General features: G+C 41.7%; 2 protein-coding genes and 2 long non-coding RNA genes across 4 annotated transcripts in view; 2 read left to right on the top strand and 2 right to left on the bottom strand.

The window, feature by feature from the left end:
- Nucleotides 1-21,032: 21,032 nt before the first annotated feature.
- On the bottom strand, nt 21,033-50,964 carry LOC131418715 (uncharacterized). Its single transcript, XR_009222970.1, has 3 exons — nt 50,932-50,964; nt 21,623-21,802; nt 21,033-21,354 (listed from the first exon to the last, which is right to left on the bottom strand). It is a non-coding gene; the product is annotated as an uncharacterized LOC131418715 (long non-coding RNA).
- A 1,064-nt stretch (nt 50,965-52,028) lies between these two features.
- Nucleotides 52,029-55,604, top strand: LOC131418714 (protein PET117 homolog, mitochondrial). The gene is made up of 2 exons (XM_058563305.1): nt 52,029-52,150; nt 55,447-55,604. Exons 1-2 carry the CDS (start codon nt 52,055-52,057, stop codon nt 55,594-55,596), a joined length of 246 nt encoding a protein of 81 aa, XP_058419288.1. The 5' UTR covers nt 52,029-52,054; the 3' UTR covers nt 55,597-55,604.
- A 305-nt stretch (nt 55,605-55,909) lies between these two features.
- On the top strand, nt 55,910-88,632 carry KAT14 (lysine acetyltransferase 14). Its single transcript, XM_058563275.1, has 10 exons — nt 55,910-56,169; nt 59,885-60,003; nt 65,131-65,252; nt 68,332-68,513; nt 69,959-70,375; nt 70,497-71,065; nt 81,734-81,870; nt 82,970-83,145; nt 84,742-84,932; nt 87,551-88,632. Exons 1-10 carry the CDS (start codon nt 55,911-55,913, stop codon nt 87,722-87,724), a joined length of 2,346 nt encoding a protein of 781 aa, XP_058419258.1. The 5' UTR covers nt 55,910; the 3' UTR covers nt 87,725-88,632.
- A 49,659-nt stretch (nt 88,633-138,291) lies between these two features.
- Nucleotides 138,292-144,179, bottom strand: part of LOC131418716 (uncharacterized) — a 17,654-nt gene continuing 11,766 nt past the window's right edge. The window contains exon 3 of the long non-coding RNA XR_009222972.1: nt 138,292-139,645. This is a non-coding gene — a long non-coding RNA (uncharacterized LOC131418716). The remainder of the gene's footprint in view (nt 139,646-144,179) is intronic.

A 144,179-nucleotide genomic window follows, 5' to 3' on the forward strand; every position in this document is an offset into this window, starting at 1 on the left:
ACATAAAATTTCCTTTTTAAATATATTTATTTAATAGTGACTTATTTAAAGATAAGTATTAGGCAGGTAATATGTGTTAGTCTAGATTGTCTAAGAAGCAGATACCAAAAAGGGATTAAATGTGCCAGAAATTTACTAGAGGATATGCCTGAGAGAGAATGGAGAGGGAACTGGGAGAAGTTTGGAAAGCTTTCAGATTAGGATAGACATCTGACGCCAGGGAAGGAGAGCGGGAAGGGAGGGAGGGAGGCTGGGTAGAAGCGTCTCAGACTTCTGGGCAGTTCTAAGGAAGATTCAACAAAGCCTTTAGGGAGTCCCAGCCACAGTCTCCTGCCAGAGGAGTCCCATGTCTCCCAGGGCAGGCCTGCCTCAGTATCCCTGCTGTGCTCAGTCACTGGCTGGAGCGACCCATGGGAAGCACAGCCTCACCCCCAATGCAGTGATGGACTTGAGAATGCGGCAGCCTGGGTCAGGGCCAGTCACACTGCCTAAAGTTAGATATGTGAGAGGCACATTCTCATGGCCACCCTGTGACAGAATGAGTGTGCATACATAGAGCTAAAATCCTGCAGGTGATGTCAAAAGGAATGATCTGGGGGCAATGCTGTTCTAAAGGAAGGGGGCCTTTCAAGTGGAGGAGGCCGAATGTCAACACAGGGTGAAGGGTAAAGAATCTCTGTTACAGGAGGTGAGCCGGAGCCCTGACTTTCCAATCCACAATGGCCACTATCCATCAAACATTGTTGCATATCCACTACCTATCAAGTACCGAGCAATGAGCTGCAAACATAAATGTAGCTGACATAATGTGGCAAACAGTTTTTTCCTATTAAATATCTATTCCCCACTTTTTCCTTGATAATAGACCTCCAATTTTATGTGGCATATAATGTACCAAGCTCCGTTTTCTCTTTCCCTGCCTCCCTTTCAGCTAGTTAACAGCCATGTAATATACTTTCATTCAATGAGTCCTAAGCAGAACTCTATTCTGATTTGATGTCTGGAGGTGTGGCAGCCATCTTGTGACTATAAGGATACCAGAAGGATGAAGAAAGCCCATATGCCAAGGTGGGCAGAGCAGAGAGAGAGTGTGGGCCTTTGAAAGCATCCTTGAGCAGTTAAAGCGATGCCTGCAACTGTCCATTTTCATATTCTTTATCATGAGAGAAAAATGCCCTCTATTGTTTAAGTCACTGCTGTTTCTTGCAGCCAAATGAGCACCTAACACATTAATATTTTGAGAAATTCTGATTCAGAAGATGTTGTAGAGGAGGAAGAAAGAGAGATTGGGTGGGGGTGCTTTTTATAATAGAGAGTAGGGTTTATTTCACAGCTGAATGATCATGAGACTTTCTCCCTGGTGCTTCACTAAGTCCCTTCCTTTGGAATCCTGGCAGGCTCTGTGACAACTTTGACCAATAGAATATGGTGGAAGTGATGTGCCAGGTTCCAGGCTGTAGGAGATTAGAAGTTTCCACTTCCTGTCTTGTTGAATGTTCACTCTGGGGGAAGCCAGCTGTCATGCAAAAAGCCCAAGTACCCTGAGAGGAAGCCTGAGCTACCTACGGGGAGAAGCCACACGGGGAGAGAGAGAGATGCCCGACCAGCTCCAGCTGCTCCAGCCACCCCAGTCTAGGGCCAGGCATATGAGGGAAGGCAACCCAAGCCTTGGGCACCATCTGACTGAGACCACTTGCGGGACCACAAGCAACAGCCACCCAGCTGAGACCATTAACCTTTAGAACCATAGGAGATAATAAATAGTGTTTCAAGCTTCTCAATATTGGGGTGGATGGTTACATAGCAATAAGTACCTGAGACAGGTAGACACTTTTATTATAGTCATTTTAGAGTTGGGAAGATGGAGAATGAGAGCAATTCTCCATTAAGATCCCACCAAAATGTGGCCAGCATGGATGTGAGCTCTTGTTGTCTGACTCAAGTTGTCCTGGTTTGGAGAGAGTTTGAAAGGAGGATGTAGCCCACAGTGTAAGGGAGTTGAGGGTAGAAAAGTGTTTCCTGACTGTGGAAGTCCTGGGGACGTTATCCTGAGCAAGTCTGGGAAAGGAACATGGGCAGGTGCAAGACTGCACGGTTAGAGGCATGAGCGGAAAGTATGGATGTGAAGAAACAGTAGAGATCATTCTTTCAAGATGCTTGGTTATGAAAGGAAGGAGACACACAAGTTCATATCTGGAAAGAGTATCCAGTGCAGAAAAGGTTATTTTTATTTATTTATTTATTTTGTGAGGAAGATCAGCCCTGAGCTAACATCCATGCTAATCCTCCTCTTGTTGCTGAGGAAGACCGGCTCTGAGCTAACATCTATTGCCAATCCTCCTCCTTTTTTTTTTTTCCCCCAAAGCCCCAGTAGATAGTTGTGTGTCATAGTTGCACATCCTTCTAGTTGCTGTATGTGGGACGTGGCCTCAGCATGGCTGGAGAAGCGGTGCGTTGGTGTGCGCCCGGGAAACGAACCTGGGCCGCCAGTAGCGGAGCGCACACACTTAACCGCTAAGCCACGGGGCCGGCCCCAGAAAAGGTTATTTTATTTAACCTTTTATTATGGAAAATTTCAAATGTTCATAAAATAGAAAGAATAGTATAATGAAGCCCCAGGTACTCATCACCAGCTACACTAATCATCAAATGGCCCCCTCTTCTTTCATTTATGCCCCCACCACTGGGATTATTTTGAAATCCATCCCAGATATGTAATTTCACCTGTTAATATTTCGGTATGTATTCCTAAAATATAAGGACACCTAAAATACATAACCACAATATCATTATTATTGATTTGTCTCATAAATCTCTTTTAGGTTCTGTCTCCATCTCTTTTTTTTCCTTGCAATTAATTTGTTGAAGAAAGCAAGTTGTTCTTCTGGTAGAATTTCCCACAGTCTAGATTTTACTGATTCTATCCCCCTGGTGCTAACATGTTCTGTAAATTGGTTGTTGAATCTAGAAGCCTGATCAGACTCAGGGTTGATTTTTTGGCAAGGATACATCAGGTGGTGTTGAGATCTTCCATCAAGAGGCACAAAATATCTTGTCCCTCCTTTTCATGGTTTTAGCAACCATTGGCGAGCGTTGCCAATATCCATTATTTCATTAAGGACTTAGAGATTGTTGATGCTCTAATTCTATCACTCCTTCCTTGTTAGCTGGGATGTTATATAAAGAGCAACTTCCGCTTGTCAACAACTTATCCCTGAGATACAGTTTATAGAAAAAGTAAGACAAATGCTTTATGCTAGAAGAGTCATTTTAACAATGGGGACACTTTGAGATCCTCTTGGCTTCATTGCTCTTCTTGTCTGGTTTCCTGCACTGGACATTCCCCAGTCCTGCATTATAATCACTCCATCCCCAATACGCTGATGCTTTGGCCCTCTCTCCCTTTGTCCTCCTTATCTGGAAAAACCCTACCCTGAAAGGCCCATATCATCCACCTTTTCTGGGCCTGTCACTGAGCTGGTGAGTATTGCTGGAGAAAAATTACAAACCAGGGATGGCTGGTTTCATGAACCTCAACCACACCCCCAGCACAGCTCCACAGCCCAACTCTGTTTCTCTAAGAATACACCATTGATACTTGAGATGTGACTAGTGAGTCTAAGTAACTAAATTTCTATTTAGTTTTAATTAATTTAGTTAATTTAATTAATTTCTATTTCTATTTAGTTTTAATTAATTTAAATATAACTTGTTTCATGTGTCTAGTGGCTACCATATTGGACAGCACAGATTATAGAACATTTCTTTGATTATAGAAAGTTCTATTAGGCTGGTCCATGAAATTTGACTTCCCGTTCCCCAAGACGACTAGTTCATACCTTGTCCCCTTGCCTCAAACCTCCTCCATCATTTTCTCCACTCCTTTCATTCTTCCTTGAGAGTGCAGAATATAGAAGCTTCCAGATAAACTCTTCATTCTTTGTTGAAAATATAGACTCTCCCTGATGCAAGCTTGCTCAGTCTCCCATCTCTAATCATCTAAACTTATGCACACTTGCTACCCTGGAGGAAGTGTCCATTCTCCCATCAGAGGCCAAAGCCCCCAGGATGCTCCAATCCAGCCCCTCGTTGAATTACCAAGGACTTTGTCCCTTCACTTATCCCCTTCCTTTCTGTATCATCCATCTCTCCCATTCTATTGGATCACTCCCATCAGCAAGCAAATATGCTGTTATCTTCAATCTTTAAAAATCCTCCTTTATCCCTCCCTCTCCTCCACTTCTGATGCCTATTCATAGCCAAGCATAACAAAAGTGTTGATTCTGGCAGTGGTTCTCAAAGAGTGGACCTCGGGCTAGCAGCATCAGCATCACCTGGGAACTCGTTAGAAATGCAAATTCCCAGGCACTCTCCTAGACCTACTGAGTCAGAAACTCTGGGCCCAGAAATCTAGGTTTTCCAAGCCTCCAGATGATTCTGATAATCATTTGGGTTTGAGAACCACAATATGTGCTCTGCAGTATGTCCCTACACTTTTTCACTTTCTCTTCACTCTTCCTCGCAGGGAACCCCTCCAGCCTGGCTTTGTTCTCAACTCTTTCTCAGAACTTGGTCCTGAGTTCTGAGGAAGATGAAAATCTTCCGCATCTGCATTCTTTCCCAAGAATATCTCACCAATTCCTTAGTGTTAAATTCCATGACCTTCAAAGTCATAAGTGCAACCCACATCTTCCTTAGAGTTCCAGATTGCCCTGGATCCAGTTGTTTATTTGCTGTCTCCATCTGAATGTCTCCTAAACATCCCAGTAAGTCTGAAAAAGTCTCGACATTCCCCTCTAAATCTTTCCTTTCCCATCTTCTTGTCCCAGGCTTCCCTATCTCAATAAATGGCGTTCATTCAGCAGCCCCAGCAGGAAACCTAAAAGTCTTCCTTGATTCTTCCTGCCTCACACTCCTCCACATCCTCAACTCCTCTATGCCATGTAACAGATTGACAGGTTTTGGGGATTAGGACATGGACATCTTCAAGCTCCTGATTCTCAGGACTTTGGACTCAGTCTGAATGATACTACCGGCTTTCCTGATCCTCCAGCATGCAGGTGGCAGATCGTGGAACTTCTCAGCCTCCATACCCAGAATAAATCTCTCTCGTGCTCCATATATTGGTATTGGCTCTGATTCTCTGAGAATCCTGACTAATCCAAAGATGAAGGCAGGATTTGCTGCTGCCATCTTGCCAGCCTGTCTGAAAATGGAGCCAACAGAGAGGGCTGCTAGATGTTGAGTGATAGACCAGGCCTCGTAGTGGTGTCTGAGCCCCTGAATCAGACTACTTCAAGCCAGAATTATTCCTAGAGTTTTCATTTATATGAGCCAGGAATTCCCTATTTAGTTTAAACCCAATTAGAGTTGCAACTGTGATTCCTAATGGATCCAAATGGGAAGAGAAAAGGGCCTTCCCTGGGGAATCCTTTCTGTGTGTGTGTGTGTGTGTGTGTGTGTGTGTGTGTGTGTGTGTGAGAGAGAGAGAGAGAGAGAGAGAGAGAGAGAGAGAGAGAGAGAGATTTGCCTACCTTGGCTCTATGCCATTAGCAGGTGTGTGCAGAGAGACATGGGTGGGAATTGTTCTCTGCTTCCGCAGGAGAGAAAACCCATGTGGGCTGCTCTGGTCCCTGAGGGACCAGGCACCCCCAGCCGAGGGGGTTAGTCTAGAGGAAGGAGGGATGACAGCAGCTTCACCGGGGCTCCCCTTGCTGGCACTCTGAATCCAGAATAGAACAAGCTGCCAGCAGCTCCCAATGAACACTCTGCAGTCTAAATCCAGGTAGGATTAAAAGGCAGCAGATCCCTAATTATCTTCCAGGAATACCTGTGGCCAAAACAGATCAGGATTAACACGAAAGCAGTCTGTCCCTTGAAGGTGACTTCAGGGGAACAGGAAGGCTTCCCCTACTCCAAAATCACCCATCCACCGATTGCCCCATGCCAATGTTGGCACACAATATCTTCCTCACCACCACGAAGTATTGTCCCGAGTCAAAATGCAAATGCCTCTGGGAGAGGTGGCACTATCAGCTGTTATCAGATCTTAATACCTAAGTGAGAGTTATTTATTATAGAATTTCACAGAGGGCAGATTTTGCAGGGCATGGATGGGTAGGGGGTGAGGTAAGGAACCTGGAGGGAGGGGCTCAGCCACAGAGAATAAAGACTCAGAACCGGGAGCCTGAGAGGGCCCAGCATAGACTTTAAGACTCACCAGAGGGGAGACGGAGATTCAGGGCACATTCTCTTTCTCAAAAATAAGAAAATAATTTTGCCCTAAATTTACCTTATACTCTAAGCATTTACCCGATTCTCTAAGGCCTACCTCAAGCCAAGTCAAGCCTCATTTACATGCGAGTAAATGAGGCAGCTTTGGCACAACAATGGTGGAGCTGAGTCATTGCCATGGAGGCTGTATGGCCCACAGAGCCTAACATATTTACTATCTTGCCCTTTACAGAAAAAGTTTGCTGACCCCTCTAGGCCAGTGGTTCCTAAGCTTGAGTGTACATTAGAATCCCTGGGGGGCTTGCTAACACACACATTGCTAAGCCTCATCCCCAGAGTCTCTGAGTCATTCCCTCTGGGGTGGGACCCAAGAATTTGCATTTCTAACAAGCGCCCCCCACCCCAGACCAATGCTGTGGTTCTGGGGGTCAGGCTTTGAAAAGTGCTGCTCTAGCCTTACTATATCAATACCTAACATAATGCCATTTCTTTCAATGCTCCATTCTACAGTTATGGCTGGGAAGGCCCCAGACTACATGGCAATTCTGACAGACTTCAGCCCATTAGGTAAATCCACAGCTGCAGCCCGGGAGCCCCCAGTTCCTGCTGCTTGTGGGTGTATGATGACAGCTGCACTGTGAAACATCTGGGAAAGGGCAGAGGCTTAGCTGTTGTAACAAAGAGACCCCCAAATATAGCAGTTTATATGAGAAAGAGGTTTGCTTCTCTCATGTCAACATTCCAGCTGATCCAGGATGACAGGGGGATTTTGAGTCACATGGTCATTCAGAGACCTGTTTTCTTTCCATTTTGTGGCTCTGTTTTCCATCCCCTAGGATATTATTCTTGTCTGCAGGGTCAAAGACTGGTTCTTGCCATCTCCGCATTTAGGCACCTGAGAAAGGGTAAAAGCAGAAGTCCGTGGCAAGGGGTTCATTGTTAAGTTGGAGATAAACGGAAAGTTGCTCATTTCATTCCCTTCTGCCTACTGCCCATTGGCCCAACATGAGGGGCTGGAACACACAGCTTCTCATTAGGCAGCCCTGTACCCAGGAAGAGGGAGAAGAGATGCGAGAGGGCAACCAGCAGGCTGCCCCAGAGCACTGCACTATTTCCTGATGACTTAAAACAAAGGCTTAGTGCTCTCTCATGCTACATGTCCATGCTAGGTAGCTAGAGGCTTGCTTCAGGTGGACATTGACCTTACTTTAGGACCCAGATTGAAGCAGAAATGCTACATGTCTCAAATTTTGCTTCTTAAAAATTTGTATTGAAATACAATATGCATACAGAAAAGTGCACAAATCAAAAGTGTACAGCTCCGTGAATTTTTGCACTGAGTGAGTACACGCATGTAATCAGCTCGCAGACAAGAAACGAAACATGACCAGTGCACCAGAAGGCCTCTTGCACCCTGTCAAGTCACCAGCCTCTTGTCAAGAGTAACCACTATCACGCCTAAACCGCAGATTGGTTTTGTCTGTTTTGAACTTTATATACCAAGTGTTGGTGGAGACGTGGAGAACCAGAGCTCTCACACTGCATATTATACTGTATGGACTCTTCTATGTCTAGCTCTTTCACTCAACATTTTGTTGCTGAGATTTATCTATGTTGTGACATGCAGCAAACATGCAATAAATTTCTATTGAGTGTTTTTTTTTTTGCATTGCTGTGTAATACTCCATTGATGAATGCTTTGTTTATCCATTCTACCATCGATGGACACTGTTTCTTTCCAGTATTTGACTATTACTAATAGTGCTTCTACACGCATTCTGATACATGTCTCTTGGTAAACATATATTGCATTTCTCATGGGTATTTACCTTGGAGTGGCATTGCTGGGTCTAGGGACAGAGTAGGCATTTGCTCAGTCTTAGTACTTATTGCCAAACAGTCCTCCAAGATGGTGGTACCAGTTCACACACCCATTAGCAGTGTGTGAGAGTTCTGGTTGCTCCACATCTCCACCAACACTTAGAACTTCAAGGACTGAGTCTGTTCCAGTTGGGCTTTGCTGGAAAGCACATGGACAGACCAACTTTCGTTTTCAAAAGCCATAGGATGCCTGGAGAGACACGTGTGCAATGTGAGAGCATGACAGCTCATCCAGTACTCTCATTCACTGGACCAGAGAGCTCAAATTGGCAGCCCAACAAATGTTATAGCCCAGGCACAAAATCTGGAGATTTCATACAAAAATCTGGCTATTTTGCTTCTGAGAAAAAATGGAAGCTCCAGCAACACAGGGCGCATATTCCCTCATGACTATAAGTGGCCAGAGTTGAGTGCTGGTGGTTCCCTGTCCATTATGCCCACCATTCCCTATGCTTGCCATGACTGACCCACTTCACTCATTTCCCTTAGCTCCTTGTCCAGTCAAATACGCAGTCGACTTCCCAGCTTCCCTCCTAGCCCTGATCAAGGCATCAACATGGCCAACCAAGGCATGCCGTACCCTTAGTAGGACTTGAGGAATGTGTCAGAAATATTTTCTCTGCCCCAAAATTTCTCCACTGTTATAACTTTCACTTTGTATTAAGAATTGTTTTCTAGTAATGTACAACAAAAATTTCACAATAAAGAAAAAACAAGAATTGTTTTCTTCCCACAGGTATATCTTAAGTAGAATAAAAACTGTTGAGAATGATGAAAAAGGGATTGTCCTTTTGATGGTGAATACCTCCTGTTTCAGATCTCTTTTGTTGTGTAACAAACTATCCCCAAATTTAGAGGCTTAAAACAGCATTTCATTTGAACATGACTTTGTGGGTCAGTAACTTGATCAGAGTGCCGTGGGAATAGCTCATGTCTGTTCTGTGATGTCTGGGGCCTCAGCTGGAATGGCTCAAAGAGCTGAGGTCTGGTTGGAACAATTCGACTGGGGTCATACGTCTAGGTTCGGTCCTTGGTGTTGGCTCGGCTCCTCAGTTCTCCTCCGCATGGCTCTCCATGAGGTGATCTTGCAGGATAGTTGGACTTCTCACAGGGGCTAGCTTCCCCCAGGGAGCAAAAGCAGAAGCTGCCAGAACTTCTTAAGGCTTAAAATTGGAATTGCTTCACGGCAGCTGCATTCTATTGGTCAAAGCAAGTCACAAGATCACCACATATAAAAAGAGGATTCAAGGGCACCAGAAAAAGACTCTGTCTCTCAGTAGGGAAAACTGCAAAGAATTGGTAGCCATATTTTTTTAAAATTATTTTATTGGGGTCATATTGGCTTACAAGATTGTGTACATGTCAGGTGTACATCACTATATTTCAGTTTCTGTATAGACTGCATCGTATTCACCACCAACAGTCTAGTTTCTGCCCGTCACCATACAAATATGCCCCTTTACCCTCTTTGCCCTCCCCTCACTCCCTTCCCCTCTAGTAACCGCTAATCTGTTCTCCTTATCTGTGTTTGTTTATCTTCCACATATGAGTAAAAGCATACGGTGTTTGTCTTTCTCCATCTGGTTTATTTTGCTTAGCACAATACCCTCAAGGTCCATCCATGTTGTTGCAAATGGGATGATTTTGTCTTTTTTATGGCTGAGTAGTATTCCATTATATATATACACCACATCTTTTTTTTTTTTAAAGATTTTATTTATTTATTTATTTATTTTCCCCCCAAGCCCCAGTAGATAGTTGTATGTCGTAGCTGCACATCCTTCTAGTTGCTGTATGTGGGACGCAGCCTCAGCATGGCCGGAGAAGTGGTACGTCGGTGCGCGCCTGGGATCCGAACCCGGGCTGCCAGCAGCGGAGCACACGCACTTAACCGCTAAGCCACGGGGCTCGCCCAACACCACATCTTTTTTACACATTCATCCGTTGATGGGCATTTGGGTTGCTTCCACGTCTTGGCTATTGTGAATAATGCTATAATTAACATAGGGGTGCATATAATGTGGCCATCTTTAATTCACCCCACCTTCCTCCCTTCCTGCCTCTCTTTCTCTTTCTCCTTCCACATCCCTCTCTGCCACTGCTTTCCACAAACATGTATGGGATGATCCAGTCACTATTCTAGTTATAGGAGCACAGAGATAAAATATAGTTCTTGACCTCAAGAATTTACAATCTAATGGATAAGATAAACCAGCCAACTGACAGTTACGACAGAGTGAAAAATGCAATGATATGTTTACACACAGGTCTTTAAAAAAGAGGCTAATGTATTATTCATATCTGTAACCCCTACACCTAATTCAGAGCCTGGGTCAGGCCCTCTATAAACACTAACTGAACCAAAGAATTAATGACTGTCATTAACGCCTGAGCATGGATGAGTTTATTTGATCACTTCCCATGAAAAGAAAAATAACTGGAGGGGTGTCTTGAAAAGTTTAATGAAATTAACTGACTAGTTATTAATTTGCCTAGTGATAAAAATATCAGGATTTCAAGATTTCTATTATTTAGCATAAAATATTAATTCATGTATGCAGGGTCTTTGAAGAACCCCAGGAACCTGAAAATTCTCAGAGGGTACTGTTTGAAAATGGCTAGAGTGAGCATTCAGAGATCACTGGGACACATGGGGGAAGCAAGAAGAATGGGGGACCGACACAGGCGGAAGGCTCCCGAAGAGCAAGAGGGATGGTCAGGGGTAAGGTCATTTATCTCATAGTTCTGCCTGGAAGCCTGCAACTTAATCAGCACTTGTCACGTGGAGGGTAAGGTTGCTTGAGAAAAGAAACACTTGTTTAAGCTGATGATCAGTTTTTCTGTTAGTTGCAGTCAAACGTCTAGTTTTTCTAAGTAGAGAGAATCCATAGAGAGCTGAGCCTTTGGGGGCAGAGGATGGAGAAATGGATGCTGCAAAGCTGTCTTGGGTCAGGTTCTCTAGAAGCAGAGCGAAAAACGGGGGTTCTTTTCCATGTGTTCTATTGGGGGGTGCTCACAGGAAAACCTTGTAAGGGAGGGAGGGGAGCAGGACCTGGCGGGAGGAAAAGCTGAACACAGATATGGTTTCAGGTGAAGTCAGTCTCAGCCTGATCCCATGGGGAGCTCTGAAGTATAAATTGCAACATTGTAAATCTGTCTGCCTCGAGGCAAGGGAAGTGGGCTTTTGTACCCCATAACAGTCAGACATGGGCTGCGACCACCCGAGAGTGTGTGTGTTTGGGGCAGGGGGGATGAAAACTGTGTGGCATCCCTAAAGGCCCAGGGGCAAGCGCTGGATAAAGTTGCAGGTGTAAGCCGTTAGCAACAGCACCTGCAGCAGCTGTGGGACAGTCAAAGGGATCCCAGGGGATCTGGGCAGGGCACCAACAGCATCTGCTACAGAAGACGACTAATTCTTTCCATGATTTATGACAAACCTTGAAATCTAATACATACACACCTATAAGAATGGCTAAAATGTTAAATACACAACTGACCAGAATGTTTCCCAAATGCCGGTGAAGACAGGAAGCCATTGGAACTCTCTCACAACACTAGCTCAACCACTCTGGACAAATATCTGGCTGCACCTAGTAAAGTTAAACACATGAAGAAACTATGATCAAGCAATTCCACTCCTGCAAATATCCTCCTGCAAATATACCGTGAGTGCTTATGTCCATCAAAAGATATGTAATAATATCAACAACAAGAAGGAATGTACTATCGATGGAAATCAAAGGAATTATCTGAGTGAAAGAAGCCAGTCTCCAAAGGCTACATACTATATAATTCCATCTACAAGACGTTCTCAAAAAGACAAAACTATAGTGATGGAGACTGGATCGGTGGTTGTCAGGGATAGCAGGGAGTTCATTGGGGTAATGAGACTGCATCTCGATTTGTTGGTGGTTGTATAATTCTACATACACGTTAAAATTCATAAAATTATACACCAAAAAATGTCAATAAATAAATAAGAAGCATTTTTTAAAAAAGGATATGTCTAAGAGTGTTCATAGCACTTTATTTATGACAGCCTAAAGTGGGAGCCTCCCAGGTGCCCATTCAGGAGAATGAGTGTGTAAATTGTGGTGTGTTCATACTACAAAATACCACCCAGCCCTGAAAAAGAACTACTGGTGCATGCAATGGCCTGGATGGATCTCACAGAATATTAAGTGAAAGAGGCCAGACACAAAAGAGAACACATTGTATGATTCCATTTATATAATGTTCAAAACCAGGCAATATCAATCTAAGAAGATACAAGTCAGGATCATGACTGGAGGGGGACATAAAGGAGGCTTCTGGAGTGCTAGAAATGTGCTCTGTTTTGCTCTGGGTGGTGGCTTCATGAACGTACTCATTTGTAAAACTCATTAAGCTGTATACCTAAGATCTGTACTTTTACTTGTATAAGTAGTAACACTCCAGTGTTCTAAAATGATTTAAAAAGTTGAATTGCTTTTGGGTCAGCCCTGGTGGCCTAGTGGTTAAGTTCAGCATGCTATGCTTCAGCGGCCCGGATTCAGTTCGTCTGTCAGTGGCCATGCTGTGGTAGCGGCTCACATACAAAAAGAGGAAGATTGGCTATGGATGTTAGCTCAGTTGACTCTTCCTCAGCAAAAAAAAAAAACAAAAACAAAACCCCCAAAACTTAAATTACTTTAATCTGATTTGCCTATGTCTAGATGGCGTGTACAAAGTGCTAAACTTCACTGTCGACTGTTGGTTCGTTGACAGCAGGCTTCTTATTTCCCCTTGACAAACATGAACAGGGCACTGTGCCAGGCCCCAGGGACACACTAGAGCAAAGACATAGTCCCCGCCCTCGATAAATATTTGCTGTTGATAACAAAGGGGATGATGATATTGGGAATGCACAAAATTCAGGGATATATTTTGTCCTGCTTGGTGAGATGCAGCTGCATGAGAACAAATGACCATTTTCCTCAAGAGGAAAAGGTTTTGAAAAGGACCTATAATACCACCGTGGGGCTGGGAGGGGATTAGACCTCACTTACTACAGACCACTTCTGAAGGAAAAACTTGCTGTGGCTGTGAAAATGCACGGATCGGTGTTCATACCAGGACGATGCCATTTAGCTTCTAATAGGGCTTCCTGGGAACATTGTTCTTTCTTTTTGTCTCATGTTGGTTTGATTTATGCTTGCTTTGTCTCGTGCCTTCATGTTCCTTACAAAAAGTTTCCAAATAAAATGTAAGTCTGTTCCTTGTAAGAAAGATATTAAACCTTAACTCACTTACTTGAGGGGGTTATTTACATATGTGAAGTTTGCATGATGCTCTGATGTGGTTTTCACACTTGTCTTTTTCCAAGCTCCCAAGATACCATCAGCCTATCCTTAAAATGCAAAAAATTATTTCAAACAGAAAGAAACCAAGACAACTACATATTTTTTAGTGATTTTAAAAGTACAGTGGTGGGGCCGGCCCTGTGGCATAGCGGTTAAGTGCGTGTGCTCCACTGCTGGCGGCCCGGGGTTCGGATCCCAGGCGTGCACCAAGGCACCGCTTGTCAGGCCATGCTGTGGTGGCATCCCATATGAAGTGGAGGAAGATGGGCACAGATATTAGCCCAGGGCCAGTCTTCCTCGGCAAAAAGAGGAGGATTGGCGTGGATGTTAGCTCAGGGCTGATCTTCTTCACACACACACACACACACAAAAAAAGAAAAAAAGAAAAAAAAAAGTACAGTGGTTATTAAACTAGTTACTATTGGAAATGGGTAGGTCTTGCATACATTTTCCTAATATAACTCATTTATTTCACAAAGATCTGTTCTTCATCTTTTGCTGACCATATGGGAAGCACTGTACTAGGTGAAGGACCATTAAAGATAAATACGACACAGCTTTTGCCTCCAGGAGTTTAAAATATGACAGGAGTGAAGAGATCTAAAGATGTGGTAAATTAAATAATAATACTAATACCAAAATTAAATAAACTACACATAACTATCTAAGAATTTTTAAAAATTCCTACAAGGACATCAAGAACAGAAGTGACACCAGTAGACATGAGATGATTAAAAGCTATTGCAATGGGTAGGTTATGCCCCATTTTTGGTAAAAGGAGGGAAAATATTTGTATTTGCTTGCATATAGTTAAACTCTGGAAAGATTCATGAACAACTAAGACAGAATTTATCCTGTGGCATGGGGAGAATGGGAAAGTGGGAAGGAGGGTTTTCACTGAGTACTATCTTATACTTGGACACCCTGTGAAATGCACAATATTTGTTTCAAAATACACCCTGGATTTGTTTTAATCAGGTGTGGTAAGACACACAGACACAGAAATGATTGTCATGAAGGAAGAACTTTTTGCTCACAGTTCTCTAGAAACAGGAGGCACAGCATGCAGAGCCACTTGAGGGAGCACCAGTGTTGGTCAGGAGGCAGAGGGAGAGAAGGGGAAAATGTGGGCAAGAGCCTCTATTGTGGTCTCCAAGGGAAGGAATGGGTGAGGTAGGGTCAGCAGGCTTAAGACTGGCTAGTCTGATCATTTCAGTGGGCTCTGGGTCACAGGGGCTGTCCCTAGTTTCCCAGTACCGGGCCCGAGCATAAGAGGCTCATACAGGAGGTGGTTGGGGTATGGACTCTGGACTGGTGGTTGCACATGAAAGGCACACTTGTGGGTGAGTCCTCTACTATCTCTAGGAATTAGCTAGCTTCGGGGGGGCAGTATCGCTAGGTTCATCAGGGCCCCAAGATGTCAAAGCATCAGGAAATACAGACAATAAAAATGACTCCTATAATACGTCATGTGAAATGATTAAATATTAACATAAGAGTGTGTCTTCTCCCTCTTAGGATAGCTGCCTGACTTACAGATCCACCTTCTCTGATACCCAGGATGGCCCCCAGTGGCCAGGTCTTCAATATTACATGATGGCCACTGGCCATGGCTGATTGGTCCAGAGTAGGCCCAAGACGGATCAATGAGATTCTCTCTCCTGAAAACCTGACACTTGAAACATAGAGACACAGGTGAAAAAATTTCTGGAGCTGCGTTCCTTTGAGGGAAATCACAATTATTTTCCAGACCTGACTGTCCAATGTGGTAGCCGCTAGCCACAGGTGGCTACTGAGCACTTGAAAGGGGGCTAGTCTGAATTGAGATGTACTATAAGTGTAAATTACCAAATTTTAAAGACAAAATGTAAAATATCTCATTAATAAATTTTTATTTTGATTACATGTTGAAGGGATAATATTTTGGCTATATCAGGTCAAATAAAATACATGAAAATTAACTTCTCCTGTTTTCTTTCTTTCGCTTTTCGAGGTGGCACTATAAAAGGTGAGATGACATTTGTGGCTCCTCTTCTGGCTCTTGGACAGCAGCACTTTGGACAAAAGTTCAAAGCGAAGATTTTCTACCTTCTCCCCCCCGTCTCGGTCATTCAACTCTTCCTTCAACTATTTGAAAACTTCATAATGTTGCATATATGTGTGTGCACATGTGTGTGTATAAACGAGCTGGAGTTCATTTCTATTTCTTGCCACAAATTAAGTCATAGGATGTTGCAAGTGTTCAGGAAAGGATTAAACCACCTTGGATTCAACCTGATTAGAAAGGGGAAACCATGAATTAAACATGTGGATTGAACACGTGTATTTATCCCCACTCATCCCTGAGTTCACTAAAATTACCACATAGGGATTAAAAAAACAAGCAAACTCTATCAGGGCGCAGGGAAGACGAGAAGCAACAACATGCAGACAAGAGATGTCAACACAGTTTTTTTTTTTAATTTTTAATTTTTTTAATTTTAATTTTTTAATTTTTTTTTATTGATGTTTTAATGGTTTCTAACATTGTGAAATTTTGGGTTGTACATTTTGTTTGTCCATCACCCCATATATGACTCCCTTCACCCCTTGTGTCCACCCCCCATCCCCCACCCCCACTGCCCCTGGTAACCACAGTCCAGTTTTCTCTGTCCATGTGTTGGTTTATATTCCACATATGAGTGAGATCATACAGTGTTTGTCTTTCTCTTTCAGGCTTATTTCACTTAACATAATACGTTCCAGGCCCATCCATGTTGTTGCAAATGGGATGATTTTGTCTTTTTTTATGGCTGAGTAGTATTCCATTGTATATATATACCACATTTTCTTAATCCAATCGTCAGTCGAGGGACACTTAGGTTGCTTCCACTTCTTGGCTATGGTGAATAATGCTGCAATGAACATAGGGGTGCATAAGCCTCTTTGGATTGTTGATTTCATGTTCATTGGATAGATTCCCAGTAGTGGGATGGCTGGATCATAGGGCATCTCTATTTTTAATTTTTTGAGGAATCTCCATACCGTTTTCCATAGAGGCTGCACCAATTTGCATTCCCACCAGCTGTGTATGAGGGTTCCTTTTTCTCCACATCCTCTCCAACATTTGTTGTTTTTTGTCTTGGTGATTATAGCCATTCTAACGGGTGTGAGGTGGTATCTTAGTGTTGTTTTGATTTGCATTTCCCTGATGATTAGTGATGTTGAGCATCTTTTCATGTGCCTATTGGCCATCTGTATATCTTCCTTGGAGAAGTGTCTGTTCATTTCCTCTGCCCATTTTTTGATCGGGTTGTTTGTTTTTTTGTTGTTCAGTTGTGTGAGTTCTTTATATATTATGGAGATCAACCCCTTGTCAGATGTATGTTTTGCAAATATTCTCTCCCAGCTGGTTGGTTGTTTGTTCATCTTGATTCTGGTTTCATTTGTCTTATAAAAGCTCTTTAGTCTGATAAAGTCCCACTTGTTTATTTTTTCTTTAGTTTCCCTAGTCTGGGTAGGCATGTCATCCGAAAAGATTCCTTTAAAACCAATGTCAAATAGTGTGTTGCCTATATTTTCTTCTATGAGTTTTATAGTTTCAGGTCTCACCTTCAGGTCTTTGATCCATTTTGAGTTAATTTTTGTGAACGGCGATAGCACATGGTCCACTTTCATTCTTTTGCATGTGGCTGTCCAGTTTTCTCAACATCATTTATTGAAGAGACTTTCCTTTCTCCATTGAATGTTCTTAGCACCTTTGTCGAAAATTAGCTGTCCGTATATGTGTGGTTTTATTTCTGGGCTTTCAATTCTGTTTCATTGATCTGTGTGTCTGTTTTTGTGCCAGTACCATGCTGTTTTGATTACTATTGCTTTGTAGTATGTTTTGAAGTCAGGGATTGTGATGCCTCCTGCTTTGTTCTTTTTTCTTAGGATTTCTTTAGCTATTCGGGGTCTTTTGTTGCCCCATATAAATTTTAGTATTCTTTTTTCTATTTCTGTGAAGAATGTCATTGGGATTCTGATTGGGATTGCATTGAATCTGTAGATTGCTTTAGGTAATATAGACATTTTAACTATGTTTATTCTTCCAATCCACGTGCATGGGATATCTTTCCATTTCTTTATGTCATCATGGATTTCTTTCAATAATGTCTTGTAGTTCTCATTGTATAGGTCCTTCATCTCCTTGGTAAGATTTATTCCTAGGTATTTTATTCTTTTTGATGCAATTGTAAATGGTATTATCTTTTTGAGCTCTCTTTCTGTTAGTTCATTATTAGCATACAGAAATGCAACTGATTTTTGTAGATTGATTTTGTACCCTGCAACTTTGCTGTAGTTGTTGATTGTTTCTAATAGTTTTCCAACAGATTCTTTAGGGTTTTCTACATATACAATCATGTCATCTGCAAATAGTGAGAGTTTCACTTCTTCATCACCTATTTGGATTCCTTTTATTCCTTTTTCTTGCCTAATTGCTCTGGCCAAAACCTCCAGTACTATGTTGAACAGGAGTGGCGAGAGTGGGCAGCCCTGCCTCGTTCCTGTTCTCAGAGGAATGGCTTTCAGTCTTTCCCCGTTGAGTATGATGTTGGCTGTGGGTTTGTCATATATGGCCTTTATTATGTTGTGGTACTTTCCTTCTATTCCCATTTTATTGAGAGTTATTATCATAAATGGATGTTGTATCTTGTCAAATGCCTTCTCTGCGTCTATTGAGATGATCATGTGGATTTTATTCTTTGTTTTGTTGATGTGATGTATCACGTTGATTGATTTGTGGATGTTGAACCATCCCTGCGTCCCTGGTATAAATCCCACTTGATCATGGTGTATGATCTTTTTAATGTATTGTTGTATTCGGTTTGCCAATATTTTGTTGAGGATTTTTGCATCAATGTTCATCAGCGATATTGGCCTGTAATTTTCTTTCTTTGTATTGTCTTTGTCTGGTTTTGGTATCAGGGTGATGTTGGCCTCGTAGAATGATTTAGGAAGTGTTCCATCTTCCTCTATTTTTTGGAATAGTTTGAGAAGGATGGGTATTAAATCTTCTTTGAATGTTTGGTAAAATTCACCGGAGAAGCCATCTGGTCCTGGACTTTTATTTTTTGGGAGGTTTTTGATTACTATTTCAATCTCTTTACTTGTTATTGGTCTATTCAGATTCTCCATTTCTTCTTGGTTCAATTTTGGGAGGTTGTATAAGTCTAAGAATTTATCCATTTCTTCTAGATTGTCCAATTTGTTGGCATATAATTTCTCATAGTATTCTCTTATAATCCTCTGTATTTCCGTGGTATCCATTGTAATTTCTCCTCTTTCATTTCTAATTTTATTTACTTGAGCCTTTTCTCTTTTTTTCTTAGTAAGCCTGGCTAAGGGTTTGTCGATTTTGTTTATCTTCTCGAAGAACCAACTCTTTGTTTCATTAATCCTTTCTACTGTTTTTTTGGTCTCAATAGCATTTATTTCTGCTCTGATTTTTATTATTTCTCTCCTTCTGCTGGCTTTGGGCTTTGTTTGTTCTTCTTTTTCTAGTTCTGTTAGGTGTAATTTAAAGTTGCCTATTAGGGCTTTTTCTTGTTTGTTAAGGTGGGCTTGTATCGCTATGAGTTTCCCTCTCAGGACCGCTTTTGCTGCATCCCATATGGTTTGATATGGCATATTATCATTTTCGTTTGTTTCCAGATAGTTTTTGATTTCTCCTTTAATTTCATCAATGATCCATTGGTTGTTCAGTAGCATGTTGTTTAAGCTCCACATTTTTGTCACTTTCCCAGGTTTTTTTTCATGGTTCATTTCCAGTTTCATAGCCTTATGGTCTGAAAAGAGGCTTGTTATGATTTCAATCTTCTTAAATTTATTGAGGCTTGCTTTGTTTCCCAACATATGGTCTATCCTAGAGAATGTTCCATGCGCGCTTGAGAAGAATGTGTAGTCAGCTGTTTTTGGATGGAGTGCTCTGTATATGTCTACTAGGTCCATCTCGTCCAGTTTTTCATTTAATCTACTATTTCTTTATTGACTTTTTGTCTGTATGATCTATCCATTGTTGTAAGTGGGGTGTTAAGATCCCCTACTATTATTGTGTTGTTGTTGATGTCTCCTTTTAGGTTTGTTAATAGTTGCTTTATGTACATTGGTGCTCCTATGTTGGGTGCATATATATTTATGAGTGATATGTCTTCTTGATGGAGTGTCCCTTTTATCATTATATATTTCCCTTCTTTGTCTTTCTTAACCTGTTTTATCTTGAAGTCTACTTTGTCTGATATGAGTATGGCAACGCCTGCTTTCTTTTGTTTGCCATTAGCTTGGAGTATTGTCTTCCATCCCTTCATTCTGAGCCTGTGCTTGTCTTTAGTGCTAAGATGTGTTTCCTGAAGGCAGCATATTGTTGGGTCTTGCTTTTGAATCCATCCTGCCACTCTGTATCTTTTGATTGGAGAGTTCAATCCATTTACATTTAGGGTAATTATTGATATATGAGGGCTTAATGTTGCCGTTTTGTCACTTATTTTCTGGTTCTTTTGCATTTCCTTTGTTTCTTGTCCCATTTGTTTTGGACTGCCAATTCAGTTTGGTTGTTCTGTCTTATTACTCTTCTAGTTTTCTCTTTGTTTATCATATGTGGTTTTGTTTTGATTATTTTTTTAGTGGTTACCTTGAGGTTTGGGCAAAAAATCTTGTGTATGAGATAGTCCATTATCTGGTGGCCTCCTATTTCCTTATACTAAGTCAATTCAATCACTTTCCTCTTCCCCTTCTAAGTTGCTCTTGTTATACCTTATTCTATCTTGTGTTGTGGCTGTGTGTTTACAGTGATGAGGTTAAATTTATTTTTGGTGAGTTTCTTCCTTTGATCTTTGAATTTAGTATTTAAGTGGTTGCTAACCTATTCCGGTAAAGGTCAGCTCTGTTCTTTAAAGATTCCAGATTCTCCTTTATCTCCTCCATTGTGTTCTTCATCTCCATCAGCACTGATTGGTTTTTCTTTATGATTTCAATCTTTTTTGTGAAGAAATTCCTAATCTCATTGAATTGTTTGTCTGTGTTGTCTCGTATTTCATTGAGTGTTTTTGATAGCTATTTTGAAATCTCTGTCATTTAGATTATGGATTTCTGTGTCTTCTGGGTTGATTTCTGGGTGCTTGTCATTTTGTTTCTGGTCTGGTGATTTCATATATTTTTGCATTGTGGTTCCTGTGTTGGTTTTGTTTTTCCTCATCCTGGAAGTCTCTGGTTGCAATTTCCACCTGCCGCCACTGTCTGGTGGTAAAGGGCTGTGTAGTCTAAGCCCCCTGCGCTCTGCCCCGGTTTTTCTGCTGCGATCCGCCGTTTTGTTTTCTGGTTTTTTTTTTTTTTCCGCTGCGATCCACGGGTCCGGTCGTTTGATCAGGTCTGCCGCAGATCGCTTGGTTTGGTCTGCCGCGGATCGCTAGGTCTGGTCTGGTTGGTTGAGCTGCAGGGTCCGGTTTGCCGGGAGGGGGGAGCTCTCTCTTTTGCCCTCTGGGTCCCTGACGTGGGAGGCTTCTCATTTGCCCCTCTTTATCCGCTCTCTGGGCTGCTCAGATGTTGATGGTAGCCCTGTGGCTCTTCTGAGTCCTCTGTGCGGGAGTTTCCCACTGGCTGAGACTGTCGAAGAGCTACGGTTTCCCCGCCGAGGGCCGCCCCTCTCCCCTCTCTGGGAGCCATGCAGACCGGGATCGCTGATCTGATGGGGAGGGAGAGGAGTTCTCCTTACCTCTCCCCACTTCCTCCGGGGGCCCAGCACGTTCCGCTCTCAGATGTGCGGCAGTGTGGATCTTTCCACTCCAGTTTTTCACTGTCTGGGATTCCGTTGTTGGTCTGTGACTGTCCCTCTTGTTGTATCTTGTCGGGGGAAGAGTTCACGGGAAAGCTCACTCCGCCATGATGCTGACGTCACTCTCTTGAAAGATGGAAAGTAGATGGACAAGCGGGAATGGACTTAGTAGACCAGAAAAAGGTGAAACCAAATGTTGCAATGAGGGGCAGGGTTGTGGGGGAAGGCAAGGGAATAAAACAGAAGGAAGCTGATTTTTGCATCAGAACACTGGAAAAGCTCACAAATTAGAAGTACAAGAGACTGTTGAAGACAGGGGTGTATTAATTATCTACTGCTGAGTAACAAATTACCCCCCAAAACTTAGTAACTTAAAACAAATATAATCATTTACCATTTGTCATGGTTGCCGTAGGTCAGGAATTCACACAGGGCATTGTGAGGACATCTAGTCTGCTCCACGGTGTCTGGGGCTCAGCCAAAAGACTCAAAGTGGGGCTGGAGTCATCTGAAGGTTCATTCATTTACACATCTGGTGGTCAATGCTGGCTGTTGGCTGGTACCTTCGCTGGGGCTGTTGAGCAGAATACCCATGTGTGATGTTACCATGTTGCCTGGGCTTCCTCCCACTTGGGTTCCATGGCGAGCATCCCAAGAGAGAAGAAGGGGCCAAGATGAAGTCATATTACCTTCTATGACCTAGCTCGGAAGTCACAGACATCACTTTGCTGCATTCTATTGGTCAAGGCAGCTACAAAATTCCACCCAGATTCAAGAGGAGGGAATATAGTCCCCCACCTCTTACTGGAGGTGTGTCAACACCAGTTTGTAAAAAGTGCTTTTGGGGTGGGACATATATAGGTGTGGATATTTTGGAAAATATAATTTGCCACAGGGGTAAGAGGTGGGGCATGTTACATAGATATCCACATAAGGAAGGAGCAGTTAGAAACCCAGTCCTCTCCTCTGTCCCATGCTGTCCATCAACTCCTCCTGCCTAGCCCCAAGAATGAAGAATCTGAACCAGAGAATCTTTCTGTTCAGGGACAACAGGCACTGAAGAGGCCTTACCGGAAACGGGAATTGAACAAAAGTCTGCCAACTAATCCTAGCGCCCTCCTGCTGGGCTCCTAGGATGTTGACTGCCAGACCCATTATCTTGCAGGCAGGACATCAGAGGATTCTTTTCTGGAGAAATTCTCAACGTAAGAGAAAAGACGTATAGATATAAATATTCAGGGTTCCCCAGTGAAATGAAGAATGAGGTATTATAAAAAGGGATTATTCACAGATGAAAAAGGGAACTTCCAGTTCTAAAATGATGAAGTAGAGCCAATATTTCTTCTTTCTGATGTGAAATATCCAAAATCAACAAGGAGACCAAGAAACAGAAATTGAAATTCGTCATTGTCAATAAACCTGGGGGCCGGCATGGCGGCACAGTGGTTAAGTGCCCGCGCTCCGCTCCGGCGGCCCAGGGTTCGCAGGTTCGGATCCCGGGCGTGCAGTGACACACCGCTTGTCAAGCCATGCTGTGGCGGTGTCCCATATAAAGTAGAGGAAGATGGGTGCGGATGTTAGCCCAGGGCCAATCTTCTCAGCAAAAAAGAGGAGGTTTGGCATCGGATGTTAGCTCAGGGCTAATCTTCCTCACAAAAAAGTAAATAAATAATAATAATCATAAAAAAAAAAAAAGAAACCTAAGACTGCTCTGAAACCCAAAACCAAAATACGGGATTGGTACAGCCAGCGATCAATCCCAAATGCAAAAAAAAGTGTGGAGAGAGGATACTTGAAACTACAGAGATCAGAAAATAATCAGCATAGCATACTTCCCCAAATAAGTGCTGCATCCCGAGGTACTAAAACAACAGCAGGGAAGGGATGTACAGGCTGTTGGTAGCAACTTTCCTGGACCCTTTCAGTAGAAGTCTTGAGACACACTCCTTCCCATGTCTTTTACCCCCATCATTGGGATCACAGGGCACCCAGCTTCCTCAGACCTCCTTACCTCTGTGGATGAGGATCAAGAGAGATCCCCCGACCCCCATCCCTGTCTATACCCAGCATTCAGCCTGCTTTCACTACCTGTCTTGAATCCAGGATTTGAATCATTATGCCCTTTACTCACGTTTAAACCCTGGAGGCCCAGCTCACCCCTCATCTCCTGTACTCCAATCCCAGAAAGGCTCTGCACATTCCTTGTCCTGTCCTCTCTCCCCACCAGTGCCTAACCGTAAGACCTTTTTTTCTACTGTGCAACAACCAAATCCCCTGTATCCTCAACTTCTCTAAACAATCTTACGCCTCCTGCTCTAGTGGAAATCTGACTTTCCCCTGAGGACACTGCATCTCCTGCAGCCCTCTCAAGGATGGCTGTTTTCCCTCCCACACTGAGCTCCAGGCAAGGTAGGTGTCCTTCTTGCTCCTCATTGCTAAGTCCAGATCATTCTCCCTCTCTCCTCCCTAAATCTCAGCTTTAAATATCATCTATCAGCTTGTATCACCCACTACCCCACTGCTGCCGTCATCTTCTCTCCCTGGGACACCCCCATCCCCCTTATTTCTTGACAATTTTGGCCCTTGGCTCAAAATCATTCTCTCTGCCACTACTACTATCTTAATTCTGAGTGCTTTCAATATACATATAAGTGATCTTTCCAACCTCTGGCCTTTCACTTTCCTGAACTTCTCCAATGAGTTTGGCCTTCATTCTACCTCAGCCACTCACTCCTCTGGCCACACCCTAGACCTGCACTGCTTAGTGTGGGCCATGGACCAGTGCCAGCGGGCAAGCTCTCATTAGTGGTCCGGGTGAGATAAGCACAGACATTCTAAAGTAAGCATTTAGAAACTTTTATAGTAATATGACATTGGTGTGACATCCAAGCACAGTGCTTTTACGATCAGTGAACTTTGTATGTCTTTTTAAAAAAATTTCCATTTGTAGTAGTAGGAGTCTACGTGTGTGTGTGTGTGTGGTTTGTGACAGATTGGATGAGGGGAAGGAAGAAAAAACTCTAGTCCATCACCACAGCTGGCCTGAGAGACCCTGCCTAAACCTTGTCATTATGAATAACCGCTTCCATAACATAATTTCTATTTTCATGCATTCCACTTCTGACTACCATCCCTATTGTATCTCCAACAATTGTTTGACACACCAGAATCTAACCACCAATCCATTAATCTTGTCACTTTTCCACTCTCTCTCTTGCCCTTTGTCCCATCCTTATCCAGCTTACTTTTCATGACCAGTAATTACCATCAGACCCTGCCCTTCCTTATCCCTCTTTCACTTCATCATACTCACTTGGCAAAACCTCAAAATGGATTAAATCCACCTCTCCACCTGTTCTGGGTTCATGCCCATGGAGCTGAACAAGTTGGAGAAAAATATTTTAGTGCATGTCAAGAGCTTCAGTTGGATCCCTGATACTGCCCAGGATTCATAATAATTACAGCATACTATAGATGCTGTAATTAGTATCCATGCTCTTATCTAAAGCCAACTCTTCCCCTTGTACATAAGATCCCATCCTCTCTTGCTCATTCAAAGAAATCACTCCAGCAATTCTCGCCTTTCTTCCCCACACCATCAATGTTTCCCTCTCTACTGGGTCATTCTCATCTGGTCACAAGTATGCTGATGTTGATCATCCCTTAAAAAACGAAATAAAACAAAAAATTTCTCTTAATTTCACTTTTCCCATCATTTACTATTTTTTCTAGTTTTTCTAGTTTTATTGAGATATAATTGACAAATAACATCATATTAGCTTAAGGTGTACAAGGTAATTATTTGATATATATATATAACCACTCTGTGTCTTTACTTTGCAACCAAACTCCTCTGAAGGGTTGTCTACATTATTATCTTCAATTTCTTTCCCCATTATCTCTGAAATCCATTCTAATATGGCTTTTATGGCCACAGAGAAAACTCCTGAAGCAGTTATTTTCATGATCGTCAATAACCTCCACATAGACATAATCCAGTCTTAGTCCTCCTCTTCCTTGGACTACTAGCATTTGACATAGTTGATCACTTCCTCTCCTTCACTGGCTCTTGGGACATCCAGTCTCTTGGTTTTCTTTCTATCTTATTGGCCATTCTTTCTCAGTCACCTTTGCTGGTTCTTCATCTTCTCTTCAACTACTTCATGTTGGAGTGTCCTAGGACTCTGTCCTTGGTCTTCTCTATTTACACTTATTTCCTTGGTAATGTCATCTAATCACATGACCTCAAATTCCATGTAAATAAGAACTCCCAAATTTATATATACAAACAGATATATATCAATCAATCTCAAACTCAATCTCAAATTCCAGACTTGTGTATCAAATGCTTACTCAACATCTCCACTTAGATGTCTAGTACATAGCTCTCACTTACCATCTACAAACTGAACCATTGATCTTTGCCCACAAGTTCCTGTATCCACAGCCTTTCCCATCTCAGTGCGTGATGACCTAATCCTTCCAATTATTCAAGCCAAAAACCTTGGAGTCATCCTTGATGGTCTCCTTCTCTTGTATCCCACACCCAACCCACCAGACAATTGTGTTGGTTCCTTCTTCAAAACATATCTAGAATTCACCATTTAGCCCAGAGCTTAAAAGTACCCAATAACTAAAATGAAAAATTTACTAGAAGGATTAAACATCAGATTTGAGCAAGCAGAAGAAAGAATCAGTGAACTTGAAGATAGGTTAAGTCAGTGAAACAGAAAGAAAAAAGATTGAAGAAAAGTGAACAGAATCTGCAAGACTTCTGGGATATCATCAACCAGAACAACATACACCTTATGGGAGTCCCAGAAGGAGAAGAGAGAGAGAGAAAGGGGCAGAAAGGTTATCTGAAGAAATAATGACTGAGGTGACGTCAGCATCATGGCGGAGTGAGCTTTCCCGTGAATTCTTCCCCCACAAAATACAACAAAAGTAACAGCCACAGACCAACAACAGAATCCCAGACAGTGAAAAGCTGGAGCGGAGGGATCCACACTGCCGCACATCTGAGAGCAGAACGTGCTGGGCCCCCGGAGGAAGTGGGGAGAGGTAAGGAGAGCTCCGCTCCCTCCCCATCAGATCAGCGATCCGGTCCGCGCAGCTCCCAGAGAGGGGGGAGGGGCGGCCCTCGGCGGGAAACTGTAGCTCTTCGGGCTCTCTCAGCCAGTGGGAAACTCCCGCACAGAGGGCTCAGAGGAGCCACAGGGCTACCATCAACATCTGAGCAACCCAGAGAGCGGATAAAGAGGGGCAAACGAGAAGCCTCCCACGTCAGGGACCCAGAGGGCAAAAGAGAGAGCTCCCCCCTCCCCGCAACCTGGAGTCTGCAGCTCGAGCAGATCTAGCGGTCCGAGGCAGACCTGAATAAACTGGACTGGACCCGTGGATCGCAGTGGGGAAAAGAAACAAAACAAAACAAAACAAAACTGCGGATCGCAGCAGAAAAACTGGGGCAGAGCGCAGGGGGCTTAGACTACACAGCCCTTTACCACCAGACAGTGGCGGCAGGTGGAAATTGTAACCAGAGACTTCCAGGATGAGGAAAATGAAAACCAACACAGGAACCACAATGCAAAAATATATGAAATCACCAGACCAGAAACAAAATGACAAGCACCCAGAAATCAACCCCGAAGACACAGAAATCCATAAACTAAATGACAGAGATTTCAAAATAGCTATCATAAAAACACTCAACGAAATACGAGACAACACAGACAAACAATTAAATGAGATTAGGAGTTTCTTCACAAAAGAGATTGAAATCATAAAGAAAAACCTATCAGGGCTGATGGAGATGAAGAACACAATGGAGGAGATAAAGGAGAATCTGGAATCTTTAAAGAACAGAGCTGACAATATGGAGGAAAGAATTAGTACTTTAGAGGATAGGAATACAGATATACTCCAGATGGAAGAAGAGAGAGAACTAAGACTAAAAAGAAATGAAGAAAGACTCCGAGAAATATCGGACTCTATTAGAAAATGTAACATAAGAATTATAGGTATTCCTGAGGGAGAGGAGAGGGAAAGAGGAACAGAGAGCCTATTCAAGGAAATAATAGCTGAAAATTTCCCAAATCTGGGGAAGGAGCAGGAAATACCAGTAAGTGAAGCCAACAGGACTCCTATATATATTAACAGACAAAGGCCTTCACCACGACACCTAGTGGTAAGGCTAGCCAGGGTCAACGACAAAGAAACAATATTAAGGGCAGCTAGACAAAAACAAAAAATAACGTACAAAGGAACTCCCATCAGGCTCTCAGCGGATTTCTCAACAGAAACTTTTCAGGCTAGAAGAGACTGGAATGATATATTCAAAATACTAAAAGACAAAAACTTTCAGCCAAGAATACTCTATCCAGCAAAAATATCCTTCAAATATGATGGAGAAATAGTAACTCTCCCAGATAAACAAAAGCTAAGGGAGTTCATGGCCACGAGACCCCCACTACAAGAAATACTCAAGAAGGCCCTCAGGCCTGAAAAAAAGAAGAGAAAGGGAACACAAAGCTTGGAGTAAGGAGAAAAGTAGGTAGACAAAATCAGAGAAATAGTAGATCTTTACCGGAATAGGTTAGCAACCACTTAAATACTAAACTCAAAGATCAAAGGAAGAAATTCACCAAAAATAAATTTAACCTCATCACTGTAAACACACAGCCACAACAAAAGATAGAATAAGGTATAACAAGAGCAACTTAGAAGGGGAAGAGGAAAGTGACTGAATTGACTTAGTATAAGGAAATAGGAGGCTATCAGATAATGGACTATCTCATACAGAAGATTTTTCGCACAAACCTCAAGGTAACCACTAAACAAATAATCAAAACAAAACCACATATGATAAACAAAGAGAAAACTAGAAGAATCATAAGACAGAACAACCAAACTGAATTGGCAGTCCAAAACAAATGGGACAAGAAACAAAGGAAATGCAAAAGAACCAGAAAATAAGTGACAAAACAGCAACATTCAACCCTCATATTTCAATAATTACCCTAAATGTAAATGGATTGAACTCTCCAATCAAAAGATACAGAGTGGCAGGATGGATTAAAAAGCAAGACCCAACAATATGCTGCCTTCAGGAAACACATCTTAGCACTAAAGACAAGCACAGGCTCAGAGTGAAAGGATGGAAGACAATACTCCAAGCTAATGGCAAACAAAAGAAAGCAGGTGTTGCCATACTCATATCAGACAAAGTAGACTTCAAGATAAAACAGGTTAAGAAAGACAAAGAAGGGAAATATATAATGATAAAAGGGACACTCCATCAAGAAGACATATCACTTATAAATATATATGCACCCAACATAGGAGCACCAATGTACATAAAACAACTATTAACAAACCTAAAAGGAGACATCAACAACAACACAATAATAGTAGGGGATCTTAACACCCCACTTACAGCAATGGATAGATCATCCAGACAAAAAGTTAATAAAGAAATATTAGACTTAAATGAAAAACTGGACGAGATGGACCTAGTAGACATATACAGAGCACTCCACCCAAAAACAGCTGACTACACATTCTTCTCAAGCGTGCATGGAACATTCTCTAGGATAGACCATATGTTGGGAAACAAAGCAAGCCTCAATAAATTTAAGAAGATTGAAATCATAACAAGCATCTTTTCAGACCATAAGGCTATGAAACTGGAAATGAACCAGGAAAAAAAAACTGGGAAAGTGACAAAAATGTGGAGCTTAAACAACATGCTACTGAACAACCAATGGATCATTGATGAAATTAAAGGAGAAATCAAAAACTATCTGGAAACAAACGAAAATGATAACATGCCATATCAAACCATATGGGACGCAGCAAAAGCGTTCCTGAGAGGGAAACTCATAGCGATACAAGCCCACCTTAACAAACAAGAAAAAGCCCTAATAGGCAACCTTAAATTACACCTAACAGAACTAGAAAAAGAAGAACAAACAAAGCCCAAAGCCAGCAGAAGGAGAGAAATAATAAAAATCAGAGCAGAAATAAATGCTATTGAGACCAAAAAAACAGTAGAAAGGATTAATGAAACAAAGAGTTGGTTCTTCGAGAAGATAAACAAAATAGACAAACCCTTAGCCAGGCTAACTAAGAAAAAAAGAGAAAAGGCTCAAGTAAATAAAATTAGAAATGAAAGAGGAGAAATTACAACGGATACCATGGAAATACAGAGGATTATAAGAGAATACTATGAGAAATTATATGCCAACAAATTGGACAATCTAGAAGAAATGGATAAATTCTTAGACTTATACAACCTCCCAAAATTGAACCAAGAAGAAATGGAGAATCTGAATAGACCAATCACAAGTAAAGAGATTGAAATAGTAATCAAAAACCTCCCAAAAAATAAAAGTCCAGGACCAGATGGCTTCTCCGGTGAATTTTACCAAACATTCAAAGAAGATTTGATACCCATCCTCCTCAAACTATTCCAAAAAATAGAGGAAGATGGAACACTTCCTAAATCATTCTACGAGGCCAACATCACCCTGATACCAAAACCAGACAAAGACAATACAAAGAAAGAAAATTACAGGCCAATATCGCTGATGAACATTGATGCAAAAATCCTCAACAAAATATTGGCAAACCGAATACAACAATATATTAAAAAGATCATACACCATGATCAAGTGGGATTTATACCAGAAACGCAGGGATGGTTCAACATCCGCAAATCAATCAACGTGATACATCACATCAACAAAACAGAGAATAAAAACCACATGATCGTCTCAATAGACGCAGAGAAGGCATTTGACAAGATACAACATCCATTTATGATAAAAACTCTCAATAAAATGGGAATAGAAGGAAAGTACCTCAACATAATAAAGGCCATATATGACAAACCCACAGCTAACATCATACTCAACGGGGAAAGACTGAAAGCCATTCCTCTGAGAACAGGAACGAGGCAGGGCTGCCCACTCTCACCACTCCTGTTCAACATAGTACTGGAGGTTTTGGCCAGAGCAATTAGGCAAGAAAAAGGAATAAAAGGAATCCAAATAGGTAACGAAGAAGTGAAACTCTCACTATTTGCAGATGACATGATTGTATATATAGAAAACCCTAAAGAATCTGTTGGAAAACTGTTAGAAACAATCAACAACTACAGCAAAGTTGCAGGGTACAAAATCAATCTACAAAAATCAGTTGCATTTCTATATGCTAATAATGAACTAACAGAAAGAGAGCTCAAAAAGATAATACCATTTACAATTGCATCAAAAAGAATAAAATACCTAGGAATAAATCTTACCAAGGAGGTGAAGGACCTATACAATGAGAACTACAAGACATTATTGAGGGAAATCTACGATGACATAAAGAAATGGAAAGATATCCCATGCACGTGGATTGGAAGAATAAACATAGTTAAAATGTCTATATTACCTAAAGCAATCTACAGATTCAATGCAATCCCAATCAGAATCCCAATGACATTCTTCACAGAAATAGAAAAAAGAATACTAAAATTTATATGGGGCAACAAAAGACCCCGAATAGCTAAAGAAATCCTAAAGAAAAAGAACAAAGCAGGAGGCATCACAATTCCTGACTTCAAAACATACTACAAAGCAATAGTAATCAAAACAGCATGGTACTGGTACAAAAACAGACACACAGATCAATGGAACAGAATTGAAAGCCCAGAAATAAAACCACACATATACGGACAGCTAATTTTCGACAAAGGTGCTAAGGACATGCAATGGAGAAAGGAAAGTCTCTTCAATAAATGGTGTTGGGAAAACTGGACAGCCACATGCAAAAGAATGAAAGTGGACCATGTGCTATCGCCACTCACAAAAATTAACTCAAAATGGATCAAAGACCTGAAGGTGAGACCTGAAACTATAAAACTCATAGAAGAAAATATAGGCAACACACTATTTGACATTGGGTTTAAAGGAATCTTTTCGGATGACATGCCTACCCAGACTAGGGAAACTAAAGAATAAATAAACAAGTGGGACTTTATCAGACTAAAGAGCTTTTATAAGACAAATGAAACCAGAATCAAGATGAACAAACAACCAACCAGCTGGGAGAGAATATTTGCAAAACATACATCTGACAAGGGGTTGATCTCCATAATATATAAAGAACTCACACAACTGAACAACAAAATAACAAACAACCCGATCAAAAAATGGGCAGAGGAAATGAACAGACACTTCTCCAAGGAAGATATACAGATGGCCAATAGGCACATGAAAAGATGCTCAACATCACTAATCATCAGGGAAATGCAAATCAAAACAACACTAAGATACCACCTCACACCCGTTAGAATGGCTATAATCACCAAGACAAAAAACAACAAATGTTGGAGAGGATGTGGAGAAACAGGAACCCTCATACACAGCTGGTGGGAATGCAAATTGGTGCAGCCTCTATGGAAAACGGTATGGAGATTCCTCAAAGAATTAAAAATAGAGATGCCCTATGATCCAGCCATCCCACTACTGGGAATCTATCCAACGCACCTGAAATCAACAATCCAAAGAGGCTTATGCACCCCTATGTTCATTGCAGCATTATTCACCATAGCCAAGAAGTGGAAGCAACCTAAGTGTCCCTCGACTGACGATTGGATTAAGAAAATGTGGTATATATATACAATGGAATACTACTCGGCCATAAAAAAAGACAAAATCGTCCCATTTGCAACAACATGGATGGGCCTGGAGCGTATTATGTTAAGTGAACTAAGCCAGAAAGAGAAAGACAAACACTGTATGATCTCACTCATATGTGGAATATAAACCAACACATGGACAGAGAAAACTGGACTGTGGTTACCCGGGAAGTGGGGGTGGGGGGTGGGCACAAGGGGTGAAGGGAGTCATATATGGGGTGATGGACAAACAAAAATGTACAACCCAAAATTTCACAATGTTAGAAACCATTAAAATATCAATAAAAATCAAAAAAAAAAAAAAAAAAAGAAATAATGACTGAAAACGTCTCAAATTTGATGAAAGACATGAATATACAAATTCAACAAGCTAAATGAACTCCAAACAGAATAAACTTAAAAGACTCACACCAAGACACTTTATAATCAAACTGGAAAGCCAAAGAATATGAGAGAATCTTGAAAGTAGCAAGAGAGAAGTGCACAAAAGATTCTCAATAAGATTATCAGCCGATTTTTCATCAGAAGCTTTGCAGGCCAGAAGGCAGTAGGATGACATTTTTAAAGTATTGAAAGAAAAGAAAAAAACTATCAACTGGGAATTCTGTATCTGGCAAAACTGTCCATCAAAAATAAGAGCAAAATTAAGACATTCCCCTATAAACAAAAGCTAAGTTCATTCCTATTAGACTTGCTTTGCAAGATGCTAAAAGAAGTCCTTCGGGTTGAAATGAAAGGACACTAGACAGTAACTTCAAGCTGTATGAAGATAGAAAGATCTTCAGTAAAGGTAAATGCATGAACAAATATAAAGTCAGTATTATATTGTAATATTTTATATTTTATAATCATATTAAACTGTAACATTTTATATTTTATAATTGTAATGCTGTTTGTAACTCTGCTTTTTATTTTCTACAGGATTTAAAAGACAAATGTGTAAAAATAATTATAAATCCATGTTAGTGGGCATGAAATTTCATAAAGATGTAATTTGTAACACCAAGAACATAAGAACATAAAGGGGGGCAGACCTTTATAAGAGTAGAATTTTTGTGTAATTGAAGTTAAGTTGGTATTGATTCAAATTCAATAGTTATTACTATAAGATTTTATATGTAGTCCCCAGGGTACCATAAAGAAAATATCCACAATACATACCAAAGGAAATCACAAAGGAATATAAATATGTCGCTACAAAAAAATCAACTAAACACAAAAAAGGAAGTAATGAAGAAATGAAGGACAAAAATGCTATAAGACCTACAGAAAACAAATAGCAAAATGGCAGAAGTAACTTTTGCCTTATCAGTAATTACTTTAAATGTAAATGTATAAAACTTTCCAATCAAAAGGCACAGATTGGAAGAATGGATAAAAATATGATGAAACTATATGCTGTTTACAAGAGACTCACTTTAGATCTAAAGACACAAATAGATTGAAAGTGAAACAATGGAACAATATATTCCATGCAAATAGTAACCAAAAGAGAGCAGCAGTGGCTATATTAATATCAGACAAGATAGATTTTAAGTCAAAACCTGTTACAAGACACAAAGAAGAACATAATATATTGATAAAAGGGCCAATTCACCAAGAAGATATAACAATTATAAACATAAGTGCACCAGACATTAGAACTTCAAAATATAATAAGGAAACATTGGCAGAATTGAAGAGAGAAATAGATATTTCTACAATAATAGTAGGAGATATCAACATATTACTGTCAATAATGAATAGAAGAACCAGATAGAAGGTCAATAGGGAAACAGAGGACTTTAACAATACCATAAATCAATTAGATCTAACAGACATATACAGAATACTCCACCTAACAACAGCAGAATATATATTTTTCTCAAATGACTTCCCGAACATTCTCCAGAAAGACTATATGTTAGGCTACAAAACAAGTTTTTTTCTTTATTGTGAAATTTTTGTTGTACATCATTGTTTTTCAGTCACCATATAAATGCATCCCTTCACCCCTTGTACCCATCCCCCATCCCCCTTGCCCCTGGTAACCACCAAACAGATCTCTCTGTCCGTGTGTTTGTTTATCTTCCAGTCATGAGTGAGATCATGTGGTGTTTCTTTCTCTTTCTGGCTTATTTCACTTAACATAGTACCCTCCAGGTCCATCCATGTTGTTGCAAATGGGACGATTTTGTCATTTTTTTTGGCTGAGTAGTATTCCATTGTATATATATACCACATCTTCTTTATCCATTCATCAGTCAAGGGACGCTTGAGTTACTTCCACTTCTTGGCTATTATGAATAATGCTGCAATGAACATAGGGGTGCATAAGCCTCTTTGGATTGTTGATACTCAGTAGTGGGATAGCTGGATCATAGGTATTTCTATTTTTAATTTTTTGAGGAATCTCCATACTGATTTCCATACAGGCTGTGCCAGTTTGCATTCCCATCAGCAATGAATTAGAGTTCCCGTTTCTCCACAGCCTCTCCAGCATTTGTTGTTTTTTGTCTTGGTGTTTATAGCCATTCTAATGGGTGTAAGATGATATCTTAGTGTGGTTTTGATTTGCATTTCCCTGGTGATTAGTGATACTGAGCATCTTTTCATGTGCCTATTGGCCATCTGTATATCTTCTTTGGAGAAGTGTCTGTTCATTTCCTCTGCCCATTTTTTGGTCAGTTGTTTGTTTTTTTGTTGTTCAGTTGTGTGAGTTCTTTACATATTATGGAGATTGTCCTTTGGTGGATATATGGTTTGCAAATATTTTTTCCCAGCTGGTGGGTCGCCTGTTCATTTTGATCCTGGTTTCATTTGCCTTGTAGAAGCTCTTTAATCTGATGAAGTCCCACTTGCTTATTTTTCCTTTTGTTTCCCTTGTCGCAGTAGTCATGGAATTCGAAAAGATCCCTTTATGACCTATGACGAATAGTGTACTGTCTATATTTTCTTCCAGGAGTTTTATAGTTTCAGGTCTCACCTTCAGGTCTTTGATCCATTTGGAATTAATTTTTGTGTGTGGTGAGAGAAGGTGGGCAAAACAAGTTTTAATGAATTTTAAAAGACTGAAATCATACAAAGTATCTTTTTCCAATCACAATGGAATGAAGCTAGAAATCAATTACACAAGGAAAACTGGAAAATTCACAAATATGTGTGAACCAAACAACATATTTTTAAACAACCAATGGATCAAGGAAGAAATCACAAGGGAAATTAGAAAATACATGGAGACAAATGAAAACAAAAACACAACATACCAAAGCATATGGGGTGCAGTGAAAGCAGTGCTAAGAGGGAAATTTATAGCTGTAAATGCATACATTAAAAAGAGAAGAAAGATCTCATATTAATAACCTAATCTTACACCAAAAAGAAGAGCAAACTAAACCCAAACCAGCAGAAAGAAGGAAATAATAAAGATTCAACCAGAGATAAATGAAATAGAGACTAGAAAAACAATAGAGAAAATCAATGAAACTAAAAGTTGGTTCTTCAAAAAGATCAACAAAACAGACAAACCCTTAGTTAGATAGACTAAGAAAAAAAGAGATAGAAGCCTCAAATTGTTAAAATCAGAAACGAAAGTGGGGATATTACAACAAATTTTACAGAAATAAAAATGATTATAAGAGAATACTGTGAATGTTTATATTCCAATAGATCAAATAACCTAGATAAAATGGACAAATAACTAGAAATACACAATCTACCAAAACTAAATCATGAAGAAACAGAAAATCAGAATAGACCTATATTAAGGAGATTGAATCAGTAACCAAAGATTACCGAAGACTGAATCAAACAAAGATTGAAACAACCAAAGATTGAATAAAAACCTCCAGAGGCCGGCCTAGCAGTTAAGTTCGCGTGTTCTGCTTTGGCAGCCCGGGGTTGGCCGGTTTGGATCCCAGGAGTGGAGCTACTCACTGCTCATCAAGCCACGCTGAGGCAGTGTCCCACATAGGAGAGCTACAACTCTACAACTATGATACACAACTATGTACCGGGGCTTTGGGGAGGGGGAAAAAAAAAACCTCCTAGCAAAGAAATGTCCTGGTCCAGGTGGTTTCAATTCTACCAAATATTTAAAGAAGAATGGATGCCAATCTTTCCCAAACTCTTCTAAAAACTAAAGAGGAGGGAACACTGCCTAACTCATTCTATGTGGCCAGCATTATCCTGATACCAAAACCAGACAAACACAATACAAGAAAAGAAAATTACAGACCAATATCCCTGATGAATATTAATGCAAAAATCTTCAACAAAATACTAGCCAAACCAAATTCATCAGCATATTAAAAAAAAAATTACACACCTTGACTAAGTGGGATTTAATCCTGGAATGCAAGCTTAGTTCAACATACAAAAATCAATCAATGTAAAACACCACATTAATAGATTAAAGGAGAAAACCCCATGTGATCATTTCAATTGATACAGAAAAAGCATTTGACAGAATTCAACACACTTTATTGATTAAAAAAAAAAACTTAATAAACCAGGAATAGAAGAAACCTTTCTCAACCCAATAAAGGACATATATGAAAAATTCATGGTTAACATCATTCTCAATGGTGAAAGGCAAACCTTTTCCCCTAAGATACAGAACAAGACAAGGATTCCCACTTTTTCCGCTTCTACTCAACATAGTACTGTAAGTCCTGGTCAGAGCATTAGACAAGAGAAAGAAAAGGCATCTAAAATGGAAATGAAGAAGTAAAATTACCTCTATTCACAGATAATGTGATTTTATACGTAGAAACTAAAGATTTCACATACAAAAATAGAGCTAAAAAGTTCAGCAAAGTTGCAGGATACAAAATCAATCTACAAAAGTCTGTTGCGCTTCTATACACAAACAACAAACAATCCAAGAAAGGAATTAAGAAAACAATTCACTTAACAATAGTATCTAAAATAATAAAATACTCAAGAATAAATTTAACAAAGGGGAAAGACTTGTACACTGGAAACTGAAAACATTGCCAAAAAAATTAAATAAATGGAAAAACATCTCCTGTTCATGAATTGGAAGACTTAAGATTGTTAAAACGACAACATTACTCCAAGTGATCTACAGATTCTATGCAATCTCTATCAAAATCCAAATAGCATTACTTGCAGAAACAGAAAAACAATCCTAACATTCATATAGAATCTCAAGGGACCCTGAATAGCCAAAACAATCTGAAAAAAGAAGAATAAAGTTGGAGGACTCAGATGCTCTTATTTCAAAACTTACTATAAACCTACAGTAATCAAAACAACGTGGTTTTGTCTGGCATAAGGACAGACAGAGACCAATGGAATAGAACAGAGAGCCCAGAAGTAGCCCTTCACATACATGGCCAATGATATTCAACAAGGATGACAAGTTCACAAAAGAAGATGCTGGGAAAATCGAGGGAAAGGACAGTCTATTCAATAAGCAATCCTGAGAAAATCAGACATCCACATGCAAAAGAATGAAGTTGTAACATTACCCTATATCATATACAAAAATTAAGTCAAAATGGATTAAAGACTCAAGTGTAAGAACTAAAACTACAAAAATTCTTAGGAAAAAAACATGGGGAAAAATCTTCACGACATTGGATTTGGTGATGATCTCTTGGATATGACATCAAAAGCACAAGCAACAAAAAAAAGTAGATAAATTGGATGTCATCAAAATTGAAAACTTTTATGCACCATAAAATGATGTTCAACATCACTAGTCATTAGGAAAATGCAAATCAAAACCACAATGAGATTCTACTTCAAATCCGTTAAAATGGCTGTTATGAAAAAAAAAAAAACGAGAATAATAAGTGTTAGCAAGGGTGTGTGGAAACTGGAACCCTTGTACAGCCATCGTGTCTTGCTGGTGGATATGTGAAATGGTGCGGCCACTGTGGAAAACAATATGGTGGTTCCTCAAAAAGTTAAATATAGAATTACCATGTAATCCAGCAACACCGCTTCTAGGTATATACTCAAAAGAACTGAAAGCAGGGAGTCAAACAGATACTTGTACATCAGTGTTCACAGCAGCATTAGTCAGAAAAGCCAACAGGTGGAAACAACCCAAATGCCTATAGACAGATGAATGTATAAAAAAAATGTGATAGGGGCTGGTCTGGTAGTGTAGCGGCTAAGTGCACATGCTCCACTTCGATGGCTCAGGGTTCGCAGGTTCAGATCCTGGGCGAGGACTGATGCACCACTTGTCAAGCCATGCTATGGCAGCGTCCCATATAAAGCAGAGGAAGATGGGCATGGATGTTAGCTTGGGGCCAATCTTCCTCATCAAAAAAACCAAAAAAAGGTGATATACACATACATGGAATATTATTCAGTCTTAAAAAGGAATGAAATTCTGATACATGCTACAATATGGATGAATCTTGAAAACATTATGCTACGTGAAAAAAGCCAGACACCAAAGGTCAAATATTGCATGATGTTACTTTAAGGTAAAGTACCTGGAGTAGGCAAATTCATAGACAGAAAGTAAAATAGAAGTTACCGGGGGCTTGAGGGGAGGATGGGGAATTATTATTTAATGGGTACAGAGTTTCTGTTTGAGATGATGATAAAGTTCTGGAAATAGACAGTGGTGGTGATTGCAATAATTGTGAATATACTTAATGTCACTGAATTGTACACTTAGAAATGATTAAAATTGTACATTTATGATGTGTAGATTTTATCACAATAAAAAGATGAAATATGAGGTAGTAGGGTAGAGAAAAGAAGTGAAATTTCAAAAGAACATTCCAGAAGTCAGTGCCAAATGAAATTTGCCGGAGTAGGCACTCTGGGTACTACTCTCCGAGTAGAATAGACACCGCTGGAGATAAAGTGAGAGAAGGAGACAGAGTGTAGAATAGTAGGCAAAATGTAATCGAAATGTCCAGAGTTTACAAAGATTAGAAAGAAAATGATAGAGGTGAAAGGCAGGCAGAGAAAATCCAACATACACATAAGTGGTGTCCCTGAAAAAGAAAACTGAAATAATAGAAATGAAAATATATTTACAGATATAACTTAAGAAACGTTGCAGAAATAAAAGAAATATGAATGTACAAATTGAATGGACACATTATGTCCCAGAAAAAATTGACTCAAAAACATATTCTGGTAACATTATTGGACTTAAAAGGTAAAGCAAGTATACTTTAGGCAAGCATGCAAAATAATTAAATAACTTAAAAGGAAAATTATGCTGCTCTCAAGTCTCCACAGCTATCTGATACTAGAAGAGAGATGAGCAAAGTCTATACAGTCCTCACAGAAAGAAAGTGTGACCCAAGGAGTTCATACTCAGCCAAACTGCTTTAGGTACAAAGCCAACACAAAAACATCTTTGAATGTGCAAGAATTCAGGAAATATAGTTTTTGTAACTCTTTCTCAAAGATGCTAATAGGGGATAAATGGAGAAATGACACAGAAAGGACTGGTAATGACCAGTGAATCCATTTAAATGTGGGACTAAGATGAAAACGAATGTGGGAATTATTGTTACAGATCAGAATGTAAACATTATAAACTCTGGCAGTGAAGAACTGATATAACTAACAAAAGTTGAGAGAGAAAGTGATGGAGGGAAGTAGGGCAAGTACATTGAGTCCTCAGTGTTTAGAGCTGGCAGTCAGAAAATATCATGTAAAGTTGATAAATCAAGCCCAGACGTCTACATGTATTTAAAGCTAAAGGTGAAGGTTAAAAACAACATTATCTACTACAAGTGGATGGTGGGGAGAGTGGATTTATGCTGATTTGGTCATGCTTACGGAAGGGAGTAAGAAAGTACTCTCAGGAAGATCCCAGGAAAGAATGCAGGCTGAGACCAGAGACTCGAACTGTCCTGCAAATGTATGAAACAAGCTCACTTATGGGGGTGGGGAAAAGGTGCTGACTTAGTAACTCTGGAGATTCATGGAGTCTGTAAGACTAAAAGGAAAGGTACCGCACAAAAGCATGGTACTCTCTTTGATAAACTGGTTTCCCATGAGGGTATGGATTAACAATCCTGAGACTGCTCTACGCATATACTGAAATTGAACAATTAAGTAAATGGATGGTGGATGATGGGAGCCGGGTTTCTCACTATTGGAGAGGGAATTTAGCAATAAACAAGGGGAGGAGACTAGAATGATCCATGTGGTAATGGGTTAGAGCTGGAAACATCTGTAATAACTCATGTTTAACTTGGTATAGGTTCTGGTGATTATATATAGAAATGTATACAGCTATGTGTATATGTATACATGTTAGTATATGCACACATATTTGTTCTGTCACCTGAGAGGGCCGAAAAGAAACACCACCCCAGCAGCAACAGGCACACCTAGGGCCCAGGCTTTGGTTTCCAATACCATTCTTCAATAAAAGGAACCAGTGCTCCTTGGAGAAATGGCTGATTCTAGGAGTGGGACAGGAAATATGCAAGATGAGCCTGGAGCATCTTGTAGTGCCAGAAAGTAAGGAAGTGTGAAAAAAGAAAAACCCACATTGATGGGGATGTGTCAAAGGGTGCAGGAGCCAACTGAAAGAGCTCCCAGTGGCCAAAGCTGAAACAATTTGAACCACAAAATAAAGTAATATTGCCTTATAACTCAAAATATATAATAAGTATCCATGAGTCCATACTGATATAAATAAATGATTGAATAAATTACTAAATGGGGAAGAAGAGACAAATCTCCTGTGCAGAATTCCAAATAAATTACATAGATCCTCCATTGAATTCACAGTGATCAATTCCAGTGCCAGAGGAAAAACCGTGTTGGACTTACTGAGAGAAAGTCCATTGTCTCCAACATGTCACCTTCCTAAGGGATTTTAAAGGGCAGCTTTCACTGTGATTTTTGCTTTACATGCTGATGGCTGACTTTAGAACCCAAGCCTGAAGCCACTTTATTAACGACCTGTATAGCCCACCACAGGGCCATACATGAGACGGGGCTCCGTGTTTGCTTTTTAAGTAGTCACAATGGTGCTTTATGGGGTACCAGGTGGTGTGGTGTTTCTGCAATCATTGGGCGCTGAGATTGGAACATTTACACAAAAGTTGGTCACTGGTGCCAAGTGAGGTGACACCCTCCACCTTCTTCCTAAACAAACTTCCCCCTCCCCGCCTCCTCGTTCTTTCTCAGCCCCGCCCCATACAACCTTCTAATGCGTTGCCTTACACCTCCACCCTCACCTGTTACGTTTGTGCCCACCATCTATTCCACTTTAAAACTAGGCCTCCCTATACTACCTCCCACTAGAGTACTAGTGGGAGGTATTAATTCCCTCAGACAGAAGTGACTTGGAAACCCAGCTCTCCCATCTTAGCTGCAAGGACCTGGCCCTGATTCAAGCCCGCATAACACAAGCCAAATTACACACTCAGTGGTGAAGGCATGTTTTCAAGTCCCGCCCTTGTATGAGTGAAGGTGAAACAAGCTTTGTGTGACTACGTTGTTCAAACAGAGGGAGACGACCGTACTCCCCTCCACTGATTTCCAACGTACGGTACTTCTTTCTAATGTTTCCTCTTACTTAGAAGAGGCTGAAGGGGAGGGCAGAGGGTAGCATGCTCTCTAAAGAGTTTGGGGCTGCACCCTATAGGATCGGGGAGCCACTGAGAGGTTTCTAAGAAGGTCAGGAAGAAGGTGAAAGGTGTCACCTCAATTGGCACCAGTGACCAACGTTTGTGTAAATGTTTCAATCTCAGCACCCAATGATTGCAGAAACACCACACCACGTGGCACCCCATAAAGCACCATTGTGACTACTTTTTCATTCATATTTTTGTCCTAGCAAGTAAGTTCAATTTGATGGCAGTGGTTATGTCTCCCAGTGATTTTACAGAGGGAGAAGTTTCATGCAATCAGTTAATTTCAAAGAGACTTCAAGATTTGAAAACAACTCAGCAAGGGTGGGGTTTCCTGAAGCTCTCAGGCTTCTAGTACACCTGAGTGTGAGCAGATTTGCTCCAGAGGCTTTATGTTCTAATGTCACCACTAGCCCCTTCTCCAGCTACCATTGGAACTGACATGGAAGAGACAGGAGCTGTGAATGGAGCACCAAGGTCCCCTCCAGGAGAGCAGCGGTCACTCTGGGCACATCTGGGTCAGCCCAAAGCTGAGAGGGGTGGGAGCTGATGTGATCTCAGGATACCAAGACACTAGAATAAAGACAGCCACACAAGGTTCAGAACTTCTGGCCTAAAAATCAAATCGTGTTAAACTAGCCGTGCTTCCAAATCTTTGTTCTATCCTGATAAACATAAAAAAGGGATATTTGTACAGCTCACTGGGATCAACTTGAGGGAGCTTGGATAATTCTAAATGCAGCTTCATGGATAATAATTATTTACACTTTCTTTACATAATAGTCTTATAAAAACAAAAATCTATGATACTATAAATTATGAGAAAAAAATAAAAATGAAGTATTGGGGCAGATTTACATATTGAACTTGTGTAAAATTTCCTGATAACAAGTCTGTGATTTTTTTCAAAAAAATGAAAAACTAGAGCTTGCTTCTCTGCGTCTAACTTTTTTATACCAAGTTTTATGTTTAAAATGTCTGCACGTAATTCCTGATCCAGAGGTTTTAAATGATAATCTCTTCAATTCTTGATAGTCATCACGGAGAAAAAACTTCCTCGGTACAGGAAGCGATGATAAAAATGCAAAGCCATTTTTTTCAGTTCATAATTTTACATAAAATTTTGCATAGAAGCAGGTCATACATACAGATGTGAGCACAAAATCTGTGTGCTACTTGATTAGTTTTCACACACATCCAGTAACAGCAAGCAGATCAAGAAACAGGATACCAACATCCCAGAAGCTGCATTCATTCCTTCTCCCAGCAAATACTCTCCCCGCCCTCCCGACAAGGTAACCACATGCCTACCTCTGTACGTGGAATTTACACAGATATGCTTCCACACGTCTCTCGGTGCACACATGTGTGCAGTTCTGGGGCCTTTATCTGGGGGTGAAGTTGCTGGCTCCTGGGGTTCACAACAGGTCATCTCCAGCAGATGCAGCAGAAGTGCTTCCAGCTAACGCTCCCACCAGGAGTACAGAGCATTCCAGCTGTTGCATGTCTTTGCCAACATGTGGTATTGTCAGTTAGAGCCATTATTTTTTTTTTTAAGAAGTTTGTTTCATTTTATTATAGCAAGTCTGTATAACCTAAATAACACACTTTTTTTTTTTTTTTTGAGGAAGATCAGCCCTGAGCTAACATCCATTGCCAATCCTCCTCCTTTTTATCCCCAAGGCCCCAGTAGATAGTTGTATGTCATAGTTGCACACCCTTCTAGTTGCTGTATGTGGGACGTGGCCTCAGCATGGCAGGAGAAGCGGTGCGTCGGTTCCGTGTTCTGGGATCGGAACACGGGCGCCAGCAGCAGAGCGCGTGCACTTAACCGTTGAGCCACGGGGCCGGCCCAGAGCCATTATTTTTTAACGGTTCATAAATTTACAGCACTTGAAATTATATTTAAAGGATCTAACAGCTCTTTTCTTCCATTAACAATGATACTGTTGACATTTTTTCTGATAATGTGACTGGATTTTGAATCCAAAAGAACTCAGTCACACCAAGTATTTGGAAACAAGGAAACCCTAATCCACAGTTTGGGCAAGCAAGGAGAGGGCGCTCATGCTGCCGCTTGCTGGGATGTCACCACAAGGCCCACTCAGCTACGAACATACATTTCCTAAATAAGTGAAGAGAAGGATTCAAGACCACTGTCGGCATCGGTAGTAACAGGAGCCCTCCCCTCTCCCAGGGCCCAGCGGGTCCTCGACTTATGCCTCCTGGGGGCCACTGGAGGCTCACTGGCTGGAATGCTCCTACTTGCATTAGCACCACATGCCTGACTTTGGTATGGTCATGCTACTACTAATCAATTGTCTCAACCAGCAAGCCAAGGAGGAAGCAGACATAGCATTGTCCCCATGGTACAGAGGAGGAAACTGAGGCTCCCAAAGATAAAGGATTGTCGCCTGAGTGAAGCCAGAAGCCTGCTTCCCACCTCTTTGTTGCTGCGGAGCTCTGATCACAGAGGCCGACTTCTGAGAACAATACCCTGCTGGAGGCTGCAGGGCTCTCCCATCGAAGGGAGGGGTGGAAGACCTGAAAACAGAATTCCCAAGGGCCACTTGAATGGGGCATGTCTCTCAGAAGTCCATTTTCTAGTGAACATCCCAGTGAGGTGAATGCTGTTTCCTCAGAACCTACCAGAGTCCCTGTTGGGTTTTTCTGTTCTCTTCTGTTTCTCTCTCTCTCTCCTCTCCCCTCTGTGTGTGGTCATGTCTCCCTCCCTCTCTTTCCTCTCCTCCCTTTTTTTGCCTGTCTGTCTTCCCATTTTTTATTTTTAAAAAAGATTATTTATTTATTTATTTATTTTTCCCCCAAAGCCCCAGTAGATAGTTGTATGTCATAGCTGCACATCCTTCTAGTGGCTGTATGTGGGACACAGCCTCAGCATGGCCGGAGAAGCGGTGCGTCGGTGCCGACCGGGATCTGAACCCCGGCCGCCAGTAGTGGAGCGCGTGCACTTAACCGCTAAGCCAAGGGGCCGGCCCGTCCCATTTTTTAAGTAGCTAAAATATAGAATTGGAAAATTCTAGATATACTTATTCTCCTTGTATTTACTGACCGAAGATATATATTCTCTGTTTTAAACGTTTAAACCAGGCAAATTTAATCTTTTACGTCTTTTGAGAACAAAACTAAAAACCAATTAGGTTGCTCTATAACTTCCTGGCTATGGACTCTGGGCAAGTTATGTACCTCTCTGTGCCTCAGTTTCCTCACCTGTAAAATGGGGATAATAACAGCACCTGTTTCATAGAGTCACTGTGAAAATGAAATGAGTTGATACATATAAACAGCTTTCTTTTCACTTTCTTTTAACAGCTTTATTAAAAGGCTTATGGTATATTAATTAATAATTACCACTATTATACCATAAAATTTACCCTTTTAAAGTGTACTATTCAGTGGTTTTTAGTAGATTTACAAAATTGTGCACCATCACCATGATCCAATTCTAGAACATTTTCATCACCTCAAAAAGAAACTCATTAGCAGTCACCTCCATCTCCCAAACCCCCCAGCCATTGGTAAGCAATAATCTACTTTCCTTCTCTATGGATTTGCCTATTCTGGACATCTTATATAAATGGAATCATACAATACCTGGTCTTTTGTGACTAGCTTCTTTTACTTAGCATGTTTTTAAGATATCAAGGTTCATTGATGTTGTAGCACGTATCAGAACCTCATTTCTTTCGTTTATTTGAGTTTTGAGTGTGTGCATACATATGTATATAATTTATTTTTTCTTCTTGGTGCTTTTAAAATTTCCTAAATGTTTTTCCAGCTTTATTGAGGCATAATTTACACACAAAATTGTATATATTTAAGGTCTACAATGTGATGATTTGATATACCTATACATGTGAAATGATTACTACAATCAAGCTAATTAACACATGCATCAATTCACATGGTTACCTTTTGTGTGTGGTGAGAACACTTAAGATCTACTCTCTTAGCAAATTTCAAGTATACAACATAGTGTTATTAACTATAGTCACTGTGGTGTACATTAGATTCCCAGAATTTATTCATCTTATAACTGAAATGGTCAACAGGCACATGAAAAGATGTTCAACATCACTAATCATTAGGGAGATGCAAATCAAAACCACAATGAGATATCACCTCACACCTGTTAGAATGGCTATCATCAAAAAGACAGGAGATAACAAGTGTTGGCAAGGATGTGGAGAAAAGGGAACCCTTGTGCACTGTGGGTGGGAGGTAAATTGGTTCAGCCACTATGGGAAACAGTATGGAGGTTCCTCAAAAAATTAAAAATAGAACTACCCCACTTCTGAGTATACAGCCAAAGGAAATAAAGTCAGGATTTCAAAGAGATATCTGCACTCCCATGTTCATTGCCGCATTATTCAAAATAGCCAAGATATGGAAACAACCTAAGTGTCCATCAATGGATGAATGGATAAAGAGGTATGGTGTACACACACACACACACACACACACACACACACAGTGGAATATTATTCAACCATAAAAAAGAAGGAAATCCTGCCATTTGCAACAACATGGATGAACTTGGAGGACATTATGCTAACTGAAATAAGCCAGACACAGAAAACAAGTACTGTATGATCTTACTTATATGTGTAATCTAAAAAAGTCAAACTCACAGAAGTAGAGAGTGGAATGGTGGTTGCCAGGAGCTGGAGGATTGGGGAAATGGGGAGATGTGGTCAAAAGATAAACAACTTTAAAACATGCATGGTGCCTGAATGTGCGAAGTGTTTGCTAATACATATAGTGATTTTTTTTTAACCCTCCCTGTGGGTGAGTGGGCATCAATTTCAAATCTTCCACTTTGTAGTAGAACCTCTGCCTGAACTTACTTCTGTGATTATTTCAGGAGCTCCCGTCACCCAGAGTCTACAGCGTTTAAGCAGGACTTTTCCATTTAGTCCCCATTAGTGATGATTTACCACTGAGGAAGAGAGCGAGGAATTCAAGACCAGCCAGCACATGGTTCCTGGAGAAGAGCTGCTGGAAAGTTCTGACAGAGTACTGGGTCTTGAATCTTCTCCTATGTTGGGTGATACTGACACTGGAGCAGTAGATCCACACCCACACTTAACTTTGGGGAACAGTTAATTGTTGTCTTAGTCAACTCCGACTGCTATAACAAAAATACCATAGACTAGGTGGCTTAAATAACAGACATTTAATTCTCACAGTTTTGGAGGCTGGGAAGTCTGAGATCAGGGTGCCAGCATGGTCAGGTTCTAGTGAGGGCCCTCTTCCTGGTTTGCAGGTGGCCACCTTCCTGCTGTGTCCTCACATGGTACAGAGAGCAAGCTCTAGTCTCTTTCTCTTCTTAGAAGGACATTAATTCCATCATGGGGCTCTACCCTCAGGACCTCATCTAAACCTAATTACCTCCTAAAGGCCTCACCTCCTAATACCATCCCATTGAGGGTTACACTTTCAAAATAAGAATTTGGGGAGGGGGAGCACAAACATGCAGTCCATAACAATTGCTACTTGTCAACTGTCTCCCCTGTCTTTTTTATTGTCATTATTTGATACACTAGTCTGTCTTCCTTCCAGGCATTGAGCTGCTTGAGGGATGGGGGCTACCTTGAATCCACTGCTCCTGGCACATTCAATCCAAGTTTATTGAAAGAAAAGAGCCAATCAGCAAGCCTGGACTTGCCTTGTTGAAAATATATTTACTAGCAGAAAGTCTTCGAGTTGTCCCAGAAAACTGCTTTTATACAAACACACTGCACACACTTAAAAATATACTTAGATTAGATGGAATTTATTATTATTTTTTGATGAGGAAGACTAGCCCTGAGCTAGCATCCGTTGCCAATCCTCCTCTTTTTGCTGAGGAAGATTGGCTCTGAGCTAACATCTGTGCCCCTCTTCCTCTATTTTATACGTGGGATGCCGCCACAGCATGGCTTGATAAGCAGTGTGTAGGTCTGTGGCCAGGATCCAAACCCGGGAACCCTGGCCACTGCACCCCCCCCCCCAAAGCAAAGCACACAAACTTAACCACTATGCCACTGGGCAAGCCCCTGGAAATTATTTTAATGGAAAAAAAAAATAGTTGGTTTCAATGTTTGATGGTATGCAGTCATTCTCTCACAACCCAGTGATTTCTGTGACAATAATCACACAAAACATCATTGCTTAGATTTATAAATATTTAAACAAATAACCCATTTTTAAATTTGACACTGTTAACACACAAAGTAGAATAACAATACATTTCAAGAAAACAAGTTGAAAAACTAGTCATGATAGAATGAAAGGCCATCTAACTCTCCAATGTACATTCTAAGGACACGTACCTCTGTTGAAGGCTCACTGACGTAGAGGGAAAAAATATCTGGAGTTAACACAAGCAAAAAGCAGTCTAATATAGTTTTATTCTTTAGAGAAATATGCAAATATGCCCTGAATTAAATTGCATCTAACTCCAAGGTCTATTAGGGCAGGAAACTCATTTTCCAATTCAGTGGTACATCCACCTCTGGCTGAGAAAAATGCTGCACGCAAAATGACATTTGAAAATGGCATTTTTAAATTTTTTAATTATTTTTATTTTATTACACTTCTTAGGAGCAATATTCACCTCATGCCATTTACGCTCGCATAACAGAGGCTGGAATAGCAAGGCACTATAGGGATGAATGTCAGAGAAGCCCTTGCGTGAGGCTAACCAAGACTGAGCCCAAATCGATACCATTCAAAGTTGTTTCCACAGAAAGAAGTTTGTTCTCTGTGAATTCTAATCTCCACATTTTTGTCACTTTCCCAGGTTTTTTTTCATGGTTCATTTCCAGTTTCATAGCCTTATGGTCTGAAAAGATGCTTGTTATGATTTCAATCTTCTTAAATTTATTGAGGCTTGCTTTGTTTCCCAACATATGGTCTATCCTAGAGAATGTTCCATGCGCGCTTGAGAAGAATGTGTAGTCAGCTGTTTTTGGATGGAGTGCTCTGTATATGTCTACTAGGTCCATCTCATCCAGTTTTTCATTTAAGTCTAATATTTCTTTATTAACTTTTTGTCTGGATGATCTATCCATTGCTGTAAGTGGGGTGTTAAGATCCCCTACTATTATTGTGTTGTTGTTGATGTCTCCTTTTAGGTTTGTTAATAGTTGCTTTATGTACATTGGTGCTCCTATGTTGGGTGCACATATATTTATAAGTGATATGTCTTCTTGATGGAGTGTCCCTTTTATGATTATATATTTCCCTTCTTTGTCTTTCTTAACCTGTTTTATCTTGAAGTCTACTTTGTCTGATATGAGTATGGCAACGCCTGCTTTCTTTTGTTTGCCATTAGCTTGGAGTATTGTCTTCCATCCTTTCAGTCTGAGCCTGTGCTTGTCTTTAGTGCTAAGATGTGTTTCCTGAAGGCAGCATATTGTTGGGTCTTGCTTTTGAATCCATCCTGCCACTCTGTATCTTTTGATTGGAGAGTTCAATCCATTTACATTTAGGGTAATTATTGATATATGAGGGCTTAATGTTGCCGTTTTGTCACTTATTTTCTGGTTCTTTTGCATTTCCTTTGTTTCTTGTCCCATTTGTTTCGGACTGCCAATTCAGTTTGGTTGTTCTGTCTTATGATTCTTCTAGTTTTCTCTTTGTTTATGATATGTGGTTTTGTTTTGATTATTTGTTTAGTGGTTACCTTGAGGTTTGGGCAAAAAATCTTGTGTATGAGATAGTCCATTATCTGATAGCCTCCTATTTCCTTATACTAAGTCAATTCAGTCACTTTCCTCTTCCCCTTCTAAGTTGCTCTTGTTATACCTTATTCTATCTTGTGTTGTGGCTGTGTGTTTACAGTGATGAGGTTAAATTTATTTTTGGTGAATTTCTTCCTTTGATCTTTGAGTTTAGTATTTAAGTGGTTGCTAACCTATTCCGGTAAAGATCTACTATTTCTCTGATTTTGTCTACCTACTTTTCTCCTTACTCCAAGCTTTGTGTTCCCTTTCTCTTCTTTTTTTCAGGCCTGAGGGCCTTCTTGAGTATTTCTTGTAGTGGGGGTCTCGTGGCCATGAACTCCCTTAGCTTTTGTTTATCTGGGAGAGTTACTATTTCTCCATCATATTTGAAGGATATTTTTGCTGGATAGAGTATTCTTGGCTGAAAGTTTTTGTCTTTTAGTATTTTGAATATATCATTCCAGTCTCTTCTAGCCTGAAAAGTTTCTGTTGAGGAATCCGCTGAGAGCCTGATGGGAGTTCCTTTGTATGTTATTTTTTGTTTTTGTCTAGCTGCCCTTAATATTGTTTCTTTGTCGTTGACCCTGGCTAGCCTTACCACTAGGTGTCGTGGTGAAGGCCTTTGTCTGTTAATATATATAGGTGTCCTGTTGGCTTCGCTTACTGGTATTTCCTGCTCCTTCCCCAGATTTGGGAAATTTTCAGCTATTATTTCCTTGAATAGGCTCTCTGTTCCTCTTTCTCTCTCCTCTCCCTCAGGAATACCTATAATTCTTATGTTACATTTTCTAATAGAGTCCGATATTTCTCGGAGTCTTTCTTCATTTCTTTTTAGTCTTAGTTCTCTCTCTTCTTCCATCTGGAGTATATCTGTATTCCTATCCTCTAAAGTACTAATTCTTTCCTCCATATTGTCAGCTCTGTTCTTTAAAGATTCCAGATTCTCCTTTATCTCCTCCATTGTGTTCTTCATCTCCATCAGCACTGATTGGTTTTTCTTTATGACTTCAATCTCTTTTGTGAAGAAACTCCTAATCTCATTGAATTGTTTATCTGTGTTGTCTCATATTTCGTTGGGTGTTTTTATGATAGCTATTTTGAAATCTCTGTCATTTAGTTTATGGATTTCTGTGTCTTCGGGGTTGATTTCTGGGTGCTTGTCATTTTGTTTCTGGTCTGGTGATTTCATGTATTTTTGCATTGTGGTTCCTGTATTGGTTTTGTTTTTCCTCATCCTGGAAGTCTCTGGTTGCAATTTCCACCTGCCGCCACTGTCTGGTGGTAAAGGGCTGTGTAGTCTAAGGCCCCTGCGCTCTGCCCCGCTTTTTCTGCTGCGATCCGCAGTTTTGTCCCCCCCCCCCTCCGCGATCCATGGGTCCAGTCATTTGATCAGGTCTGCTAGGTCTGGTCTGGTCGAGCTGCAGATTCCGGGTTGCGGGGAGGGGGGAGCTCTCTCTTTTGCCCTCTGGGTCCCTGACGTGGGAGGCTTCTCGTTTGCCCCTCTTTATCCGCTCTCTGGGCTGCTCAGATGTTGATGGTAGCCCTGTGGCTCCTCTGAGTCCTCTGTGCGGGAGTTTCCCACTGGCTCAGAGAGTCCGAAGAGCCATGGTTTCCCCACCACGGTTTTCCCGCTGAGGGCCGCCCCTCCCCCCTCTCTGGGAGCCACGTGGACCGGATCGGGGATCTGATGGGGGGGGAGCGGAGTTCTCCTTACCTCTCCCCACTTCCTCAGGGGGCCCAGCAGGTTCCGCTCTCAGATGTGCGGGCAGTATGGATCCCTCCGCTCTAGGTTTTCACTGTCTGGGATTCCGTTGTTGGTCTGTGGCTGTTGCTTTTGTTGTATCTTGTCGGGGTAGAGTTCACGGAAAGCTCACTCCGCCATGATGCTGACGTCACCTCCCTGTTCCCTGTGAATTCTAGTGTGAAAGAATGACAATGAAAATATCTCTTCACTGGAAAGCCAAAGTCTTTCCGTGCCTTGCACAGCACTTTGCGCTACTGTCAACGCACTACTTCATGCCCTCACGCACATTCCCAGTAACGGCGCTATCAGGAATCCTCTCCTACCGCGGCGGGACCTGAGGCTCCCAGGGAGTAAAAGTGATCTCTTAAGGATTTACATGGGCAACTCGGTGACCAGCGCTTTTCCTATCAGGAGGCAAGGAGGTGTTGCTGCCCCGTTAGCATGCTCTTTAGCCAGAAGGGTTTTCGATTTTAAGAAAAATCAGACCCTGACCAGCCACCCCAGATCGCCAAGGTGAAAGCAGGTGACCGTGTCTACACGTTTAAGAAGCAAAAACTCCATCTCCTGGTGGCACTTACCCCGCCACAGGGGCAACGGGGGCTGCGTTGGTGCAGCTGGTATTGAGCAGAGCAGCTGGGTCAGCCCTGCGCTCAGAAGGGACGCGCGTGGGAGAGGGGTCAGCAAGGTACCGCATCGGGAATCCGGCCCCCAGGACGCCTCCCGCCGCTGGGGACGGGGGGCGGGGGGCGGGGAGGAGATGAGGTGGCTCAGGCAGGGAACCCCCTACCCCGGCAAGGTGCTGGGGCCAGCTTTGGGTCGGGGCTCTTTAGAATTTGAATTGGGAGTTCTAACCCGGCCGCCTGCAGGGTGGGGAGGGGATCCCTCCTGTCTGGGGGCCGCAACCAAAGCCTCGCTTTCCGCGAAGCCGGGGCACCGCTCGGCTCTCGATTGCTCGCGTCTGGCGGCGGCGGGCGGCGCTCGCGGCGGCGGGGGCTCTGCGCTCGAGGAGTCGAGGCTGCCGCACCGGCGGCGGCGCGCAGGGCGGCGGTCCTACGCCTCGGGCGGGGGAGGAGGTCGCGGCGCCGGCGGGGGGATGTCGAGGAGCTCGAAGGCGGTGCTGGGCCTCTCGGTGGTGCTGACGGCGGCCACCGTGGCCGGCGTGCATCTGAAGCAGCGGCAGGACCAGCAGGTCGGTGTCACGTGACCGTCTCTCCGCGGGCCCTCCGCGCGGTGCCCCGGGCCTCTCCTCCTGTCGGGTCCTCGCGGCGCGGCTCGGCTTCTCCACGCCTTCCCGCTGCGGCCCGGCCGCCGCCCGCTCAGCCCTGGGCGCTGCAGCCCGCGGCCGCGTGCGTCTTCGGGGCCCGGGGGGCCCGGCCCTCCGCGCCGAAGTCACCTGGCTCCGCCAACGCACGCCCGCGGGTGCTCGGCGGCCCTGCTTTCAGGTCGCAGGCAGCTTGCGGGGATAGAGACCTTCCAGCACCTCATTTGGGCCGCTGGAAAGTAGAGGCGGGGAAGGGTTTCTTTGGGGTGCACCCAGCGAGTTACCGGCCTCTCTCTACCCCCAGGCCCAAGATTAGGTTTTGATATCTTTAAAAGTTAAAAAGGTTTTATCCCATGAAAAAGAAGGCGTCCCCGCTCTCGCCGTCGTGCTTTTTTGGCCAAGGTAATTTGGTGAGATACTTGGTTTTTCTTTTCTTTTTTTAAGGAACACTTTGCTATGGAAACTAGATTCAGGGAACACTAGAGAGACCAGCCTCCCAATTTTCTCTTTTCAGTACTTTTATTTCTGGAAATATCCGAGACTTACCGATCAGTGGACTGACCGTCCGTTCTGTATTTCTCAGTTCACATTTTCTTTCTTATTCAATTGGCAAACATTTAAGGACTGGTCACTGTGTGTCAGGCACCACACTAGGCACTTTGGGAAACAAAGATGAGGAAGCACAGCTGCTCCTGAGACTAAATGATTCAAAACAGTGCTGGGTGTTGAGTGTGAGAAGGAGCAACTAGGTCGTGGGTGAAGTCTCAACATCTTGGTGAGGGATTGGGGTTTAGCCTAGTTTGCCAATGGTGGAAGTAATGGACTGGATGAATCAATAGTGAACAGTTTTTTTTGCACTGGACGGTCTTCTGTGCTTGGTATACAGAGGTGAAGCACATGAGGTCTAGTCCTCGCTGTTCAGACTTTGGAAATCAAAGAGGAAGCCTGTAATGATACAAAAATTTTGAGGAGGGCGTAATGGGAGACTAATGATGAAAGGGCATGGAAGAGATTAGAGATTTGGGATTAAAGTACAGGTTCTAAGGGGGTAGCATTTGGAATAGAGGCAGGAGACTTCTTCCTCTAGGAAAGAAAAGACTGTGATCTTGAGAAAATTTGAGATGGAGTGGAGGATAGTATGTCAGATATAGCTCTGAGGTCAGCCAATGCAGGGACTTTTAAAGGGTACGGGCTAGGGATGAGTTAGAGCTTGGTTCTGAACCCTAGCTACACATCCCAATTCCTGGGTAGTTTTTACAGTGCAGCTGAGGCTGGGCCCTACTCCAGACCTATTAAACAACATCTCTAGGGCATGGGGATCCAGCTTAGCTTTGTTTTAAAATTGACTCACGGGATTCTAACATGTAGCCCAGGTTGAGAACCACTGTGTTAGAGAGTGGAACAACAGGAGGATTTAGGTATTTGGAAGTTAGAGATGAAGAAAAGATTGACCAGAATAGTGTGTTTACTTTACATCCAGTTGTTCATGTGGGTGGGCTTACTTCCCAGCAATGGGAAAGAGTAGGACAAAAGATTGAGGGGCTGGCCCAGTGGCGTAGTGGTTCGGTTTGGGGCACTCCGCTTCAGCGGCCCGGGGTTTGTGGCTTCAGATCCCAGGCGCGCACCTACAGCACTCATCAAGCCATTCTGTGGCGGCATTCCACGTACAAAATAGAGGAAGATTGGCACAGATGTTAGTTCAAGGCCATCTTCCTCACCACAAAAAAACATTGACATATTGGAAGTTTCAAGGAAGCAAGAAATAAAAGAATGATTGTTGTTTCCTGTTGTTCTTGACTGTCTACGACATGCCAGGTACTGTACTCTATGTACATCATCTTTAATCCTCACAGGAACCCAGCAAAACAAGTGGTACTGCGGGAGGAGCCAGAGTTCTAGGTGTTAGAGTTGTAATAGTGAAGAGGTCTTGGTGGTTTGTAAGCGAGGCGGTTAGTAAGGTAGTTAAGTGGAAGTCCCAGGAGGGATGTGCGAGGCAATCACAAAGACATTGAAACTTGGAGGAAGATAGCAGATGATGGATGGAGAGCAAGATCCTAAGCCATGTGCTAAAGTGTCTGAGAAAGGAAGGGTAGGATCTCAGAGGCAGGTGTGGAAACAGTGATTACAGTGGGTGTGGACTTTGTGCGGGGGGGTGCGTTGGGGTGTTGTAGGTGTGTCATGGTGTAAGGAGCCCAGGACAGGAAGAAATGGGGAGGGAGGAGTGGAATGAGTGTCTCCATTTCTGTCTCTGGAGATCTTGCAAAGGGTACAGGGTTCAAGAAAGTTGGTTTTCAGCTGTGTTATCAGTCCCCGGACTCTTAAATTTCCCAACTCCCCCATGATAGCAAATGAAGCTCTAGGCCTGGAGGAGGTCCAGCAAGTAGGTACTTGGTGAGTTTTTAAATAGACATAATAATTTAAAAAAAATGCCCCAGCCCCACTCCCATTAATTCTACCTCACAGGGCCACTGTTAAAAACTTAATAGAGTGTTTTGTGACCTATAATCTATAAAGTGTTAATTACTAGTAATGACTGGATTGATGCTTTAATAAGTCTCATCTTAGGTGCCAGGTCCACGTTCTGGAATTTTCTGCCTGTCTTTAGTGCTTATCAAAGTAACTACCATTGACGGGCCTTTATTTTTTCCTCTGATAGTAGCATTATTTTTTCCCCTTCTCTCCTTCTTATGTAATTGATTAGTAATTCTGAATAATTTTTACTTTTTCTCTTTACATTCTGGGGGGGCGCCAGTTTTTTTACTTTCTTGCTTCCTTACAGTTTGTTCAAGTTTTAGTAATCGTTTTTTTTCTTTGATGTTTATTATTCAACTAGGGTAATTGCTAACAGGAAAGTAGTTCAGAGTTGATGTAGTATCTCATCAAGTTTTTAAAGCATCCTCTATCAAACTTTTAAAATTCAGTATAGTGGCAGTTTTTTCTCTTTTAATTGTTATTTCCCATTAAGTTTTCTATACTGAATGTTCAGGAATTTCTTAAAATATGATAAGTCATTTCAGTAATAACGCTATAGCACAGTACCCAGTTAAGTTGATGGTTTCTTTATTACATTTTACATTTATACAGAAAGTTACAGTAGTAACTGGGTATTTGGAATCTGAAGGTTTTAGGTGTATTTTGGTAACACTGTTGTTTGGATTTGGATGGCACAAGGATGGGAACCACCTGGTCAGGGTGTTACTGAAATCTGTTGCTTACGTTTTTAGAGGCTTCGTGACGGAGTGATCAGAGACATTGAGAGACAAAATCGGAAAAAAGAAAACATTCGCCTTTTGGGAGAACAGATTATTTTAACTGAGCAACTTGAAGCAGAAAGAGAGAAGATGGTATTGGCAAAAGGATCTCAAAAAACATGACTTGAAATGAATGGGAAAAATCGATGGGACAGACAGCGTTAAATGTGTGTGTGAGTGTGTTGATGGAGAACAGCTTAGAGAAATTTCAACCTTGTTTTTGTCACTGTCTTTTTAAACTTGATCAAAAAAAGGACAATGGGTCATATATTTTAAATGATTGCTTTAAAAGTCTCCTATATCTGAGTAAAGAAGTGGGCAGACACTCTTCTGAAGAGTTTCTGTTTGTGTGATCCTGATAGAAGCCGCTTTAAGCTTGGTGTCCAGAGCTTAGGATTGTTCCTGAGAAGCGCTTCTGCACCTGTGAGAAGGAAGGGATGGATAGTAACGTCCACCTGAGTGGTTTGATAAGTCGGCACGATGATGAAGCCACTAGAACATCTACCTCAGAAGGACTTGAGGAGGGTGAGGTGGAGGGGGAGACTCTGCTGATTGTTGAGTCAGAGGACCAGGCATCAGTGGACTTGTCTCATGATCAGAGTGGGGACTCCCTCAACAGTGACGAAGGAGACGTGTCGTGGATGGAGGAACGGCTGGCCTACTTCTGTGACAAGTGCCAGAGATGGATACCAGCCAGTAAGGAGCTTCTCATTTCCTTTGATTTGTCAGTTCCTATGTGCAGGTTTGTTTTTCTAACCTGTGAAAGAAACGTGAATGTAAAACAGACCTAAGTAAAAAGATAATTATTATATTTATTATTAGTTTAGTTGAATAATTACAAATTTATATAAAACATAGACACATTTGTACTAATAAAAATTACTGTCAACCTCTATCATGTTGTTAAATTAACATTCTTGATGGTAATCCAATAAAAATTAGAAAGTTGGAAATCCTCTGTTACTTAAAGACTTAGTCACATTTTTCTTCCAAGATCACGTTGTTATGGATTTGGGGCCAAATTCTAGGCCGAGTGTAGAATTAAAGGTCAAGTTCACAAAAATTACTCTGTTAATATTTAACTTAGGTGGAAAACTCCTGCTGTTGTATGCTGAAGTGAGGTCAGAATTAGCAGATTAAAAGTGTTTTGTGCCCTTTTTCTAGGACCGTTCTTGTTTCCTACTTGTTGGCCTCCTTGTCTACTTCGAGAGGCACATAGTTACGTACCCCCTTGACACCTCAGTGTTTCAGCTCCATCTTTTAGCTGCCAGCTTCTTAGCTCTCAGGGAGTATGCTTTGCCAGCCATCATGAGACTTACCAAACAGGATTTTTCCATTAGGCAGAGACTAATAAAGACATATGTACTGGAGGAATACTTTGTGTAATAGAATTGGTAACTAGATCAGAGAAATTTTTATATATAATTGTGAAGTGGGTCCTTTTCTGTTACGTGGAAATGTTTTCAAGATGGATTCATCTATTCAGATTAATAGTTACTATTAATAGATAACATTTTCACAGAAAACAAACCTAGATTTTATTACATATTAGCTAGTTGTTGCTTCCGAGCTGTCTCTGCTTATTAATTCAGGGTTCTGCCTGAAAATCTCAGTGGCTTTCCCCTTGTCCTCGCAGGGTACGTTTTAAACTGTCCTTCATGATCGGCCCCTGCTAACTTCTTCAGCCTCTCCTTAGTAGCCTCCTATCCCCACATATAAACAGAACTTTGCAGTTAGGATGAGCTTTTTCTCACCACAAACAATTATTTCTTATCCCGAGGACTTTGCACATTTTAATTTCCTCTCTGGGCTATGCATCTCTATAGCCTCCATCCCTCCCCCCATACACACAATTGCCTCTCTTCACCCGGCCAATTCTAGTCATCCTTTGGGTCCCCTGTAGACCCTACTTTTTCTAGCTCTCTTCCTAATATGTGTTGGGTACCTCTTTTATGTGCCCACACGTTGCCCTATGGCACACATCACATTCCACTCCAGTGGTTTTCATGTCTCCCAGAGTGTCAGCATCACCTGGGAACTTTAAAAAAAAAGCAGAGACTCAGGCCTCACTTTCAGAGATTGATTCATTTTGTGTGGGGTAGGTCCAGGCATGTTTAAAACAAAAACTGTGCGTGATGCTGATGCACAGTGAGGAGGGAGAATCACTGTGCTCTTGTGATTACCTGTTTCCCTGTATGTAGCCCTCACAGAATTTGCAGGTACTATGTCTGTCTTGGGTGTAGTATTCCTGGTTCCTAGCCCACTGCCTAGCACAGTGGGAGCTCAGCTATTTTTTTTTTTTTTTTTTTTTTGATATTTTAATGGTTTCTAACATTGTGAAATTTTGGGTTGTACATTTTTGTTTGTCCATCACCCCATATATGACTCCCTTCACCCCTTGTGCCCACCCCCCACCCCCACTTCCCGGGTAACCACAGTCCAGTTTTCTCTGTCCATGTGTTGGTTTATATTCCACATATGAGTGAGATCATACAGTGTTTGTCTTTCTCTTTCTGGCTTAGTTCACTTAACATAATACGCTCCAGGCCCATCCATGTTGTTGCAAATGGGACGATTTTGTCTTTTTTTATGGCCGAGTAGTATTCCATTGTATATATATACCACATTTTCTTAATCCAATCGTCAGTCGAGGGACACTTAGGTTGCTTCCACTTCTTGGCTATGGTGAATAATGCTGCAATGAACATAGGGGTGCATAAGCCTCTTTGGATTGTTGATTTCAGGTGCGTTGGATAGATTCCCAGTAGTGGGATGGCTGGATCATAGGGCATCTCTATTTTTAATTCTTTGAGGAATCTCCATACCGTTTTCCATAGAGGCTGCACCAATTTGCATTCCCACCAGCTGTGTATGAGGGTTCCTGTTTCTCCACATCCTCTCCAACATTTGTTGTTTTTTGTCTTGGTGATTATAGCCATTCTAACGGGTGTGAGGTGGTATCTTAGTGTTGTTTTGATTTGCATTTCCCTGATGATTAGTGATGTTGAGCATCTTTTCATGTGCCTATTGGCCATCTGTATATCTTCCTTGGAGAAGTGTCTGTTCATTTCCTCTGCCCATTTTTTGATCGGGTTGTTTGTTATTTTGTTGTTCAGTTGTGTGAGTTCTTTATATATTATGGAGATCAACCCCTTGTCAGATGTATGTTTTGCAAATATTCTCTCCCAGCTGGTTGGTTGTTTGTTCATCTTGATTCTGGTTTCATTTGTCTTATAAAAGCTCTTTAGTCTGATAAAGTCCCACTTGTTTATTTTTTCTTTAGTTTCCCTAGTCTGGGTAGGCATGTCATCCGAAAAGATTCCTTTAAACCCAATGTCAAATAGTGTGTTGCCTATATTTTCTTCTATGAGTTTTATAGTTTCAGGTCTCACCTTCAGGTCTTTGATCCATTTTGAGTTAATTTTTGTGAGTGGCGATAGCACATGGTCCACTTTCATTCTTTTGCATGTGGCTGTCCAGTTTTCCCAACACCATTTATTGAAGAGACTTTCCTTTCTCCATTGCATGTCCTTAGCACCTTTGTCGAAAATTAGCTGTCCGTATATGTGTGGTTTTATTTCTGGGCTTTCAATTCTGTTCCATTGATCTGTGTGTCTGTTTTTGTACCAGTACCATGCTGTTTTGATTACTATTGCTTTGTAGTATGTTTTGAAGTCAGGAATTGTGATGCCTCCTGCTTTGTTCTTTTTCTTTAGGATTTCTTTAGCTATTCGGGGTCTTTTGTTGCCCCATATAAATTTTAGTATTCTTTTTTCTATTTCTGTGAAGAATGTCATTGGGATTCTGATTGGGATTGCATTGAATCTGTAGATTGCTTTAGGTAATATAGACATTTTAACTATGTTTATTCTTCCAATCCACGTGCATGGGATATCTTTCCATTTCTTTATGTCATCGTAGATTTCCCTCAATAATGTCTTGTAGTTCTCATTGTATAGGTCCTTCACCTCCTTGGTAAGATTTATTCCTAGGTATTTTATTCTTTTTGATGCAATTGTAAATGGTATTATCTTTTTGAGCTCTCTTTCTGTTAGTTCATTATTAGCATATAGCTCAGCTATTTTTTGAATGAATATGTGAAGAGACTTCCTATAGGAATCAGGAATGTTAACAGTTGGAATGTCCAATGAGAGCAATAATACTTGCTTTTAGTATCTCTCTCCCAAAAGTTAGGGAACCACAGATCGATCTTAGTCGGCATACGCTTGATGTTGGAAGAAAAAAAGTCTCTACTCCTTTCCCCATCCACATCCTGCTCTCGTGGATTGGCTAAAAAAAAAGGAAAGATGCAGCATAGGAAACTTGAAAATCTGGTTGATAAACTGATCGCACCTTTGAGTTACCGCTGCTCAAGATACACCTGTGATGTGCCTTTTTGTTTTTCTCCTAGGTCAGCTGAGGGAACAGCTCAGTTACCTTAAGGGTGATAATTTTTTTAGGTTTACTTGTTCTGATTGCTCAGAAGATGGCAAGGAGCAGTACGAAAGGCTGAAGCTGACATGGCAGCAAGTGAGTAAAAAGCTCTTCCTCTGGAATTCATGATGTTGGTCCCCCAAGGCATTTATTGGAGTAAATATCTAGAGGATGAGGAGCTGACATATGAGCTTTTGAATTGTTTTGAGGGTCACTTTATTTCACGATGTATATCATACTGAATACTGGGAGAAAGGAGTTCTTGGTAAAAATACTTGTTGCTAACTTAGTGAATTGGGTTCAAGATTTCTTGAAAATCTCACCACGTGATTTCATTTATATATAATACAGTAGACCCCCCTTAGCCAGGCCTGGTGGCCCAGTGGTTAAGATTTGGCACTCTCACTGTTGTAGCCCAGGTTCGTTTCCCAGTCAGGGAACCACACCACCTGTCTGTCAGTTGTCATTCTGTGATGGCTGCATGTTGTGGGGATGCTGAAAGCTATGCCACCAGTATTTCAAATACCAGCAGGGTCACCCATGGTGGACAGGTTTCAGTGGAGCTTCCAGACTCAGACAGATTAGAAAGAAGGACCTGGCCACCCGCTTCCAAAATGACTGGCATGAAAACCCTGTGAATAGCATCGGATCATTGTCTGCTATAGCACCCGAAGGTGAGAGGATGATGCAGAAAGACCAGGCAGGGTTCCGCTCTGCTGTACACAGGGTCACTAGGAGTTGGAATCGACTTGATGGCACTAACAGCAACAACCAAGTCCCCCCTTATCTGCGGGGATACATTCCACGACCCCTGGTTGATGCCTGAAATCGCAGAAAGTACTGAACTCTATATATACTATGTTTTTTCATATACACACATACCTGTGCTAAAGTTTATGTTAGGCACAATAAGAGATTAACAGCAATAACTAATAATAAAATAGAACAATTATACAATATACTATAATAAAAATAGATCTTAGCAACCTCAGCATACGATTTTTTTCTTTCCTTATTAAGTAGAGAACTTTCACCTTCCCTTTGGCTTATCCAAATTGCCTGCATCACTGCTCTTATGCTTTGGAACCATTATTAAGTAAAATAAGGGTTACTTGAACGTAAGCATGCAATACCAGGACAGTTGATCTGATAACTGAGAGGGCTACTACATGACTAAGGGGCAGGTAGTGTATACAGCATGGGTACACTGGACAAAAGGATGATTCATGTCCCAGGTGAGATGGAGCGGACGACTTGAGATTTCATCAAATTACTCAGAACAGCATGCAATTTAAAACTTAGGAATTGTTTATTTCTGGAATTTTCCATGTAATATTTTTCTACTGTGAGTAATTGAAACTGCAGCTAAGGGGAGACTACTGTACCAAACTGATTTTAATTGAACAGGTTCACGTTTTTCTGGGAGCCATTTTTAGAACAATAAAACCATTTTTAAAAACGTGAAGATGGCCACCTTGGAAATAGATTTGGAAGATGTAATGTGGCTGATTGCAGAGACCAATATAATCCAGGTTTTCTGCATTTGACCTCAGATATGTTTGAATATTTTTTGTTTGATGAATATTTATGTCCACTTTTAACCATCTTCAATACCAACACCCTAATCCAAGCCAACTATAGCCTGAACGATAGATTTTAACTAATCTCTGGGTTGTATTAATTTTTTTGGTTTTGTTTTTATATTAATATGTCTATAACAAGACACCAATGTATATACAGTCTTTAAGTTCTAAAAACAAATAAATTAGAAGTTACTCGGTTTTTATGTTTATTCATTCAACAAATTTTGAGTGCCTATGGTGACACAGGCACTCTTCTAGGCCTGGAGACTACTGTGGTGGATGAGACAGCTAAGACCCCTGCCCCAGGCAGCTGACATTCTAGACAGTTATTTTAGACAATAAGCAGACAGACAAACAAGTTAATACCCATAGCACTTTTTGCTATGAAGGAAGTAAACAGGGTGATGAGAAGGAGATGCTAGATTATACTGTCTAAGCCACTTAAGGTGTTCCTTGTAAATTGTAGTTGTGTTAGTAGCCTTAGACTATTATCTTAATTATCAGTGCTTTATTAGGACATCTCCTAATGAAATCTGTCAGCGGTGAATTTAGGGAGCCTTTTATGACTTGCCTGAAAATATATAAATAGAAAATGAAGGGAAGTTTGTGTTGAGGATATAGTCTCATGAATATTATAATTGGGATTTTTTTTCCAGGCGTACATGGGATACTGTGTGTAGGCAAGGTCAGATTAATACTCATAGGTTATTCTAATGTGTGCACACATAAACAGATTTGCATTTGGTCTGGAAGTAGCTTCTCATAAAACTGTAAAATGGAAGATGAGCAAATACATGTTATTTTCAAGAATATGAGTTTTCTGTGGAGGTTCTTTTTTTAAAAGAAAAGATGGCTTTTGATTATATTGCTCAGAATATGTAATATTGGCTCAATTTGCACATTAGACTAGCATCACTTAAAAATTATTTTTTCACTTCCAAAAGACGTGGTGGTGGTGGATAGTACCCTGGTAACGATGAAGTAAGTGATGACTTAGATCAGATGCATGGTTCTTGGCAAACTGCTGACCAGTGTTTTTAACTGCCTCTGAAAAACCCAGTCTCTCATGAAAGAGCTGAAAGAGAATCAGTTGGTCTTGAATAGATCTATATACTTACTTTATTGGAATGTGGATTTTCTATCTATTTAAATCTTAAACTTTGTATTTGTTGATTTATCAAAGCAATAAGTAAAAATGCTTGTTTGTATTACAAAATACCAACAGTAAAGAGGTCTGGTCTCCTGACTAAAAGGCCCTTTTTCCCACTCTCTCTGTGTCTTCTCTTCCTCCTTGGTGACTTATGAACAACGGTTTGAAATGTAGGAGAAGCTATCAAGTGTTTGGGAAGGATAGGGTAGTTTTTACATTCTTGTCCTGGACGCTCATTCTTACATTGCAGAATAAAGCTGCCACAACCTGTGCTCGTTGTTTTTCTAGGTGCTCTTCAGTAAATACTGGTGAAGTGCCTGCTGTGGCTGTGCCAGCCCTGAGCTTGGTTCACCCGGCTGGCCTGTTACTTAGGAGCTTGGTCTGGTAGTGTGAGAGGAGAAAACTAAGCTGGGATTCATTCTTTTAGGTTATAAATTCCAGGAGAGAAGGAAAACTCTGTCCTTCGTATATTAAATTTGTAGTTTACTCAGTATATATTGTGGTAATAGGACAAGTTATTTTCAAGCAAATATGTGAATTTTAGCTTTTTTTTTTTTTTTTTTTTTTTTTTTTTTTTGTGAGGAGATCAGCCCTGAGCTAACATCCGCCAATCCTCCTCTTTTTTTGCTGAGGAAGACGGCCCTGGGCTAACATCGGTGCCTATCTTCCTCCACTTTATATGGGACGCCGCCACAGCATGGCTTACCAAGCAGTACTTCGGTGCGCGCCCGGGATCCGAACCAGCGAACCCCGGGCCGCCGCAGCGGAGCGCGCGCACTTAACCGCTTGCGCCACCGGGCCGGCCCCGTGAATTTTAGCTTTTTTAAAGTCATAAAATGTTTCAAATATAAAAAAATGGTACTGGAAATAAAATAACATGCTTATCTATTGACCACTGAGATTAACAGTGAATATGGTTCTGAGGGACTCCAGGAGTCAGAGTGGGCAGAAGCACCTCATTTCATTCTTTCCTTAAAGTATTTCTTGAACAATAACTTTTTAAAATTGTAGTAAAAATACATAACAAAAGTTAATCATTTTAACATGTACAATTCAGTGGCATTAAATACATTCACATTCTTTTGCAACCATCACCACCATCTCCAAACTTTATCTTCCCAAACTGAAACTCTGTATCCATTAAATAATAACTCTCCGTGAAATAACTTTAAAGGAAGATGTTGGTTGGCTAATGTAGACCTGATGCAAACATAAGTGGAAGAATGTGAAAAATCTGTTCCTGGGTTAATTGTTTGGTAGACCATCTGCAGTTTTGCAAGTTTAAGGATGGGGGAAATTGAAACTCGAGGAGTAGAAGCTTCAGCACTACCAGGCCCTTTGGAGTGGTGTGGTCATAGGTCTTCTCGTAAGATCATGGGGATTTAATGCTGTGAGCACAGATGGCGGGGCAGGAATTGCAGTTTAGTAGACTCCTTATAGTTCAGGACACCCCTTCTGGAAAGAAGAATTATTTAAGGATTCTTTTCTTAGATTCTCCGTTCTCTTTTCAATTTTGTTGGCCTAAAATCAATCATTTTTATTAGGTTGAAAACATGGTTCTGAATAGCTTATATAGTTTTGTCCCTTTACATAAAATTACATAATTACAAAATTGTATACAGATACAAAGAGAAATATCTGAAAAGACAGTCACTAAAAATGTTAAAAGTAATTATTTCTTTGTGGATTTAAAGTGATTTTTATTTCTTCTTTGCTGTTTTCTCTATTATTGAAGTCTTTTACAATGAGCATGTGTTATTTATATTTCTGGAAAATGCCTCCCCATTTGGCGCCATGAATTCATTGCCTGTGGAATAACAAGATTGGACTAGATGAGGAGTTTTCACATTGACCTCTGGGAATGTCTTGGAGCCCTCTGAGAATGGGCGGAGCGCCAGGCCCTTCAGGTCCCTGCCCCTCCTCTAACGCTGTTATCTGAATGAAGGTTTCCACAGCTAAAAATGGCTAAACACTGAGTACATGGTATCTAACATTATTTTCAGCTCTGAAATCTGTGAGTCTTGTTTCTGCCTTCTGAAGAGCTTAGGAAAGTATCTGTGCAGGGGTGATTTTCAAAATATTTAATAAAGGTTAGTGCTGCCAGTCAGAAACAGGGTCTGCGGAGCACCTGGAGACCTCCTGAGGGCCAGGAGTTAACACTCTGTAGTGCTGCATTGTGAATGAGGGAGGGATACTGGGATGGGGGTTGCTTAGGACTATAGTTATTTATTACCATCAGTTCCACCACACATCAGCCCTGCAAACGTAACATGTAAGGAACAACCAGGTATACTGAATGGATTAGTGATATTCAACTAATGAAAGCAAAAAAGAAAAAATTCTATACTGAGACTATTCCAAGATATTATCCTTCCTTTTTCCCCCTCCATCCCCCACCATTCCTACTCAGAAATAAAACAACAGACTTCCCCTGAAGATTGACATCTCTAATCAAGCTCTTCTCCCAGCCCTGTGTCCTCTGTGTTTCAGGTTGTCATGTTGGCGATGTACAACTTGTCTCTGGAAGGAAGTGGACGTCAAGGTTATTTCAGATGGAAAGAAGATATCTGCGCTTTTATTGAGAAACATTGGACTTTTTTATTAGGGAATAGGTAATGTGGCTGTTAAAAATCTTTACTTGAGTGAAGATTTAAAGAACGAGGTATATGAGATTTGAGACAGCCTAATGCAGCCCCTTAGAGAATGAGTATTTACTTGTGGCAATTACAGAGAATTTTTTAATCCAGAAGATGTTGTTACTTTTTTTTTTTTTTTTTTTTTTTTGGTGAGGAAGATTGTCCTTGAGCTAACATCTGTGCCAGTCTTCCTCTATTTTGTATATGGGACACTTCCATAGCATGGGCTGATGAGTGATGTGTAGGTCCACGCCTGAGATCTGAACCCACAAACCCCAGGCTGCTGAAGCAGAGTGCACGAACTTAACCACTACACCACCGGGCCAGCCCCTGTTGTTACTTTTTTAGGTTAAAAAACTTGTTTATGAAAAATCAAAGTGGAAGCATATGCTATTAAAAGTATAGGTTTCTATACTTCTCTCATCCTAATTCCAGAGGATGCTTCTACTGAGCATGAAGAGATTTCTAAGAGATTCTTATAATGTTAAGAAATAAAGTTTGATTAAATTAGGCTGCTTAATAGTTGGATGAGTGACTAATTTGAGGATATAGAATTATTACGTCTTTTTAAAATCAGTGCCTTATAGGAGGTCAGCAGCAAGAAAAATAATGGCAGTTATTGACTGCACCATTTGTCTTATGTTATTAGTATTTGTTTTTACTAACTGGAAGGTAGAAACTGTTCTGTACTTTTTGGTATTATTCACAGTGCTTCACAAAGTCTAGGCACATTAAGACTCAACATGGTTTATTCATTCGTTATTCTTCACAATAATGCTTTGATTTTGCCGCTGAGTGCTTCTCCTCGGTGACTGCTTTGGTTCATCAGATTTAGGGATGCTAGTGCACAGGCATCAAGACCATATGTTTTAAGTAAAGGTCCATGCGGATCTAACAAGATTTTTATTGCTGTTAGGGATTAGTGAGTTTGCAATTGCATTGGCGAATTGTTTGAGATTCTGATTGTTGCTGTCTGAAGTCCTGTGTGAGATTCATAAATCTTGCATAATTGGGTCAGTGTAGACTTGATAAAGGCTCTAATCACATCAGGTCGGAGCACCTGTCCTCGCTCTGAATTCATGGCAGCCTCTGTTTCTTTGGATGCTGAGAGGTCTTGGCTCCACTAGTGTTGCTGAGAAATCAGGGAGGTTCAGTCAAAAGGAGGGGCGACCTTCTAGAGGTTTGCTGTGAGGAGAAAATAGAATAGATTCAGTACATTTTTACAAAAGGAGTTATTTTTGGTTTTGAGTTATTTAGTGGTACTAAGAAAAGAATTGACAGTATAACTCGTTCTTTTTCTTAAAGAAAGGAGATCTCTTGTCTTAGTTTAATGATTTAGCACTATTTATGGAACTTAACATACCCCATTTATAAGGCACAAGAAAGGGAGAAAACTGATAAAATTAGATCTTGGAATGTTTTCATGATCTCTCAGTGCTGTTCTGTTTAGTGGATTGTCTTCTGGAAGAAATTGGATTTAAATTGCTTGTTTTTAAGGATATTGCCATATTTTAACAAAAGTTGTTCAGTTATTTCATTTGTTCATTTCTAAAGTGTGTTCTGAGAGGAATCAGCTAAGGCTTTTTTTCTTTTTAATACTTCTACTGAAAGGCATTAATTACTCTCCAGCTTCTGTGCAGTTTAAATATTAAACCAGTGGTTTTTGGCCATATTAGTGTATCGTTTGAATTATCATTTACTTATTTAAATCATCACTTTTTAAAAAAATGCATTTATTTTAAAAAGAAACTTCACACCACTGTGGTAAGCAGAAAACCCATATCATTTGCCATAAATAGAATATAACTATAAAAATAAGTGCACTAAAAATAAAACAATGCTATTCAATTGTAGCTGGATCCCATGGCCTGTAAAGGCAATCCGAGTCCCTCTTTCTTGATCAAAAAGAGAGACTACATGTGTTAGTGAGAATTTAAAGCAACTAACTTTTTTCTTGATCTAACAAGAAGGAGTGAAAGAGAATTAAAAATTAGTCTGTGATTCCTTGTCGCTCAGTTTCCTGCCTCAGTGCTATCCTGCACTTTGGGAACTCTGCTTTAAACATCAGTGATTAGAAAAGTCACCAACACCATTCACCCAACGTGGTTACCACGTGCTCAGACATCTCTGTGTATGAACATACACAGAATCACTACCCTCCAGAGAAGCAGCCTGCAAAGAGCACGTACAGTTAAATTTTTTTCATAGCTACTAAAGATTTTAATTCTGCTATCCATAGAACATACTTTAAATTCTTAACAATGTTAACCGTTTCTTATTTGCTATAGAATCTAAGAGAATAGTATACTGTGTAATGAAGTTCTGAATTTGAATACATTTTCTTTCAGATGTTTACTGGTTTTCCTTTCATACCTTTAATGTTTTAAAAGAATTTTCAATAGGAACCTGAATAGTTGACATTTTACATATCATTTAAAAATTTTGTTATATACACTTTTGTGTAGTTATTTTGAAATGCTTGTTTTTTTTTGGCCAAAGTTGGTTATTCCCCCAAGGTTAAGCTCTGTTTTTGCGGAACCTACCATATAGTTTTATTCCTGCTGTACTACATAAAGGCAATTAGGAGCAGACAGCAAGATGCATCTGACTCCTTGGGTAAATGCACTATTTGCTGGGGCTAGTGATTCTCGTTTCTTTCTTGAAAGCCGTGTTTAATTCACATATAAAAGCAACTCAAGTTAATTAAAATCAGCTTGTAGAACTCCATAATCCTGATGTGAAGATTGTGATGAGAAGTGTTGTATGAGCTTTGTTTGAATTATTTCATTTAATCCCCACGGCAACTTGGTGAAGTAAGTTCTATTATCCTGATTTTAAAGATGAAGGAACTGAGGCAGCTAGAAGGTGATGGAGCCACGATTTGAAGCCAGACCCCAGAGCCTCTCTCTTCATGCTTCTACTTCGTTCCTTCAAAGATTGGAGGAGGTTCCATAGCATGCCACAGGCTTGGAGTCATAGAGTATGCGTAGAGTGTATTTTCTATATGATGATAGAATTGAAAAGCCAATAATTTTTAAATTCTTGCACTCTCCAGGAAAAAGACTTCGACCTGGTGGAGCACCGTGGCAGGTTGCCTCAGTGTGGGAAGTCCTATGTACTTCCGTTCAGGTGCTCAGGAATTCGGAGAACCAGGATGGTGGAAACTTGTTCACAACAAGCCCCCAACAATGAAACCTGAAGGAGAGAAGCTGTCTGCCTCTACTTTGAAAGTAAAAGGTACCGTTGTGAGAACAGTACAAGAGGTGCTAGCCAGACCAAAGTCCAGCAAGTGCGGGCTTGGGAGACCATCCGGCTTTCACCAGGCATAGCTCTTCTGCCTCTCTGGAGCTGCTGTGCTTGGCAGTTGTATTATGGCACTTTTTGTATGCCATAAATAAATATTATATAAAAAATATTTTATCATTTCCTAATCAAGTTACCAGTTTTATAAATTTCCTTTGGTATCTGAAAGGTTCTCTATTTTCTATCTGATTTTTTTTTTAAACTTTTTATTGTGGAAAATTTTAACCATAGACACATGTGAAGAGAGTAATATAATGAATCCCCATGTACCTTTCACCTCATTTCACCAGTTGACTCCTGCCAGTCTCCTTTTATCTAGACCCCTGGGTACTTTCCCACAACCCTCCACCCATCCCTACCCTTAGATTATTTAGAAGCAAATCCCAGGCATCAACATTTCATTCTTAAATATTTCAATATGTATTTCTAAGAGATAAAGACTTCTCTTTTTTGTAGCCTAACCATAATGCCATTTTCACACTGAAAAAAATTAACAGTAACTTACTGTCGCAGGTTGATCTGATTTTTGTATCCAAAAAGTTTTTAATGAGCTTTTACATTTCGAAAAATATAATCGTGAACAAATCAAATAGTGTTGAAGTGTATAAAGTCTGAAAGTTCCCCCTGCACCCACCCTGCCTGCAATTTCACTCTCCAGAGTAGCCACTGTTGTCTCTTGTGAATGCTTTTAGAAATGATCCCTGCATATTTAAGCTTTTTCTTATTTAAATAAATAAATAAATAAATGGACTTGTTCTCCGTGTTTTCCCCCCACTTGCCAGGATACCTTGGGCATCTTTCCATAACAGCACATGTGGATCCACCCTATTTTCTTTTATTTCATTGCATTCCATTGAATGGCTATACGATAATTTATTAAACCATTCCCCTGTTGATGGACATTTTATTTATTTCTACCCTTTTTTGGTGGTTGTTATTTTAAACGATACTGTAATTGTACACATTTGTGTACCTGGGCAAATTTTTTGTGATAAATTTCTGGAAACAGGTTGCTCTGTCAAAGGGCATGTTCATTCAGAATTTTAATTGTTATTTCCAAATTACCCTCCAAAAAGTTGTAATAAAATTTTTGTCCTACAAAAAAGGCATGAAAATGTTCATTTCCCCATATGCTTGCTGAGCGTTAATCAAACATTTAATGTTTACCAGTGCCAATAGGTGAAAGATAGTATTTAGTTGTTTAAATTTGCATTATACTTCCTTTTATCTTGTTAAGAGATATCTAAGTCTTACTTTAGGGCATTCATTGAACATTTCTCTGTTTTGAACATGGTAGTAGGTTCACAATAATAAGTTATCAAAAACAACTAAAGTTGAATAGTTATTTAAAAATTTAGATATTTATTTTTTCCTAACAGCCTCAAAACCAACTTTAGATCCCATCATTACTGTTGAGGGACTTAGAAAACGGGCGAGTCGGAATCCCGTGGAATCTGCCATGGAATTGAAAGAGAAGAGGTCTCGCACTCAGGAAGCGAAAGACATTAGAAGAGCCCAGAAGGAAGCGGCTGGCTTTCTTGACAGGAGCACATCTTCGACCCCTGTGAAGTTCATAAGCCGAGGCCGCAGGCCAGACGTGATTCTAGAAAAAGGAGAAGTGATTGACTTTTCATCCTTGAGCTCCTCTGATCGCACCCCGCTCACGAGCCCATCTCCTTCTCCGTCTCTGGATTTCTCTGCCCCTGGGACCCCCGCCTCCCACTCAGCCACACCCAGCTTGCTTTCAGAAGCAGATCTGATTCCAGATGTGATGCCCCCACAAGCCTTGTTTCACGGTAAGACATAGCTTTCTTGGGTCTTTTATTTTATGTGTGGCCCGTGATACAAATGTGTATGTTTTCACCTTGTGGGCGGTGTGCTCCGCATTTTTTCTTTCCTGTTTTACACTTTGCACAGATGATGATGAGATGGAAGGCGATGGAGTCATAGACCCAGGGATGGAGTATGTTCCACCCCCTGCTGGGTCAGCAGCTTCTGGGACAGTGGTCGGGGGCAGAAAGAAGGTCAGAGCACCCGAACAGATAAAGCAGGAGGTCGAGAGTGAGGAGGAAAAACCTGACAGGATGGACATTGACAGCGAAGACACGGATTCCAACACATCTTTGCAAACAAGGGCTCGAGAGAAGAGGAAGCCTCAACTGGACAAGGACAGGAAACGTAAAGGGCCCAAGTACACCCCTGTGAGCATCTACGAGGAGAAGCTGCTCCTGAAGAGGCTGGAAGCTTGTCCCAGTGCTGTTGCCATGACACCAGAAGCTCGGAGACTAAAGCGGAAATTGATTGTCAGACAAGCAAAAAGGGATAGGGGATTACCACTTTTTGACTTGGATCAAGTTGTTAATGCTGCTCTTCTGTTAGTTGATGGGATTTATGGAGCCAAAGAAGGAGGAGTTTCCCGGCTTCCAGCTGGCCAGGCCACATACAGAACAACCTGTCAGGACTTTAGAATCCTTGACCGATACCAGGTGAGTGTTAGCACATGCTCTCAACCTCTTGGAGGCAGGAGTGGAGGTGGGGCCGGCATCACCCTGCAGTGGACGTTTAAAATTCTGAGTAATTTTGGGAGAGAGAAGAAAATAGCAAGGGAGAAAAATACGAAAAATTGCTGGGCTTTATTTTTTGAAATTGTTCAATATTACTACATCTGGGTTTGTTTGGATTTTTCCCTTTGGGCATTTAAGACAGAACCTAGACATTTTCTTTGTATCTTTTAGTCCCCGAGGGTTGCTTTACATAGTTTGTGTACAGGTTCGTGTAGCTTTAATTGACAGATTTGTTGAGGACATGCAGTGTACCAGACCCCGTGCTGAGTAGGATCTGAAGACATGTAAACCTCTACGTAGTTAGGAGACACCATGTAGAAATAGTAGCCAGGGGATCAGTGTGGTGTCAGCGTTGCTCAAAAGATATTCAGTGGAACCCAGGTCTATGAGTGTTCCTGGGAACAAGTAATTCCACTCAGAACTGCCAGAACACACCTTCCCACTGCGGGAATGAGAGGTCTTATTTTCCTATATCTTTGCTAGCACTTGCTGCTAACCAGCCTTTAGCTGATTTTGCTAATCTGACAGCTGTAAAGTGAAATCTTGTTTTTTATTTACATTTCTTTGATTACAGGTGAGGTTAAACATTTTTCATATTTCCTGGTTTCTCTGTGAATTGCCTATTTGGAGTCTTTGCACCTTTTTCTATCCTCCCCTTCTTTGGAAACTCGTGAGCTCTTGTGTTTATTGCCAGAGTTCTGATATTATTCAGTGATGTACCACGTGTGGGGCTTTTTCATATCTTATATTTTCTCTGTTCTGTCTTTTTAGAGCACCCCTATTATTTGGCTATTGGACCCTCTAGACCAGGGACAGAATTTTTCTGTAAAGGGTCAGATAGTAAATAGTTTGCAGGCCACACAGTTCTCAGGTCTGCTGTTCCAGTGTGAAAGCAGCATAGATAAGACATAATGAATGGGCATGGCTGTGTTCCAGTAACACTTTATTTACTAAAACAGGCTGGATTTGGCCTGTGGGCTATAGCTTGTGGATGACCGTTTGTCTAGATGAATCCCCTTAATTCTCTTTTTTTCTCCTATTTCCCATCTTTCCTTTCTTGAGAAGTAGTAACCTGCCTACCTGCATCCTAAGAACCAAGTGAGGAGGGCCAGGAGCTGACCAATCAGCTTGTAGACTTCCACTGAGTCTCCCTGTTTTCAGGACAGTACTCCCATCCTTGGCTGTATCAGGTGCCTCTGTGTCCAGAATCTCTCTTTTGAGCCTCTAGAGAGTCTGCTCTTGTGCCCATGAGAGAAAAATCATTTCTGGATGTGGGCAGTGGGGGTGTAACTGGAGCCCTTACCCTCTTAAGTGAAGAGACTCTCAATCCATAGTCTTCCTGCCCATTGCTCACCTTTAGCAGGACCTGATGTCTCCCATTGTTGTACTTCTCTGAGCCTCTGGCCTGTAAGTCCCCTGGCTCCTGGCCTGTCTTCACTGCTGCCTTAGGTTTTGGCTCCCTTTGGTCTAAGTCATTTGCCACTTGTTCATATGCTTTTGTTGCAGTCATCTGTTCTTTGTTCTCATGGGTTTGTCTCTTTAATCCCTGTATTCAACTTTTAAATTATGAAAAGCTTCATACCCATACAAGAATGAATAGAACATATGGATATAGTTTAAAGGTTAGTGAGATAAATACCTATGAATCTAGCTCCTGGGTTAAGAAACAGCATTACAAACACCTTAGAAGTCCTTCTGCGCACTGTCTGCTCTCCGCAGAGGGAGCCAGTCTCTGACTTTCGGTGTTAATCATTCCTCTGCATTTTTTAATGTCTTTATCCTGAAATAATATACTTTTAGTTAACAAAAAAAAAAAAAAGCCAAAAACTAAGTAGGAAGCACAAATGGAGCTCTGTAAGGAAATTGCCACTATTAGATGAAGGCTTCCAGGAGAAGATAAGCTAAACGGTTTTTGTGGGTCATTGTTGTAGATTGAATTATGCCCCTAAAAGGATTTATGGAGGTCCTAACCACTGGTACCTGTGAACGTGACCTTCTTTGGAAATAGGGCCTTTGCAGATGTAATTAATTCAGATGAGGTCATACTGGAGCAGGGTGGGGCCTTAATCTGACATGACTGATATCCTTATGAGAAGAGACACAGAGAGAGACACACAGGAGAGAAGCCATGTGATGACTGAGGCAGAGATTAGAATGATGTGTCTACAAGCTAGGAGACACCACGGATTGCCAGCAACACCAGAATCCAAGAGAAAGGCATGAATAGATTCTCCCCTAGAGCCTTCAGAGGGAGCACGGCCCTGCTGACACCTTGATTTCTGACTTCTGGCCTCCAGAACTGTGAGAGAATAAATTTCTGTTGTTTTAAGCCATCCAGTTTGTGGAACATTGATACGGCAGCCCCGGGAAACCCATAAAATCATGTTCTGGCTTTCGCTTCCATGAGCCCCTCCTGGGGACGTCAGTGGTGAAGGTCATTAGGGAGTCCTGGGAAACATGAGGCTCACTACTGTGTGAGTGGTCAGGGAGAGTGGGGTCCTCTGGATTTCCTGCCTCAGGGCTGACATGCGTCCCTCAAGCTTGTAGAAGGTCAGAGCGGTTATTGCGGGGCGTGTCCTCAGCTGATCCGGGGAGTGGGCATGGTGGGAGGAGAGGAGTCTCTCAGTGCGTGGTGAAGCCAAGCTGAGCACAGGTAAGCTTCTGGGCATGACTCCTTAGGTTTAAAAGATGGTCCATTGAGGCAAGGACTTGGTGATGGCAGCCTCAGTGTGTCTGCCCTTGGAGTTAAACCTGTCACTGTGTGCTGGCCGCCCCTTGTGGTGCTGGGATCACTCAGCAGGGGTCCTGGAATTTTCCCTCCCCGGAGCTCCATTTTCCCCTCATCTGTATTGAATCTCCAGTCTCCTGTGCCCCATCTTTACCTTTTTGTAGGTTACTCCCTTCTTTTAGTGAAGCACATCCTTAGTGGCTTCCTGAGGAAAGCTGCCTGGGAAGTAGAATTTGAGACCTTATGTGTCTGAAAAGTCTGTCAACTTAGAGACAAAATCCCAAGCCAGCACTAGGTAAAGTTGAGAGCCAACCTAACAGCAATACTGGAAGGAAGTAGACAGTGGAGCAGTGCTTTCAAATTCTGTGGGAAAAGGAGGTTGAACCTGGAATTCTATACACAGCCCGTTGTCTAGATGAGTCCTCTGTTGAGGACCCCCAGTGTCACTTCCTTTAGGTCTTTCCTCTTGGGCTAGTCAGAGTCCCTGTAGAGGAGTCTTCTGGTCTCAGAACCCTGGTTGCCACGTATGGGAAGGGGGATCTTAGCATTCAGCTTGTCCCGCACTCATACCTCAGTGTTCTGTGGGCTGCCCTGCCCAGAGCCCCTATTACACCTTATGTAGAGATGGGACCTCCAGACTTCTGTGGGGAGGGCAGCGTTCTGGCAGTAGGGAGTTTGGGGTGAGATTTGGGGATCTTACTGCTCTGCTGCACACGGCTTTTACCTGGTCCCTATTTTATTGCCCCATTCATTTTTAGTTCCAGAAGATCTGGTGCTGCCACCTGGGTTTTAGGAGGATTCTGCAGTGCAGATTGGACTGGTTCTCACCTTACCAAAGCCAGCTTGGGATTTTGGCTTTAAATCAGTTACTGTTTGTCCATCTGCTTCCCAGTTACTGTTGTTTCTTCTGATCTTTTTTGTTCTTGATGCTTGTCTTTTTTTTTTTCTTTCTTTCTTTCCATTAAGTCTTTCTGTAGTTTTAGTGGGGTTTTGGGAGGGGGTAAAATGGGATGTTTGTATTTAATCCTACATCTTAACCTGGAACTTGAGTACCATTTAATGCAGAGTTATGCAAGGGAGCAGCTACAAATGTATGTGCTCAATTTGTGCTCTTTCTTGTTTTCTGAGAAATATATTCATAGGTATAAATGTCCTTGTGATACTACTTTAGCTATGATTCATGACTTTTGAAATGATGTGATTTTATTGTCAGTCAGTACTTAGCATTTTGTAATTTCTCTCATTATTTCCTCTTTAACCCAAGAGTTATTTACTGCTAAATAACTCTTTTAGTTTTGAGATATGTGGGAATTTTCAAGATATCTTTTAGTAAGTGATTTAATTTCTACTCAAGTTATGTTGTGGTCAGAGAAAATAGTCTGTATGACGTTGATTCTTCGCTATAAAGTTATATGTTCTATTTTTATTCTTTTTATAGGTCCCGACTTAAGATATATGTTTTCTTCTATCAATTTTTAAATATTATAACGTGGTTTTCCCCTCAAACAAAAAAAAATATCTTCACATGCTCTCCTCTTGTCTTTTTTCTTTTGCGTTGCTTATTTAGATAACAGTAAACTGAATTGTTTACTCACTCTTACTTCCCATTGTTTCTTCCTAGATTAGTTTCTTGCTAGACTACTTCCTCTAACAGTTCTTTAAAATACAGTCTTCTCGAGATTAATTTTGTGTGCTGGGCCAGCCCTGTGGCATAGTGGTTAAATTTGTGTGCTCTGCTGCAGCGGCCCGGGGTTTGCAGGTTTGGATCCTGGGTGCGGACCGACACACTGCTTGTCAAGCCATGCTGTGGTGGCATCCCATATAAAGTAGAGGAAGATGGGCATGGATATTAGCCCAGGGCCAGTCGTCCTCAGCAAAAAGAGGAGAATTGGCATCAGATGTTAGCTCAGGGCTGATCTTCCTTTCTCTCTCTCTCTCTCTCTCTCTCTCTCTCTCTGTCTCTCTGTCTCTGTCTCTGTCTCTCTCTCTCTCTCACACACACACACACACACACACACACAAGAAACCTGTGTGCTTAAGAATATCTTCATTTCACTTCTGCATGTAAGTGATAGCATAGCTGGATATAAAATTATAATTTTGTTTTTTCTTTCAACATTGTGAACTTATTACTCCATTATTGCCTTGCATGTAATGTTGACCCCAAGGGCTTCAATATCAGTCTTATTTTTTTGTGTAAGGAAAATTATCCCTGAACTAACAGCCACAGCATGGCTTGACAAGTAGTATGTCAGTCCGCGCCCAAGATCTGACCCTGCGAACCCTGGGGTGCCAAAGCGGAGTGCGCAAACTTAACCACTACGCCACCGGGCTGGCCCTGCAGTCTTATTCTTCCTCTTTGTAGGTGGCCTCCTTCTTTATTCTCCATGTCTTGGAAGCTTTCAGAATTTTCTCCTTGTTTTTGATCTTTAATTATATTCGTGCATTTTAAGTGTTTTTTGCTCTCATTTGTCTTGCTTGACAACACTGCTCCTTCCATTAGAGTTGTCTGATAGGGTTCTTGATGTTTATCCTGCTTGTTGTTCTGGAGTTTCCTGCATCTGTGGTTTTGGATTGGTGTCTGATTAATTTGGAGCAATTCTCAGTTATTATTACTTCAAATATTTCTTCTGTTCCTTTCTCTCTTCTCCTTCAGATAGTCCCAGTAAGCATATGTTACACCTTTTGTAGTTGTACCACAGTTTTTGGATGTTCTGTTTCATTCTGTTTTTTTCAGTCTTTTTTCCCTTCACTTTTCAGTTTTGGAAATTTCTGTTGCCATATCCTCAACCTCAGAGATTCTTTCCTCAGCTTTGTCCAGTCTGCTAATGATCCCATCAAAGCCATTCTTCATTTCTGTTACGGTGTTTTTTGTCTCTAGCATTTCTTTTTGATTCTTTCTTAGAATTTCCATCTCTCTGCCTAAGTTACCCCCCTGTTCTTACATATTGTCTACTTTGTCCATTAGAGCCCTTAATATATTGATCATAGTGATTTTAAATTCCAAGTTCGGTAATTCCAACATCTCTGCCATATTCGAGTCTGGTTCTCATGCTTGCTCTGTCTCTTCAAACTGTGTTTTTTGCCTTTTAGCATGCCTTGTAATTTTTTGTCGAAAGTCAGATATGACATATTGGGTAAAAGGAACTGTGGAAGGTAGGCCTTTGGTGATGTGGTGGCAAGGAATGAGGTGAGAAGTGTTCTCAAGTCCAGTGATTAGTTCTCAGACTTTGAGTAAGCATGTGCCCCTGGGCTGTGAACTTCACAAAACCTTCTCAGGTTTTCCTCCCCAGTTAGGTGGGACAGGATGGCTAGAGGGGCCTGGAGTTGGCTATTTGCCTTCCCACGTGTTGGTTAGACTCTGGCAAAGTAGTTTCTCCTGAGGGCAGGCCTTGTTAAGGAGAATAGAGTGCACTGACATTTCAAAATGGCTACTTCTCTCCCCCTCTACTGGAAGCATGAGGGGATTTTTCTTTGATCTTTACTGTGAGAACCTGGTAGAGTTCCTGCAGGTAAAACTCACAAAAATGTGGGGCCACCTGGAGTTTTTTCTCTCAGATTTGTCCACACTGAGCCTCCAGCAGTTCATCAATTGCAGTTTAGGTTCTTCTGCCCTGGTACTGGTTCCAGAGGTTTGTGACTCCAGTAGGTGGTGATTCTCTGTATTCACTTGTCTGTCTCCAATTGGGGGAGCAGTGGTTTGCCCTGTGACCTCACTTCTCTGATACATCTAAGAAAAGTTGTTGGCTTTCAGTTTGTTCAACTTTTTACTTGTTGTTAGGATGGAAGGATGACTTCTAAGCTGCTTACATGCCAGACCGGAAACTGAAAGTCCTCTTATGCTTCTTTAATTTGGGGAATTCCTCATCATTGCTTCTTTAAATACATTCCTCCTTTATTCTTTTCCTCGCTTTCTGGACTCCCAGTACAGATGTTGACACCATTACTTCTTTTCTTTATTGCTTCCTTTGATTTTTTTGGAAGAGACCTGTCCTTAACATCATTTGTTGAGTGCTTTATTTCAGTGATCATGTATTTAATATCTGGTGACAAATAAGAGATGCTTCGTAACTACCTATTCTTGTTTCCAGCTCCCTCATTATCTTGCAGCCTATTTATTACACTTTTTGGTTTTGTTTTTTTTAGTAACAACTTTACTGAGACACAATGCACGTACCATACAAGTCACCCATTTAGAGTGTTCAATTCAGTAGTTTCCAGTATATTCACAGAGTTGTGTAACCATCACCATAATCAGTTTTAGAACATTTTCCTCACCCTAAAAAGAAACCCTGAACTCTTTTGCTGTCATTGTTCAACCTTCCACACCCACCCCCATTAATCTACTTTCTGTCTCTATAGATTTGCCTGTTCTGGATATTTTACGTAAATGGAATCCCATAAGATGTGGTCTTCTTTCACTTAGCATTAACTTTTTCAAGATTCATCCGTTGTGGCATATGTTAGTATTGCATTCCTTTTTATGGCTGAATAGTACTCCATTGTATGGATATACCACATTTTGTTTATTCATCGGTTGATGGACGTTTGGGTTGTTTCCACCTTTTGCCTATTATGAATAATGCTGCTGTAAACATAGGTGTACAAGTTTTTGTGTGGACATGTGTTTTCATTTCTCTTGGGTGTATACCTAAGAGTGGGATTGCCTGGCCAAATGGTAACATATATTTACCTTTTTGAAGAACTGCCAGACTGTTTTCCAGAATGGCTGCACCATTTTATATTCCTACCAGCAGTGTATGAAGATTTTGATTTCTCCACACATCCTTACAAATACCTGTTATTATCTGCCTTTTTGATCATAGCCATCTTAGTGAGTGTCAAGTGGAAAATCATTGTAGTTTTGATTTGCATTTCCCTGATGACTATTGTGCTTTTTAAAAATTCTGTCTGGTAAATTAATTCTGTCTTTTTCTGATATGGTTTGTTTATTTTGTAATCTTTCTTTTGTTTTGCACTCTTTATTTACATGTCTTGAATTTTTTCCCTGTGACGCATATTCCCTTGGTCTTATCAGCTGCTTTTGCTGGTTATACACACCTGGAGCTAGGGGCAAAAACCTGGGTCCTAGCTTGTCACCCTCTTGACAGGTTTTGTAAAATGGGAGGCTCTGAACTCAACCACTTCCCATCTTCACCTTTTTCCGCAATCAGGCAACTTAGCTCTCAGGGAACCTCCTGGGACATCTGGCCCAGGTGCTACTTTTTACCTCCCTCTGCTCTTATTGCCTGGGGTCATGGAATGCTCAGGGACTGTCCCATGGGATCTACCCTCCACCTCAGGAAGGCTCCAGCGGTCTCTAACATCACCCCTCTGGCTGACACTTGCTGGCAAGGTTGATCTACCCAGAGCAAAGCTTGGGAGAGGTAGTGGCCTAACCAGGAACTTCCTCCATCCCCATCGGTGGGGCACAGCCTGTGTCTGCCCTAGGCTACCCTTTGCCACCTCATCTGTACCCAGTCACCTCTGATTTCTCACAGCCTTGTGTTCCATCTTCCCTCTCACTTTTGTGGCGTCTCCCAAGTTGGGTTTGAGGAAGGGACACAGCAGCCCACCCAGCTCTCCATTTTATTTAGAACTGGAAGTTTGAATAAATGCATTTAACATTTTCCAAACTTATTTGACTTTGGGGCACTTTTTTCCCCACCATTTGGTCATTCAACAAACATAAATTGAGTACTTCATATGTGCCAAACACTATTCTGGCTGGCGATACTGCAGTGAATTAAGACAGAGAAGGTCTCCGCCCTCTGGAGCTGACATCTGTGAGCAGGGAGATGACAGTCCTGACTCACTAAACAGGATCACTTCCTACAGGGTGAGTGCTGCAGTGGAGTGGAGGAGCAGAGGGCGGTGGCATCACTTTCGATGGGGTAGTTTAGGACAGCCTTTCTGTGGAGGTAACACTTGAACTAAGTCCTAATCCACAAGGAGGAGCAGGCTGCAGAAGCTTCAGGGCAGAAGTCCTGGACGCAGGCCCTAAGCCAGCAGTTAGTTTGCTGTATGGGGCTGGAACATGTTGATGGTGGAAGCTGAGACCACAGAGGTAACAGGGGCCAGATCCAGTGTGTCACAGGTAAGGAGTTTGAATTGTGTTCTGAACATACAGTGGAAAACCACACTGGAGTTTCCATCAAGGGAGGTGAATCTGTCAGTTTCTAGAAGAAGAACCTGGCTCTGTGCGGAGACTGGATGGTATGAGGTGAGAGTGGCAGCAGGGACACGAATAGGAGGCAGTGGTTGTGGTCCAGGCAGATGCTGAGGGTGGCTTAGACTAGGGAGAAAGCAGTCGTGATGGAAAGAAGTTGGGGTGCTGTATAACATCTATAGAGTTCTACAGAACTCATCTTGAGACATTAACCAGAGAGTATTTCGTAGGCTGGTGGTTTGGTGGCTGGTGTTTCAGTTATCTGTTGCTGCATTACAAACCATCCCAAAACTTAGTGGCTTAAAATAATAGCTATTTAATATTTCTTCTGATTCTTGGGTTGACCGGGCTCAACTAGGTGGGTCTTCTGTGCCTGCATTCAGCTGGGAGTTGTGTCAGGGGTGGAATGACCAGATTGGCCTCTCTTCCTCCAGAGTCTGTCTCCATGTGGCCTCTAGTCATTCAGTGGTCCAGCCTGGACACTGTGGCCGCTGGATTCGAAGAGGGAGAATGTGGAAACCGCCAGTCCTCTTAAGGTCTGGGCTCAAAAGTCCCAGAATGTTACTTCTGCCACTTTCTGATTGGTCAAAGCCTGTCACAAGGCCTGCCCAGATTCAGGGGGAGGGGAAATTGACTCTGCCTTCTGATATGAGGAGCCACATATACCCACAGGCACAGGAGGAAGTGTTGGGGCCATATTTGGAAACTGTATACCACAGCTTTGAATTTCACTTTGAAACTTATTTTAAAGTCCTGGAAGATTTTCACAATTGGCCTTTGAAAGTTTTGATGTCCTATTTGGGAATGTAATGAGAGCAAATGATAAAAGAAGGAATTCTTGCTCTTTTTCCAACAAGGTTATTTTCCAGGCTAAGAGCAAACTGATTCTACAAAAACAACTCAGGTTTCTAAACTTCATCCAGCCCTTGGCAAACCACTTCATAAATGTGCCTTTTAATCTTCCCTCTGAGCTCTTTGCTATAAAACCCTAATTGCACATGTTGTGTTACTGCATGACTGGGGGCCCTGGAGGAGCACTCGCTGAAGAACAGGCGTCTCCACTTGGGCTCCTGGGGTGAGTCCCGCCGTCTGTCAGGACACCCGCCACATCTTCACTGAACCTCTGGTGGAGCCTCTCTGCCAGCATGATTTGTTTTAGGATGATAATCTACAGCAGTCCTACTTCTGTCAAATTTACTCCTTAGAATAGAGACATGTGTTAATAAATCCATATACAGGTACAGCAATTTTTGGGCCCTGTGCCTCTTTGGATAACAGAGACTACTCAGAAAACATGACCTGGGGGTGTTACCTAATTGACACTAGTGCTGGTTAATATTTGATGAAGGGATTGAAGGTGTAATATAGACAAAATGAAACTTAGAGAACCTGTAAATCCAGTGCTCAATCCTGCATTTCACTTGCTTAAGTGACTTTTTAAATTTTTAAGTAACTTTAAAATTTTAAAAATTATTTTGATTTTAGACTTACAACTGGGATTAGCTTTCCATATCTAATTTTGTGCAAAGATACCTATGGAGTTTGTATTGAAACTTGACCTTCCCAAATAAGTAACGTAAAAAGACCTACTTTCTGACACACAAAAATGTTGTAAGTACTTAATGATCTGTGAAAATTAAACCAATCCTTTGAGTAAATTTGTTTTTCTATAACCAGTGTTTCTTTCTCATAGACGGCCTTGCCGTCCAGGAAAGGATTTCGACACCAGACCACTAAGTTTTTGTATCGTTTGGTGGGATCGGAAGACATGGCTGTGGACCAGAGTATTGTCAGCCCTTACACTTCTCGGATCTTAAAGCCTTACATTAGGTATATGGAGAAGAGCCATGATGTCGAGGTGTTGTGAGCAGTAGCGTTTGTGGTTTCTGTGCCCCATTCCCCTGTTGGAGTGAATAAAGACCCAAACCTGTGAGCAGACGTCAGCAAGGACTGAGGCTCTGCTCCACGTCCACTGTCACCCTTGGCTTGTTTCAGCTGTACTTTTTTGCAGAAAGGATGGTCCTTTGAAAGAAACATAAAAAGAAAGGATAAATTAACGCTGTTAGATTTCATTTTGATTGTCATACTCATTGTTTAGTTTTAATTTTTTTTGTGTGTGTGTGAGGAAGATTGGCCCTGAGCTAACATCCGTGCCAAACTTCCTCTGTTTTGTATGTGGGACACCGCCACAGCGTGGCTTGATGAGTGGTGTGTAGGTCTGCACCCGGGATCCAAACCTACGAACTCCGGGCTGCCAAAGTGGAGCGGGAGAACTTAACCACTACACCACTGGACTGGCCCCCTGTTTTAAATTTTGAAGTTGTATATATGTAGTAGTCTATGAAATGAAAATATGGGAGGGACGTCTCAATTGGGTGTCAAGGCAGTGCCACATGGCTGAGCTGACTAGAGAGGCCCCCAGTGCTGTACTGTGCTGTGATTGAGAGAGCCCCTTGTCTTTGTTGACTGTGCTTGCTCTGAGCTGCATGATCGCGTGATCCTCCTTGCCCAGCACTGCCCCCTGGCAGACACGTGGAGAGGCAGTCTACGAGCCTGCTCCAGCTCCCCTTGTCTCTGGTGCCCCTCAGCTGCCCTGGGAGGGTTGGGCCTTCCCTCCCCTGGGCTGCCTGGGTCGGAGCACTCAGGGGGCTGAATTAGGGTGCTGTTTCTGCTCCCTCACTCTGTCAGGCTCACCAGCGCTAGAGGTCCTGAGGGTACAGAGGGATTTGCTCTGATGAATATTAGTAGAGTGGATTTTAAACTTCATACCAGAAAAGCATTGTAGCTGTTATCAAGCTAGATGCCATATAAAGTAACACAAATTAGTTTAAAATTTCAAGCAGATTAAAGAGTTTGTGAATCAAATCACTGGGAATAATAATGGGTATTTTTCTTGACTTGAATTTGTTTATTTTCTGTGGCACTGGAGGCGTGATTATGAAACAAAGCCACCCAAACTGCAGCTCCTGTTGCAGATTCGTTCTCACCTGCATGGGAGTGACCCTCACTGGACGCCGGAGCCGGAGGCACCTCTCGATTACTGCTACGTGCGGCCAAACCACATCCCAACGATTAATTCAATGTGTCAGGAGTTTTTCTGGCCCGGTATGTTTCCCCCTCCCAAACTGGGCAGATCAGTTTGCTGTATAGTTCACTTCTGTAACTTTTTAAATTAGTGTATGTCATGGGACCCTAAAGCCTTTACTGGTATGATTTTGTTCAGTTTGTCTCTCCTAACATAGAGATGTTAAAATATGAACACCTCTTTCTTTCCTAAGATCAGGAAGAAGTTAGCAATTAAAGTAATAAACAGTGTTTTTGTTTGTTTCTCTTCCCTGTTTGTCTCTGCGTCCAGAATAAAAGATTCATCCTGTTTTGCTTCTACATATGTTTAGATACCAAGTAATGTCTGTCGAAGAAACACAGACTGGTAGCTGGGGCGTGTTTGGACACTTGATTTTTGCTTAATAATTCCATATGCTTTGTTTATTTAGCTGTTCCTTAGACAGTGTTGCTATAGCGAAAAGGTGTTTTTAAAAAGCTAAATACCCTAATCATAGACTTTGAAAATTAGAGTAAATGCAATATGATTTGTCATTTTATCCGCCTTAACATACTGTCTCTGAAGACCGAAGCCATCAATTAAAGGAACACATTTTCATTGCTAAATATAAACACGTCCTTTGTGGATCTGCTTTACCGCTCTGCTTTGAAATGTGAAGGAAATAATACCTGTCTTGCAGAAGTTAGATAAGGTTTCATCAGGATGAGGTCTGTGTCTTCCCTGTTGTCTGGCAATCATGTGATAGTGCGTGTGGTGGCAGAGTTGTGCCCCTTCTTTTGGGAGTGGTATGGGGGCTGAAAGGAACATCCTGGGAGCATCTGCTACTTCCTGCCCTTATGCTGGATGCCCTCCATACATTATGCATGGAATCATTTTATATTTAACCTCTTTATTGTAAAAGGTAGCATTTGCACAAAAGAGCTTATGAATTGTCTATGTGCGAAGTAAAGAATACAACGAGATGGACACTTTTTTTTTGTGAGGAAGATCAGCACTGAGCTAACATCTGATGACAATCCTCCTCTTTTTGCTGAGGAAGACTGGCCCTGAGCTAACATCCGTGCCCATCTTCCTCTACTTTATATGGGACGCCACCACAGCATGGCTCTACAAGCAGTGTGTCGTTGCGCGCCCGGGATCTGAACCGGTGCACCCTGGGCCGCCGCAGTGGAGCATGCGCACTTAACCACTTGCGCCACCGGGCCAGCCCCTGAGATGGACTCTCAGGGGATCTTTACCCCAGCTCTGTCAGGTCTAGGTATGCTCTCATCTTACACATTGCAGAAGCAGGGCAAGACATTTAGAAATGTGCCAGCTGACACACGTGACAGAGGAGGCTGAGTTCAAAGCCAGGTGTGTCCAGTTCTGAACCTGTGTGCTCTCTACTACCCACCCTCTCCTGCCTCTCTTCTTTTAACATATGTACTTAGAAAAGACGATGTTAATATTGATATTTTTCAAAATTCACTTTTATTTTTATGATCTGAGTATGTGGTGTCTATGGTAATATCTTTGTCTCCAGTTTTGGGTTTTTTTTTTAGCGTGCAGGTGTAGCTGTAAGTACAGACTGAACAGCTTGGCATTCATTAATTCCAAAAGGTACATGGTTTGAGTCTGCGATTGTCTCTCTTCTTTAGGCATTGACCTGTCTGAGTGCCTGCAGTATCCAGACTTCAGTGTTGTCGTCCTTTATAAAAAAGTCATCATCGCCTTTGGCTTCATGGTTCCTGACGTGAAGTACAATGAAGCTTACATTTCATTTCTGTTTGTCCATCCCGAATGGAGAAGAGCAGGGATTGCGACTTTCATGATTTACCATCTGATTCAGGTATGTTGTCTGTGCTCATCATCTAGCGACTTGCCCTGGGCTTCCCTGGAAGTTGTGGAGGAGGATGACCTCCACGACAGGTGCATGGCCCAGTGGGACGGGAAACCTGTGAGAGAAAGCCAGTCACCATCGTTGATGAGGGCAGTCAAACACACAGACAGAAATCCTCACCCTCTAAAATAACATTACTGCTCAGACCCAGGTTTCAGAGAAGCTAGTTTGTGAACATGTGTAGTAAATAAAATGAGAAGACACCAAAAGTGAGAGCCTAAAGCCCTGGCACTGTCCTTATCAGTAACTGCTGCTCTCAGAATCACTGCTGCCACGCCTCTAAGAAGTGGAAATGGAACTATGATTTTTAGTTTTTATGTATTTTTAAACATTTTAGCAAAAGCGTGTCAATCAGTATGTGCATTCTATTGTTGCTGATTGTTTTTAATTTTATTATCGCTGTATAAGCTGGTATGAACCTTCCAAGATTTGATTCTAATATTGAATTATAATTCATCTTTGATATATCTGTATCACCTTTGAAGAAAATATGTCGTATATTTATATAATAACATCAGAAAAACATGCAAAGATTTTTCTTTTCTCCAGAATTTTTCTGGTAATTTTTATTTAGAAACCGTTTGGTATGAAGGACTGTGTGTTATGTGGGCAAGATTCCTTTTAAGTAGAGGATGGAGGGCCTGCCCGGTGGCATAGCGGTTAAGTGTGCACGCTCTGCCATGGAGGCCTGAGGTTCGGATCCCGGGCGTGCAGTGATGCTCCGCTTATCAAGCCATGCTGTGGCAGCGTCCCATATAAAGTGGAGGAAGATGGGCACGGATGTTAGCCCAGGGCCAGTCTTCCTCAGCAAAAAGAGGAGGATTGGTGACAGATGTTAGCTCAGGGCCGATCTTTCTCACCAAAAAAATAAAATAATAATAAATAAATAGAGGATGGAGATGATAAAATGTTGTTTTTCCAGTTTTTAATAATTCCCAAATGTTGGCAGGAACTTTGAGAATCGTCTTCCTAGAAATTGCTTTCTTTGCTCCTCTGTTGGCAGTTAATACGTGCTACCTTGTGTTGTCTTTGACTGAGACCTTCTCAGTTTTTTCTGTCACACTCCTCCTTTTCTCTGGCCCACCCTACTCACAGAATGACCTCTCCTCTGTGTGCATCCTTCCGTCCTAGGAGAACCACGCAGGAATCTGCCTATTCCTCACCGGCAAGGGCCTGAGGGCAGGGCAGGGATGATGTCTTGATGTGTGTGCCTGACATAGGACCTGGCACCCTCAGTCCCTACTGAGTGTTCACATTCACAGGGTGGGGGGAGGAAGGTTCATCTTTGTCTACCCCCAGCCAGACCATAAACCCAGACACAGTACTGCTCAGTCAGGCAGGGTGCTCGGTGATGGCCCTGGTTCGACTGTGCATGTTTGCAGTGTAAAGACACTAGTGTCACCCCACAAAATTCGTTTTATACACTTATAAGACACTCTTGTATTTAGTAAAATAGTAGTTCTTTTTGTTCTAAAAATACCTTTGGGTGCACAATGTGAGTTAAGCCAAGAAAAGAAGATAGCTGTCTACCTTTGACAGATGGGTTCTTTTTTTTTTTTTTATAATTTTATTTATTTATTTTTTCCCCCAAAGCCCCCGTAGATAATTGTATGTCATAGCTGCACATCCTTCTAGTTGCTGTATGTGGGACGCGGCCTCAGCATGGCCGGAGAAGCAGTGCATCCGGGCCCGGGCCGCCAGCGGCGGAGCGCGCGCACTTAACCGCTAAGCCACGGGGCCGGCCCGACAGATGAGTTCTTAAATAGAGGCCTTGGGGAATCCTGATTATAAAATCTTAAGGACCTTGTCAACTTCAGTATTGCAGTGCCTTCCTCATTAAAGAGCAAGTTCTTAATTTGTGTGACTTTGGGGTACTTTATTGTGTGTAGCTAATTACAGAATCTAGGAACTTGCCTTATGCTGATAAAGTGATTATTACTCTTTTCCCCTAGGATTAGGCTAATGCTAAATACAGAAATCTCGGTTCTGAGAAGCTAATTCTGTCGGTTTGAGAGGGATGGGAGGTGGACTTTGGGATTCAGAAGGTCTATACAGGGTCTTCACATTTTATAATTAAGTGAAAGTCTTAATATTTCATATCTGGCCGCATAATTTAATATCTTTTCTAGTGGGTCTAGGAAAGGAATTTTTACAATTTCCTTGTAGGGTAACATCTAGCTTTTGAAAGCAGAACTTCTTATCTTGTTCTCAATTTCTTCAAGATGGTCATAGTGTTTGGTATTGATATATTTGATATATTTAAATGTAACTGAATTTAAATAATATAGTTGACAATAAAATATCCCCCTTGACCCTTTGCTTCAGTGAGGAAGAAAAAAGCACTGAGCATACCATCAATTTCCTCGGCCTTGGTGAATGTTTAGTGAATGTGTGATCGGCAGCAAAGTGCCGTTGGGTTCCCAGTGTGCCAGGTGCGGCAGTGTCCCAGCCTCAGTCTCTGATGATCCGGTTTCCATAACTGCCTACACTTGAAAGAGTCTCTCCACCTACTTGTTCTCCTTCAGGCGTTTTCATTTTCATCTTGTATTTTTCCGCTCTTTTGGCAGACCTGCATGGGCAAAGATGTAACCCTTCACGTCTCAGCAAGCAACCCCGCTATGCTGCTGTACCAGAAGTTTGGATTCAAGACTGAAGAATATGTCTTAGATTTTTATGATAAATATTACCCCTTGGAGAGTACAGAGTGTAAACACGCGTTCTTTCTGAGGCTCCGACGCTGAGGGGAATACAGCTCTTCACAGAGAGAAGCATATGCTGTTAGAGAACAGATCTTCAGTAGACCTAAAGGTAGTTAGTTATTCATTGCACCATGGGTGTTAGTCTTCTCTGCAATTAGATGTTCATTCAAGCCTCTCAACTGAGATGAGAACAGCCGTGAGCGGTGGAATGAGTAGTGAGCAATCTTTCAGCAAAATCACAGTCCGGTCCTTTCTGGAGAGGCCTTTGACCCACCTCTTGGACTCCACAGTTACCTAACTGAAAGACGCTGCTGTCCTCCTTCCAAATGACAGTTTGTAAGAGCAAAGGAATATCTAAACTGATATTCTTGGTGAGAGAGAATCTGTCCTAATTTAAAAGATGAGATAATGTGATGGCTATTAAAGATGCATGCAGTGCCTGAGAGGCACTCTCCTGTCCTGGGATGATGAGAAATTATGAGGTGATTATATAAGGGGATGCTAGCCCTTTTCCCAGCCTGGACATGTTGTCATTGAATCCAGGAGGACCTCTAGGACACTGAGGTTCTGTTGTCTCTTGCTGACGTTGGTCACAGTCAAAATAAACTAAATGTTTGTGTCTGTGCATCACTTCACCTGTTCTACTGTTAGCATATCCTGCCAGGGGCTTGGCCTGAGGGTGGAGGGTCTCCTCCTCCCCATGCCTGTGCAGTGTGTTTGGGGTTGGAGTAGCTGAGCAGCCTTCCATTTAGGTTGTGCCCCTGGATGGAGGTGTGTGGTGGTGGAAGGAGCGCTGGCTGTGGACAGAACCTGTAGGTCTGCAGGACTAGGCTGTTTGATGTGTCTGCGTGTGTTGGAGATGAACTCTCAGTCAGGTTTTTTTGGATCCAGCAGGAGCATTTGCAAAAGGATCAGATGGTTCTCAAATAAAAATCTTTTCTTTAACAACCTATGGCCAGAGCATCAATCTAATCAATTTGCTTCCAAATTCTCTTTGATTAAGAGCAGGGGTTCTTAACTCTTTGGGACATGAATCCCTTTGAGAATCCAGAGAAAGCTGAATACTCTCTAGCAAGCTGTCCATGCACATTTAAGATTTTGCATCAGCGATCCATGGACCACGAGTTAAGAACCTCTGTTCTAGAGGCTGTACTTAGAGCCAGCTTGAATCCCTTTGTTCAAGGGGAATGTGAAGACAACCTGGAAGTTCTTCTGTCACTTGTCTCTATTAGCCAGGATCGGGGCTCCTGGGAGCCGAGGCTGCTGTGCCTCACTTTTGTCCTCCCCAGCACTTGGGCTGGACACCCAGAGTCACTCAGTTGCCAAGTTCCCCAAAGCAGTGATGGCTTGCCTCCGCAGAAGAGTCCTCTGGACTCCTTATCGCCTTCCTCCCCTGCGGAGAGCTGAACCAGCACTTCCCAGCCTCGTCCTTCAAGGACCCCAACAGAGAGGGGGGAACCTCTCATGTCCTTTAAGGTTTAGATTTATTAAATTACAAGGAGGTTGTATTCTACTCTTTAGGTATATCTATTTTAATGTTAAAATAATGGATTTTTTCACCCCAGAGCTGTAGGTAGAGTTGACACTCTAGGAAGATGGACACTCTGAGCCTCTGCACATACAAGCCCTCGGGTTTGTCATCCACAGTCTCATTCTTTTCCTCAGCAACAAATACTCCAGGGGTTCAAGACAGACTTATCTTCACTTTGAATGACACCTTATAATTCATGTCATTTTGAGAGAGAATTTTGAGATGAAGATGAGTGGCAGTTGAAAGCAAACATACTACTGGTATGTTCACACTTGGCTAAAATGTCTCATATTCCGGTTAAACTGCATATAGCTAAAAGCTAAATTAAATAAAAAGATATATCCAACAAAAGGCATTAGGCTCCAAGTGAGGTGAAAAGCAAAGGCCTGATCTTGGAAAAACAAGAATTGTTGGCAACTTGGGCCTCTGGGGCTTGAGCCGTAGGCAGTGGCCTCGTGTCCCTCAGCAGCTGCTTGCAGCTGAGCAGCAGAACAGCACTTGGCGTTTCCAGAGCCAATGCTAGGTTGGGTCATGTGGGAACAGGAGAGTCCACAGGCATTGAGCGGACACGTACTAGGTGCTAAAAACAGGAAAGTACTGGCAGCTTCCATTTCCGGGCTCTTAATTCTCCCAACGACACCTTGAGGTGGTGCTATAATTGTCTCTATTTTATGGAAGAGAAAACTGAGTCTTGAGAGCTTGAGTAACTGTGTGCCCAGAGTGCACAGATAGAAAGCAGAGGACAGTCTGGGCTGGCTGGAACTGCCTCTGCGCCAGCCCCTCCTGTCTGCAGAGATGTGTGAAACGGAGGAGGAACTGTCCCGAGGCCAAAGGGTCCGTGGGTCCTGAATGGCGACCTGTGATTCGGAGCCAAGCTATTCACTTCCCACACGCCCCGCCGCTTTGACCTCTAACCTTCTGTGTGTGTGGACATTTCTTTGCTCGTCTCCCAGGTCAGGGAGAATAACCTGAGGTGGTTGTGTGCAAAGGCAAGTGTATGTGAGTGTGAATATTTTTCTGGGGAGAGTTCATCAGATGTTCAAGGGGGTGTGTGAGCCAAAAAGTAGTAACAAGCCCTATTCAGACTGGAGGGAGGAACTTTCTAGAGCCAGCTGGGTGATTGGGACAAAGGTTCAAAAGGAATGACTCACCAAACAAAGGTTAAAATGTTCTATTTTTAATTTTGACATAATTTCAGGCTTGACAAAAGTTACAGAAGAGTACAAAGAATTCCCAGGTACCTTTCATCCTAGTACCCTAAATATTAATATTTGCCTCTCTCCTTACATGCGCTTGTGTGTACGTGCACACACACTTTTTTCTGAACTATTTAAAAGTAAGTTGCAGATATCACGCCCCTTTTAATATTTTGGTGTAAATTTCTAAAAGCAAGGTATGTTCTTACCTAACCTCAGTACAGTGACCAAAATCTGGGAGATTCACATTGATACCATGCTGTTATCTAATTCACAACCTAATTCAGATTTCAATGATGTCCTAATACTGCCCTTGATAGCAAAAGAAAATCAAGATCAGGTGTTGCATTCAGTTGTCATGCTTCTTTAGTCCCCTACAGTCAGGAACTGCTCTGAGTCTTTGTTAATGTAGACGTTTTTGAAGAGTGTTGGCTACTTGATGTGCAGCGTGTCCCTGAACTTGGGGATATCTGCTGTTTCCTCCTGTGCAGAGTTCTGTTAGGCACTTTGGCAGGAATACCCTGGATATGATGCTGAGTTCCTCTCTGCACATCACTTAGAAAGCGCATGCTGTTTATTAGTCCCATTTCCCATTTCAAAGTTAACTTTGACTCTTGACTCTGCAAATGAGTATTTTGTGGGGCGATTCACTGAGATGATGTAAATATCTTGTTGCTCCTCATCTTCCCACCGCTGGTTTTAGCATCCCAATGATGGCGAGTTAGCCTTCTAGATTCTCATCTTCCTGAGGAAGCAGCTTTTAGAGCTGGGTCAGCAATGCCCAGTTCTTTGTGCTGCAGTTCACTGAGCACTGAGCTTTAATGAAAGCCCGAGGACATCAAGTAGGCCGTCTGCATCTGTCACCCTTCAGTAGAATTCTGACAAGTGCTCCTGCATTCCCACCACAGCTATAGGAGCGACCCAGCAGAGTGTCATGGGAAGGTGGAAGTACTTCAGCCTGGGGCGTTGCTCAGTGTGTGTTACAGGTTGTGCAACTCAACATTTACCAGAACTTTCTGATGATAAAGAGAATAAAGGATGTCTTGGTTACCTATTACTACATAAGAAACCACCACAAAATCTAGTGGCTCAAAACCATAGCAGTTTATTTTCTTTTGGGATTCTGAGAGTTTTCTGGATGGTTCTCTCCATTTGGTGCTGGCTGGGGCACTGGGGCAGCTGCCATCATCTGGGAGCTCAGCTGGGGCTGCTGGCCAGGGGTCTCAGTTCTCTTCCAGGTGGGCCTCTCCACGTGGCTGCTTGGACTGCCTCATGGCATGGTGGCTGGGTTCCAAGAAGGAGCATTCTTCCAGCAGTCCAGGAGGACACACCCCAGTTGCAGGTGCTCATCAAGCCTCTGCTTGCAGCATGCTTACTACTGACCCATTGGCCAGAGCCAGTCACAGGGCCAAGCCCCTAGTCCACGTGGCAGGACTTCCCAAGGGACAGATAGCAGGATATGTGGTTCATGAGTTCATGGTTCATGGTTCATACTTTTCACCGAAGTATAGCGCCATTATAGAAAAAGCATCTGAAGTTCTAACACCTAGTTGGCAGCTGCCCAGCTTGGAATAGTTCCCCTTTGGGGCATCTGGGCAGGCCATAGCTAGCGAATACCTCCTCCATGCTAGGAATTATAGTGAGGGTGCTGCAGTGCAGGAACTCTGGCAAGGCCATGGTTTTTGTTTTTGTTTGTGAGCCAGTCTAGAGAGGAATGGAATAGGAAAAGGTGAGACAGTCACAGACAGAATTGAGGTGAGGGCCCTCTCCCTGATGCCTGGCTGCAGTTCCTCCTCAGGATGTGGAAAGACCTCCCCTTTTACCCATCACATTCTTATAGTAAATTACCCCTTCCCCCATTACAGTTTTACTGAGGTGTAATTACATACTATAAAATTCGCCCATTTTAAGTGCACAATTCAGTGGTTTTTAGTAGATTTATAGAGTTGTGCAATTATCACCCAATTCACTTTTAGAATATAGGGCAAAAAAGATCCCTGGCACTCATTTGCAGTCAATCCCCACCCCTACCCCGAGCCCCAGCCCACCACTAATCTGTTTTCTGTCTCTGTAGATTTGCTTTTTCTAGACATTACGTATCAAATGACCGTTTTTTGCTTTACCTCAAGTTGGCTTCTGTTACCGCTACCAAAGAGGTTTCTCTAACCCAGCAGAGCCAATCACTTGAGATATTTTGGTATAAATCATCCAAGGCTTTTGTTTTATGCACATGCACACGCCCTTGCGTATACTAGTAATTTTTAAAATGAACTTCGATCATAGTATATATCACGATCTATAAGATATACAATTTTTTCCTATTTTTTCTTTTTTTTTTTTGTTAGGAAGATCAGCCCTGAGCTAACATCCATGCCAATCTTCCTCTTTTTGCTGAGGAAGACTGGCCCTGAGCTAACATCTATTGCCAATCCTCCTCCTTTTTCTCTCCAAAGCCCCAGTGGATAGTTGTATGTCATAGTTGCACATCCTTCTAGTTGCTGTATGTGGGACGCGGCCTCAGCATGGCCGGAGAAGTGGTGAGTCGGTGCGCGCCCGGGATCCGAACCCCGGCCGCCAGTAGCGGAGCGTGCGTACTTAACCACTAAGCCACAGGGCCGGCCCCTCCTATTTTTTTCTTTAAGTAATCACAAACAGCATTCCAAATTATCAAATGTTGTTTTTAAAACATCATGTATGGTAGAACTGATTTTGTTATAAGAGTGTAGCATAATTTAACAAATATCCTTTGTTTCCAATTTTTGTATTGTAAACAACACTGCACTGAACATTCTTGAATATAAATCTGGATGCATGTCCATGACTGTTTCCTTAGAATACATTCCTAGAAGTGGAATTGCTGGATTAAAGGAGATACAGTGTCCTGAAGTGCAATCAATGGTAATCATAGTAATGCCTAATGTTTACTGAGTGTTTCTGATGTGCAAGCACCATTCTAAGAGCCGTAAACAACTCAGAAACTCATTTAAGTCTCACAACAGCTCAGTGAGGTAGGCACTATTATGATTTTTATTTTCCCCAGTGAAAAAAACTGAGGCACAGAGAAGGTAGTAACTTGCCCAAAATCTCACAGCTGGTGACTGGCAGAGCCTGGCAGTCTGGCTCCAGAACCTTTACTTTTAACCCCCCAAATTTTTTTAAATTTATAACTCAACCCATTGTATTATATCTACAAGTCCTACTTTTGTTACTGTTGAATAGACAACTTGTGAGGTTCAGGAAGGAATTAGAGAGCCAAGTTGGAGAACCTACACTTCTCATTTTCAAAACTTACTACAAAGCTGCAGGGGTCAGACAGTGTGGTGATAGCATATGGACAAATAACACTGAACAGTGGGATAGAATTGAGAGCCTAGGAATACACCCTTACATTTATGAGCAACTGATCAATGAGAAAGGAATGGTCTTTTTTAGTAAATGGTGCTGGGCAAACTGGATATTCACATGCAAAAAAGTAAATTTGTACCCCTACCTCACACCATACAGAAATTAACTCAAAATGTATCACAGACCTAAATGTAAGGACAAAAACTATAAAACTCCTGGAAGAAAACATAGAAGTAAATCTTCATGATCTTGGGCTAGGCAATGGTTTCTTAGATACAACACCAAAAGCACAAGCGATAAAAGAAAAAATTGACAAACTGGATTTAACCAAAATTAAAAACATTCACACTTCAAAAGACACCATCTCTAAAGTGAAAAGGCAACCCACAGACAGGGAGAAAATATTTGAAAATCATCTATCTGATAAGGTACTTATATGTAGACTATACAAAGACCTTTTACGACTCGACAATAAAAAGATAAACAACTGCCCATATGGGTTCACTGGTGACTTCTACAAAACATTTAAGGAAGAAATGACACCAATTTGCTACAATATCTTCCAGAAGATAGAAGCAGAAGAAATACTTCCTGACTCTTCTGTGAGGCCAGCATTACCCTAACAATAAAACCAAAGACTTTACAAGAAAAGAAAACTACAGGCCAATATCTCTCATGAATATAGATGCAAAAATCCTCAAAAAAAATCAACAAAAAATATACTAGACTGATTCAACATGAGAAAATCAATTAATTTAATCCATCACATCAACAGGCTAAAGAAGAAAAATCACATGATACAGAAAAAGCATTTGACAAAATCCAATACCCCTTCATGATAAAAACTCTCAGCAAGATAGGAATAGAGGGGAACTTCCTCAACTTGATAAAGAACTTCTACAAGAAACCTACACCTGAACATCATACTTAATGGTGAGAAATTAGAAGCTTTCCAGCTAAGATCAGGAACAAGGCAAGGATGCCCTCTCTTAGTACTCCTTTCAACATTGTACCCAAAGTCCTACCTAATGCAATAATCAAGAAAATGAAATAAAAGGTATACACATTGGGAAGGAAGACATAACACTATCTTTATTTATAGATGACATGATTTTCTATGTAGAAAATCTGTAAGAATTGACAAAAATATAGGAACAAATAAATGAATAGCAAGATTGTAGTATACGAGGTTAGTATACACAAAAGTCAGTCACTTTTCTATATGCCAGCAATGAACCAGTGGAATTTGAAATTAAAAAACAGGGGCCGGCCGGGTGGTGCAAGTGGTTAAGTGCACGCGCTCCGCTGCAGCGGCCCGGGGTCCGCCGGTTCAGATCCCGGGCGTGCACTGACGCGCTGCTTGTCAAGCCATGCTGTGGCAGTGTCCCATATAAAGTGGAGGAAGATGAGCGTGGATGTTAGCCCAGGGCCAGTCTTCCTCAGCGAAACGAGGAGAATTGGCAGATGTTAGCTCAGGGCTGATCTTCCTCACCAAAAAAAAAAAAAAAACCCACAAAACACAATACCATTTACATTAGCACCCCCAAAAATGAAATATTTAGGTGTAAATCTAGCAAAATATGTATAAAATCCATATGAGGAAAACTACAAAGTTGAAAGAAATCAAAGAAGAACTAAATAAATGGAGAGATATTCCATGCTCATGAATAGGAAAACTTAATATTGTCAAGGTGTCATTTCTTCCCAACTTCATCTATAGATTCAGTGCGATTTCAACCAAAATCCCAGGAAGTTATTTTTTGGATATTGACAAACTGATTCTAAAGTTTATATGGGGAGCCAAAAGGCCCAGAATAGCCAACACAATATTGAAGGAAAAGAACCAAGTTGGAGGACTGACACTACGTGATTTCAAGATGTCCTATAAAGCTAGAGTAATCAAGATACTGTGGTGTTGGTGAAAGAAGAGACAAATCAATGGAACAGAATAGAGAGCCCAGAAATAGACCCATATAAATTTAGCCAACTGATCTTTGACAAAGGAGCAAAGGCAATACAGATAGAAAACAGTGTTTTCAACAAACAGTGATGGAACAGCTAGATATCTACATGCAAAAAATGAATCTAGACACAGACCTTAGACCTTTCACAAAAATTAACTCGAAATGGATCATAGACCTAACTGTAAAATGCAAAACTATAAAACTCTAGAAGATAACATAGGAGAAAATCTAGATGACCTTGGATATGGTGATGACTTTTTAGATATAACACCAAAGGCACGATCCCTGAAAGAAAGCTTTGATAAGCTGGACTTCATTAAAATTAAAAACTTCTGCTCAATGAAAGACAATATTAAGAGAATTAGAAGAGAAGCCACAAACTGGGAGAAAATCTTTGCAAAGCACACATCTGATAAAGGACTGTTATCCAAAACGTACGGAGAACTTGTAAAATTCAACAATAAGAAAATGAACAACCCGATTTATAAATGGACAAAAGACCTGAGCAGACACCTCACCAAAGAAGCTATATAGAGAGAAAATAAGTGTATGAAAAGATGCTCCACGTAATATGTTATTAAGGGAACTGAAAATTAGAACAACAATGAATACCACTACAGACCTATTCGAGAGGCTCATGTCCAGAACAATGACACCGCCAAATGCTGGTGAGGATGTGGGGCAACAGGAACTCTCGTTCACTGCTGGTGGGAGTGCAGAATGGTGCAGCCAGACAGTTTGGCAGTTTCTTACAAAACTAGACGTACTCTTACCACATGACCCAGCAATCGTGCTCCTCCACATTTACCCAAATGAGGTGAAAGTTGTGCACGCAAAAACCTGCACAGGAACACTCAGGACTTGTTTCTGAGCCCTGGGAGAAAGGGCTGTGTGGCAAACTGACCGTCTGTCCTCTGTCTCGGGGCCTTTGCTCTGGCTGCTCAGCTTGCTTCCCTCTCACCTGCCCCCACTAGTCCACGAAGGCCTGGCCTCACCGGGCCGGCCATCCCGGGAGCCTGGCTTCCTTCTCCGGGCTCCCTCCCATCAGCAAAAGTGGATTGCTCTTTCTGCCCACCCAAACGGGCCCCCATGTCGGACCTTGTGGAAATTGCTGTTTTTTCTCCTAGTTCTCAGGTCATTTGAGTCACAGAGGTGTGTGGTGTGGCCGTAACAATCTTGGCCTCTGGACTGTTTAGGTTTGACTCCTGCACCTGCCACTTGCTGGCTGTGGCTTAGTTTCCCTATTTGCTAAAAACACGTCATTTGTTGTGACAGAATGTGAAGTACCCGGCATGCTGCCTGGTAGCTGGCGGGCATGTAATAATGGTGGCTACCCTCAGGGGAGTGGAGGAAACTAGTTAAAATTGGGCTGGAACTGGGTGACTCTCAGCCTTGGCCACACAGAACCTGGGTGTCTGAGTCCCGTCCTCGGAGAATTTGATGTCCTTGGTCTGAGGTGTGGCCCAGGCACAGGGATTTTTAAAAGCTTTCTAGCTCTAGTGATAGTAATGGATGGCCAAGGTCAAGACTCACAGGCTGGAGGGAGTAATCAAAGATGAAGTCTATGCACTTTATCCACACCCATTTCCACCCCCATCTCGGGTATGAGGTTCCTCATCTCACTTCCTGAAGTGGATTCCTTCTCCGAGCCTGAAGGCCTGCCTGAGCTTTTGGTAACTGACCTATTCTGAATGAAGCAGGAGCAGGATGCACTTTCTCTCCTCTAGGCAGAAGCTGACTCAGTGTTTATTTCTTTTTATTCCCACAATATGATTGTTTCGTATCATATTGATGTTCTTTTCCTCCCTGCACTTCTGTGGACAGAAAACCAGACTTGTTGGCTTTTGTTCTCCAAAAGTCTAACCTTTGGGGCACCTTGGAGGAGGCTGGGTGTAAACTAATGTTTGGGAAAAGCAAGGCTTTCTCCCCAAGCTCATCAGAGATCCCCTGAAGCTGGAGAAGATGAGGCCAGGAGGGCGAGGTGGGAGAAGACTGTGCAGGTGAACTAGGCAGGATACTCCAGGCTGCAAGTAATATAGCTGCTGCTCAAACTGGCTCAAACCACCACCACCAGTTACTGTCTCACCTAGCAGAAGTCCAGAGCAGTATGTCCCATGGTCACATCACTTATTAGCTTATTAACTATATGGCCTTGGGCAAGTAACTTAAACTCAGTTTCCTCATTTGTGAAAAAGGATTGTTGCATGTACAATGAGTTAATATACATAAAGGTCTTACAACCATCTCTAACATGAAGAAAGTGTTTTATGTGTTAGCTAGTGTATTGATGAGTCATTGCTGCATAACAAACAAACACAAAAATCTCAGTGGTCCATAGCAATAAATATTTCTTTCTCACGTGTCTGCAGGTTGGCAGGGCTTGGCTGGGCCCCTCTAATTCAATCTGCATACAGCTGGGTTAGGCTCAGGTCTGTCCCACACGTGTTCCTTCTGGGTCCCAGGGCAGCACCGCAGGAGGCACCAGTGGGATGCTCTTCACGTGACAATGACAGAAGCACAACATCGTGGAAAGACACAAGACCTTGGTCAGAAACTGGCACATTCTCACTCTGCCCCCTTTCCTTTGGCCAAAGCAGGTCACCTGTCCCAGCCCAATATCAGCAGGGAGGGGAAATAACCTCTACTGACTCCCGTGGGTGGTACTGTCAAGTCACATGGCAAAGGACATGAAGAATTATATATAAACAGTGTATAAAGGAAAAGTGAATCGGTAGATTAGATGAAAGTATTTTGATATATAACATTGTTAAATTCAAAACATTTTCTAATTTCTCTGTGACTTCCTCTTTGACCCACGGGTTATTTAGAAGTGAGTTATTTAATTTCCATATCTTGGCAGAATTTTCCTGTATCTTTGTTATTGACTTCTAGTTTAATTCTCTTGTGATCAGAGAACATACTTTGTATGAATGTTACATTTCTGAAGCCAATGACTGTGCTGTGGTTAGGTAATAGAACAGCTCTATTCTTAGGAAATACACACTGAAGTATTTATGGGTAAATTTCCATGATGTATGTAACTTACTCTCAAATGGGTCAGGAAAAAAACTGTGTGTGTGTGTGTAGAGATTGTGAGTGAGCGAAAGAAGGGAGGGAGTGGCGGGAACATGCGTGACTCATAAAGCTAACAGGGTAAAATGTTAACAGTAGGTATCTGGGTAAAGGATATACAGAGGTTCTTTATACTATTTTTATTTTTGCAACTTTTCTGTAAGTTTGAAATTATCTCTGAATAAAAAATAAAATAAAAAGAAAGAAAAAGTTAGTAATCTTCCCCCGCAACTCCACTCCTCCAGATGGGTATCCTTCCATACCTTCCCCATACCCACATGAACATATACTAATATTTATAAACTTAGATGGGATTTTGTTGTTTTATAAAAATGAGATCATTGTGCATTAATTACTGTGCAGCTTGATTTTCTCTCTTAACAATACATCGTAGAGATCCCCCCAGGTCAAAATGGGTTTAATTTACTTTTAAACAGAACTGCATAATATTCCATAGGTGTATAAATATCACAGTTTCTTCAACCATCTCCCTATTGGTGGATATTCTGGCAGTTTGCAGGGGTTTTTTGCCACTACAAACAAAGCAGCAAAAGCCATCCTGCACATATAACCCATTGTATTGGTGCCGAAGCTGTGATTCTCTTCTGAAATTAGAATTTCAGTTAAAGTCAGGTAGCACCACAAATTCTTCACCACCCTTTATGCTCAAAGCTGTTCCAAAGAGGGAGTAAGGCTGGTCTTCAGAGGCCATCTGCTCACAGTTCATGTCCAGTGGCATGCAACCCCAGCAATTTCCAGAGGAGGGCTGTGACATCCTCTAGGAAGCTGGCCACAGCACTTTTCTCTTTGGACATGAAGAGACTGTTGAAATCTGTCTGCTGTCTTGTGGCAGGTGCCATATCTTTATATGGCAGGTGAGCCCAACATTACCATATGTCAACAAAACTTCAGACATCCCTTCTCAGCTAGTTCATGGGTGCCTGCTAGCTATATAACTTCAAAAAGTTTTACTAGAAATTTTAGGCAGGGCCCAGGCTTCTGTAAGGGGGGCCGCATATGGTCCAGAAGCAGCTGGTTGGATGCTCAGGTGGAGTCAACTTCTAGCACAATTAATTTGGCTGAGATCATAGTTTTGATCTCCACATGGGACATAATCCCCACACCAAGAATAATAGTTAATATTCAGGAGATGTTGCCTCATCCCAGGCACTGAATTAAATACTTTTGCATAGACCATCTCATTTAATTCCCTCCACAACTCTGTGAGATACAAGAGTCATATAATCCTATTGTATCTCTTACCTATTGCCACAACAGTTCTGCATAAAACTACCCCAAAACTTAGCAGCTTAAAACAACCACCAATTATTTGCTTGCGATTCTGTGAGTGAATAATTTAGGCTGGAGAGTCCTTCTGGTTTTGGCTGGGCTCCCTCAAGTGTTTATGGTCAGCTACAGGTCAGCTAGGCAGTTCGACTCCTGGGAGTTGGCTGGCTGTTGGCTGGAGCGATGGGGATTTTTCATCCATGTGGTGTCTCATCCTCCAAAAGGCTAGTCTGGGCTTATTTACATGGTGAGTTCACGGTTGAGAGTGGGAGACAGATGGAGAAGAAGAGGGAGAAAGACAAAGGGTGCCAAGACATGTCGAGGTCTAGCTCAGAATTGGTACAACATCACTTTGCCACATTCTATTGGTCAAAGCAAGTCACAACGTCAGACCAGATACTTACCCAGAAGATAGACTCCACCTCTCAATGGGAGGAGCTGCAATCACATTGCAAAGGGCATGGATACAAGGAGGAGTGAAGGTGTGTGCCCATTTTGGTAATTTACCTTACTGGCTTTTGCCAGTGGGAAGAGTGAGGAACCTGAGAGGCTACTTGAAGTTGCCCAAGCTCTCAAAGCCAACAGCTGGGCAGTCAGACACCACCACCTAAACATTCAACTCCCTCTCCCATTCTTCTGGATCAGTAAAGGCTTCCTGAATATTGTGACTCGCGATGATCTCACCCTCACTGAAAATCCCCAGCACACACTGTCAACCTCAAGAAGAAAATCATCATCTAAGACCCTTAGCTCCTTGAAGGAGAGATGTATGACAAGTTGGAGGTGGTGTGCTGGTGGGTTTGTGGATAGATGGTTGGTAGATGGTTGGGGAGTTGAGTGGACATGTGGATGAGTTGTTGGCAAGTAGACGATGTGAGGGGACTGAGGACAGCTCTGACTTAATCTCTGCTTGGGTTTTACTGAAGTTGAGCGGCAGGAAATAAAGAAATCTGAGCTTCCAGGTAGCCTTTTGGGGCCTTCAGGCTGAGGTCTGAGCTTTACACTGGGATGAGACAGCCTTTCCAATCAGGGAGACATGAGCAACTTTGGAACTTTGAGCTGGGGACAGTTAGTGCAGAGCCTGCACTTCAGCAGAGGGTGGGCTTGGAGTCAACTTTAAAAGGTAGTCTTCAGGCCCAAGGTTTGGGCAGATCCTTTTCCATGTCTCTAGCCCTGTGCAAGGTGCCAGGATTCCCAAGAGGACTCTTATCTTAAAGGAGTTTATAATCTGGACCCCCGTCATAAGAGCCTTGGGCAAGGTCAGGAACATGGCCTGCAGGCTCAAGTCCTGGCTGACGGCCAAATAGATGCCTCCTCCATTCCCTCTTTGTGGGGTCACCTGGATGACTCTGTTGTGGATTTTATATCTGTAACTAGGCTTTGTGTCAAGGACCCCAGCCCAACCCAAAGAAGTTTGTAGGAAAGACCTTGACTCTGGCCTGGAAGCTGTCCCCACCCATCTCGGGCTGCCTGCCAGGTGGGGCCATCAGTGTTGCCCCCAGATATACTGGTTCATAGCTCGTCATGCCATTGTCCATGATGCCATTTCCTCCTCATAGAACTGTGGAGACAGGATAGGGTCCAAGGAACCCTCCAGCACCCAGAAGAGGCTGCTGTGACAGTCTCCCCGATGAGGTCTCCGGCAGCTGCAGCCTGAGAAGCTATTTTTCCCAGCACCACCATGGTCTTTTTTCTTTTAAATTTTCATAGTTTATTGAGTCAGCTCGATGATTTTTTTTACCTAGGTATACCAGATACCTAGAGGAAGATATCAGCCCGTTCCAGTACTGCAGAAGGTTACTTGTGCCTCTCCTAGTCAGTACTCTCCAAGGTCACCACTCTTCTGAACTTTATCCCCACAGGTGAGTAATGCCAGTTATCGACCTTCATATAAATGGAATTATCTCATATCCCATGCTTCCCGGTGGTTACGCTCATTGTTAATTCACACTAGTCTCTCCCCACAGGGCTGGAGCTCCTTGAGGGTGGGACTAGGTCTTAACCTCCACTGTGTCTGTTCCCCTTTCCCCTAGGCTGACTCAGAGCAGGGTGCACGATGGATGTTCCTTCAGGGAAGGCCAACATGCCTCTCCACAGCACAGGGTGATGGGTACAAATGGCATGTGCAAATCCTGACACTCTCACTTCTACTGTGTGACCTTGGGCAAGTTACCTAACTTCTCTGTGCCAAATTAAGGAGAATAACAGTTCTTGCCTTATAGGGTCATTATGATAATTAAGTACATCAATATTTATAAAGCTCTTCCAAACGTCTGGAACATAGTGAGGCTACATAAGTGTTTGTTAAATGAAGATGTGAAAAAATATATGTTTTCCACCTCAGCAGTTGAGGGCTGGGCTTAGCCCTCTTTTTTAACCACCATCTCCTGAGTCAGGGGTCAGAAAAACTACAGGCCTGCTCACTACCAGGTTTTGTAAATAAAGTTTTATTGGCACACAGCCACACCCGTTGGTTTATGTATTGTCTATGGCTCCTTTCGCACTCCAGTGGCAGAGTTGAGTGGCGGCAACAGAGACCATATGGCTCGCAAAGCCTAAAACATTTACTATCTGGCCTTTTCCAGAATAAGTTTACTGACCCTTGCCTTGAGTTTTCTGAACCCTCCATCAACAAGGCTATGCTGTAGCTTTAATGCAAACTGCTCTGACCTGGGAAAAACTGGTTTCTGTGGACATTGCCTGTCTAAGTGCCTCCACTATCCTCTCTGCATGGAAAGGCTGCCAAGGGTTTCCTTGGCCTTCATTCTGGTCCTTGAGAGCCTCGGTGGGCCAAGCCTTTGGCGGCCCTTTGTTTGGGGAAGTGGATGGGTTTGAATTTGAAACGTCTAAGAGTGGGGACAGGTGAGGAGCGAGCAGACAGGCTCTCTGGGAATTAAGGGGCCATACAGAGAGAGATGGCTGGCTCCCTCCCCGCCACAAGGGGCACAGTCACAAGGCAGTCTTGTCTGTTATTAAGAATAGGTTATTAAGTGTTGGCCTCAGGGCCAAGCTCTGGCAAGTCTGCCATTTCATCTAGCACTTAGTACCAAGCTTGTGTTGGAGACTACCCAGGAAGGCGCCAGAGAGAACATAATGAGATACCATTTGTTATGTAAATCTGGGGCTGGTTTTAGCAGGCCGTGGGTTTACTGGGGCATCACTCAGGGCCCTGCGGAGACTCCTCATGGTACTACTCCTGGCAACAGACCCACTCACAGTTCACAAGATCACTTAACAGGCCGCTGCCTTCACAGACTCACTCATGACTTTGCCCCAATAGCTGGGTTCTAGTGCCCCGTGAGAAGGAAAAAATGGCAAGAAAGCAAAACTTACTTGGGCGAAGGCATGCAGGGGGAAAAGGAGAGAAGACCTTAGCATTTCAGTAGGAAAAATCCACTCAAATATCACTGGAGAGTGGAAGTGTATATTGGAACAAACTTTCTGGAAAGCAAATTAGCAATGCCTATCAAGAACTTTAAAATAGTCATAGTCTTTGACCAAGTCTGCCAAATTATACTAATGAAATGACCCTTCTATTAGTCAGCTATCGCCACAATCATGCTGTGTGAGAAACTACCCCCAAACTGAGCGATTGACGATAATAAACAGCTTTCTTGCACATGGGTGTCAAGAACTGGGAAGAGTCTGAGATGCTATCGTATTTCCAAGTTGACAAGTTGGCCTGCCAGTTTCATGGAGCCAGTAGGAGACCTGAGTCTTCTGGGTCAAAGATGAAGGATAGTTTATCAATCTCAGCAATAGCAGTGGCCAGAGGATCAGCATTTGCACCAGTTCTTCAAGTTCCAGTTCTCACAGGGCAACACGATTAGGGACAGGTGATACCTGTGTGTGTGGTGGGTTATGAAAAAATGCAGAAAAATCAATTCAAGGTGGATTATAGACATAAATGTGAAAGGCAAAATAATAAAGCTTCCAGAAGATAATCTTGAGGTAGGCAAAAAACATTAACTATAAAAGAAAATGTGATTAATTGGACTTAATTAAAAGTATATTTGGTGTAGCTTGATAACCTTCCCAACTTTGCTGGTGGGGAACAGGGCTTCTGAACGATTTCAGAGGTTGAGGACACATAGAGAGAGGCTGTTTGAGTAAGTTAACAAGGCAGTATTGGCAAAACCACAACCTGGCTCTCCTCAGTTTCCTAGCTGCTGTCAAATCCTCTCCCCTCCAGACCACTGGAGTGCAGTGGAAAAAGGGACTGAATGTGGAATCAAAATGTCTGAGTCTCAGACCTAGTTCTAATATTTACTAGTCGTCTACTAGCATGTGACCCCAGAAAGTTACTTAACCTTGCCTAACTTCAGTGTCCAGTATACACAGCAGCGATATTAATATGCAGCTCTGTGGTGGTTGTCAGGATTAAATGGACAATAAGGAGAGCTCATGATACGTTGTTAGGCTCAGTGTGTGAGTAATAATAATAATAAATATAAGCTGTTCCCTTCCTAGACTCTCCATCCACATTGGAGTGCTGCTGGCTACAGATAACCATAGGTACCACTTATTGATTACTCTGTGCTAGGCACCATTCTCCATTCCTACATGTACTGACTACTTCTTCACAGCCACCCTGGGAACTAGGTACTTTCTCCATCTTATTCATGAAGAAACGAGGCACAGAGAGGTCACTGAGGAGGAGTTAGCATTCGACCCAGGCAGTCTGTTTCAAAGTCTGGGAACAGAATCCGTCTCTCCGGATTCAGGGCTGGCATGGCCCAGACCCTCTGGGGGCTTGGATTCCAACGACTCTGCATCTGTCCTCCTACAGACAGCCACCCAACCTGGGGAAATAGGGTAGGTGGTGATGATAGCAACCACCTCAACAACGTCTGCAACTTATCGTGTTAGGCCTTCACATACGTTAACAGAAACAGTGTAGGGACTCTACCACCACAGTGTTACGGCCCAAAGATTGACATAACAATCCGAAAGTGGAGCAAGTCAAAATGATAAATTCCGGCAAATGCTTTATTCAAAGCTGATTTTTTCAACCAAAGAACAAACCATAGCCAATAGGAATACTGATTAATTCAATGTAAGAAAAAAGAAAAGCTCAATCTTTATGTACTTATTTGGAACCACCTACAAGACATATTAACCCTCTCCAAAAAAACAAGATTCAGAATAGTGTGTGGTTTGCTGCTATTTATACTAAAAGATATAAATATATAAAAATATGATATTCATTATTTTTATATTTATTATTTTAGTCTATGTTACACACACACACATACATAGGCAGAATAATGCCCCCACAAGATGTTCATGTACTGACCCCCAAACCTGTGAATGTGCTGTGTTACATGAATGGCAAGAGAAAATTAAGGTTGCAGATAGAATTAAGGTTGCTAATCAGCTGGCCTTTAGATGGGGAGATTATCCAAAAGACCCAATGTAATCACAAAGGTCCTTATAAGCGAGAGAGGGACACAGGATATTTAAAGTTAGAGTGAGGAAGCATGAGAGATATTTGGCCTGCCATTGCTGCCTTTGAAGATGGAGGAGGAGGGCCATGAGCCAAGGAATGCAGACAGCCTCTGGAAGCTGGAAAAGAGAAGGAATTGGATCCTACCCTGGAGCCTCCAGGAACACAGCCCAGCTGACACCTTGATTTTAGCCCATTGAGATTCATTGTGGACTTCTGGCATCCAGAAGTATAAGATACTAAATTTATGTTGTGTTAAGCCATTAAGTTTGTGGCAATTTGTTACGGTGGAAAGAAGTGTATACATACACACAGAGACACACATATATGCATATATATGCTCATATTTATACATGTGCTTATATAATCCTACACTACTTCTGGAAAGACACAGTTGACATTGATATCACTGGTCGCCTCTGAGGAGGGGACAGGAGTGGCTGTGGGATGGACAGGAGGAAGAATTTCCCTACATAGTACTTTATATCTTTTAGCTTTGAACCATGTGCAGTTATTATCTGTTGAAAAATAAACTGAAAATTAAAAAGAAAGAAATAGATAAACCTTTAAAACCATGTATTAAGTTTATCACCATCCAGGGCATATTGGGAAAAGCCCATGTGGTGTCGGTGGCTTATATTGTCATATAATTAAAAAAAAAATCTATGAGTTCCTCTCAACCTCAATTTCCAAACCTCAAACACACATTTCAGAAAGAAACAAACAAAGAACAGCCAGAGCTGGATGGTTTCTTTCAGTGAAGCCCCACAGAGACCCTCAGGTCTAACAGTCACTCAGGTTGAGCTCAGCAGCGAAGAGTGAGATGAAGAGGTCCTGCCCAATTTCCAGAGCCAGGTTGTACGCTGTCTGGCCTTTCGTGTTCTTCTTTTGGATGCTTGTGTTGCATCTGCGAAGGAAATGGGGGTGAATAGAAGGACTTCCCTGACATGGAGGCCAGTCTGGGAGCCTCCTGCCCCCACCTTCCCAAACCTGTCCGCAAGAGGCCACCATGACCCCAGCTCTCAAGGGTGGCTCTAACCTGAGACCTTTTGAGGGGCTCTGTGATTTCAAATGTTCAATTGCCAATCCTGGCTTTTGGTTCCCATTGCATCAAAGTCCTACAACCAAGTGTGTTTAAGAGGGAAAACATGTTTTTTTATTATTGATGTCTTAATAGTTTATAACATTGTGAAATTTTAGTTATACATTATTGTTTGTCAGTCACCACATAAATGCCTTCCTTCACCCCTTGTGTCCATCCTCCAACCCCTTACCCTGGTAACCACCAAACAGTTCTCTCTGTCCGTGTGTTAGTTTATCTTCCACATATGAGTGAAATCATGCACTGTTTGTCTTTCTCTCACTGGGTTATTTCACTTAACATAATACCCTCCAGGTCCGTCCATGTTGTTGCAAATGGGACGATTTTGTCTCTTTTATGGCTGAGTAGTATTCCACTGATATATATATATATATATATATATATATATACACACACACACACACACACCACATCTTCTTTATCCATTCTTCAGTCGATGGACACATGGGTTGCTTCCACTTCTTGGCTATAGTGAATAATGCTGCAATGAACATAGGGGTGCATAAGCCTCTTTGGATCGTTGATTTCAGGTTCGTTGGGTAGACACCCAGTAGTGGGATAGCTGGATCATATGGTATTTCTATTTTTAATTTTTTGAGGAATCTCCATACTGTTTTCCATAGAGGCTGCACCAGTTTGCATTCCCACCAGCAGTGAATTAGAGTTCCCATTTCTCCACAACCTCTCCAACATTTGTTGTAAGGGGGATAACATTTTCATTGTGCTTTTAGAAGCCCTTAGTGCCTGGGAGCCGTTGTAGGATGGTGACCCCCATTCACAAGGTTAACTATTCAGGAACCAAGCCCCTCTGAAATCATCACAGGTCAGCAGGGGGATTTCCTCATGCAATCAATCTCTAGAAATCAGTTTTATTATTATTATTACTATTACTATTGGGTCAAAATAATTGACCTGCCAAGTATGGAGAAAAATCCTCTTTGTCAACAGCATTATGAGGCTGTTCCTCACCAAAGGCCAGGTTGAATTTTCTCTTAAAAGCTCAAGATGTATTAAGAACATGCTCTAGATCCTCACTACACACTAGCACCTGCATCCCCTGTGAGTTTTTCAGACACGTAGAATCTCAGGCCCCACCCCAGACCCGCTGAATCAGGTTCAGGATCTGCTTTTTAACAAGGTGCTAGGCAACTTGTGACATTAAAGTATGAGAAGCTTGATCGAGTTCATCTTCCTTGAGGTGGCACATTCAGAGGATACATCATAGGGGCCGGCCCGGTGGCGCAAGTGGTTAAGTGCGTGTGCTCCGCTGCAGCGGCCCAGGGTTCGCCTGTTCGGATCCAGGGTATGCACCAATGCACCACTTGGCAAGCCATGCTGTGGCGGCGTCCCATATAAAGTGGAGGAAGATGGGCATGGATGTTAGCCCAAGGCCAGTCTTCCTCAGCAAAAAAAGAGGAGGATTGGCAGATGTTAGCACAGGGCTGATCTTCCTCAGGAAAAAAAAAAAAAGAGAGAGAATACATCATATTCTTTCATCAACATGAGAACTAAGGCATGGTCATTTCCTCTGTATTTCTCTCTCCTGCCTCCAAATTATCCTCTATGATCACAGAAGAGTCTCTTCCCCTCTCAGTGGTCACCTTCAGGACTCACCTTTCTTGTGAGATCTTTCTGGTTACCTCTATTTGGCTTTCAGTCACTCTGATTATTTGCTAATTTTTCAGCACACATTCTCCAAGTGCCTGCCTGGTGCCCCATCTGGGCCAGAGCCAGGGACGCCAAGTCCCACGTGACATGGTGCCTGCTTTCCTGTCTGGGGTGAAGGGGTGCACACCGACCTCCCTTTTATCCTTCACATATCCTTCCTCCCTAATGTCTGAGGGCTTAACTGTCCACCACTCCACCTTGGAGTTTCTCAAGTCTTCGATGAAGTGTTTCTGTCATTTCCAGTTGGGGCATTCATGATGGTTGCCCCACTTGCCAGGAGACTCCTGAGAGCAGAGACTGTCCCTTCTCCTCTCTCCACTCCCTACCCCTCAAGCAGAGCCTCCACTCTTCACACTGGATGGTCTCAACTGTTGATTTCCTCAATAACTCTATTTTCTCTAAAGATATTTTATTTTTGACAGCTGGTTCTCCCTAAACATCCAAGGTACACTGTACTCAAATAACTTCACCCAACTGTGACATGGGCATGAGGTGGAATGAACTTTATCAACAGAAATGACACATCTGATGTTGTTCATCTGAGAAGTTTGTCATAGGACTTTCCAGACCAGTCTTTGTACAGTGCTCACACCACAGTCTTCCATGATTCTTGCGTTTTAAAGATTCCCTGTGAATGCAGAAACAGTGATTTCAGAACTAAGCATCATGGTGGAGTAAGGCACAGTCTTTCCTAGTACACCTTGAATTATCTGATAAAATAAATATTCAGAGCTGAAACTCTAAGAAAGTAGGCTGATGGTTGCATTTTCCACACCTGGCTATTGGGGCAGAGCCACAAGACTGATTGTTAGAAACTGCCAGTGATGGGGCCGGCCCCGTGGCTTAGCGGTTAAATGCACACGCCCCGCTGCTGGCAGCCCGGGTTTGGATCCCAGCATTGCTTCTCCAGCCATGCTGAGGCCACATCCCGCATACAGCAACTAGAAGAACGTGCAACTGTGACATACAACTATCTACTGGGGCTGTGGGTGGGGGGAAAGGAGGAGGATTGGCAATAGATGTTAGCTCAGAGCCGGTCTTCCTCAGCAAAAAGAGGAGGATTAGCATGGATGTTAGCTCAGGGCTGATCTTCCTCACGAAAAAAAAAAAAAAGAAAAAGAAACTGCCAGTGAGGTGATGTCAGCATCATGGCAGAGTGAGCTGTCCCCTTAGTCTCTCCCTCTTAAGTTACAACCAAGCGGATATTCATTAACCAACAGAGGATTCCCTACAAAGCACAATAGGACATCTGAGAGATCCACACAGCTATACATCTGAAGCTGGGGGTACTGGATCCCCAGAAAGCAGTGGAAGGAGGTGAGTGGATCCCATTCCCCTCCCCAGCAGCAGCAATCTAGGTTATGGGTCCTCATGCAGCAGCCAGTGCATGACTGTAAGAGGAGGTGGGGGAGCAGGCAGGCCTGCGCACGAACGCTTTCACTTTTGGACTTGCAGCCTGGCCCACAGGAACACTCCACACTGAGTGGCTCGGCTCAGCCCTCACCAAATGTAGCAGCCCAGATGAACTGCCTATGAGCACAGAGCAGGCCTGCATGTGCAAAAGAAAGCACCCTACCCCGCCTAGTGCACCAGTTTGGCTGGTACCCAGCCAAGGCAGTGGATCCACGCCAGAGCACCTGCATGTGAGTATGTGACCTGCTAAATGGCTGTGGCCAGTGGGCAAACTCAGATAAGCCCTATTGGCACAACTTCCAGTACACCTGGCAGGTTCAGAAAACACAGCTCCTGCCATTCCCCCCCACCCCAGTGGTGGCAGGTGGAATCTGTGACCTGATATGACTACAAATGTGCCAGCAAAGGATCACTTCATCAAACACCATGAAGAACTACATTAACACTCCAGAGCAGAAGGAAAATGACAAGTCTCCAGAAAACAATCCTGAAGTCAGAGAAATTTACAATCTAAATGGCAGAGAATTCCAAAAAGTTCTCATACAGAAACTCAACGAGTTACAACAAAACTCAGGAAGACAGTTCAATGAACTCAAGAATAAAATTAATGAGCAGAGGAAGTCTTCACAAAAGAGATTGAAACTCTAAAAAAAAGAAAAAAAAAAACAGAAATTCTAGAGATAAAGAACACAATGAATGAGATAAGAAACAATCCAGAAAGCTTAAAAAACAGAGCTGACATTATGGAGCACAGAATTAGTAATTTATAGGACAGAAATATAGAAATGCTTTAGGTGGAGGAGGAGATCTAAGACTTAAAAAACAAATGAAGAAATTCTTTGGGAAATATCCAACTCAATTAGGAAATGCAACGTAAAGATTATAGGTATTCCAGAGGGAGAAGAGAGGAAGAAAGGAGGAGAGAGCTTGTTCAAAGAAATAATAGTTGACAAGTTCCCAAATCTGGGGAAGAAACTGGACTTACCAGTATATGAAGCCAAGAGAACTCCTAATTACATCAATGCAAAAAGACCTTCTCCAAGGCATACAATAGTAAAACTGGCAAAAGTCAATGACAAAGAAAAAATATTAAGGACAGCAAGGCTGAAGAGAATAATCTACAAAGGAACCCCTATCAGGCTTTTGACGGATTTCTCAGCAGAAACCTTACAGGCTAGGAGAGAGTGGAATGATATATTCAAAATTCTGAAAGACAAAAACTTTCAGCCAAGAATACTCTATCCAGTGAAACTATCTTTCAGATACAATGGAGAAATAAAAACTTTCCCAGATGAACAAAAGCTGAAGGAGTTCATTGCCACCAGACCTCCCTTAAAGAAATGACCAAGGATGCGCTCATTTCTGAAACAAAAAGGCAAAGGTTTACAAAGCCTTGAGCAAGGAGATAAATAGACAGACAAAATCAGAAAATTGCAGCTCTCAATCAGAACAGGTTAGTAAATACTTAATTATAACATAAAAGATAAAGGGAAGGAAAGCATCAAAAATAACTATAAACACTTCATTTTAATAACAAACTCACAACACGAAACAATAATTTGTGACAACAATAACTTAGAGGGGGAAGAGGAAAGAGATGGAACCTGCTTAGGCTAATGGAGGTAAAAGGCTATCAGAAAATGGACTATCTCATCTATGAGATCTTTTATACAAACCTCATGGTAACCAGAATGGTAATCAGAACAGAGATGCAGATCATAAATAAAGAGAAAACTGAGAAAATCATCACAGAAACACATCAAACTGAAATGGCAGTCAGTAATACAAGGGAAGAGAAACAAGGGAAATATAGAACAACTGGAAAACAAGAGATAATGGCACTATTAAGCCCTCATATATCAATAATCACTCTAAATGTAAATGGATTGAAGTCTCCAGTCAAAAGACACAGAGTGGCTGGATGGATTAAAAAACAAGACCAAACAATATGCTGCCTTCGGGAAACACATCTCAGCTCTAAAGACAAACACAGGCTCAGAGTGAGGGGATGGAAGATGATATTCCAAGCAAATGGCAAGCAAAAGAAATCAAGTGTTGCCATACTTATATCAAACAAAGCAGACTTCAAGATAAAAAAGGGGCCAACCCAGTGGCGTACCAGTTAAATGCACATGCTCTGCTGTGGCGGCCTGGGGTTCCAATCCCAGGCGCACACCAATGCACCGCTTGTCAAGCCATGCTGTGGCGGCATCCCATATAAAGTAGAGGAAGATGGGCACAGATGTTAGTCCAAGGCCAGTTTTCTTCAGGAAAAAGAGGAGGATTGGTGACAGATGTTAGCTCAGGGCTGATCTTCCTCACAAAAAAAAAAAAAAGGCAATGAGACAAAGAGAGGCACTATATAATGATAAAAGTGATATTCCACCAAGAGGACATAACACTTATGAATATATATGCACCTAACACAGGAGCACCAAAGTATATAAAGCAACTATTAATAGACCTAAAAGGAGAAATTAACAGCAACACAATAACAGTAGGGGACCTCAACACCCCACTTACATCAATGGATAGATCATCCAGACAGAAAGTCAACAAGGAAAGAGTGGAATTAAATGAAAAACTGGACCACATGGACTTAATAGATACATATAGAACATTCTTCTCAAGTGCACACGGAACTTTCTAAAAGATAGACCATATGCTGTGAAACAAGGCAAGCTTCAATAAATTGAAGAAGATTGAAATCATATCAAGCATCTTTTCCAACCATAATGCTATGAAACTAGAAATCAACTACAAGAAAAAAGCTGGGAAAAGTCACAAATATGTGGAGACTAAAAAACATGCTAATGAACAACAAATGGATCAATGAAGAAATCAAAGAAGAAATCAGAAAATATCTGGAGACAAATGAAAATGAAAATACATCATACCAACTCTTATGGGATGCAGCAAAAGTGGTTCTAAGAGGGAAATTCATAGCAATACAGGCCCACCTCAAAAAACAAGAAAAATCTCAAATAATTAATCTTAAATACACCTAACAGAACTAGAAAAACAAGAAGAAACAAGGCCAAAAGTCAGTAGAAGGAGGAAAATGATAAAAATTAGAGCAGAAATAAATGAAATAGAGACCAAAAAAACAGTAGAAAGGATCCATGAAACTAAGAGCTGGTTCTTTGAGAAGATAAACAAAATTGACAAACTCTTAGCCAGACTCCTAAGAAAAAAAGAGACAAGACTCAAATAAATAAAATTAGAAATGAAAGTGGAGAAATTACAATGGATACCACAGAAACACAAAGGATTATAAGAGAATACTATGAAACACTGAATGCCCACAAGTTGGATAACCTAGAAGAAATGGATAAATTCATACACTCATACAACCTCCTAATACTGAATCAAGAAGAAATAGAGAATCTGAATAGAACAATCAGAAGTAAAGAGATTGAAATGGTAATCAAAAACCTCCCAAAAAACAAAAGTCCAGGACCAGGTGGCTTCTCTGGAGAATTCTACCAAACATTCAAAGAAGATTTAATACCTATCCTTCTCAAACTATTCCAAAAAATTGAAGAAGATAGGACACTTCCTAACTCATTCTATGAGGCCAACATACCATGACAACACAAAGAAGGACAATTACAGGCCAATATTGCTGATGAACATAGATGCAAAAACCCTCAACAAAATATTCACAAAATGAATACAGCAACACATTAAAAGGATCATACACAATGATCAAGTGGGATTTATACCAGGGACACAGGGATGGTTCAACACCCGCAAATCAATCAATGTGATAGACCACATTAACAAAATGGGGAATAAAAACCACATGATCATCTCAATAGATGCAGAGAAAGCATTTGACAAGATCCAACATCCATGTATGATAAAAACTCTCAATAAAATGGTTATAGAAGGAAAGTACCTCAACATAATAAAGCCCATATATGACAAACCCGCAGCCACCATCATACTCAATGGAGAAAAACTGAAAACCATCCCTCTGAGAACAGGAACAAGACAAGGATGCCCACTCTTGCCCCTCCTATTCAACATAGTACTGGAGGTTTTGGTCAGAGCAATAGGCAAGAAAAAGAAATAAAAGGAATCCAAATTGGAAAGGAAAAAGTGAAACTTTCACTGTTGGAAGATGACATGATCCTATATATAGAAAACCCTAAAGAATCCATCAGAAAACTATTAGAAATAATCAACAACTACAGCAAAGTTGCAGGGTACAAAATCAACTTACAAAAATCAGTTTCATTTCTATACTCTAACAACAAAGAGAAAGAGAACTCAAGAATACAATCCCATTTACAACTGCAAAAAAAAAAAAAAAAAAAGGAACAAAATATCTAGGAATCAATTTAACCAAGGAGGTGAAAGACCTATACAATGAAAACTATAAGACATTACTGAAAGAAATCCACGATGACATAAAGAAGTGGAATGATATTCCATGCACATGGATTGGAAGAATAAACGTGGTTAAAATGTCCATACTACCTAAAGCTATCTACAGATTCAACTCAATCCCAATCAGAATCCCAATGACATTCCTCACGGAAATAGAACAGAGAATCCTAAAATTCATATGACATAACAAAAGACCCCAACTAGCTAATGCAATCCTGAGAAAAAAGAACAAAGCTGGAGGCATCACAATCCCTGACTTCAAAATATACTACAAAGCTATAGTAATCAAAACAGCAGGGTGCTGGCACAAAGACACACACACAGATCAATGGAACAGAACTGAGAGCCCAGAAATAAAACCACACATCTACGGACAGCTAATCTTTGACAAGGGAGCCAAGAACATACAATGCAGAAAGGAAAATCTTTTCAATAAATGGTGCTGGGAAAACTGGACAGCCACATGCAAAAGAATGAGAGTAGACCATTGTCTTTCACCATACACAAAAATTAACCCAAAATGGATTAAGGACTTGAAAGTAAGACATGAGACCGTAAAACTCCTGGAAGAAAATATAAGCAGTACAGTCTTTGACATCGGCCTTAGAAACATCTTTTCAAATACATGTCTACTCAGGAAAGGGAAACAAAGGAAAAATAAACAAATGGGACTTCACCAGACTAAAGAGCTTCTGGAAGGCAAAGGAAACCATGAACAAAATGAAAAGACAGCCCATCAACTAGGAGAAAATATTTGCAAATCATATATCTGACAAGGGGTTAATAAAATATATAAAGAATCCATACAACTCAACAACAACAACAAAAACAACGCATCAAAAAATGGGCGGAGGATATGAACAGACATTTTTCCAAAGAAGATATACTGATGGCCAACAGGCACATGAAAAGATGTTCAATATCACTAATCATCAAGGAAATGCAAATCAAAACCACGATGAGATGTCACCTTACACCTGTTAGCATGGCTATAATTACCAAGACAAAAAACAACAAATGTTGGAGAGGATGTGGAGAAAAAGGAACCCTCAACGCTACTGGTAGGTTTGCAAATTGGTGCAGCCTCTATGGAAAACAGTATGGAGATTTCTCAAAAAATTAAAAATAGAAATACCATATGACCCAGCTATCCCACTACTGAGTATTTATCCAAAGAACTTGAAATCAACAATTCAAAGAGACTTGTGCACTGCTATATTCATTGCAGCATTATTCACAATGGCCAAGACGTGGAAGCAACCCAAGTGCCAGTTAACTGATGAATGGATAAAAAAGATGTGGTATATATATACCATGGAATACTACTCAGCCATAAAAAAAGACAAAATTGTCCCATTTGCAACAACATGGATGGACCTTGAGGGTATTATGTTAAGTGAAATAAGCCAGAGAAAGAAAAACACCATATGATTTCACTCACATGTGGAATATAAATAAACACATGGACAGAGAGAACAGATTAGTGGATACCAGAGGGGAAAGGCGTTGGGGGGTGGGCATAAGGGGTAAAGGGACACATGTATACGATGACTGACAAATAACAACATACAACTGAAATTTCACGATGTTAGAAACCATTATGACCTCAATAAAATAATTTTAAAAATTGCAGAAGAGGAAAAGATCAGTGAAATAAATAGAGAAGGAAGTAGTTGCTCCTTACAATCATTAAGATAACAAGAGAATCAAAAAAAGAAAAAGTTAGACTATTGATGGTAAGCATGATGCAGTCTATACAGAAACCGGTAAATAATAATGTACACCTGAAATTACACAATGTTATGAACCATTATGACCTCAATAAAATAAACGGAAAAAGAAAGAGATGAAAAAAAGAAACTGCCAGCGATGTGAAGAAGGGCAGCTACCGTCCAAAAGCGAGCAGCCCCTCCTCTCTGTGGCCCTGTCCCAGTGGAGACCTGGAGTGTGTGGTCTTAGTCATCATTCAGGAGGCAGTTGTGTCAGATATGTGTGCTATCCCTGGACGACGTCTAGTTCAACAAGGGGGTCAGCACGATGTAAGCAGTTATTTAACTTAAACCTGAATGACTCACACTCAAGAACTTTCCACCACAGGTTTCTAAAGTAATTTCCAAGACAACAATATACCCATAAGGCTGGGAGAGAAGGTCATGTGTCAGGACTGGATCAAGTGGAGGACAGCAAGTAACAAAACCATCCAACATGACCTGGTATCTCTCCATCTTGCTTCACAGCTGGGGAAACCAAGGCACCAAGAGATTGTGTAGTGAACTCAGAGGTGCCAGTCTCCTCCCCAGTGGTGTTAGCATCTGGAGACAACCGTATAAGATTTTCTTTCTGCATTAACTTCTTGGGTATATTTCCATGGGGCACACACTGGGGCTCTCTTCTCGTAGTATCGATCTTAACAGTTCGGATCATGATGAAAAGGGGGTTAACATTCCAGGGGTCGTGGATTTGGGGGCCCCACAACAGTGTAAAGTCTTGAGTTAACAAAATATATCATCATTTATAAAATCTCTAAAGTAGGCAAAGCAACAGTCAATTGTTTTGTTTTACCCAGCTTTGGAACTTAGAAGCGAATAAGCCTTTCATTAAGATTGAAATGGGTTAAAATGATTCTTAAGGCCTTACGTGGCTCACGTGCACATCTCTGCCCATTGTCCTTTCTATAAAAACTAGCAACCTGTAGCAAAGATTTTTTTTCCAATGGCTTTATTAAGATATAATTTGCATGCCATAAATTTTACCCATTTAAAGTGTGCAATTCAATGGTTTCAAGCATTTATGAGTTGTGCAACCATCACCATCATCCAATTTCAGAACATTTTCATTAACCCCAAAAGGAACTTTGCATCTATAAGCAGATTAGCAGTCACCTCCCTTCCCTTCAAGTAATATAAGCTTTTGGCTAGTCATTTAACCTATTCCCCAACAGTTGTTTTGTTTTGGTTTTTTTTGTGAGGAAGATTAGTGCTGAGCTAACATCCATGGCAATCCTCCTCTTTTTGCTGAGGAAGACTGGCCCTGGGCTAACATCCATGCCCATATTCCTCTACTTTATAGGGGACGCCACCACAGCATGGCCTGACAAGCGGTGCACAGGTCCACACCCGGGATTGGAAACTGCGAACCCCAGGCTGCTTAAGCGGAGTGTGCGAACTTAACCACTATGCCACTAGGCAGGCCCCCAAACAGCTTTTAATTAAATGGCACAGTGATTATCACAATATTGAACAAAACTTCCACGTGAAAGAGAGAGAGGTGAACCGCCAGGCTGAAAATCCTAGAGGGGTTGGTTCTTTTGGTTCCACTTACTTCATCAAGCAGCTGTTCAATCACAGAGACTCTTCCTTCCCCTGTCGGTCCCACTTCCTTCAGCAGGAGTTGTTTTCAGGCCGCAGGATTACAGAATGTGGTCATTTCCACCACTGCAGAATATTTTTACTGTTGACTCCCAGTCCCCAAGGCTCAACCCTCAAGGTTAGTAGCCAAGTTCTCAGTCGTGTGGGACAGGTGAGTGTGTGTATGTGCACACGCATGTGCGTGCAAGGTCTTCAATAGGCAGCAGCACAAATATCCACATCTAACATGCATCTTGCTGGCCTCCAGAGCCCTGACTTGGACCACACTCACATTGTTTAACATTATCGAGGACAGGGATGTAATGAGAAACTTCACAAAAATCCAGAAATAGCTCAAACCCCAAACTCCACAGTAGTGTTATTATGAATATTTGTAGGCAAAGCAGTCAGACAAGTTCTAGAATCTACTTTGAACACTTTTTATGGAGCGTTCAGTGTCAGCCTGAGGGTCCCTGTGTCAGTTCAGGAGTTCTGAGGAGCGGTGAACCTCCAAACTCAACTTCCTGTTCAGAAAGGAAAGCTCACTCAAGTCCTTTCTGTACTTGAGAAGCTAATTTACTTTTTGAAAATTGTCAAGTGATAATTCACCTGGGGGTTTAGTCACCAAGCCACCAGGAGTGCAGAAACAGGGGTCAGCCAAATGGTGCCATAAACTGTTCTCTTTGGTCATAATAATGTCTGGACTTCAGAGAATTATCATGTAAAGTACACACTTATCCGTTTTGTTGAAGTAACTCAATTGCAATTTCTAATGGAGGTTTAAAAAATCGACACATCAGGGAGGGAGCTGATTTATAAACCAAACAAAATGAAGAGGTTACGGGGCGCAGGAACGTTATAGCCACATGGGCCGGACTCTCACTTTTCCATCACCCTGCCTGTCCACCACTTTTCCAACTCTCTGAGGGGCCAATTGGACCCTAGCCCTGGGCCCTTGGGCAGTGATGAGGCAGGAAGCCAAGACCTCAGACGATCATCCTCAGGAATCTGAAGCGTCACAGAAGGCTTTCGATGAGCTAATCCTCATATCAAATCTAAATCCATCTTTACTTCCAATGCTGGTTGCTGGAAGACTGAAGGAAGCAGTCTAAAAAGCAGGAGACCTTACTTTTAGTATGTTTCTGACACGGATCCCGGGGTGACTGTGGGGTGGTCACGGGACCACCATGCCCCTGTTTGTAAAATGGAAATAATACCCTTACCCCGCTTGGCTCACTGGGAAGCCATGAGGATGACATAGGTCAAGAGAGGACTCCGAGCCTCTCAGAAGAAGATGCAGGTCCAGGGTGTCCCCCTTGCTCTAGGGTAAGTGCCTTGGAACAAGGTACTTGATCAGTAAACCCCAGGAGAAGTTGAAGGGGACCAGGAAGTAATGAAATCCACAAGAATGTCAGCTCCATGAGGGGCAGGGGCCTTGGTTTCTTTCGTTTGTGTTAACCTTGGCACCTAGAACTGTGCCTGGTATATAATGTGCTGGAAAATAATCGGTGAATAATTTCCGATATTTATCCCAAAAATGCAAATGAGGAAATGAAGACACAGAGCTTCCCTCCCTTTCTTTCTCCTGAGTGCATCCCCTCAGGCTATTCTGTGCACCTGATTCCCTGACTCAGGCTCTGCTCCAGGCAACCCAACTGAAGATAGCATTTACCCCATTGATAGTTTTCAAGGAGATGTCATGTGCCTTTCCCATTTGATATGCCCAACCTCCCTGTGAGGGTCCACGGATCTGTCATCATCTCATAAACACTCATAGCACCTTGCTGGGAAGATAGCCAGGATCCTATAAATGTTAATTGCCCCCTTTTTGCTTGTCTTCTTTCCCATGCTTACCCAATCACCAAACTGTATTAATTAATCTTGACGTAGTCTGCTGACTTTTTGTCCAATGAAACTAAAGCTGTAAATGTCAATCAATTAATGTTTGTTACACATTTAAGGCTCTGTGGCAATACCCCAGCCACCATGTAAGAGGGCAGATCAAGGGAGATATGGCCACAAAGTTTGATTTATAAATCAAAGAAATATCAGCAAATATTTTTGCCAGTCTCTCCTAAAACATGTATCACAGACATGCCATCTGATGTGGGATACACTAACAACCTGAAAATATAGTGCCAACAGAGTGGATGATAATTCCCATTCTTGCTGAATTTTTTTTGCCTGCAAAGTGGCTTCTCTAAGCTGGTTCTCTAAGCCCAATTTTTTTACCTTACGCTATGTAACTTCTCCTTTATATGGATCATATGGAAGTATTTTTATACAGTATTAACCCACAAACTACTGTTTTAGTCAAGTCCCAAATCAATAACTTCTGAAGATTTCACTTACCTTGTTTGAAACTCGAATATAATTAAGCCAGATATTGACTTCATAAACATCATCATGGATAGTTAAGAAAATGTGCTATAACAAAAAATTAAAGAGAGTTCACAGCTGTGGATTTGGAGCTCACTGACTGAGCAACTGCCTAGAAAATCCAAGATTCTAAATCCTAAGTTTAATCAAATATTTTATTAAACCAAAAAAGTTCAAGAAAAGAGAAAACAAGAAACTAAAACCAGATGATACAAATAAAAAACAAAAGCAAAATGGTAGACTCAAATCCAACTATATTAATAATTACATTAAATATAAATGGACCAAATACTTTAATCAAGAGGCAGAGATTGTCAAGCTAACTATAAAAGCAAGACCCAAATATATCCAGTCTACTAGAGGTACGATTTAAGTTTAATCAACCCACATGGCGGGATGTCCTGACCTGGTAAAGGGTATTCCAGAGTGGCCAGGTCTTGGCAATTGAGGGACAAGTTATCAAAATAGAGCAAGTTACTTCAGAAATAGCAGGATTCAAGGGGAGGGGACATAGACATTAATGGGAAAAGAGTCCAAGAATTTGTGGCCATTTTTTAAAACTGCCACAAGGATAAAACTATCTATCTTGTAGGTTAGTTATGAGGATTAGAACATTAGAATTGACCATAATGCAGATATTGGGCACATGAATAAGTTGTTACTAGTATGTTTGTTATAGCTATTAAAATAGTGAATGATGCGAATGTACAATCTGATCAGTTCTTTTAGTTCTGACATCAGAACTTCAATATCATGTGGCATTTATGCATGAGATGTTCTGAAGCTTATTGTCTTGGGTCAGGTGCCCCAGAAGCAAACCCTGGATTGAGGACTTGAGCGTAAGTGATTTATTAAGTATGTTCTCACTGGGAAGATGGATGTGGGAGTAGGAGAAGCAGAACAGAGAAGAGCTAAGTGACCATGTGCTTTCAAGTTAAGTCCTGTGGCTTTAGCCTGAGTGAACTCAAGAGTGTAAGTTTTGCTTCAGTTTCCTGACTCAAAACAAAGGAACTCCAGCCTCCTTCAGGCCTTGGTCACGGGCTGCCCTGGGTGGAGGGTATTAACTCCCAGGGACTTCTAGCAACCCGAGTGTGGAAAAAGTAGCTCCAGTAGCCTGAGAACAGTCCTCCAGTGAAGAGTCTCAGGTGTGAACCATTGGAAGCACACTCAAGGGCGGATAGCCAAAACAGTTAAAGGGCTCCTGGAGGATCTGGGCAGAGCCCTGACAGTGTCCACTACACTTACTAATATCTACTAGGCTGAATAGACATTAGGCTCTCAGCTAAGACCAGCTCACCTGCTAGAGGGCAGGGTCTTCTTTCATGTTTGTTAGGAAAGGAACCAACATCCGTTGAAAAGCCACCATGTGTGAGGCCCCATATTGGTAATTTATAAAACGTTATTTCGTTTAGTCTTTAGGCTGCCCTAGGAAGAAAGTTTCATTAGCCTCATACGGACGATGAAAGAGATTCAGAGAGATTTAGGAGCTTGCCCAAGGTCACGCAGCTAATAAATTGTGCAGCTGGGATATGTACACACATGTGTCTATCTCCCTGGCTGCTACCTGAGGACTTGCTTGGGAAATAGATGAAATCCTATGAAATCCTCAAAGAGCCTGGAGACTGTCTTATGAACATAATTTTACAACAGTGAATGTGCAGCCTTCCAACACTACTGTATTCGTTTCCTGGGACTGCCATAACAAAACACCATAAACTGGGTGGCTTCAAACAACAGAAATTTGTCGTCTCATAGTTCTGGAGGCCAGAAGTCTGAAATCAAGGTGCTGGCAGGGCCATGATCCTTGTGAAGCTCCAAGGAAAGAACTATTCCCTGCCTCTCTCCTAGCTTCTAGTAGACGCAGGTGTTCCTTGGCTTACGAATGTGCCACTCCAATCCTCCTTCTTCATACGGTGTCCTCCTTGTGTGTGTTCACATCATCTTCCCTCTGTGTGCATGTCTGTGTCCAAATTTCTCTCTTTTATAAGGACACCAGTAACCTCATCTTAATTTGGTTAAATCTGCAAAGACTCTATTTCCAAATAAGGTCACATTCCGAGGTACTGGGGGTTAGGACTCCAACACAACTTTTTTGGGGGGACACAATTCAATCTATATCAGTTGTTTACACTTCCAGTGATTTCAATACATTTTTCTCATCTAGGTTCCAGTTTCCCAGAAATGAGGACATAAAAGCTTATAGAGATGTAAAAAAACACAGGAGTTCTCTTATACTCCTTAAAAAAATTTTTTTGAGCAATACTTCCTTTGCAGCAAGCTTTCTCAATGGTTAGGAAAATAGTATCTATACCAAAAGCCTCAGGTTTTAGTCAATTTTAAATGTGGCCTGATCCTAAGAATCCCTATTCTTGCTATGTGGCTTTCTATCCAAAACTTAGTTTCCTTAGCTACTTAGTTACTTAAGCTAACACGACCAAAAAACTTAGTTTCAGGGACCCAGAAAATAGGTGGCATCTTTGCATCACCCTGGCTTTATGCCCTGTCCGAGCCTGAGGCTGACTCCTCAGGGGGTTTTTGGCCTTCAGTCTTCTGGGTTTTTCTTTGCTTTTTGCTGAACACCCCCTGGCTTTTCTGCTGGCTCCCACGGGGAGTGTGCCCGGCGGCACCTCGTCTCGTGTTTCGGACAAGTTTATAGGGCACAGAGGCAGAGCTGCAGGCTGAGGAGCCTCAGGACTGAGATTAAACCAACCTCTAGCTTCTTCACCCCTGCCTGCAAACTAAGGAAACCTCTGAGCTGAAGCGGGCAGGTTCTGGCCGAGGGGGATGGTTCTTGGATTGTCTGTGTTTTTCCTGGCTGGATGCCAGAGCCCAAATATCCAGGGAACACATGCAAAGAAAACTCCCTACGTTTGCTTGCTTTGCTTTCTTGCTCTTTCTCCTCAAGACTTAAATAGTCCTGGGGTTGAGAAGGAGCATATCCAGGGTAAAACAGCAACAACAACCTGGAAAATGAGCTGGCAAGGCCCGTTGGCTGGGCCAGCAGGCTTGGAGGCCCTCCAGAGGTGGTGACTTTTTGACTCTCGCTCAAATCCCTCCAGCATCCTGCCATCTTCCCCCTTACCTTTCTCATCCCAGGCTCTGCAATTAAGGTCCAGAATTGAGGGCTGTTCTGAGCATAAGACTTGAGGTGATCAGAGATGTGATCCAACCATTTTCTCCAATATCCTGAAGAAGAAGAGAAACCCAAATTCAGTCTCGTGGATAATTTCTTCTGGGGCTAAAGAAGAAAAATGCTTTAGTGCAGAACATGCATTCTCAGAGATGTTATGTTATGACCTACTATGTGTCATGTACTGTTCTAGTTGTTACTTAAATGAACAAAAAAGTAAAATAAAACTACAGTATCTAATTACAGAGTTTCTAATGGTGGTGATATGGAGATCCGGGATATGATTTTGGTTCTATCTTGCAAATGCCAATAATTATATTTTGTTCTATTCATCATTTATTAGACAGCAATCTCATTTGTGTTTCTATTCCAGGACTAGGGCAGGGAAAATACGAGATGAGCCTGAAGCATCTTGTGGTGCCAGTGAGTAAGGAAGTAGGTGAAAAGGATGGGGGCATGTCAAAAGGCACAGGAATGAACCTGAAAGAGCTCCTAACGGCCAAAGCTGGAAAAATTGAAGGAACAAGATAAATAACAACAATGTTGGATTATAATCGATAAAATAAATTAAGCATCCATGAGTACATACTGATATAAGTAAATAAGTTTTTAAAAGTCAGTAAGTAAATAAATAAGGGAGGAAGGACAGCTCTTCCTTACAGAAGAACTCTAATTAATACACGTAGACGATGGGTCAGCCCCGTGGCTTAGCGGTTAAGTGTGCGAGCTCCGCTGCTGGCGGCCCGGGGTTCGGATCCCGGGCGGGCACCGACGCACCGCTTCTCCCGCCATGCTGAGGCCGTGTCCCATATACAGCAACTAGAAGGATGTGCAGCTATGACATACAACTATCTACTGGGGCTTTGGGGGAAAAAAAAATACATGTAGAAGGGATGAGGAAAATCATATTAATTAAGAAAATCATAATAATAATTGTCGAATCCACCGATGAATGCTAAAGTAGTCGGCAAAAGTTTAAGGAAAAACGGAATATTTGGAGTCTCAAGTATCTCCCCCAAGATACTTGAGAAAATGTGGCTCCAGCCAGGGCCACCATGAACAGTTGTGCATGTTGTGCACTGCCAAAAGGTACTCAGGGGCTGGGAGCTAAAATCCATTCTCCTCTCTGTTCCCCAAGCTGCATGTCTATGGGACTATATCTACCCAAAGGAATGGATGCCTTTTTCTAATTACACAAAGGTGCTGACTGGGCTAGTGTTGGCTCTAACAGTAGGTGTGGTGTGTATGTGTGACTGGTGGGGGGAGCAGATTTGGAGATACAAGTTTGTGTGTGGCAAAAGGGATTTTGATGACCTATGACTATCAAAAACCCTTTACCATTTTATGGCACATATGCTTTTCTAAATCTAGTGTTTTTATTGAAAAAATAAGGCTCTCTGTCATCCCAGAAATCCACTGTCACTCCTCATGTATCCTTCAGAAATTTCCTGTACACATGCAACTATATATTTGTGCATACATACACACACATACATGTGTGCAGATAGAAGCTTACTATTATATCCTTTGTTTTTTAAAAACTTTAAATTATATTCTTTTTTATTATTCAGGTAAAATATACATAATAATATAAAATTCACCATTTTAATCATTTTTAAGTGCACAGTTCAATGGCATTAAGTACATTCATATTGTTGTACAACCTTAACCACTATGTACAGAACTTTTTCATCATCCCAAACTGAAACTCTGTATCCATTAAACAATAACTCCCCATTCTCTCCTTCCCCCAGCCCCTGGCAATCACCATTCTACTCTCTGTCTCTATGACTGACTATTCCAGGGACCTCATATAAGTGAAATCAGACAATATTTGTGCTTTTGTGTATGTCTTATTTCACTTAGCATAATGTCTTCAAGGTTCACCTATGTTGTAGTATGTACGAGAACGTCACTTCTTTTTCAGGCTGAGCAATATTCCATTGTATGTAATGCCACATTTTGTTTAACCTTTCATCTGTCAACGGACACTTGAACTGCTTCAACATTTAGGCTACTGGGAATAGTGCTGCTATGAGCATGGGTGTACAAATATCTCTTCAAGACCCTGCTTTCAGTTCTTTTGGGTGTATATGCAGAGATGGAATTGCTGGATCATACGGCAATTTTATTTTTAAATTTTTGAGGAACCACTAAACTGTTTTCCACAGCAGCTGCACCGTTTTACATTCCCACCAACAGTGCTCAAGGGTTCTAATTTCTCCACATCCTCACCAACACTTATTTTCTGTTTTTTTGATAGTAGCCATCCTTACAGGTGTGAAGTGATATCTCACTGTAGTTTTGATTTGCATTTCCCTAATGATTAGTGATATCGAGAATTGTTTTATGTGCTTATTGGCCATTTGTACATCTTCTTTGGGGAAATGTTTTCCCAGCACCATTTGCTGAAAGGACTGTTGGAAAGACCATTTGTTGGAAAGCCCCATTGTAGGTCTTGGCGCCCTCATCAAAAATCATTTGACCCTACATATGAGGTTTACTTCTGGCCTCTCTGTTCTATTCCAGTGGTCTATATTTCTGTCTTTGTGCCAGTACCACACAGTTTGCATTACTGTAGCTTTGTAGTAACTTTTGAAGTCATGATGTATGAGTCCTCCAACTTTGTTTTTTTCCTCAAGATTGTTTTAGCTCTTTGGGGTTCCTTGAGGTTCTATATGAATTTAAGGATGGATTTTTCTAATCCTGTGAAAAGCGTCATTGGGACTTTGATAGGGATCGCATTGACTCTGTAGATCACCTTGGGTAATATTAACATCTTAATAGTATTAAGTCTTCCACTCCATGAACATGAAATATCTTTCCATTTATTTACGTCTTCATTAATTTCTTTTATCAATATTTTGTACTTTTCAGTGTATAAGCTTTTCACCTCCTTGGTTAAGTTAGTTCTTAAGTATTTTATTCTTTTTGATGCTACTATAAATGGAATTATTCTCTTAATTTCTTTTTCAGATTGTTCACTGTTAGTGTATAGAAACACAACTGATATTTGTGTGTTGATTTTGTATCCTGCTCTATCTCTTGCTTTTTAAAATGTATGCATTGGGGCTTTTCCACACAATCAATATTTAGACATACCTCATCATACCCTGGAGAGCATTTCATTGTGTGGATATTCTAGACCTGAGACCAAAGCTGCCTGTTTTCATACTTGAGCTGAGAATAGTTTTAAAGTAGCACCTACATAATAACCTCTCTCGCATCTTGGCCCACAAAGCCTAAAATACTGTCTGGCTCTTTAAGAAAAAGTTTGTCAATCCCCATTCTAGAACACACTTGGCCAGTTTCCTAGCGAAAGGCCACTTGAATTGTTTCCAATCCTATGCATTATAATGTTACAGAAACATTAACATTCTCATTCATCAAATTTTGCCCTGAGGTATATCTGTAGGATGAATCCCTAGTAGAGGAAGAATTGCTAGATCAGTGAGTACATGCATTTTAATTTTTGATAATTAATGCCAAATGGCCCTGAAAAGAAATCGCAGTCATTTACCTCGCATCAGCAGTACCTTTCCATGCATGCTTGCAACGTGAATTATTGATTTTTAAAATTTTTATTGTCCTGTTGGGATTTCCATTTCTTTCATTGTAAGTTAGGTTGAGAACCTTTTCATTTATAAACTTCCTGTTCTTCTCTTTTGTTCATTTTTCTTTCGGATGGTGGATTGTTGATATTTATCAGCTCTTTTCGTGTTTATATAACAGTTCTTTACATATTAAGGCAATTGGGTCTTTGTCATACGAGTAGCAAATGTTTTTCCAAGTTTGTCATTTAAAAAAACTTTTAAAGTAAGTATTTTTACTAAATGAACTTTATATGTACATAAATGTAGCAATCTTTGCCTTTATAGCTTCTGAATTTTATGTCTTAGATCTTCTCTATTTGGAGATGATTTAAAGAAAAACCAACCCTCAAGTTTCTTCTGGTACTTTTATGTTTTTAAAAGTACTTTCATCCATCTGGAATTGACTTTGGTGTAAGGAGCAAGGTGTGGCTCCAGCTGGCACTCAGCTGTCCCGAAGCCATTTATTGAATAATCCATCTCCTTTTCACTGCTTTGAAATGCCACCTTTCCATATGTATTTGGGTTATTTCGGGAGTCTCTAATTCGTTCCATTGATCTAGCTGTACATCCAGATGCTATTTCAAGCTTCTTTAATTAAGTATAGTTTTATAATGCCTTTTATTACATGGAAGGAATAGTCTACCCCTACTAGGCTTCTTTTGAAGAATTTTCTTGGCGATTCTTGCATGTTTTACTTTTCATATGAACTATAGAATCAGGTGTCTCATTAAAAAGTAGATATTTTCACTGAAGCTGCATTAAATTTTTAGATAAATTCAGGGAGAAAAAATATAATGTCAGTTCTTGCTATTCAAAAATAGGGTATATCTTGCTGTTCATTCAAGTTTGGTTTTTTTTAAAGCTTTGTGAGAGCTCTAAAGTCTGATTCATTTAAATTCATTTTAATTGAGTTTATTCCTAGGTATTCTGTCTTTTGTGGGTATTGTAAATGAGACTTTTCTTCTATTGTATTTTCTAACAGGTTCTTTGCACATCAAAAAGTGATTGCTTTTTGTATATTAAATACGTAAATTCACATTACTGAATTTTCTTCTGCTTTCTATTCATTTTTCAGTTGATTCTTCTTAGTTTCCCAGATATACAATCATATCACCTACAAGTAAGGATAATTTTACTTTCTCCTAAAAGGTAGTTAACACATTTACTTTTATTACAGGATTTCATCGCAGGGTGGCGCAAGGAGCTCCTAGTTCTGTCCTCCTAGAAGTCTGTGTCTGCAGCTGGGCTATGCCAGCTCCGAATGGCTCTTCTCTCCGTTCTCGGTCGCAGTGGCTGATTTCCCACCAGCATAAAATTTCACAGAGAAGAGCTTTAAGCAGAGGAGCGACAGGAGCCTCTCTGGAGTTGAGAAAACGCCCCTGACCACAGAGAGGAGAGACCGCCCAAGGGAAGGGCAGGGGGAGAGACTGGTTAGCAGACCAGCCGTCGCAGCTGCGGCGCGCAGTGCCGAGCCCGAGCGAGATTAGGGGGTGGAGGCGGCTGGCATGTAACGTGCATTTTGTATATGCCCGGTATCAGCAATCGAAGCCCAGCCGTCCTACTAGCATCATTTCCCACCATTTACAGAGAAGGAACTGGGGCTCAGAGAAGGGACGTGCCCCGGTCACCGGAGAGCAGGTGGGGGTGCCAAGATTGGGACTCGGTTGCTGAAACCCTGTGCAGCCCTGGGGGGCACGAGGAGGAGTCACCGCGGGCCTGGGCTCTGGGGGCTGCCACTCGCCTGAGAGCCGTCGGGAAGCGGGGAGGAGACCTGGGGCTGGGGGAGCTTTCCACCGTGGACGCGCGCAGCGGCGAGCCCGACGGGCGGACGACTCCACGGGCCCGGCCGGGCGAGCCTGGGCGGCGGCGGGGTGGGGACGAGGCCTCCGTTCCCGGGGGCGACGAGACGCAAGTCCCGCCGCAAGCCCACGCCCAGCAGTGGGGCCGCTGTTGGGTAATGCGACGGCCCCACTGCTGACCCCTGTCCTTTCTGGAGTCCTGAGGGTGCTAACTCAAGGATTCCGTGTCGTCATCCCCCCAGCCGGTGTGAGCGGAACTTCTCGCCACAGGCCATTTCCCCCGCAACATGCCCTGCGTGCTGGAACGTGCGCCGGGCTGACCTGCCTCGTCACACCCACCCAGACCGCTCTGCCGCTTACCAGCTGGGAGACCTTGGTCAAGTTATTGAACGTCTCTGTCTCAGTCTCCTCATCTGTAAAATGGGTATGCTAATGGTACTCCCCTCAAAGGGTGTTTATGAGGACTAAATGAATTAATACTAATACATGTATAAGTGCTATTTAAGGGTTTGTTAAGTAAATAAATGCGAGGCGAGAATTTTGTATGGGATGTACTATGAGTATTAAGGAAGAAAGTCAGTTTTATTTGGGGGCTGGGATGGCGTCAAGAAAGAGCTGGTTTTTGGGGTGCTCCCTCTGCCCTCACCCCTTGCTGCGAGCCAGTTAGACCCGGAGTTTACCTCTCCTGGAGAGTCCAGGATGCTGTGGGGAAGCAGGCCCCGTGATGACTCTCTTTTCTTTAGCTTCTCCCACTAGCAGCTATGTCAGGTCTTTTGTAGTCGTTCATTTTTTATTTGTATATTTTTAATCATTAAAACAAACCTTTTCTGAGGTATATAAACAGATAGAAAGTGTAAGCGTACGATACAGTGACTATTCACGAGCTGAGCCCAGCCTGCGGGCGGCGCCAGACCCAGACACAGGACCCGGCCGCGCGGGTCGCTCCCCACGCCGAGCACGTCCGCCGGGGGCGCGCTGCACGTGGACGGCGCGGCTCTCGGGCTCCCGCGACGCGCGTGTGCGCCGCTCCCGCTGCGGAGGGGCGCGGGGGCGCGCACTCTCCCGGGGCCCACGCTGCGCGGAGGGCCCCGCGCAGGACAGACGGACGCAAGGGCGGAGGCAGAACAAACAGAGAAAGATGGACAAGAGCTCAGGCAGCTCAGAGATTTCCACGTCGTCGGACCCTGAAAGCGCTCCCATCACAGCAGAGAATGAACAGTAGCTGACATTTATGTGGTAATCCCAAGGCATCAAGAAACAGATGAATAACGTTCTCTGAACTCTGTCTGTAAAGTAAGCAATAAATATTTTTCCTGATAAAGAAAATTCAGGGTTCCTCAACACATAAATTATAAGGAAAAAAAGAGAGAGATGGAGGGCAAATCTTTAGATTAAGACACTTAAAAAACAATTGCAACGTGAGGTCCTTATTTGAATCTTGATTTTTTAAAAAAATCTGCTAAAAAATGTAAAAATTTGTGGTACAATTGAAAATTTGAACACAACTGTATATCTGATAATATTGAAAAATTATGATTAATTTTTACATGTAATAATAGTAGGATAGTTATGTCTAAAAAAGAATTTTATCTTTTAGAGGTACACAGAAATATGTAGCAGTGAAGTCATACAATGGCTGGGATTTGCTTCAGAATTAGATGGGGCGGAGGGTCCCCGGGAGGGTGTGGAGGAACAGGACTGGCCACTGCTGGTGGGGGCTGGGACTGGGTGATGAGTACTGTGGACTCAGTCAACTATAAACTTTTTGTGTGTATCTTTAAAATTCTTCATAATAAAGTTTTTGTAAAGTTGCTCTGAAAAAAAATGTAAGGAAAAGTATAATGTATTTTAGAAAACTATCCATCAATATTGATAAAATAAAGTCTGGCAGTTGAAGAAGTAAAAAAAAAAGGAATGTAGGAAAATAATGATAGTAATGTATTTTACAAAAGTGTGATTAAATATTATTTAAGAGGTGTTTTTTTTTTTTTGTGAGGAAGATCAGCCCTGGGCTAACATCCATGCTCATCCTCCTCTTTTTGCTGAGGAAGACAGGCCCTGAGCTAACATCTATTGCCAATCCTCCTCCTTTTTTTTTTTTCCGCCAAAGCCCCAGTAGATAGTTGTGTGTCGTAGTTGCACATCCTTCTAGTTGCTGTATGTGGGACGCGGCCTCAGCATGGCCGGAGAAGCGGTGCGTCGGTGCGCCCTCAGGATCCGAACCCGGGCCACCAGCAGCGAAGTGCGCGCACTTAACCGCTAAGCCACGGGGCCGGCCCCTAAGAGGTTTTTGTTGTATGGAGGAGTAGCGGGTGAAGTTGTCAATGATCTGAATTCGGCAACCTAGAAGAACTGCTCGGTGCAGTTCTTCATCCCTCAGAGATTTGCTGGCAGCCCACCGTGGGTAGACGGTCAGAGACCCGGGCACCTGGGCAGGGAGACCTGTGCGCCCTGCTCCGCCACACACCTGTGGCCACGTTGCTAACCGTCTCCAGATACTAGATTGGTACCCACTTCACTGTGTGGTGAGGAAAAGAGAATCAGGGATGTAGGTGCTCTTGCTTCATGTAGGAAACCAAAAGGGGTGTGGGGGACAGATTTGCTTTTGCGATGATGCTCTGAACAGGCAGGGGGAGCAAATGACAATTATTTTAGAGAAGCATACAGAACCCTAATACTGTAGTAGTTGACAGAACAGGCTCTTCTGATGGCTCGCGGTGCTGCCCCCGGAGCTGCTGGAGCTGTCTGCACCTCAGCTGCTCTGTCCCTGAATTCAAAACGACCTCAAGGGCCTGCGGTGATGATAAGAGAGTTAATATGTGGAGGTGCTCGATAAACTTACTTATTGTTATTACAATAATAGCGCAGCTGGCCATTTATTCTGACGCCCTACGGGCCCCTAAGTATTTCTGGGGCCAGCCTACATTTGCAAAACGGAGACTGCTGTGGGTAGCTTGAGCATCTTTTTGCTAAAACCATAATTGATTCAGGCTGCACTTAATCAACTTAGCTAGGAACTTGGAATTTTAAAATGGCCAAATAGACCTTTAACAGGGCTTTTATAGTTTACATCCAAGGTCAGGTGCCACTGTGACACAACCCTCCATTTTCCTCCTCTGTGAAATGGGTACGCATCCCCAAGGTGGTAGGAAGGAGAAGCTACTCTGTTGTTAACACTCTGGATAAGTCCTTGCATATGGGTAAGACTAAGAGGTCCCGGGAAGGCAGCCCCGGTAATTCCTCTCTTTTCTGGGTTTGCCCCAAACGCTTCTGCTCCTACCTCCCTCACAGTGAGATGCTGGGTAATCACCAGCCTCAGTTGGAGCAGGCGCCGAGGGTCCTGCCTGCCTTTCCAGACACACAAGATCCCAGATTTTGTTCTCCAAGTCTTGGTGTCCTCTGACAAAGTTCCTGGGTCCTGGCTGCAAACCGTGGGGGAATGGAGCGCCCACACTGCTCCCCATGGGGCATCATTAGGGCATTAGTCACCTAGCAGGGCCCTTGCGCACTTGTTTAGTTAACGGGGCAATAGTTCCACGCCAGCAACTTTGGTATTCCAGACTCTGTCATCTCGAGAAAGCCTCGTCAAGCCATTGCCGTTTACTCAAAAAGCGTGCCCATAAAGCATAACGCCAGGAACGTGGGCTGTGCGCCCGGCTCCACCGCGCTCAGACTGCTCTTTATTTCAAAAACCCTCTGGCAGCCCCTCCCGAAATCATTTGGGCTCAGTATGTCACTCCCTGGTCACACCTAAATTCTTGACTGATTTATTAAGTTTTATGGGGAAAGTTCCTCTCTATTATTTCCTTGGCAAATACTTTCAGGCTCCTGTTCTTGATGATTACAAGAAGTATATGGAGAAGAAGTGGAGGCTCCAGCCACATGTGGTCCCCAGAGCTGCTCCGGCAGTTTTCCAGAGGCCTGGGGGCTGGGTGGGGGCATGTGAGGCTGGGTTGGGGTGAGTCGTCTGCCCAAAGATCTGGACACATAGACAAGTTGAGGGCAATGCTGAACATTCCCACAGGGAGCCACAAACTCTCGTGCCCCCCAGATCAGGCAACAGGGAGTGGTGGGGACTGTGGTGAATGGAGAATGCTTGACCCTTCTAGAGAGCAGCCCCCGCCCCTCTAGCTGACTGTTGCCTTGCAGGAATGAGTGCCCAGCTTTGCCAGATCTTTTAATTTGTCAAAGAGGCCAGAAATTTAGAGTTATTTTGAGATTTGCAGATTTTTCATGTTGGCAACTATTTTTTAAAAAAATGCATTGTATAAACACATGAAAAGATGTTCAACGTTATTAATCATTAGAGAAATGCAAATCAGAACTACAGTGAGATAACACCTCATATCCATTAGAGTGGATATTATTTAAAAAAAAAGAAAAACAGAAAATAACAAGCGTTGGCAAGAATCTGGATAAATTGGATCCCTCGGGCACTGTTGATGGGAATGTCAAATGGTACAGCCGCTGTGGAAAACAATATGGCAACTCCTCAAGAACTTAAAAATAGAATTACCATACGATCCAGTAATTCCACTTCTGGTATATATCCAAAGAAACTGAAAGCAGGATCTCGAAGAGATATTTGTGCTCCCGTGTTCATAACAGCATTATTCACAATAGCTAAAACAAGGACACAAACCAAGTGTCCATTGATGGATGAATAGATAAGCAACATGTGGTACATACATACAATGGAATATTTTTCAGCCTTAAAAAATTAGGAAATTCTGACACATGCTACAACATGGGTAATCTTGAGGACATTATGCTAAGTGAAATAAGCCAGTCACAAAAAGACAAATACTGTACCATTCCACTTATATGAGGTACCTAGCATAGTTAAATTCATAAAGACAGAAAGTAGAATGGTATTGCCAGGGGCTGGGGGAGGGAAGAGGGGGGAGTTATTGTTCAATGAGTACAGAGTTTTAGTTTTATAAGATGGAAAGTGTTCTGGAGATGAGTGGTGGTGATGGTTGCACAACAATGTGAAAGTACTTAATACCACTAAATTGTACACTTAAAAATAGTTGATATGGTAAATTTTATGTTCTGTGTATTTTACCACAATAAAAAAATTGGAAAAAAATTATAAGTACACTGCAGGCCAAACAAAACTTGTCTGTGGGCCCGGTGGGGACTGAGGCTGCTAGCACACCTGGGGTTGAATCCCGGCTCTGCTTCTTACCAGTCGTGAGATGTTCTCCTATTGATAGATCAGGGGTCATAGAAGCTTTGTCACTGTCTGTGTTTCTTTCTTGAGGGATTCCAACAGACTTGCTTTTTTTTGACAGTGTAAAATTTAATAAAAGTAAATGAGAACTTTTTTGTAAAAGTAAATTTTTTAGTTATATTCTTAAAATGTACCATCTTTTCTTGGACAGGCACTGAGGATTTGGAAACAAATAAGTTGTGCAGGGTCCCTGTCCTCAAGGAGCTTACATTCTAGAGGAAAGACAGAAAATTAAATGTAACCTTGTAGCTTCTGGGCCAGAGGGTAAATGAGGGTATTTGGGATAGGTAAGTGACCCAGCTGGAGGGGAGAGGTCAGGGAGAGTGTCCTGCTGGAGAAGACGCCTGAGCTGACAGATAAAGGGTGACCAGGAGTCAGCCCTGAGAGTAAATGGGAATGGGGAAGCGGAGAAGCACGCAGAGAAGAAACTCGTGCCTGTGGTGTGAGGCTAAAATTAGGGCCCAATATTAAGTGCTCCCGTGACATCTGGTGAGAGCCTCAAATACCCTAACCACAGGTTCCCCTCTCTACTTTGCTCCCGAGGATAAGGCCCCCTGGCCAACAACCCTCCTTGTCAAGGGGACCAGGTGCAGTTCCTGCTTATCCCTGAGTAGTGGGTTTCAGTTCTCTCTAGCCCACAGAATAGTTTAAACAAGGCAACCACATCCTCCCTCATGAGCCAGCGGTCACCACACCCTCTTGACATTACAAAGCCAACCTCCACAGGAAACAGGATGTTCACTCTGTTCCCAAAAGCAGCCCCCCTGTGGCCCTGCATGGTATGTGATGTCGTCCTCCCCAGGCTGAGTATGTGACTAATAAACTGCTGCTGATCTCATCTGTCCAGTGCCATCTGTGTGTACATGGCCATCTCCATAACCACAGGACGTGAATCCCTCTCTCATAAGCAGGATGAATAGGAAATGATTCAAACAATGCCCATAAGGGATGTGTGTGGAGAGCCATAGATCAGCATTGCTAGAGGATTTGCTGAGGATGGAGCAGGATGGCTGCTAAGGAAGTGGGCAGAGACCAGCTCATGAAAGTTGTAGTATCTTTATCTGGGCAGTGTAGATCAGAGTGGCAGGAGCCTCTCGAGGGTGGTAACAGGGATGAGAACTGGCCGTATCTGAGTTTTAAATAGATGACTCTGGCCAGTGTGTGGGTTGGGTTCAAAAGAGGTGAGATGAGAGGTAGCACGTCTGATTAGAGAGCTACTGCAGACGTCTGGGCAAGAGATGATGAGGACCTCAACTAGGACCAGGGGTGTGGGGGTGGAGAGGAAAAGAGAGCCTTAGGGAGTGTTTATAATGTAGCAAATGTCATCAGTTGGGGATGGTCTCAATCAAAAGGCAGCAAATATGTGTTGACTACATTAGTGAATGAATGAATATTAATTGAGCTCTTGCTGAGGCCCAGCAGGGCTGCAGGGGAAGGTTGTGCAGGGTAAGTACCTCCTGAGGGCAGCCAGCCTGGAGATGAGTGAGGGCTGTAGGGTCCACCTTGCACTCCACTCACCAAGCATAATAGGGAGGTTTTAGGAGGTAACAAGGAGATCTGAGACAAAGATTCGGCCCCCAGGTGCCGACTGTGATTCATAAACCCAAAAGATGGTTGGATCACATGCTAAATAGCTGACTCAGGCTGGGCGTGCAGAGTTCTGAAAAGGCAAATGCCATCTCTCTCCATTTTCTTATGTGAGATAAGAGTTGGACTTCTTGGGGAAAAAAAAAGTTTCATTTCTTACCTTTGGGTAGGATTAACCTTCAACATGTTGTCTCAAGTGTGGATTAACCAATGGATCCAAATTTAGGATTTTCTTTTATCAAGCCTAGGGAGTTTACCAGGGTCCTCTGGACTGTGATTTCAAGAGAAAATTTAGAAAGATAAGAAACTCAGTGAACGAAACACTAAAGAACTTGATGCCGTGGTTCTCAGCTCTGGCTGCATGTTAGAACATCTGGGGAGCTTTGAAAAACAGCACTTAAACCCAGCTCCACACCCTGAGGTTGTAATACAGCGTGAGACAGACAGGCCCCAGCATCTGTATGTATGTCATGATCCCCAGAACAGCTGTAGGGGAGGTGCCCGCCGGGTTGTTAGCTCAGGCGCAGGTGGAAGAGAAAATGCACACTGAGAGACTAGCAGGCGGCATTTCATATTAAAGCACTTTTAAATCACTAGCTCTCACTACTTCATTTTATTCACATATTATACTACATCAATGCTCAAAAGTCTTGCTCATGGGGCCGGCCCGGTGGTGCAAGTGGTTAAGCACACGCTGCAGCGGCCCGGGGTTCACAGGTTCGGATCCCGGGCACGTACTGACGTACCGCTTGTCAAGCCATGCTGTGGCGGTGTCCCATATAAAGTGGAGGAAGATGGGCACGATGTTAGCCCAGGGCCAGTCTTCCTCAGCAAAAAGAGGAGGATTGGCAGATGTTAGCTCAGGGTCGATCTTCCTCACACACACACAAAAAAGTCTTGTTCATGTTCTCAGACAAAGCATTTAAGATTTAAGTACAGAAAAGCTTCAAACTGAAAAAAATATTCAAGAAAACTCCATCTTATTGATTTAAACTTAAGTACATTATCAAGCACTTTGAAAGGCTAGTTGTTATCCAATGTGTTGGATGGGTTTGGAAAATCAACAAATAATTAAATAAATTAGATGCGGTATCTGGAATCTCTGATAAGTTACTTAGGTTGACATCTTAAATTCTGATGACAAATTTTTTATCTTCTCCCTGCCCCAAAGTAAACCATAAAACAAAGTTTACAAGGACTTAGCAGATTTTTTTTTTTGCAAGAAGTCCCCAGAGACTGGAGAAACCTGCTTTCCATGTGCTCCTGGGCTCAGCCGCTCATTCTCCCTGTGGCTTTTAGCAATGTCTTCTCAGTTTCCCCAACACTGTAATGAGTGAAAGGCACCACACCCCCGTGGACAACACCCACAGCATGAGACTCTACCAAGTACTTTCAAAAACATAGAAACGACACGTTCCCCTCCTCAGACATGCTTGAATTCCAAAACAGCACATTAATTTACACAGTAGAGTGAGCAAACAGAGAAAATTACAAACTCCCAAGAAAAACCTAGCTAAAGGTAAGTGTGGGATTGGGGCAGCCCCGTGGCTTAGTGGTTAAGTGCGCGCACTCCGCTGCTGGTGGCCCGGGGTTCGGATCCTGGGCGCGGACCGACGCACCGCTTCTCCGGCCATGCTGAGGCCATGTCCCACATACAGCAACTAGAAGGATATGCAGCTATGACGTACCACTATCTACTGGGGCTTTGGGGGAAAAATAAATAAATAAATAAAATTATAAAAAAAAAGATAACTGTGGGATTAATTATCTATAGCAGAAGTCCCCAAACTTTCTCAGCTCATGGTGCCCTGAGCATCTCAGTAACTTTTTCATAGCATCCCTAGGCCAACAAGAACACACCAAACTTCTGTTATTAGGTTGAAATAACACAAGTATTATATAAGTATGTAGTAGCCATTTGAAAAATTAATACACATAGTTTGAAAAAATATTTTTTATTTCTTCCTTAAATAAACATGCTGAAATCAATTAAATATTAATGTGCCTGTTGGGCACTCACAACTTCTCAAATCTTAAAATCAGATTGGATAACACCACCTTCACTTCTGGTATCTCGTTGATTTTCACATGACACTTGTTTTATTTTTATAGCAGCAAACACTGAAAACTCAGCTTTCCAAATTTATAATGCTATTGAAAGGAATGAGCATGATCTAAGTTTGAAAGCGTAAACTACTTCAAGCTAGTCTCAATCTCTCTGAACCTTGGTTTCCTCACTCCTGAAATGATGATAAAATAAATGCACGCCTTCCTTACTTGACATTACTGTTGTGAAAAATGAATGAGACAAGTGTCAAAATGGTGTCTAAAAAATGTAAAGCACTATGATAACAGACACTCTTATTTCCAGTAATAAATAATAAAAATTACTAGTTGGAAAATACCATAAAAATAAATGGAGTTAAGAAATTAAATACTAAGAATCTTGAAAATTATTATCATTCTTTAAATTTTGCCAAAGTGTGGTCTGAAGACCAGCAGCCACAGGGAGTGTGTGAGAAATGCAGACTCTCAGCCCCACCCCAGCCTTCACTGAATCAAAATCTCCATTTTCAGCAAGACACTCAGATGATTCATGTGCACATTAAAGTTCGGGAAGCACTGATTTAATTTACTTTCATTATTTTGTATTAGTTATCATAGTAAAATTACTTGTGCCAACCATCGTGGTGTAGAAACAAACAACAGAAAGAAATCTTGGAAATCTCCAAATGTTTGGATATTAAATACTACACTTCTAAATAACCCATGGATCAAAGAAGAAATCACGTGGAAAATTAGGAAATATCTTGAAACTGAATTAAAATTAAAATGCAACATGTCAAAATTTATGGCGCGCATCTGAGCTAGAGCTCAGGGGAAAGCTTTGGCAGTAGATGTTCACATTAGACAAGAAGAAAGGTCTCAAATCAGTTACATACACTTCCACTTCAAGAACCTAGAAAAAGAAGGGCAAATCAAACCCACAGTAAACGGAAGGAAGAAAATAGTAAAGATCAGAGCAAAAATCAATGAAATAGAAAACAAAAAAATAGAGCAATCAATGAAATGTATAAAGTTGGTTCTTTGAAAAATCAACAAAATTGATAAATGGTTAGCTAAACTGACAAAGAAAAAAAGAGTGAAGACATAAACTCCAAAATCAGAATGAAAGAGGATACATCACTACATGCTCTACAGAAATCGAAACGATTAAAAGGGAATATTATTCACAGCTTCATGCGAACAAACTAGGCAAGTTAGATGAAACAAATTCCTAGCAAAAAATTACCAAAACTGACTCACAAAGTAATGTAAAATCTAAATAGGTTAATATCAAGCAAAGACATTGAATTAGTAATTTTAAATCTTCACACAAAGAAAAGCCCAGACCCAGCGGGCTTCACTGGTGAATTCCATCAAACATTTAATGAAAATGAGTGGGATAATACAGTCCTACACAAATTCTATAAAAAAAAGAAGAGGAAAGAACAATTTCCAACCCATTTTATGAGGCCACTATTACCCTGACACCAACACTAGACAAAGACATCACAAGAAAAGACTACAGACAAATATCCCTTGTGAACATAGATGCAAAAATCCTTAATAAAATACTAGCAAATCAAGTCCAACAACATATAAAGAGGAATGGTGGTTGCTGTATACCTTTGACTCAGAGTTCCAACAAAGTTGATTCTGACAGTTTTTGCTCATTTTTTCAGTGTTTTTCTAGAGGGACAGGCACTTGGAGCTGCCTACTCTGCCGTTTTCACTGATGTCATTGCCCTGGTTGACTTCTTAACTGCAATCTCATGAGAGATCTTTTTTTTTAATTTTTTGTTTATTGCAGTAACATTGGTTTATAACATTGTATAAATTTCAGGTGTACATCATTATACTTCTATTTCTGCATAGATTACATCATGTTCACCACCCAAATACTAATTACAACCCATCACCACACACCTGTGCCGAATTATCCCTTTCACCCTCCTCCCTCCCCGCTTCCCCTCTGGTAACCACCAATCCAATCTCTGTCTCTGTGTGTTTGTTTATTGTTGTTATCTACTACTTGATGAAGGAAATCATACGGTATTTGACCTTCTCCCTCTGACTTATTTCACTTTGCATAATACCCTCAATGTCCATCCATGTTGTCACAAATGGCTGGATTTCATCGTTTCTTATGGCTGAGTAGTATTCCATTGTGTATATATACCACATCTTCTTTATCCATTCGTCCCTTGATGGGCACTTAGGTTGCTTCCAAAAAATCAAGGATAGAACTACCATATGATCCAGCTATTCCACTGCTGGGTATTTATCCAAAGAACTTGAAAACACCAATGCATAAAGATACATGCACCCCTGTGTTCATTGCAGCGTTATTCACAATAGTCATGAGAGATCTTGATCCAGAACCATCCAGCTAAGCCACTCCCAAATTTATGACCTACAGAAACTGTGAAACTGTGAGCTGATAAATGTTTAGTGTTTTAGGTCAAATTTTAGAGTAATCTGTTACACAGCAACAGATAACTAAAACTAGATTATACACTATGACTAAGTGAGGTTTTTCCTAGGAATTCAAGGATGGTTATACATTTGAAAATAAATTAATGTAAAACATTGTATTAATAGAATAAAGGACAAAACATATAATCATCTTAGTAGATGGAACAAAAGCATTTGATAGAAGCCAACATCCACTCATTAAAAAAAAAAACAACAAAAAACCTCTCAACAAACTAGGAAAACACCCTCAACATGAAGAAGAGCATCTTTGGAAAACCTACAGCTAACATCAAACTTATGGTGAAAGACTGGCTGATTTCCATATAAGAGTAGTAACATGGTAAAGATGTCCTTTTTCACCACTTCTAGTAGAGGTTATACTGGAATTTCTAGCCAGTCCCATAAATCAAGTAAAAAAAAATTAAAGGTGTATAGGTTAAAATAGAAGAAGTAAAACTGCCTTATGTTGCAAATTACATGATCTTCTAGGTAGAAAATCCTAGGGAATTTACCAAAAAATGAGGATAATTAACTTTAGCAAGGTTTCAGGACATAAGAATCAATATAGAAAAGTTCACTGTGTTTCTATATGCTAGAAATGAACAATCCAAAATGAAATTATGAAACAAATCTATCCATAATAGCATAAAAAAAGTAAAATACTCATGAAAAAATTTAGCACAAGAAATGCAAGACCTTTCTATTGAAAACTGCAAAACACTGCTAGGAGAAATTATATTTCTCAAGTAAGTTTCATGTAGGCAGTCTATAGTTGTGTCTCGCTTCTTTATCCAGTCTGATGATCTCTGCTCATTAAAATTGGAATCTTTAGAGAACGTGCATTTAATGTGGTCACCTATATTACTGGGTTTAAATATACTGACTTGATATTTTCTATTCCATCTGCTCCTTTTGTCCTCTTTTCTCTCTGTTGCCTTCTTTTGGAGTGAGTACTTTTATGATTCTATTTTATCTCCTTTGTTGATATATTGTATATAGCACTTTGGTTTTAAGCATTTGGTTTAGAGTTACAGTAAATATCTTTAACTTATCACAGTCTACCTTTAACTAACATTATACCATTTCATGTATAATATTAGAATAATAAAGCATATTCCATTTCTCCTCTCCCAGATTTGTGATGTTGTTATGATACCTTTGATTTCTACATTTATTAAAACCACAATACATTTTTACTATTTTTGCTGTAAGCAGTTCAATTTTCTTTTAAGGATTTTAAAAATAAGAAAAAAGTACTTTATATTTACTTGATTATTTACCATTTACCGTGTTTTTCATTCTTTTGTGTAGATCCAGTTTTTCCTCTATCATATCTTTCTGAATGAAGGATTTGTATTAACATTTCTTATAGTACAAGGTCTGGTAGTGATTTCCTTCAGCTTTTGTATGCTGAGAAAGTATTTTGCCTTCAGTTTTTAAAGATATCTTTGCTAGGCATAGAATTCTAGACTGACAATTGTTTTCTTTCCATATTTTAAAGATGTTCCTGCACTGTCTTCTGTCTGTATTGTTTCCTGAGGGCTGTCATTCTTATGTTTGCTTCTTTATTCATAATCGTCCGTTTTCTATGGCTGCTTTTAAACTCTTCTTTTTATGATTACTTTTTATGGTTTTTATGATTACTTTGTTCTTTTATTTGGGGGGGCGGTGAGGAAGATTGGCCCTGGGCCAACATCCATGCCCATCTTCCTCTACTTTATATGTGGGACACCTGCCACAGCATGGCTTGATAAGTGGTGTGTAGCATGCCCGGGATCCGAACCTGCGAACCCCAGGCCTCTGAAGCGGAGCACGCAAACTTAACCGCTATGCCACCAAGCTGGCTCTGACTCTATTCTTTTTTTTAGCTTTTTTTGAGTGTGTTTCATTTTGGATAGTTTCTATTCTTATGTCTTCAAGATCATTAATCATTTCTTCTGCAATGTCAAATCTTCTGTCAGTCCTACCTAGTGTATCTTTCATTTTCAGACATTGTAATTTTCTTCTCTAGACATTCAATTGGGGCCATCTCATAGACAGAATCAAGGAATCTCCCTCTTCACCTCACTCCAATTCTGAATTCCCCTCATACACACTCTGTCCTTCAGAGGTCTATTTTTCCAGTTCTTCTGGCCTGAAAAATAGTTTTTCTCAGAATTTTCGATGCCCATACTACCATGCAGCTCTGTGACTGGTACTGTCCTCAGGGCTAAGCTATGAAAGAGAAAAAGAAAAATGGGAATTTCCTCCACACTCTTTGGATAACAGGGACACCTTTTCATGGGTGCTTTGGTCCAAAAGATGGGGTTTCTATTGAGTTTTCTCCACTCACACAATCACTATGTGCCTCTGCAACACTGTTTTTGCTTACTTTTAAGAGTACTTAGGTAGTCGTTTTTTGTATTTTGTTTTTGGTTGGAATCACTGAATGAGATAGGTTGTAGTGGGTTTACTGCATCTTGGGCAAAATTTGAAGCCTACTTTTTTCACCCTATTTATGTCTCTGAAACTCACATATGATTTTTTGCAGAGAGCATAAAGTCAGATCTTGCTTCTTTTTTAATCCAATCTGACAATTTTTGTCTTTTGTTTAGACTATTTAGTTCATTCACACTTAAGGCAATTACTGATATACTAGATTTACGACTGCCAATTTGCTTTTTGTTTTCAATGTGCATCATGTCTTTTTTATTCTTCTGTTCCTCCATTACCACATTATTTTTTGTCAAACAAATACTTCTTAGTGTATCATTTTAACTACTCTGTTGAGTTTTTCTAGTTTTTTTAAAAGATTTTTTAATGGTTGCTCTAGGTATTATAATGTATATTTTTAACTTATCATCACTCACTTCAGGTTAATATTGACTTAACTCTGGTAAAATATATCAACTTGGTCCTAATATAGATCTGTTTCTTTCCCCTCCTTAAGATATTATTGTCTTAAATATTACATCTCTATGTTATGTAACCATACACATGCTCATACAATCTTTATATTTATTATTTATACAATATTTATTTTAACATCTTGAGTTATTATGGTACATTTGTTGTAACTGATGAACCACTATTGATATATTACTATTGACTAAGGTCCATAATTTACATTTGCTCTTTGTGTTGTGCAGTATAAAACTACAGGTTTTGGATAAATGCATAATGTCATGCATCCACCATTATAGTTTCAAAAAGAATAGTTTCCCAGCCCTAAAAATTCTCCTGTGCTCTACTTATTCATCCCCATCTCCAACCCCCAAACCACTGGCAACGACTGATCTTCTTGTCTTTACAGTTTTGCCTTTTCCAGAATGTCACATAGTTGGAATTATACAGTATGTAGCCTTTTCAGACTGGCTTCTTTCAGACTGGCTGCATTTAAGGTCCATCCATGTCTTTTTCTAGCTTGATAGCTCATTTTTTTCTATTACCGAATAATATGCCATTGTGTGGAAGTATCACAGGATGTGTATTCAGTTACCTATTGAAGGTCATCTTGATTGCTTCCAATTTTTGGTGATTATCAATAAAGCTGGTGTAAACATTCATGTACAGGTTTTTGTGTGGACATAGTTTTTTGGCTCATTTGGGTAAATATATGGGAGTGTGATTGCTGGATCATATGGTAAGAGTATGATTAGTTTTCTAAGCAACAGCCAGACTGTCTTAAAAGTGACTGTACCATTTTGTATTCCCACCAGCAATGATAAGAGTTCCTGATGCTCCACATCTTTGCTAGCATTTGGTGTTGTCAGTGTTTTAGATTTTAGCCATTGTAGCAGGTTTGTAGCGGTATCTCGTTGTTGTTTTAATTTACAGTTCCCTAGTGATGTATGATGATGAGCATCTTTTCATATGCTTATTTGTCATCTGTGTATCATCTTTGATGAAATGTCTGTTCAGATCATTTGCGCATTTAAAAAGTTGTGTTTTTTGTTTTTTTATTGTTGATTTTTAAGAGTTCTTTGTGTATTTTGGATAACAGCCCTTTATCACATGTGTGTTTGGCAAAGATTTTCTCCCTGTCTGTGACTTGTCTTTGCTCTCTTTTGCAGAGCAGTTTTTCATTTTAATGAAGTCCAACTTGTCAATTTATTCTCTCATGATTTTTGGTAGTGTATGTAAAAGTCACTGCCAAACACTTAACATAATTCCCTCAAGGTCCACCTATGTTGTTGCAAATGGCAGGATTTCCTTCTTTTTTATGGCTGAATAATATTCTACTGTGTATATATACCACATTTTCTTCCTCTAGTCATCCATCGATGGACGCATACATTGTTGCCATGTCTTGGCTATTGTGAATAATGCTGCAATGAATATGGGATTGTGGGTATCTCTGTAAGATCCTGTTTTCATTTTCTTTGGATATACACCCAGAAGTTGGATTGCTGGATCATATGGTAGTTCTATTTTAACTTTTTGAAGAAGTGCCATACCATTTTCCATAGTGTCTGCACCAATTTACATTCCCACCAAAAGTGCATTATCC

The sequence above is a fragment of the Diceros bicornis genome, chromosome 19 (genome assembly GCF_020826845.1).
Source record: "Diceros bicornis minor isolate mBicDic1 chromosome 19, mDicBic1.mat.cur, whole genome shotgun sequence".
NCBI lineage: Eukaryota > Metazoa > Chordata > Mammalia > Perissodactyla > Rhinocerotidae > Diceros > Diceros bicornis.

Excerpts from the sequence above, each read along its gene's own strand:
- LOC131418714 (XM_058563305.1), top strand. The coding sequence starts at position 52,055 with ATGTCGAGGAGCTCGAAGGCGGTGCTGGGCCTCTCGGTGGTGCTGACG. Across the intron at positions 52,151-55,446 it reads AGCAGCGGCAGGACCAGCAG|AGGCTTCGTGACGGAGTGAT; the intron begins GTCGGTGTCACG and ends TTACGTTTTTAG.
- KAT14 (XM_058563275.1), top strand. The coding sequence starts at position 55,911 with ATGGATAGTAACGTCCACCTGAGTGGTTTGATAAGTCGGCACGATGAT. Across the intron at positions 81,871-82,969 it reads ATCTTAAAGCCTTACATTAG|GCGTGATTATGAAACAAAGC; the intron begins GTATATGGAGAA and ends GTGGCACTGGAG. Across the intron at positions 83,146-84,741 it reads TCAGGAGTTTTTCTGGCCCG|GCATTGACCTGTCTGAGTGC; the intron begins GTATGTTTCCCC and ends TCTCTTCTTTAG.